Source organism: Triticum aestivum, chromosome 5B (assembly GCF_018294505.1).
Source record: "Triticum aestivum cultivar Chinese Spring chromosome 5B, IWGSC CS RefSeq v2.1, whole genome shotgun sequence".
In the NCBI taxonomy this organism is placed as follows: domain Eukaryota; kingdom Viridiplantae; phylum Streptophyta; class Magnoliopsida; order Poales; family Poaceae; genus Triticum; species Triticum aestivum.
Window position 1 is genome coordinate 209376628 of NC_057807.1, and position 144179 is coordinate 209520806.

Below are 144179 nucleotides of genomic sequence, written 5' to 3' on the forward strand. Positions count from 1 at the left end.
TCTCCTACCATTGTAACCGACTCTGTGTAACCCTAGCCCTCTCCGGTGTCTATATAAACCGGAGGGTTTTAGTCCGTAGGACGGACAACCATGACAACAATCATACCATAGGCTAGCTTCTAGGGTTTAGCCTCCTTGATCTCGTGGTAGATCCACTCTTGTACTACCCATATCATCAATATCAATCTAGCAGGAGTAGGGTTTTACCTCCATCGAGAGGGCCCGAACCTGGGTAGAAACATCGTGTCCCTTGTCTCTTGTTACCATCTGCCAAGACGCACAGTTCAGGACCCCCTACCCGAGATCCGCCAGTTTTGACACCGACATTGGTGCTTTCATTGAGAGTTCCTCTGTGCCGTCACGATCAGGAAGGATGCCTCTTCCCGTCTTTAAAGACGGTATCTTCACCAAAGGAGCCTTGGCCGCCGGCCAAACTATCCGGCTAGGTGGTTTTCTCATGACCGCCTGTTCGGCCACCGCTTCGACGATGACCTCTCAGGTCATCAAAAGCAATATTCACGTCAACTCGGAATTCGCCGAGTAGCTGGATCCAATAGAGCTCTCGTCCGTAAACGAGCTCTTGGATCGCATCGCCGCCCTGGGAGTCGCTACAGACTACAATCAGATTGGGCTTAAAACCGATCTGAGAGAGATTAACTCTCCCCAGGTTACCCACGACGTTGCGGTGGTAGAGGAACAACGCGGCGACTCTTCTTCTGTATTGAAAACTAGTTATGTCCGGACGCCCGAACCCTCCATGCCGGATTCCCACGGAGGGACGGACGTCGATCAAGCACTGAACCTAAAGTCAGACATCGGACCAGACTCGTTGGACAACGTCCAGCAGTCCAAGCTTCCAAATTCGGAAACTTTTCGGCCCTTGAGCCTCGAGATGGGTAGGGTTCCAGACTCAATTCCACCCACCCACCCAGACATATGCGATCTATCTCAAATCCGGCAAGAGCCCGCTGAAATAGTACATCATTACTGGGCCAGATTCCTCCTGGTTATGGACAGGAAAAGGACTGCCGTGAGGAAAACGGAATTTCAAATTTCTGCAATAATTGCACGGATGAGGGAATCTTGAACGCTGTTAGTCGTCGTGAAATTACACGCTTCGCCGATCTGGCGTCCATAGTACTAAAGTACTGTGCGATGGAGAGTTTCCGGAAAACCGAAACTAAGTTTTGGGACAATCCGGCCCCGAATACAACCCTAGTCCGAAACAAAAGGGTGCATCACACTCAGGCACCAGGTACAAAAACCAAAAAGCAAAAACCCCAGAAAGGGCACGGAACCGTACTGGAGGGATGGCTCAGGCGGACCCTGCAAAATTCACAGTACAGTAGGCGCCACTCCAACACATAGCCTTCGAGCATGTTGGATACGGCGGCAGGTGGCCAAAAGTGGCGAAGAGCTTCTAGCCCCGGAGAACCACTCCAACAGTACTAGTACGATGTCAACAGTCTTCGAGACGTTCGCATCAAATAATATGCGGAAACGAACAATCCGCAGCCTTGCCGAAGTCTACCAAGTAGCAACAACAAATCCATGGAGCGACACGGCCATCACCTTCGACGCCAGCGACGAACCTAAATTCCGAACAGCCCGAGCACCAGCCGCATTGGTCCTCAGTCCCATAGTGGACGGCTTTCGTCTTACCAAGGTACTCATGGATGGCGGCAGCGGATTAAACCTGATCTACGAGGAAACTATTCAAAAAATGGAAATAGACTGGAGCCGCATTGAGCGAAGCAGCACAACCTTTAGAGGAATAATCCCTAGCCGGGAAGCACGCTGCACAGGAAAAATCACACTTGATGTGGTGTTCGGCTCGCCGGACAATTACAGGTCCGAGGAAATCACGTTCCAAGTGGCCCCGTTCAGCAGCAGATATCACGCTATATTAGGACGAGAGGCATTCACAATTTTTCAAGCCATACCCCATTACGGGTACATGAAGCTTAAGATGCCCGGGCCCAGCGGAATAATCACTCTTGTCAGTGATCCGGACACAGCACTCCGCGCCGAAAACAAGACAGCCGCACTAGCCCTAGAGGTACTATCCGAAGCCTTAGCGGCAGAGGAGCTCACGGCGCTACGCTCCGTGGTGAACAGGGACGATGTGTTACTCGATAAGAGGTCCAAGTCTACCTCTTTTAAACCAGCGGACGAAATAGTAAAATTCCAAGTCCATCTAACGGACCCAACAAAGACGGCCTCCATTGGGGCACAGTTAAACCCTGATGTAGACGCCGCACTACGAGAATTCCTTCGGGAGAATTGGGACATCTTCGCCTGGCACCCTTCAGATATGCCAGAAATCCCACGCAGATTGGCAGAACACAGCCTAAACATCCTAAAAGGATTCAAGCCAGTCAAACAGGCTCTTCGGCGATTCTCCGAACCCAAAAGACAGGCAATGGGAGAGGAGCTAGCCAAACTATTGGAAGCCGGATTCATCAGAGACAACAAACATCCGGACTGGCTAGCAAACCTGGTAATGGTACCAAAGAAGGACAAATCTTGGCGCCTATGTGTCGATTTTAAAGACCTCAACAAGGCTTGTCCAAAGGATCCTTTCCCCCTTCCCCGCATCGATCAAATAATCGATGCTACCGCAGGGCATGATTCATTGTGCTTCCTCGACACATACTCCGGCTACCATCAAATCAAGATGGCGGAGGCGGACCAAGCCGCAACGGCATTCATTACTCCATATGGACCATTCTGCTTCAACACAATGCCCTTCGGACTCAAAAATGCCGGCGCAACATATCAGCGCATGATTCAGACATGTCTGGCTATCCAGATCGGCAAAACAGTAGAGGCATATGTAGACGATGTGGTCGTCAAGACCAAACACATCGAAACTCTAGTAGACGACTTGAGGCTCACATTCGATAACCTCTGAGCATATGACATAAAGCTGAACCCGGAAAAATGCGTTTTCGGCGTACAAGCCAGAAAGCTCCTGGGCTTCATTGTATCCGGTAGAGGAACTGAAGGAAAGCCAGCCAAGATCCGAGCTCTGTCGCAACTGGACATTCCAAAAGACCTCAAACAAATTCAAAAATTGACTGGATGCGTGGCAGCTCTAAGCCGCTTTATCTCCCGTTTAGGAGAAAAGGCTTTGTCCCTCTATCGCCTCCTCAGGCGCACTGAACACTTCGAGTGGACGGATGCTGCCACGGCCAGACTCGAAGAAATAAAGGCTATACTAGCAACAAATCCGGTCCTGGCCGCGCCTAACCTGGGCGAACCCATGTTATTATATATCGCGGCAACCCATCAAGTTGTTAGCACGGTCCTCGTCGTCGAACGAAAAACAGAAGGACACAAATTCCCTCTTCAAAAGCTAGTGTACTACGTATCCACTGTCTTAACTCCATGCAAGTCCCGGTACCCGCATTATCAAAAGATAGCGTACGCAGTGTTTATGGCATCCCGGAAGCTGCGACACTACTTTCAAGAGTGTTCGATAACAGTAGCCTCCGAGGTACCCCTCAACGACATTATAAACAACCGCGACGTGACATGCAGGATTGCAAAATGGGCCATTGAGCTCTTACCATTTGACATAACTTATGAACCTCGGCGAGCTATAAAGTCGCAAGTCCTGGCTGACTTCGTCGCCGAATGGACTAAAGCCGAACTCCCTAAAGAGTACGACGCATACTCCAATTGGATTATGCACTTCGACGGCTCCAAAATATTGGCCGGCTTGGGGGCTGGCGTCGTATTGACGTCCCCAACCGGGGACACAGTCCAATACGTACTTCAGATAATGTACACAGACTCCAATAATGCAGCCGAATACGAGGCCCTCCTACATGGTCTCCGGATGGCAATCTCCATGGGCATTCAGCGCTTAGAGGTGCGCGGGGATTCAAACCTTGCAATATCCCAAGTAAATGGAGACTTTGATGCCAAGGATCCGAAAATGGCAGCCTATCATAACGATGTCCTAAAAATGTCAGCTCGGTTCGAAGGACTCGAATTCCACCACGTAGCCCGGGATAATAACCAAGCAGCCGACGTGTTGGCACACATTGGCGCGAAACGCGACGTTGTACCTCCAAACATCTTCCTGGAACGGCTCTTTAAGCCATCCGTACTGTGGGAAGAGGAGTCCGGAAATAACAACCCGGAAGCAACTGCACCACGCAACACAGAACAATCTGACATAATCGGCGGTCCAGTCGACGAAATAACACCTTCAGCCCATGAAATAATGGCAGTAATTGCCCCGTGGACAGAACCATTCCTAGCCTACTTAATTAGGCAGGAACTTCCCGAAGACCAAAATGAGGCCCGCTGCATAGTTCGGTGATCTAAAGCCTATAAGGTCCACGAGGGAGAGCTTCAAAGGTGCATCTCCGAAGAGGAAGGGCGAAACCTTCTGGCTGAAATTCACGCCGGACTAGGCGGACACCACGCTGCAGCCCGGGCCCTCGTAGGCAAGGCCTTCTGTATAGGATTCTATTGGCCGACAGCCCGGGCAGATGCTCATGACTTAGTCCAACGATGCGTCGGTTGTCAGCTCTTTGCTAATCAGAGCCACATGCCACCCACCGCCCTCAAAACTATACCCATCACCTGGCCGTTCGCGGTCTGGGGGCTTGACATGGTTGGACCCCTTAAAGGGGGAACCCACAAGCAAAAGTACCTATTGGTCATGGTGGACAAATTCACCAAATGGATAGAGGCCAAACCAGTTAAAACGGCTGAATCCGGACCAATGATAGACTTTATATCCGGGGTAGTACACCGTTATGGCGTCCCCCACAGCATCATCACCGATAACGTCACGAACTTCACGGCCGACGAGGTTAAACTCTGGTGCAAAAATATGGGCATTAAGCTCGACTACGCTTCAGTCTATCATCCTCAAACAAACGGACAAGTTGAGCGAGCAAATGGTCTAATAATGAGCGGCATCAAGCCCAGACTAGTGCGGTCCCTCACGGAATCTAACACGCACTGGGTAGAGGAGCTCGACTCCGTACTCTGGGGGCTGCGGACCACGCCAAACCGTACTACCAGATTCACACCATTCTTTATGGTATACGGCGCAGAGGCAGTTTTGCCCTGCGATATAATTCATGACTCACCTCGAGTGTGCATGTACTAAGAAAGAGAGGCCGAGTTGGATCGGCAGGATAGCTTGGACGCATTAGAGGAGGAGCGCGACGTGGCAAAGGCTCGTTCCACATTCTATTAGCAGCAGGCTCGAAGATACCAAAGCAGAGAAGTACGGGCTAAAACTTACAATATTGGCGAACTAGTTCTACGCCTGCTGGACAAGAAAAACGACAAACTCAAGCCCAAATGGGAAGGCCCCTTCATCATCGACCAAGTCCTGACCGGTGGAGCATACCTTCTGCGAAACGCATCGGACAACCGACTCGAGCCGAACCTGTGGAACGCAGCCTGCCTCCGAAGATTCTACGCTTAGCGCCGGACTCAGAGTTCGTCTCTACCCCCCGTCCACATTTTATACTTCAGTTGCCTTTTGTCTCTCTTTTATCCAACCCTTTTTTATAAAGCCCTGGAGGGCCGGTTCGCGCATTGTTCGCACACACTTGATGTGCTACCCGCACTCATTATACCTGGGGGCTTCTTTAACAGAAGCTTGCTTATACGGGCTTCATGCCCAAAACATGCGTCAAACTTCCGCATATACCTTTTACTCACCATTATATGCATCGATATGACTTAAGTTTTGGCCAAGCTGGGTTGCCTGGCTCCTGTGCTTACCCCTATGTTCCCGATTGTTCGGCTAGGAGGTAAAGGGAGCACCTCTGCGATTGTTACTGCCGGGTCAGCCGGATGTGTACCTCAGACTGGGTGAAGCCGAAAGCTAGCGTTCTTAAGGGAATATTCGGTCGGTGACTTGAAAGATGATTTTTTACCTATTTATTTATCTGCCCCCCAGATGTTTTCCTGCTCTTTTCGCAGTCCGGACATGCACTTTAGGGCATGTGAGGGAGTCCTGGACTAGGGGGTGTCCGGACAGCCGGACTATCATCGTCCGCCGGACTCCAAGACTACGAAGATACAAGATTGAAGACTCCGTCCCGTGTCCGGATGGGACTTTCCTTGGCGTGGAAGGCAAGCTTGGCAATACGGATATGTAGATCTCCTACCATTGTAACCAACTCTGTGTAACCCTAGCCCTCTCCGATGTCTATATAAACCGGAGGGCTTTAGTCCATAGGACATAACTTCCATTACAATAATCATATCATAGGCTAGCTTCTAGGGTTTAGCCTCCTTGATCTCGTGGTAGATCCACTCTTGTAATTCACATCATCAATATTAATCAAGCAGGACGTAGGGTTTACCTCCATCAAGAGGGCCCGAACCTGGGTAAAACATCGTGTCCCTTGTCTCCTGTTACCATCCGCCTAGACGCACAGTTCGGGACCCCCTACCCGAGATCCGCCAGTTTTGACACCGACATTGGTGCTTTCATTGAGAGTTCCTCTGTGCTGTCGCTGATAGGAAGGATGCCTTCTCCCATCTTCAAAGACGGTATTTTCGCCAAAGGGGCTTTGGCCGTCGGCCAAACTATACGGCTAGGTGGTTTTCTTATGACCGCCTGTCCGGCCACCGCTTTGACAATGACTTCTCAATCGTCAAAAGCAATCTTCACGCCATCTCGGAATTTACCGAGCGGCTGGATCTGATAGAGCTCTCGCCTGTCAACGAACTCTTGGATCGCATCGCCGCCTTGGGAGTCGCTACAGACTACAATCAGATTGGGCTTAAAACTGATCTAAGAGAGATTAACTCTCCCCAGGTCACCCACCATGTTGCAGTGGTAGAGGAACAATGCGGCGACTCTTCTCCTGTGTTGAAAATTATCCATGTCCGGGCTCCCGAACCCTCCATGCCGGATTCCCGCGAAGGGACGGACTTCGATCGAGCACTGAACTTAAAGTCAGGCATCGTTCCGGACTCGTTGGACAACGTCCAGCAATCCAAGCTTCCAAATTTGGAAATTTCCCGGCCTTCGAGCCTCGAGACGGGTAGGGTTTCGGACTTAACCCCACCCACCCGCCCAGACATATGCGATCTATCTCTAATCCGGCAAGAGCCCGCTGAAACAGTACATCACTACTGGGCCAGATTCCTCCTGGTTGTGGACATGATAAAGGACTGCCGAGAAGAAAACGCAATCTCAATTTTTTGCAATAATTGCACGGACGAGGGAATCCGGAACGCCGTCAGCCGTCGTGAAATTACACGCTTCGCCGACCTGGCGTCCATAGTACGAAAGTACTGTGCGATGGAGAGTTTCCGGAAAACCGAAAATAAATTTTGGGACAATCCGGCCCCGAATACAACCCTAGTCCGCAACAAGAGGGTGCATTACACTCAGGCACCTGTCACAAAAATCAAAAAGCAAAAACCCCATAGAGGGCACGGAACCGTACTGGAGGGATGGCTTAGCGGACCCTGTAAAATTCACAGTACAGAAGGCGCCGTCCCAACACATAGCCTTTGAGCATGTTGGATATTACGACAGGTAGCCAAAAGTGGCGAGGAGCTTCTAGCCCCGGAAAACCACTCCAACAAAACCGGTACGGTATCAACAGTCTTCGAGACTTTCGCATCAAAAAATATGCGGAAACGAATAATCCGCAGCCTCGCCGAAGTCTACCAAGTAGCAACAACAAATCCATGGAGCGACACCGCCATCACCTTCAACGCTAGTGACGAACCTAAATTCCGAATGGCCCGAGCACCAGCAGCACTGGTACTTAGTCCAATAGTGGATGGCTTTCGACTTACAAAGGTCCTCATGGATGGCGGCAGCGGATTAAACCTCATCTACGAGGAAACCCTTCAAAAAATGGAAATAGACTCGAGCCGCATTGAGCGAAGCAACACAACCTTCAGAGGAATAATCCCTAGCCGGGAAGCGCACTGCACAGGAAAAATCACACTCGATGTGGTGTTCGGCTCACCGGACAATTACAGATCCCAAGAAGTCACGTTCCAAGTGGCCCCGTTCAACAATGGATATCACGCTATACTAGGACGAGAGGCATTCACAATTTTTCAAGCTGTACCCCATTACGGATACATGAAGCTCAAAATGCCTGGGCCCAGGGGAATAATCACTCTCGTTAGTGATCCAGACATAGCACTCCGCGCCGAAAACAAGACAGCCGCATTAGCCCTGGAGGCCCTATCTGAAGCCCTAGCGGCAGAAGAACTCACCGCGCTGCGATCTACGGTGAACAGGGATGACGTGATACTCGATAAGAGATCCAAGTCCACCTCCTTTAAACCAGCGGACGAAATAATAAAATTCCAGGTCCACCCAACGGACCCAAAAAAAGGCCTCCATCGGGGCACAATTGAACCCTGATGTAGACGCCGCACTGCGAGAATTCCTTCGGGAAAATTGGGACATTTTCGCCTGGCACCCCTCGTATATGCCCGGAATCCCACGCAGATTGGCAGAACACAGCCTAAACATCCTCAAAGGATTCAAGCCAGTCAAACAGGCTCTTCGACGATTTTCCGAACCCAAAAGACAGGCAATGGGAGAAGAGCTAGCCAAACTACCGGAAGCCGGATTCATCAGAGATATCAAACACCCGGATTGGCTAGCAAATCTGGTAATGGTACCAAAGAAGGACAAATCCTGGCGCCTATGCGTCGATTTTAAATACCTCAACAAGGCCTGCCCAAATGATCCCTTCCCCCTCCCCCGCATCGACTAGATAATCGATGCTACTGCAGGACACGATTCATTGTGCTTCCTTGACGCATACTTCGGATACCATCAAATTAAGATGGCGGAAGCAGACCAAGCTGCAACGGCATTCATCACTCCATATGGACCATTCTGCTTCAACACGATGCCCTTCGAACTTAAAAACGCCGGCGCAACATATCAGCGCATGATTCAAACATGTCTGGCCACCTAGATCGGCAAATAGTAGAGGCATACATAGACGACGTAGCCGTCAAAACCAAACACGTCGAAACTCTAGTAGACGACTTGAGGCTCACATTCGACAACCTCAGAGCATATGACATCAAGCTGAATCCGGAAAAATACGTTTTCGGCGTACCAGCCGGAAAGCTACTGGGCTTCATTGTATCCGGTAGAGGAATTGAAGCAAACCCAGCCAAGATCCGAGCTCTGTCACAGCTAGATATCCCAAAAGACCTCAAGCAAATACATAAATTGACTGGATGCGTGGCGGCTCTAAGCCGCTTTATCTCCCGCCTAGGAGAAAAGGCGTCGCCCCTCTATCGCCTCCTCAGGCGCACCGAACACTTCGAGTTGACGGATGCTGCCACTGCCGGACTCGAAGAAATAAAGGCCATATTGGCAACAAATCCGGTCCTGGCTGCGCCCAACCTGGGCGAAACAATGTTGTTATACATCGCAGCAACACATCAAGTTGTAAGTGCGGTACTCGTTGTCGAACGAGAGACAGAAGGGCATAAATTCCCTCTTCAAAAACCAGTGTATTATGTATCCACTGTGTTAACCCCCTGCAAGTCCCGTTACCCACACTATCAGAAGATAGTGTATGCGGTGTTCATGGCATCCCGGAAGCTCCGACACTACTTTCAAGTGTGTTCGATAACAGTGGCCTCCAAAGTACCACTCAATGACATCATAAATAACCGCGATGCAACGGGCATGATTGCAAAATGGGCCATTGAGCTCTTACCATTCGATATAACTTACAAACCTCGGCGAGCTATAAAGTCACAAGTTTTGGCTGACTTTGTCGCTGAATGGACCGAAGCCGAACTCCCTAAAGAGTATGGCGCATACTCCAATTGGATTATGCACTTCGACGGCTCTAAAATGTTGGCCGGACTGGGGGCTGGCATCATATTGACGTCCCCGACCGGGGACACAGTCCAATACGTACTTCAAATAATGTACACGGACTCCAACAATGCCGCCGAATACGAGGCCCTTTTACACGGTCTTCGGATGGCAATCTCCATGGGCATTCAACGCCTAGAGGTGCGCGGGGATTCAAACCTTGCAATATCCCAAATAAATGGAGACTTTGACGCCAAGGATCCGAAAATGGCAGCATACGCAACGCTGCCCTAAAAATGCCAGCTCGGTTTGAAGGACTCGAATTCCATCACGTAGCCCGAGATAATAACCAAGCAGCCGACGTACTGGCACGCATCGGCGCAAAACGTGACGCTGTCCCTCCAAACATCTTCCTGGAACGGCTCTTCAAGCCATCCGTACTATGGGAAGAGGAGTCCGGAAACGACAAACCGGAAAAAACTGCGCCAACCGGCGATCCAGCCGATGACACAACACCTTCAGCCCACAACATAATGGCAGTAATCGCCCCATGGACAGAACCATTCCTAGCCTACTTGCTTAGGCAGGAACTTCCCGAAGACCAAAATGAGGCCCGCTGCATAGTCCGGCGATCTAAAGCCTACAAGGTCCATGAGGGAGAACTTTATAAGAAAAGCACAACCGGAGTCCTTCAAAGGTGTATCTCCGAAGAGGAAGGGCGAAACCTCCTGGCTGAAATTCATGCCGGACTAGGCGGACACCACGCCGCAGCTCGGGCCCTTGTAGGAAAGGCATTCCGTACAGGATTTTATTGGCCGACGGCCCGGGCAGATGCTCAGGACTTAGTCCAAAGATGCGTCGGTTGTCAGCTCTTTGCTAATCAGAGCCATATGCCACCCACCGCCCTCAAAACTATACCCATTACCTGGCCGTTCGCGGTCTGGGGGCTTGACATGGTTGGACCCCTTAAAGGGGGAACCCACAAGCAAAGGTACCTATTGGTCATGGTGGACAAGTTCACCAAATGGATAGAGGCCAAACCAGTTAAAACGGCAGAGTCCGGACCAGTGATAGACTTTATATCCGGGGTAGTACATCGTTATGGTGTCCCCCACAGCATCATCACCGATAACGGCACGAACTTCACGGCCGACGAGGTTAAGTCATGGTGCAAAAACATGGGCATTAAGCTCGATTACGCTTCAGTCTATCATCCTCAAACCAACGGTCAAGTGGAACGAGCAAATGGTCTCATAATGAGCGGCATTAAACCCAGACTAGTGCGGTCACTTACGAAATCTGACACGCACTGGGTAGAGGAGCTCGACTCCGTGCTCTGGGGGCTGCGGACAACGCCCAACCGTACTACCGGATTCACACCATTTTTTATGGTATACGGCGCAGAGGCAGTTCTGCCCTGCGACATTATTCATGACTCACCTCGAGTGCGCATGTATGAAGAAAGAGAGGCCGAGCTGGATCGGCAGGACAGCTTGGACGCATTGGAGGAAGAACGCAACGTCGCCAAGGCTCGTTCCGCATTCTATCAGCAGCAGGCTCGAAGATATCAAAGTAGAGAAGTACGGGCCAAGACTTATAACGTTGGCGAACTATTTCTACGCCTGCCGGACAAGCAAAAGGACAAGCTCAAGCCCAAATGGGAGGGCCCCTTCATTATCGATCAAGTCCTGACCGGCGGAGCGTACCGTCTACGAAATGCGTCGGACAACCGACTCGAGCCGAACCCATGGAACGCAGCCCGCCTCCGAAGATTCTATGCCTAGCGCCGGACTAAGAGTTCGTCCCCTTCCCCCGTTCAAATTTTTACAATTTGGCTGTCTTTTGTTTCTCTTTCTTCTCTTAACCCTTTTACTAAAAAGCCCTTAAGGGCCTACTTGCGCATTGTTCGCATACACTTGATGTGCCATCCGCACTCATTATACCTGGGGGCTTCTTTTCAGAAGCTCAATTATAAGGGCTTCATGCCCAGCACATGTGTCAAGCTTCCACATGTACCTTTTACTCACCATTATATGCATCGATATGACTTAAGTTTTGGCCAAGCTGGGTTGCCTGGCTCCTGTGCTTACCCCTACGTTCCCGATTGTTCGGCTAGGAGGTAAAGGGAGCACCTCTGCGATTGTTACTGCCGGGTCAGCCGGATGTGTACCTCAGACTGGGTGAAGCCGAAAGCTAGCGTTCTTAAGGGAATATTCGGTCGGTGACTTGAAAGATGATTTTTTACCTACTTATTTATCTGCCCCCAGATGTTTTTCTGCTTTTTTCGCAGTCCGGACATGCACTTTAGGGCATGCCTCCCAGGGAAAGGAACCCTTAACGGAACTATTCTCCCTGGAAGATGTTTCTTACTAACCATGTAATATAACATAACTAGTTGGGCACTTGTCTGATAAAGCACTAATGACCCCTACGCCTGGTCTCCATGCATACCCCGGTTGTTTCTTAACCAAGAAGGTATTCGGACACACTCCGGACTCTAGGGTCCCGAGGTTGAAGCGAAAAGGTCGGCAAAGACAAACGATCTACAATCCGGCTAGAAGGCATTTCACATGTCATTTTAAAAATACATTGTCCAATCTACTGACTGTATTCCTCCTCAATCCCGTCTAACAGGCTGTCTAATTTACAGTCCCGTTGGGAAAATTTGGTGGCCAACTCTACTTGGCCGTATACTAAACTCACAGGGATCTCCTTCCCATCAGGCCCCACAGGTCCGACCTCGGCCATGTGGTTGGGATCCGCCTTCTTGTAACGCGTCTTCACCATGGCCCAAGCCTCCCTGGCACCTTGGCGGCAGGCAGAAATCTTCCACAAATGGAAGCGTTGCCGCACTCCCTGCAGCTTCTCCGCAAGCTCCCCAAGGCCTTCGGGTAGGGAGAGGGCTGGCCATAAAGCCTGGACGCCGCCGCTCATTGCCTGCCGAACTCGCTCGAGCAGCTGCAATAGCTCGGAAAGTTGATCACCCATTGATACGGGCATCTCCTCCGCAGGGCGACCTGTGATGATACCTACAAGACATATTTTGTCAATTGACTTCCTCGCCGAACTCTTCTTTTCAAAGGAGTTTGCTTAAGCACTTACTATAGATGCCGCGACGAAGCCGCTGATTCTCCTTAACGGAGCCAGACAGCGCGGCCCGAACACCTTTCAGCTCTTCCCCGAGCTTGGCATGGGCATCCTGGAGCTTGTTCCTCTCTTGCTGCACCCTATTCAGCACCCTCTTGCCGACCTTCAGCTGGCGCAGTAATTCTTGCCTGTCCGGATCTTGTCCGGCGGCACCTGCAATGTCATTATTAGACTTGCGCTCACGCCGCACTGCGCTTATCTTTATCAATAAAAATATGTTACCAGGAGGGGTCTCTGTATTTCCTCCTGCGGCAGCAAGTGCGGCCTCAAGTTGGGTCTTGCACTCTTGCAGCTCCTGAGACAGTTGGGTATTCTTCTCGGTAAGGTCCTACATTTCAAATGATCCTTAAATCAGTTAACATAACTACTTTAAGTCTCGGGGGCTACTGGCATATATAACTATTAAATTCTCTTACCCGTATGTCTTTTACATATTGCTCCATGGCTCTGGTAAAACCATCTTGAGCAGCACGGAGGTGCGCGTCCCCCGCATTAAAGGCATTCAACGCCTCAGGGGAGAAGCACGCATCACAAAATACTGTCCGGCGGCGCCTGTGGTTCATGGCGCTCTCCACCTCAGACTTGGTGGCGGACAGTCTGTCGGCATGCTCTGTCGGAGGAGTGTCCCGCTCGCGCCTTGCGCTCGCCTCCCCTCCAGACCAGGTGCTGGAGCCTGGCTGGTGGAGGTTGGATTGGCAACCTCCATGCCCGCAGTCCGGCGGGCGCTTTTTCTCCTACAAAAGTCATGAGCACTCAAATGTTTCCTAGGAACGTTGCTCCAAGTAGTGAATTGTGAGCTATACCTTTGCGGCGATGTTTCAGTCCGCACTGCGCTCCTCTTCCGCCTATAGGTCCGGACTGGCCTTTGTTGGTCAGCCGCCGCAGGCTCGGCTTCCCGCCCTGAAGGCGCCTCCTGCACAGCGCCATCGTATACGGTGGTCAGAAATAGACAACGAAGGAATAATGGTGTCAGGACTTTGGTCGCAATCACCTGGGAAGCCGGATATAGTCCGGGGTAGTCAGCCGTTATGGCGACTAAAGCATTATCCATGCTGAGCTGGTGGAACACCCCATCAATTAGCTCCACCTTTATGTCCGGATCCTCTTTGGAGGCCGGATCTCGGGATCTCTTCGGATCCTTGGGTTGCGGGGCTGGACTTATCATGTCCTCCACAGTCCGACGCAGTTCTTGCACCGAAGACACAATATGAGAAGCTTAAACTTCGAAAGCACGGGTCGGACCCTTAAAGTGTTCGCTTACCCAGCACCGAGGGTTACCCATGGAGAACCCATTCAAGGGGTTCGTCTGAAGGAAGTCCTCCTTCTCCCCCTTGTACAGGCCGGACAGGATCTGCACCAGATCCTCGGCCGAATCCGGTCCTTTGCGGCCGTGACGGGTGGCATCGTCTTCCCTGTTGAAATCCCACATGGGGTGGCCCCTGTACTGCAGTGGCTGCACCCCCCGCGTAATGCATGTTGCCATGACTCCGATTATGGTCAACCCGGAGTGGGCCAATAATCTTATTCGGCCCATCAGATAATGGACGCTCTTGTCTTCCTCTAGTTGGGGGCTCCGCGGGCGCCAACTAAGGCGTTTCTTCAAGGGAGCAGTGCTGAACTCCGGGAGGCCGATCCGAACAGGGTCCGGCAGTGGAGCGTCCTCTATGTAAAACCATTCCGAGGGCCAGTCTTCGGACGCCTTCTTAGGGGTTCCGGATGGATATCCGGTCCCGGCAAGGCGCCATATCTCGGCGCCGCCCACTTGATATATGGACCCCTCGTGAGAGCGGGGTACGAGGCAGAACAACCTCTTCCACAATGCAAAATTGGGCTCGATGCCCAGAAATAGCTCGCAAAGAGCTACATAACCCGCGATATGCAGGATGGAGGCCGGCGTAAGGTGATGGAGCTGGAGTCCATAGAACTCCAGGAGCCCGCGGAGGAACGGATGTATAGGAAATCCAAGCCCCCTTATCAAATAGGGGACGAAACATACCCGCTCCCCTTTGTTGGGATTTGGGGTAGCCTCCGCTTGCTTTCCACCTTGATAGGTGGCCAGCCCAGCTTGAACCGGAACCATGAAGGCCGGAGGGAGATATCCCCCCGCTTGGAACTTCACCAGCTCGTTGTGCGGAACAGAGCATCTCCTCCACTCTCCTGGCAGAGGGCTGGGAGCGCGAGAAGAGGAGCCGCATCGACGATCCATGATGGAATGGATTCTTGGTCAGAAGCGCTCCGATGAGTATTCGCGGAGGGAGGATGGTCTGATTTGATCTGGATTCTTGCCTCTCTTATAGGCAGATTATTTGCACAGCTGAGGGGTAAAACATAAAAGATACCCTGGCTTTTCGCATTCGTGCGACGCGTGGAAGAAGGCCATTATTGGGCGTGAGAGCCAAGAAGCGCAACATTAATGAAGAAGCCGGACACTGTTCGGCAGGTACATGGAACTTGAAGGAGAACCCGCCTTGCAACGCCGAAGACTACATACGCGCTGGACTTATCGTCATTGAAGCCTGGTTCGGGGGCTACTGAGGGAGTCCTGGACTAGGGGGTGTCCGAACAGCCAGACTATCATCGTCCGCCGGACTCCAAGACTACGAAGATACAAGATTGAAGACTCCGTCCCGTGTCCGGATGATACATTCCTTGGCGTGGAAGGCAAGCTTGGCAATACGGATATGTATATCTCCTACCATTGTAACCGACTCTGTGTAACCCTAGCCCTCTCCGGTGTCTATATAAACCGGAGGGCTTTAGTCCGTAGGACATAACTTCCATTATAACAATCATACCATAGGCTAGCTTCTAGGGTTTAGCCTCCTTGATCTCGTGGTAGATCCACTCTTGTAATACACATCATCAATATTAATCAAGCAGGACGTAGGGTTTTACCTCCATCAAGAGGGCCCGAACCTGGGTAAAACATCGTGTCCCTTGTCTCCTGTTACCATCCGCCTAGACGCACAGTTCGGGACCCCCTACCCGAGATCTGCCGGTTTTGACACCGACAGCATGCCTCCCAGGGAAAGGAACCCTTAACGGAACTATTCTCCCTGGAAGATGTTTCTTACTAGCCATGTAATATAACATAACTAGTTAGGCACTTGTCTGATAAAGCACTAATGACCCCTACGCCTGGTCTCCATGCATGCCCCAGTTTTTCCATAACCGAGAGGGTATTCGGACACACTCCGGACTCTAGGGTCCCGAGGTCGAAGCGAAAAGGTCGGCAAAGACAAACGATCTACAATCCGTCTAGAAGGCATTTTTACATGTCATTTTAAATACATCGTCAAATTGACTGACTGTACTCCTCCTCAATCCCGTCTAACAGGCTGTCTAATTTACAGTCCCGTTGGGAATTCTTAGCGGCCAACTCTACTTGGCCGTACACTAAGCTCACAGGGATCTCCTTCCCATCAGGCCCCACAGGTTCGACCTCGGCCATGTGGTTTGGATCCGCCTTCTTGTACCGCGTCTTCACCATGGCCCAGGCCTCCCTGGCACCTTGATGGCAAGCCGATATCTTCCATAAACGGAAGCGCTGCCGCGCTCCCTGAAGCTTCTCCGCAAGCTCTCCAAGGCCCTCGGGTAGGGAGACGGATGGCCATAGGGCCTGGACGACGCCACTCATCGCCTGCCGAACACGTTCGAGCAGTTGCACCAGCTCGGGAAGTTGGTCACCCGTCGAACCGGGCATTTCCTCCGCAGGGCGACCTGTGAGCACACCTACAGACATATTTCTGTCAATTGGCTTCCTCGCCGAACTCTTCTTTTCAAAAGAATTCGCTCAAGCACTTACCATAGATGCCGCGACGAAGCCACTGATTCTCCTTCACGGAGCCAGACAGCTCGGCCCGAACACCTTTCAGCTCTTCCCCAAGCCGGGTGTGGGCATCCTGGAGTTTGTTCCTCTCCTGCTGCACCTTCATAAGGACCCTCTCGCCGGCCTTTAGTTGGCGCAGTAGGTGTTGCTTGTCCGGATCCAGTCCGGCAACATCTGCAATATCATTGTCAGACTTACAAGCACGCCGCACACCGCTTATCTTTTTGAAATAATGTGTTACCAGGGGGGTCTCTGTGTCTCCTCCTGCGGCAGCTAGTGCGGCCTCAAGTTGGGCCTTGCACTCTTGTAGCTCCTGGGACAATTGGGTATTCTTCTCTGTAAGATCCTGCACATTAAATGATCCTTAAATCAGTTATTTTAACTACTTTAAGTCTCGGGGGCTACTGGCATATACCACTATTATAATCCCTTACCCGTATGTCTTTTACATACTGCTCCGTGGCTCTGGTCAAACCATCTTCAGCAGCACGGAGGTGCGTGTCTCCCGCGTTAAAGGCATTCAACGCCTCAGGGGAGAAACACGCGTCACGAAAAACTGTCCGGCGGCGCCTGTGGTTCATGGCGCTCTCCACCTCAGTCCTGGTGGCGGACAGCCTGTCGGCATCCTCCGTTGGAGGAGTATCCGGCTCGCGCCTTGTGCTCGCCTCCTCCTCCGGACCAGGTGTTGGAGCCTGGCTGACGGAGGCTTGGTTGGCAACCTCTCCGGGCACAGTGCGGCGAGCGCTCTTTCTCCTGAAAAAGTCATGAGCATTAATACACCTCCTAGGAATCTTTTCCTAAATAACGGTCGCGAGCTATACCGTTGCGGTGACATTTCGATTCGCACCACACCCCTCTTCCGCCTGCGGGGTCGGACTGACCCTTGTTGGTCAGCCGCCGCGGATTCGGCTTCCCGCCTTGAAGGCACCTTCTGCAAGACACCATCGTATACGGTGGTTAGGAATGCACAAAGATGAAGTAATGGTGTCAGGACTTCGGTCATAATTACCTGGGAAGCCGGTGACATGCCGGGGTAGTCAGCCGTAACGGCGACTAGAGCGTTGTCCATGCTGAGTTGGTGGAACACCCCGTCGATTAGCTCCACCTTTATGTCCGGATCCTCTTCGGAGGCCGGATCAAGGGATCTTCCCGGATCCTCGGGTTGTGGAGCTGGACTATGTATGCCCTCCACATCCCGACGCAGTTCCTGCGTCGAAATCGTAAAGTAAGGTACTTAACTTTGAAAGCATGGGTCGGATAAATAAAACGACCGCTTACCCAGCGTCGAGGGTTATTCATGGAGAACCCATTCAATGGGCTCGTCTGGAGGAAGTCCTCCTCCCCCTTGTATAGGCTGGACAGAATCTTCACCAGATCTTCGGCCGATCCCGGCCCTTTGCGGCCATGACGGGTGGCATCATTCTCCCCGTTGAAATCCTACATGGGGTGGCCCCTGTATTGCAGCGGCTGCACCCCCCGCATAATACACGTGGCCATGACTCCAATCATGGTCAATCCGGAATGGGCCAGCAACCTTATCCGACCCATCAAATAATGGACGCTCTTGTCTTCCTCTAGTTGAGGGCTCCGGGGGCGCCAACTTAGGCGTTTCTTTAGCGGAGCCTTGCTGAACTTCGGGAGGCCGATCCGAACTGGATTCGGCAGTGGAGCGTCTTCTACATAAAATCATTCCGAAGGCCAGTCTTCGAACGCCTTCTTTGGGGTTCCGGATGGATATCCGGTCCCGGCGATGCGCCATATTTTGGCACCGCCCACTTGATATATTGACCCCTCGTGAGAACGGGGTACGAGGCCGAATAGCCTCTTCCACAGCGCAAAATGGGGCTTGATGCCCAGGAATAGCTCGCAAAGAGCTACGAAACCCGCGATGTGCAGAATAGAGGCGGGCGTGAGGTGATGGAGCTTGGAGTCCGTAGAACTCCAGAAGCCCGCGGAGGAACGGATGTACGAGAAATCCAAGCCCCCTTATTAGATAGGGGACGAAGCACACTCGCTCTCCTTTAGAGGGACTAGGGGTGGCCTCCGCTTGCTTCCCACCTTTGTAGGTGGCCAGCCCGGCTCGAACCGGGACCATAAAGGCCGGAGGAAGATATCCCTCCACTTGGAGCGTCACCAGCTCGTTGTGCGGAACTGAACATCTCATCCAATCTCCTGGCGGAGGGCTGGGAGCGCGAGAGGAGGAGCCGCGTCGACGGTCCATGATGGAATGGGTTTTTGGTCAGAAGCGCTCCGATGAGTACTCGCGTAAGGAGGATGGTGTGATTTGGATCTGGATTCTTGCCTCTCTTATAGGCAGATTATTTGCGCAGCTAGGGGTAAAATATAAAAGATACCCTGGCTTTCCGCATTCATGCGACGCGTGGAAGAGGGCCATTATTGGGCGTGGAAGCCAAGGAGCGCGACATTCGTAAGAGAGCCGGACACTATTCGGCAAGCACATGGAATTTGAAGGAGAACCCGCCTTGCAACGCCGAAGACAATATATGCGCTGGACTCGTCGTCATCGAAGCCTGGTTCGGGGGCTACTGAGGGAGTCCTGGACTAGGGGGTGTCCGGATAGCCAGACTATCATCATCGGCCGGACTCCAAGACTATGAAGATACAAGATTGAAGACTTCGTCCCGTGTCCGGATGGGACTTTCCTTGGCGTGGAAGGCAAGCTTGGCGATAAAGATATGTAAATCTCCTACCATTGTAACCGACTCTGTGTAACCCTAGCCCTCTCCGGTGTCTATATAAACCGGAGGGTTTTAGTCCGTAGGACGGACAACCATGACAACAATCATACCATAGGCTAGCTTCTAGGGTTTAGCCTCCTTGATCTCGTGGTAGATCCACTCTTGTACTACCCATATCATCAATATCAATCAAGCAGGAGTAGGGTTTTACCTCCATCGAGAGGGCCCGAACCTGGGTAAAAACATCGTGTCCCTTGTCTCCTGTTACCATCCGCCTAGACGCATAGTTCGGGACCCCCTACCCGAGATCCGCCGGTTTTGACACCGACACCCACCATAATACTTATGCTATCTTGAGAGAAGCCACTAGTGAAACCTATGGCCCCCCGGGTCTATCTCTTATCATATTTGCTTCCAATCTACTTTTATTTGCATCTTTACTTTTTGCATCTATATTATAAAATACCAAAAATATATTTATGTTATCTTACTATCTCTATTAGATCTCACTTTCGCAAGTGGCCGTGAAGGGATTGACAACCCCTTTATTGTGTTGGTTGCGAGTTCTTTGTTTGTTTGTGTAGGTGCGTTGGACTTTTGAGGAGCCTCCTACTGGATTGATACCTTGGTTCTCAAAAACCGAGGGAAATACTTACGCTACTATTGCTGCATCACCCTTTCCTCTTCAAGGAAAACTAACGCAAGCTCAAGACGTAGCAAGAAGGATTTCTGGCGCCGTTGCCGGGGAGGTCTTCGCTCAAGTCAAGACATTCCAAGTACCCATCACAAACCTATCTCCCTTGCGTTTGCATTATTTGCCATTTGCCTCTCATTTTCCTCTTCCCCACTTCACCCTTGCCGTTTTATTTGCCCTCTCTTTCCCAATCTCCTCCTCTCTTTTTCGCTTGCCTTTTTCTGTTTGCTTGTGTGTTAGATCTTTTACCTTGTCGTCATGGCTAGCTCAGTTTTTATCCCTTCGTCTCCCAACTTTGAAGTTCTCCACTTCAAGCAAAGACAAGGTGAAAATTTAAAAGATGCTTGGTTTAGGATGTTAGAATCTTATCGTAGTTGTGCTTTAGAAGGAGATTTCAAGATTTTAATTCGCAATTTTTACATTGGGTTAACCTTACCCCACAAACAACTCCTTGATGTTGCTGCAAAAGGGGAATTTATTGAAATTGATCCTAGTTCCGCTTATGAAATTTTTGAGGGGATAGTAGGAGTACTTCCCCGACAAGAAAGATCTTCTTTATCTCTTGAAGGAACCCAAATTTTAGAGAAACTTCTTGAATTGCAAAAACTTGTTGAACCTTTTAAGAATATTGTTGCAAGTATCAACCGCTAATTTGATCACACTTTACAATAAGCGGTTGGATGCCTTAGATCATAGGATCTCTGAGCATGAAGGGAAATGCAAAGAGCCTCCCGGACTTGAGCATAACCCCATTAAAAAGATGAGTGCCAAAGATGGCACTACTTAGATCTATCTTCGCTTTTATGCCTAGCTAGGGGCGTTAAACAATAGCGCTAGTTGGGAGGCAACCCAATTTTATATGTGTTTTTTGTTTTTGTTCCTGTTTAGTAATAAATCTTGCATCTACCTTCTGTTTAGATGTGTTTTTATGTTTTAATTAGTGTTTGTGCCAAGTAGAACCTATAGGATAACCTATGATGACAGTTGATTTGATTCTGCTGAAAAACAGAAACTTTGCCCGCACGAATTTAGTTTTGTTAAATCACAGAAACGTGATTTTGCATTGATTATTTTTGCTGCTGATCAATAGACAAATTGTCCAGGACTTTTTATTTTGGTAGGATTTTTAGAGTTCCAGAAGTTTGCGTTAGTTACAGATTGCTACAGACTGTTCTGTTTTTGATAGATTCTATTTTTGTGTGTTGTTTGCTTATTTTGATGCATCTATGGCTAGTAAATTAGTTTATAAACCATAGAGAAGTTGGAATATAGTAGGTTTAACACCAAAATAAATAAATAATGAGTTCATTACAGTACCTTATGTGGTGGTTTTGTTTTCTTTCACTAACGGAGCTTATAAGATTTCCTGTTGAGTTTTGTGTTGTGAAGTTTTCAAGTTTTGGGTAAAGCTTTTATGGACTATGGAATAAGGAGTGGCAAGAGCCTAAGCTTGGGGATGCCCAAGGCACGCCAAGATATTCAAGGATAGCCAAAAGCCTAAGCTTGGGGATGCCCCAGGAAGGCATCCCCTCTTTCGTCTTCGTTCATTGGTAACTTTACTTGGAGCTATATTTTTATTCGCCACATGATATGTGTTTTGCTTGGAGCGTCGTGTATTATATTAGTCTTTGATTTTTAGTTTACCACAATCATCCTTTCTATACACACCTTTTGGGAGAAGCCTACTTGATTAGAATTTGCTAGAATACTCTATGTGCTTCACTTATATCTTTTGAGCTTGATAGTTTTTGCTCTAGTGGTTCACTTAGCTTTGAGTTGTAATTCTTGAGTTGTAAATCCATAAAAGTGTGATGATCTTCATTACTAGAGCATTGTCCTAGTGAGGAAAGGATGATGAAGACTATGATTCCCCCACAAGTTGGGATGAGACTTTGGACTTTACAAAAAGAAAAAAAAGAAAAAAAGAAGAGAAAGGCCAAAAAGAAAAAAAAGAAGGTCAAAGAAAAAAAAGGAAAAGAAAAAAGATAAAATAAAATAAAATGAGAGAAAAAGAGAGAAGGGACAATGCTACTATCTCTTTTTCCACACTTGTGCTTCAAAATAGCACCATGATCTTCATGATAGAGAGTCTCATATGTTGTCACTTTCATATACTAGTGGTAATTTTTCATTATAGAACTTGGCTTGTATATTCCAATGATGGGCTTCCTCAAAAGTGCCCTAGGTCTTCGTGAGAAAGCAAGTTGGATGCACACCCACTTAGTTTCTTTTGTTGAGCTTAGCTCTAGTGCATCCGTTGCATGGCAATCCCTACTCACTCACATTGATATCTATTAATGGGCATCTCCATAGCCCGTTGATACGCCTAGTTGATGTGAGACTATCTTCTCCTTTTTTGTCTTCTCCACGACCACCATTCTACTCCACATATAGTGCTATGTCCATGGCTCACGCTCATGTATTGCGTGAAAGTTGAAAGAGTTTGAGATTATTAAAGTATGAAACAATTGCTTGGCTTGTCATCGGGGTTGTGCATGATAAAATACTTTGTGTGATGAAGATAGAGCAACAGCCAGACTATATGATTTTGTATGGATAACTTTCTTTGGCCATGTTATTTTGAGAAGACATGATTACTTTGATTAGTATGCTTGAAGTATCACCATTTTCATGTTAATATGAACTTTTATTTTGTATCATTTGGATCTGAACATTCATGCCACAATAAAGAAAATTACATTGAGAATTATGCTAGGTAGCATTCCACATCAAAATTTTCTTTTTATCATTTACCTACTCGAGGACGAGCAGGAATTAAGCTTTGGGATGCTTGATACGTCTCCAACGTATCTATAATTTTTGATTGTTCCATGCTATTATATTACCCCTTTTGGATGTTTATGGGCTTTATTTTACACATTTATATCATTTTTGGGACTAACCTACTAACCGGAGGCCCAGCCCGTATTACTGCTTTTTTGCCTATTTCAGTATTTCGAAGAAAAGGATGGAATGAAATCTTCGGGAGCGTGATTTTGGAACGAACGTAATCCAGAGGACTTGGAGTGCAAGACAAGAAGTAGCCGAGGCCTCCACGAGATAGGAGGGCGGCCCCCCTATAGGGCGCGCCCCCTGTCTCATGGGCCCCTCGGGCATCCATCGACGTACTTCTTCCTCCTATATAAGCCTACATACCCCGAAAACATCCAGGGAGCCACCGAAACACAATTTCTGAAGGAAATATGCCCTAGAGGCAATAATAAAGTTATTATTTATTTCCTCATATCATGATAAATGTTTATTATTCATGCTAGAATTGTATTAACCGGAAACATGATACATGTGTGAATACATAGACAAACATAACGTCACTAGTATGCCTCTACTTGACTAGCTCATTAATTAAAGATGGTTATGTTTCCTAACCATAGACATGTGTTGTCATTTGATTAACGGGATCACATCATTAGGAGAATGATGTGATTGACATGACCCATTCCGTTAGCCTAGCACTTGATCGTTTAGTATACTGCTATTGCTTTCTTCATGACTTATACATGTTCCTGTAACTATGAGAATTATGCAACTCCCGTTTACCGGAGGAACACTTTGGGTACTACCAAACGTCACAACGTAACTGGGTGATTATAAAGGAGTACTACAGGTGTCTCCGAAGGTACATGTTGAGTTGGCGTATTTCGAGATTAGGTTTTGTCACTCCGATTGTCGAAGAGGTATCTCTGGGCCCTCTCGGTAATGCACATCACTATAAGCCTTGCAAGCAATGTAACTAATGAGTTGGTTACGGGATGATGCATTACGTAACGAGTAAAGAGACTTGCCGGTAAGGAGATTGAACTAGGTATTGGATATCGACGATCGAATCTCGGGCAAGTAACATACCGATGACAAAGGGAACAACGTATGTTGTTATGCGGTTTGACCGATAAAGATCTTCATAGAATATGTAGGAACCAATATGGGCATCCAGGTCCCGCTATTGGTTATTGACCGAGAATAGTTCTAGGTCATGTCTACATAGTTCTCGAACCCGTAGGGTCCGCACGCTTAACGTTACGATGATAGTTTTATTATGAGTTTATAAGTTTTGATGTACTGAAGTTTGTTCGGAGTCCCGGATGTGATCACGGACATGAGGAGGAGTCTCGAAATGGTCGAGACATAAAGATCGATATATTGGAAGCCTATATTTGTACATCGGAATCGTTCCGGGTGAAATCGGCATTTTACCGGAGTACCGGGAGGTTACCGGAACCCCCCGGGGGGTTATTGGTCCTACATGGGCCTCGAGGGAGAAGAGGGAAGGAGCCAGGAGGGGGCCGCGCGCCCCTCCCCTTCCTAGTCCGAATAGGACAAGGGAAGGGGGGCGGCGCCCCCCCTTTCCTTCTCCTCTTCCTCCTCTTTCCCCCCTTCTCCTACTCCTACTTGGAAAGAAGGGAGTCCTACTACCGGTGGGAGTAGGACTCCCCCCTTGACGCGCCCTCTTTGGCCGGCCGCCTCCTCCCCCTGGCTGCTTTATATACGGGGGCGGGGGCACCCCATAGACACAGAAGTTGATCTACGGATTGTTCCTTAGCCATGTGCGGTGCCCCCCTCCACCATATTCCACCTCGGTCATATCGTCGCGGAGTTTAGGCGAATCCCTGCGCCGGTAGAACATCATCACCGTCACCACACCATCGTGCTGACGGAACTCATCTCCGGAGCTTTGCTGGATCAGAGCCCGGAGATCGTCATCGAGCTGAACGTGTGCTGAACTCGGAGGTGCCGTACGTTCGGTGCTTGCATCGGTCGGATTGTGAAGACGTACGACTACATTAACCGCGTTGTACTAACACTTCTGCTTACGGTCTACGAGGGTACATGGACGAACACTCTCCCCTCTCGTTGCTATACCATCACCATGATCTTGCGTGTGCGTAGGAAAATTTTGAAATTACTACGTTCCCTATCAATTTCCACCACCGTAACCTTCTGTATCCGCGAGATCCCATCTTGGAGCCTTCACCGGCGTTCTACCGGAGGGGGAATCGACCATGGAGGGCTTCTACATCAACATCCTTGCCCCTCCGATGAGTTGTGAGTAGTTTACCACAGACCTACGGGTCCATAGTTATTAGCTAGATGGCTTCTTCTCACTTTTTGGATCTCAATATAATGTTCTCCCCCTCTCTTGTGGAGATCTATTCGATGTAAACTCTTTTTGCGGTGTGTTTGTCGAGATCCGATGAATTGTGGGTTTATGATCAAGTTTATCTATGAACAATATTTGAACCTTCTCTGAATTCTTTTATGTATGATTGAGTTATCTTTGCAAGTCTCTTCGAATTATCAGTTTGGTTTGGCCTACTAGATTGATCTTTCTTGCCATGGGAGAAGTGCTTAGCTTTGGGTTCAATCTTGCGGTGTCCTTACCCAGTGACAAAAAGGGTTGCAAGGCACATATTGTATTGTTGCCATCGAGGATAACAAGATGGGGTTTATATCATATTGCTTGAGTTTATCCCTCTACATGATGTCATCTTGCTTAATGCGTTACTCTGTTCTTATGAACTTAATACTCTAGATGCAGGCAGGAGTCGGTCGATGTGTGGAGTAATAGTAGTAGATGCAGGCAGGAGTCGGTCTACTTGTTGCAGACGTGATGCCTATATATATGATCATGCCTAGATAATCTCATAATTATTCGCTTTTCTATCAATTGCTTGACAGTAATTTGTTCACCCACCATAATACTTATGCTATCTTGAGAGAAGCCACTAGTGAAACCTATGGCCCCCGGGTCTATCTCTTATCATATTTGCTTTCAATCTACTTTTATTTGCATCTTTACTTTTTGCATCTATATTATAAAATACCAAAAATATATTTATCTTATCTTACTATCTCTATTAGATCTCACTTTCGCAAGTGGCCGTGAAGGGATTGACAACCCCTTTATTGCGTTGGTTGCGAGTTCTTTGTTTGTTTGTGTAGGTGCGTGAGACTTTTGAGGAGCCTCCTACTGGATTGATACCTTGGTTCTCAAAAACTGAGGGAAATACTTACGCTACTATTGCTGCATCACCCTTTCCTCTTGAAGGAAAACCAACACAAGCTCAAGACGTAGCAATGATACCTTGGCTTCTTATGCTAATGGTATATATGATTACTACGATGTGGAACGAATAGAAGAATTTGTTGCTTTACAGATCTGTTTATGATTACCCAACAAGTTGTTGCACACCTTCCCCTTCTTATGCTTATGAAATTGAATCTTTGTTTGAAAAGTGTGAAAATCTTGATGATGCTGTTTACAGACCTGAAACTTATGCTATACTTAAATATTGCTATGAGAATTATGAATATAATACCAATATTAATGATTTTACTGAGAAAGTCTCCGCTGTCCAAGAAGAGACTAATATTTTGCAGGAATCTATGGAAGAAGAAATTGATGACATTGTGAGCTCATTAGATGAAAAAGATGAAGAGGAGAGCGAAGAACAAAAGGAGGAAGAGCGGATTGATCACCCGTGCCCACCTTCTAATGAGAGTAACTCTTTATCCCATACATTGTTTTATTTTCCTTCGTGCTTATGGAAGGATGAATGCTATGATGATTGATGTGATCCCATTGATTCGTTTGAAATATCCCTTTTTGATGAACTTGATGCTTACTATGCTTGCGGCCATGATGCCAATATGAATTATGCTTATGGAGATAAATTTGATATGTTTCCTTATGTTAAGAATGAAATTGTTGCTATTGCACCCACGCATGATAGTCCTATTATCTTTTTGAATTCTCCCAACTACACTATACTGGAGAAGTTTGTGCTTATTAAGGATTATATTGATGGGTTGCGTTTTACCATGACGCATGATGATTTTGATAAATATAATATGCATGTGCTTGCTGCTCCTACTTGAAATTATTATGAGAGAGGAACTACATCACCTCTCTATGTTTCCAATACGATAAAATTGCAAGAAACAGTTTATACTATGCATTGGCCTTTACTTTGTGTGCCTGAATTGTAATTTTATGACATGCCGATGCATAGGAAGAGAGTTAGAATTTGTTATTGCATGATATATGTTTATTTGTGCTCACTACTAAATTACAAATCATTGTTAATTAAAATTGGCTTTGATATACCTTGGGATCCAGGTGGATCAATTACTTGAGCACCATATGCCTAGCTTAATGGCTTTAAAGAAAGCGCTGCCAGGGAGACAACCCGAAAGTTTTAGAGAGTCATTTATTTCTGTTGAGTGCTTTTAAAAGGTTTAAAGACAAAAAATATAGAGGGTAACCTAAAACTTTTCAAAAAGAAAAGTGAAAGTAAGAAAGACGGGCACCGTTGAAGTGGGGGAGCTCCTTGAAATTTGTTCATGCCCATGGAAACTTTGCAAATCTTGTACTACAGAAACGTTTCAACAAAATTAATTATACCCTTGTACAAATCCATTGTATTATAAAAATAATGTGCCAAGATTTGCCTTTAGGATGATTAGATTGCTTGTTTGGTATGTGCAGTTCAAAAACAGAAACTTTGGATGTAGTGCATGAATTTACATTTTTTACTGGAACGTCAACAGCTTCTGAAACTTTTAGCGTAGTACTACTATACAAATTTTTTATTTTGTCCTAATGTTTTAGAATTTTTGGAGTTACATAACTATGGTGAATGTTCAGATTACTACAGACTATCCTGTTTAAGAAAGATTGTGTTTTTTATGCATTGTTTTGCTAGTTTTGCTGAAACTATTGGTTTTATCGTGGTATAAGCCATGGAGAAGTTATAATACAATAGCTACAATGCAAAAACAAAATATGAATGGGTTTGCAACAGTACTTAAAGTGGCAATTTGTTTATTATACTAGCGGATCTCACGAGGGTTTTGTTAAGTTTTGTGTGTGATTGAAGTCTTCAAGTTTTGGGTGAGATAACGATGGATGAAGGAATAAGGAGTAGCAAGAGCCTAAGCTTGGGAATGCCCGAGGCACCCCAAGGTAATATTCAAGGACTCCCAAGCAACTAAGCTTGGGGATGCCCCGGAAGGCATCCCCTCTTTCTTCTAACGACCATCGGTAATTTTACTTGGAGCTATATTTTTATTCGTCACACGATATGCGTAAAGTCTTGGAGCGTATTTTGTGTTTATTTTTCTTTTTTCTTTTATACACCATGCTGGTATGAGATAGTCCTTGGTTGATTTATAGAATGCTCTTTGCACTTTACTTATATCTTTTGAGTATGGCATTATAGAATGCTTCATCTGCTTCACTTATATCATTTGAAGTTTGGATTGCCTGTTTCTCTACACATAAAAAACCGCCATTTGTAGAATCATCTTTTGCTTCACTTATATTTGTCAGAGCGTGGGCATATCTTTTGTAGAAAGAATTAAACTCTCATGCTTTGCTTATATCTATTTAGAGAGTTGACAGGAATTGGTCATTCACATGGTTAGTGATAAAATCCTACATAAAACTTGTAGATCACTAAATATGATATGTTTGATTCCTTGCAATAGTTTTGTGATATAAAGATGGTGATATTAGGGTCATGCTAGTGAGTAATTGTGGATTGGTAGAAATACTTTTGTTAAGGCTTGTGATTCTCGAAGCATGCACATATGGTGAACCGTTATGTGATGAAGTCGGAGCATGATTTATTTTTGATTGTCTTCCTTATGAGTGGTGGTCGGGGACGAGTGATGGTCTTTTCCTACCAATCTATCCCCCTAGGGGCGTGCATATTAGTACTTTGCTTCGATGGCAAATAAATTTTTGCAATAAGTATTTGAGTTCTTTATGACTAATGTTGAGTCCATGGATTATACGCGCTCTCACCCTTCCATCATTGATAACCTCTTCGGTACCGTGCATTGCCCTTTCTCACCTCGAGAGTTGGTGCAAACTTCGCCGGTGCATCCAACCCCCGTGATATGATACGCTCTCTCACACATGAGCCTCATTATATCTTCCTCAAAACAGCCACCATACCTACCTATTATGGCATTTCCATAGCCATTCCGAGATATATTGCCATGCAACTTCCATCATCATCATATAGATGACTTGAGCATTCATTTTCATATTGCTTTGCATGATTCTAAGATAGCTAGCATGATATTTTCATGGCTTGACCATTTTTTGAGATCTTTTCTATGCTAGATCATTGCACATCCTGGTACACTGCCAGAGGCATTCATATAGAGTCATACTTTGTTCTAGATATCGAGTTGTAATATTGACTTGTAAGTAAATAAAAGTGTGATGACCATCATTATTAGAGCATTGTCCCTTTGAGGAAATGATGATGGAGACTATGGTTCCCCCACAAGTTGGGATGAGACTCCGGACAAAAAAAATAAAAATAATAAAAATAATAAAAAAGAGGCCAAAGAGCCTAAAATAAAATAAAATAAAGAGGCAAAGAGCCCCAAAAAATCAAAGAAAAAGATAGAAGGGGCAATGCTACTATCCTTTTACCACACTTGTGCTTTAGAGTAGCACCTTGTTCTTCATATAGATAGTCTCTTGAGTGCCCGAGGTCTTCATGAGCAAGCAAGTTGGATGCACACCCACTTAGTTTTCAGTTTGATCTTTCATTATAACTCTTAGTGCATCCGTTGCATGGCAATCCCTACTCCTCGCATTGACATCAATTGATGGGCATCTCCATAGCCCGTTGATTAGCCGCATCGATGTGAGACTTTCTTCCTTTTTGTCTTCTCCACACAACCTCCACCACATTCTCTTCCACCTATAGTGCTATATCCATGGCTCACGCTCATGCACTGCGTGAAAACTGAAAAAGCTTGAGAACATTAAAAGTATGAAACAATTGATTGGCTTGTCATCGGGGTTGGGCATGATGAAATACTTTGTGTGGTGAAGATGGAGCGTAGCTAGACTATATGATTTTGTAGGGATAACTTTCTTTGGCCATGATATTTTGAGAAGACATGATTGCTTTATTAGTATGCTTGAAGTATTATTGTCTTAATGTCAAATGATAGACTATTGCTTTGAACCACTCGTGTCTTAATATTCATGCCATGATTAGATTATATGATCAAGATTATGCTAGGTAGCATTTCACATCAAAAATTATCTTTTTTATCATTTACCTACTCGAGGACGAGTAGGAATTAAGCTTGGGGATGCTGATACGTCTCCATCGTATCTATATTTTTTTATTGTTTCATGCCAATATTCTACAACTTTCATATACTTTTGGCAACTTTTTATGCTATTTTTGGGACTAACATATTGATCCAGTGCCCAGTGCCAGTTCTTGTTTGTTGCATGTTTTTTGTTTCGCGGAATATCCATACCAAACGAAGTCCAAATGCGATAAAAAATTACGGAGATTTTTTTGTAATATATGTGATTTTTGGGAATTGGAATCAACACAAGATGATGCCCTGGAGGTGCACCCCTTCCCCAGGGTGAGGCCAGGAGGCTTGTGGCCACCCTGTAAGGCGGTTGGTGCCCATCTTTTGCTGCAAGAAAGCTAATATCCGGATAAAAATCATGTTAAAATTTCAGCCCAATCGGGGTTACAGATCTCCGGGAATTTAAGAAATGGTGAAAGGCCAGAATCTGGGAGCGCAGAAACAGAAGGAAACAGAGAGAGATCCAATCTCGGCGGGGCTCTCGCCCCTCCGCCGCCATGGAGTCCATGGACCAGAGGGGAAACCCTCCTCCCATCTGGGGGGGGGGGAGGTCCAGGAAGAAGAAGAAGGAGGGGGGCTCTCTCCCCCTCTCTCCCGGTGGCGCCGGAACGCCGCTGGGGCATTCATCGTGTGATGGTGATCTACTCCAACAACTCTGCCATCTTCACCAACACCTCCAGCACCTTCCCCCATCGATCTATAGCGGTCCACTCTCCCGCAACCCGCTCTATCCTCTACTTGAACATGGTGCTTTATGCTTCACATTATTGTCCTATCGGTGATTGGTGAATTGCTATGATTGGTTTAATTTGGTGTGGTTATGTTGCTGTCTTTTGGTGCCCATCATATGAGCGCGCATGTGGATCACACCATAGGGTTAGTTGTATGTTGATAGGACTATGTATTGGAGGGCAAGGGTGATAGCAGCTTCAACCTAGCATAGAAATTGATGCATACGGGATTGAAGGGCGGCCAATATATCTTAATGATATGGTTGGGTTTTACCTTAATGAACGTTAGTAGTTGCAGATGCTTTCTAATATTTCCAATCATAAGTGCATAGAATTCCAAGTAAGGGATGACATGCTAGCAGTGGCCTCTCCCACATAGAACTTGCTATCAGTTTACTAATGTAGTCAATTGCTTAGGGGCAACTCCGCCACTCCTACAAACACTTTTCCACACTCGCCATACAAACTTAATCGTTTATTTACCTAAACGGCCCCTAGTTTTTATTTACGTGTATTATTTTCTTGGAAACCTACCCTACAACACCTACAAAGTACTTCTAGTTTCATACTAGTTCTAGGTAAAGCGAACGTTAAGCGTGCGTAGAGTTGTGTCGGTGGTCGATAGAACTTTAGGGAATATTGTTTCTACCTTTAGCTCCTTGTTGGGTTCGACATGCTTACTTTTTGAAAGAGGCTACAACTGATCCCCTATACTTGTGGGTTATCACTAAATCGAGTGATACGTCTCCATCGTATCTACTTTTCCAAACACTTTTGCCCTTGTCTTGGACTCTAACTTGCATGATTTGAATGGAACTAACTTGGACTGACGTTGTTTTCAGCAGAACTGCCATGGTGTTATTTTTGTGCAGAAATAAAAGTTCTCGGAATGACCTGAAACTCCACGGAGAATATTTTTGGAATTAATAAAAAAATACTGGCGAAAGAATCAAGTCCAGGGGGCCCACACCCGCGCCCTACCCCCCCTAGGCGCGCCTCCCTGCCTCGTGGGCCCCTGGTGCTCCACCAACCTCAACACCAACTCCATATATTCACATTTGGGGAGAAAAAAATCAAGGAGAAGGATTCATCGCGTTTTACGATATGGAGCCGCCGCCAAGCCCTAATCTCTCCCGGGAGGGCTAATCTGGAGTCCGTTCGGGGCTCCGAAGAGGGGAATCCGTCTTTGTCGTCATCATCAACCATCCTCCATCACCAATTTCATGATGCTCACCCCCGTGCGTGAGTAATTCATCGTAGGCTTGCTGGACGGTGATGGGTTGGATGAGATTTACCATGTAATCGAGTTAGTTTTGTTAGGGTTTGATCCCTAGTATCCATTATGTTCTAAGATTGATGTTGCTATGACTTTTCTATGCTTAATGCTTGTCACTAGGCCCGAGTGCCATGATTTCAGATCTGAACCTATTATGTTTTCATGAATATATGTGAGTTATTGATCCTATCTTGAAAGTCTATAGTCACCTACTATGTGTTATGATCCGGCAACCCCGAAGTGACAATAATCGGGACCACTCCCGGTGATGACCGTAGTTTGAGGAGTTCATGTATTCACTAAGTGTTAATGCTTTGGTCCGTACTCTATTAAAAGGAGGGCTTAATATCCCTTAGTTTCCAATAGGACCCCGCTGCCACGGGAGGGTAGGACAAAAGATGTCATGCAAGTTATTTTCCATAAGCACGTATGACTATATTCGGAATACATGCCTACATTACATTGATGAACTGGAGCTAGTTCTGTGTCACCCTATGTTATAATTGTTGCATGAGGAATCACATCCGACATAATTATCCATCACTGATCCAATGCCTACAAGCTTTTCACATATTGATCTTTGCTTAGTTACTTTACCGTTGCCATTGTTACAATTACTACACAACTGCTACTATTACTTTTGCCATTGTTACCGTTACTTCCATATTACTTTGCTACTAAATACTTTGTTGCAGATATGAAGTTATCCAGGTGTGGTTGAATTGACAATTCATCTGATAATACTTGAGAATATTCTTTGGCTCCCCTTGTGTCGAATCAATAAATTTGGTTTGAATACTCTACCCTCGAAAACTGTTGCGATCCCCTATACTTGTGGGTTATCAAGACTATTTTCTGGCGCCGTTGCCAGGGAGCATAGCTCTATTCTTTGAGTCACTTGGGATTTATATCTGCTGATCACTATGAGGAACTTGAAAGATGAAAGAACTAAGATTTTTCCCTCAACCACGAGGGGAGGTAAGGAACTGTCATCTAGCTCTGCACTTGATTCTCCTTCTGTTTTGAGTAAACTTGCGACACCTAAACCTGCTTCTACTATTAATTCTTATATGTCGCATGTTATTGATGATGCCACTTCTGCTATGCATGATGCTTATGATGAAACTACTTCTATGCTTGATAATATTGTGCCATTAGGTGAATTTCTTGATGAACAACTTGCTAGGGCTAGAGAGAATGAAATTATTGAAACTGATAATATTGATGAAAGTGATCATGAAGATTCTCCCCCTAGATATGAATTTCCTGTTGTGCCCGAGGGTTATGTTATGGATGAAGAAACTGCTAGAGATTTTCTTGCTTGCAATGATAGATCTGATCTTAAGAAATTATTAGTCAAGCTGAAAGAAAAGTCTCTGAATGCTAGAATGAAATATGACCCTGCTTTTGCTACTTCACCTATCTGTGTTACTGATAAGTATTATGATTTCTCTGTCGATCCAGAGATAATTACTTTGGTTGAATATGATCCTTTTTATGGCTATGAATCTGAAACTGTTCTGGCACATCTTACTAAGTTAAATGATATAGCCACCCTATTCACTAATGATGAGAAAACTCGTTACTACTATATCCTTAAATTATTTCCTTTCTCATTAAAGGGTGATACTAAAACATGGTTTAATTCCCTTGATCCTAGTTGTGTGCATAGTCCGCAGGATATGATTTATTACTTCTCTACTAAATGTTTCCCCGCTCATAAGAAACAAGCTGCTTTAAGGGAAATATATAATTTTGTGCAAATTGAAGAAGAGAGTCTCCCACAAGCTTGGGGGAGGCTTCTCCAATTACTTAATGCTTTGCCTGATAATCCTCTCAAGAAAATGAAATACTTGATATCTTTTATAATGGACTAATCGATGCTTCTAGAGACCACCTGGATAGTTGTGCTGGTTGTGTTTTCAGGGAAAGAACAGTTGATCAAGCTGAATTGCTATTGAATAATATGTTGACTAATGAAAACAATTGGACACTTCCTGAACCAACTCCTAAGTCAACTCCGAAGAAAAGGGGTGTTCTATTTCTCAGTCCTGAAGATATGCAAGAGGCAAAGAAATCTATGAAAGAAAAAGGTATTCAAGCTGAAGATGTTAAGAATTTACCTCCTGTTAAAGAAATACATGGCCTTAATATATCACCTATTGAAGAAATACATGGTCTTGATAACCCAACACAGGTAGTAAAGGTAAATTCTCTCTATAGATATGATAAAGTTGAAATCCCGTCTACTAAGTTTGCTAGCCAATGCTTGGATGAGTTTGACGACTTTATGGCTAAACAAGAAAACTTCAATGCTTATGTTGCTAGACAATTGAAACGCAATGCTTATATGATTGAACACTTGAGTGATTATATGTCTAGAGTTAAAGGTGAACTTAAACTTATTAGTAAACATGCTTCTATGGTTACCACTCAAGTAGAACAAGTGCTTAAAGCTCAAAATTATTTGCTCAATGAATTAAATAATAAAAGAAATGATAATGCTGTTAGAGTTATGACTAGAGGGGGTAAAATGACTCAGGAACCTTTCTATCCTGAGGGTCACCCTAAGAGAATTGAGCAAGATTCTCAGAGAAATAATGTTGATGCACCTAGTCCTTCTAAAAAGAAAAAGAAAAATGATAGGACTTTGCATGCTTCTAGTGAACCTGTTGTAGACCCACTTGAGAATCCCAATGATATTTCTATTTCTGATGCTGAAACACAATCTGGTGATGAACATGAACCTAGTGATAATATTAATGATGATGTTCATGTTGATGCTCAACCTAGCAATAACAATGATGTAGAGATTGAACCTGCTGTTGATCTTGATAACCCACAATCAAAGAATCAATGTTATGATAAGAGAGACTTCGTTGCTAGGAAGCACGGTAAAGAAAGAGAACCATGGGTCCAGAAACCCATGCGTTTTCCTCCTAAACCTTCCAAGAAAAAGGATGATGAGGATTTTGAGCACTTTGCTGAAATGATTAGACCTATCTTTTTGCGTATGCGTTTGACTGATATGCTTAAAATGAATCCTTATGCTAAGTACATGAAAGATATTGTTACAAATAAAAGAAAGATACCGGAAGCTGAAATTTCCACCATGCTTGCTAATTATACTTTTAAGGGTGGAATACCAAAGAAACTAGGAGATCCAGGAGTACCAACTATACCATGCTCCATTAAAAGAAACTATGTCAAAACTGCTTTATGTGATCTTGGAGCCGGTGTTAGTGTTATGCCTCTCTCTTTATATCATAGACTTGATTTGAATAAGTTGACACCTACTGAGATATCTTTGCAAATGGCCGATAAATCAACTGCTATACCTGTCGGTATGTGTGAGGATGTGCCTGTTGTGGTTGCAAATGCTACTATTTTAATGGACTTCATTATTCTTGATATTCTCGAGGATGATAGTATGTCGATTATCCTTGGTAGACCCTTTTTGAATACTGCAGGGATGTCATTGATTGCAACAAAGGCAATGTCACTTTTCATGTTAATGGTAATGAGCATACGATACACTTTCCGAGGAAACAACCTCAAGTTCACAATATCAATTCTATTGGAAAAATTCCATCGATTATTATTGGAGGTTTTGAATTTCCCCTTCCTACTATCAAGAAGAAATATGATATTCTTATTATTGGGGATGTACGTATGCCCGTTGAGGTAACCTAGTCTTATTCGAAATTTCTCCGGTTCCATGCGATTCAGAATGAGTTTGTTAACAAGACTTGATCAACCTTGTTAGTGGATTCCTTTTGATGAGCATGAGATGGATGAAGTTAGAAAGCACAACTCTCTGTATCCTCCTTTTACTTTCTGTTATTTAGATTAAATAAAGCGAAAACAGTATTTTCTGTCTGTTTTCTGAATTATCCTTGCAATAAAAAAATACCCCGAAAATAAAAGTTCTCCAAATGCCCTGAAAATGAAATATGATTTTTTCTAGAATATTTGAGAATGTTTGGCACTTAGAGCACACCAGAGGGGGCAAGCACCTGGCCAGGAGTGTCCAGGGCGCGCCCACCCCCCTGGGGCGCGCCCCCTGCCTCGTGGGCCCTTGGTGCCCCCCACTTATTCCTTCACCCACACACTCCTTCTTCCTCTCAAAAAAATCACCAACCAGCTCAAGCACGAGTTCTAGCTCATCTTGCTGCCATTTTCGATCTCCTTGCTCAAAGCTCCACTCACAAAACTACTTTGGGGGATTGTTCTTTGGTATGTGACTCCTCCAATTGTCCAATTAGTTTTTGTTCTAGTGCTTTATTCATTGCAAATTTTTACTGCCTAGGTGACCCTGTTCTTGAGCTTGCATGTCAAATTTATATGGTCCCAAGTAGTTTTAATGCATGATATAGTCTCTAGGCACTTGTGGGAGTAGTTGCTATCAATTTTGTTGAGTTTGGTTCACTTTTATTTTGAGTTACTAAAATTTTCAGAAATTTTTCCGAGGAAGAAATATGTTTAGGAAAATGTACCAAGGTGGTTCTTCAAGGAAGCAAGGACCCAGGCCTGCAATACGTGAGCAGGATGATGAACCACCGAGGGAAGCTCAAGTGCGGCCTTGTGAATGGCCTTCAGAAGATTTCATGGTCCAAGCAGGGATTAAGGAGGAATTTGATGCATATGTGCGTAATGCTGAACTCGAGGGCTTCATGCTAGATAAGTGCCCTCAGTATTACCACTTAACTAATTCTTTTGTGAGAAGGTTCAAATTTATATCTTCACGCAATTCTCACACTGTCCTATTTGATCTTTATAATAAATCTTATACCATGAACTTAGAAGATTTTAATACTACTTGTAAACTCCCGCAATGGGGTAGTGCTAGTGAACCTCGCAAATCTGAATTTAAAGATTTTCTTGCTAGTATCACTGTGGGGAATTTAGAGAAATAACACAAGCTACCATAGGGAGAATTCATTTTCCTTCTATCCATTATTTTGCTCTCTTTATAGGTAGATGCATAAGTGGCAAGGACGAGGCATGTCACATGTGTGTTCCAGATCTTAGTGTTCTCAAGAGTGCTGTGCTAGGAGATAAATAATATAACTTGGGGGCCATTGTTGCACGTAGGTTGCATAATAATAGTTTAACTGGAGACTTGTTTGGTGGGATTTATGCAACCCGTGTGGCTAATTTTCTTGAGATACCCATACATGAAAATAATATGGAGTTGCCTCCTGCTTATCTAGATTATAATGCCATGGTTAGCCATCAATTTCTAGAGAGGAATGAACAAGTTCCTCCAGTACCCACTAATCTTTGATAGACGTCGCACTGTCCATGTTGCTCTCCCTGCTCCTGGTTTCTTTGACTTTTAGGTAAAAAGGATATATTATAACCAGGGAGGAGGCGAACGAGTATGAAAGGAGGACGAAGGTAGCCCGCCTCCAAGCTGCAGCTCGTGAGGTAATGGCTGCTGCATCTCAGTACGACCCCAGCTACAATTTTGATCCATGGGCATAGACCAACTTAGGCCAAAATCCTAAGCTTGGGGGAGTACGTATTTCTCACCGACGTTACATTCATATTCACACACTCATTCTAGTTATCGGTGCTCATACTTTTTTAGTGTACTATCCATGCTAGTTCATCTTCTTTCTCTCGCTTTCTTCTTATGTGTTTGAATAACCGTAAGAAAAACCAACAAAATTAGTTATAGCTTTTAGCTAGTTTACTTTCCATGCCTGTAGTAGTAGTAATTAAAAGAAAACTCAAAAAGATTTCTCAATCTTCTTTTGCTTGTTGGGAGCTTTCCCGTGTAAATAGCTTTATTTCTTTTCTTTTGGGGTCGAGAGGAGAAGACCATGATGAAAATGTTGAGTGGCTCTCATATGCATTATTGTTCATTTAACCATGAGCCCATATTACTTTGTCTTCTCACTTGAATTGAATGCTTGCACTAAGAGGGAATACTGCTTGTGCATCCACTTCCGTAAACCCCAAAGTTATTCCATATGAGTCCACCATACCTTCCTATATGCGGTATCTACCTGCCGTTCCAAGTAATATTGTATGTGCCAAACTCTAAACCTTCAAATGAAATTCTGATTTGCATGCTCAAACAACTCATGTATCAACTAGGGCTGTCTGTGTCTTCCATGCTAGGCGGGTTATTGTCAAGAGGAGTGGACTCCGCTCCTCACTCATGAGAAAATGGCTGGTCACCGGGATGCCCAGTCCCATGCTCAAATCAAATCAAAATAATTGCAAACAATACTCCCCCCAGGATTGTTGTTAGTTGGAGGCACCCGTTGTTTCGGGAAAGCCATGGATTGATGATTGTTGGAGGTGGAGGAGTATAAACTTTACCATTCTATTTGGGAACCGCCTATAATGTGTGTAGCATGGAAGATATCGAGATCTCTTGGTTGCTATGTCGAAAATGAAAGTATACCACCCAAAATATTATTTATCTCTGTTTCAAAACTCGAGCTCTGGCACCTCTACAAATCCCTGCTTCTCTCTGCGAAGGGCCGATCTATTTACTTTTATGTTGAGTCATCATCCTCTTATAAAGCACCAGTTGGAGAGCACTGTTGTCATTTGCATGCATTACTATTAATTTATATTGATTATTACTGGATCTCTTTTACCATGAATTACAATGTCCAGTCAGTCCTTGATCTTCAGGGGTGCTCTGCATTTGTGTTTTGCGGTCTCAGAAAGGGCTGGAGAGATACCATCTTGTTATATCATATTATGATTCTTTTGAGAAAGTGTTGTCATTCGAGATTTATTATTATTGCTCGCTAGTTGATTATGCCATTGATATGAGTAAACATGAGACGTAAGTGTTATTGTGAATATGGTTAGTTCATAATCTTTGCTGAAAACTTGAATGCTGGCTTTACATATTTACAACAACAAAAGCAAACAGAGTTTGTAAAAGTTTTTCTTTATCACTTTCAGTTTGTCAACTGAATTGCTTGAGGACAAGCAAAGGTTTAAGCTTGGGGGAATTGATACGTCTCCATCGTATCTACTTTTCCAAACACTTTTGCCCCTGTTTTGGACTCTAACTTGCATGATTTGAATGGAACTAACCCGGATTGACGCTGTTTTCAGCAGAACTGCCATGGTGTTATTTTTATGCAGAAATAAAAGTTCTCGGAATGACCTGAAACTCCACGGAGAATATTTTGGGAATTAATAAAAAATACCGGCGAAAGAATCAAGGCCAGGGGCCAACACCCTGTCCACTAAGGTGGGGCGCGCCCTACCCCCTGGGCGCGCCTCCCTGCCTCGTGGGCCCCCTGGTGCTCCACCGACCTCAACTCCAACTCCATATATTCATGTTCGGGGAGAAAAAAAATCAGGGAGAAGCATTCATCGCGTTTTACGATACAGAGCTGCCGCCAAGCCCTAATCTCTCTCGGGAGGGCTGATCTGGAGTCCGTTCGAGGCTCCGGAGAGGGGAATCTGTCGTCGTCGTCATCATCAACCATCCTCCATCACCAATTTCATGATGCTCACCATCGTCTGTGAGTAATTCCATCGTAGGCTTGCTGGACGGTGATGGTTGGATGAGATTTACCATGTAACCGAGTTAGTTTTGTTAGAGTTTGATCCCTAGTATCCATTATGTTCTAAGATTGATGTTGCTATGACTTTGCTATCCTTAATGCTTGTCACTAGGGCCTGAGTGCCATGATTTCAGATCTGAACCTATTATGTTTTCATGAATATATGTGAGTTCTTAATCCTATCTTGCAAGTCTATAGTCACCTACTATGTGTTATGATCCTGCAACCCCTAGGTGACAATAATCGGGACCACTCCCAGTGATGACCGTAGTTTGAGGAGTTCATGTATTCACTAAGTGCTAATGCTTTGGTCCGGTACTCTATTAAAAGGAGGCCTTAATATCCCTTAGTTTCCAATAGGACCCCGCTGCCACGGGAGGGTAGGACAAAAGATGTCAAGCAAGTTCTTTTCCATAAGCACGTGTGACTATATTTGGAATACATGCCTACATTACATTGATGAACTGGAGCTAGTTCTGTGTCACCCTATGTTATAACTGTTGCATGAGGAATCGCATCCGACATAATTATCCATCACTGATCCAATGCCTACGAGCTTTTCACATATTGATCTTTGCTTAGTTACTTTACCGTTACCACTGTTACAATTACTACACAACTACTACTATTACTTTTGCCACTGTTACCGTTACTTCCATATTTTTGCTATGAAATACTTTGCTGCAGATATTAAGTTATCCAGGCGTAGTTGAATTGACAACTCAACTGCTAATACTTGAGAATATTCTTTGGCTCCCCTTGTGTCGAATCAATAAATTTGGGTTGAATACTCTACCCTCGAAAACTGTTGCGATCCCCTATACTTGTGGGTTATCACCGAGCTACGTTACATTGTCATTGGCATACATCTTCGAATGTACCACCCGTATATACCCGGGGGCTTCTTTTTATGACGCTGATAAATACATTTTATTTTAGTGCATCTATTCGTACTTGTCGTGTTTGCACCCTTCCGGTGTCGTTTTTAAGCCACCATATGCATCAATTTGACTTAAGTTTTGGCCAAGTTGGGTTGCCTTGCTCCTATGCTTACCTCCTATGTTCCCAATCATTCAGCTAGGAGGTAAAGGGAGCACCTCTGCGATTGTTACATCCGGGTCACCCGGATACGTACCTTAGACGAGTGAAGACGAAAGCTAGCGTTCTTAAGGATATAATTGGTCGGCGATGATGGAAGTGAAAATAATATGTAATCACCACCAACATCTGGAGACATTTTCCCGAGGTATCCATTACCCTCATATTACGGATATCCGGTTAAATTGTCTATGGTTAACATGTCAACCTGAAGAAAGGAACCCCTGGAGGAACTATTTTCTTTGGAAAGATGTTTCTTACGTTAAGCGGTAATATAACATAACTCCCTGAGCGCGTTTTTTCTGTTCGTACCAAATGGCCGGATTGCCTGGTTCTTCGAAGTGATTTCCTGACGATCTCAGGTCACATAGTGAGGAACACTCCTCAGCCGATGGCGGGGAAGGCAGAAGCCGATGGCCGGTTAAGACAACATTTACAGCATGATGTGGAGCATATTTGATGCAAAGTGCATGGATAGATAGGATCAAACACCGTATTCTTGGTCGAGATTATCTATCACGGTATCCAGGGTGCAGTCTTATTTGGAAATCCGAGCAGCACACATCACTTGGTCATATACAAGATGAAGTAGCACTTCTTGCCCATCTAGCCCTATCGGGCTAACTCGCGCCAAACGCTCCGGGTTGAGCTTGGTAAAGCGGGTCTTGACCATCGCCCAAGCCTCTCGTGCTCCCTCTCGACAAGCTGATATCTTCCACAGCTTGAAGCGACATCAAGCCCCTTTTAATCACTTAGCTAGCTCGGCCATCCCTTCCGGAGTCGCCCCGTTCGGCCATAGCGCCTTGCACATGCTTCTCATAGCCTTCTGGGCCAGCTCATGCACAACAGTTGGATCATTTAATAGGTCTCCACCGAATGAGATGGCCTCTTCCTTAGGACGCCCGATAAGGAGAACAGACAAGAGACTTAGCCTGGGTTTTATATCTATATAATGCACATGCTTAATGTATTCACCAGCTAGTTTGCACTTACCAAATTTTCCCTTTTAATCTCCGATTCTCCTCCTGGGATTGCACCAACTGAGTTTTTAAACTCTTAATCTCTTCGGCTTGGTGCTGGTTTTGGCCTTAAGCTTATTATTTTCCTCATGACTTCAGGTTAGTACTCGGCGGTTGGCTTCTTGTTGTGCTTCAGCGTTCTTTTGAGACTCTCTGGCTGCGCCAGATCCTTCCGCAGCTGACTAATCGACCCAGCTACTACAAGGCAATATTTCATTAGAAAGGGTGCCCCTACATGTATAAACTCTTACTCACCACGTGCTTCCCTAGTGAAGTTCTTGACTTCCTCCAGTTCGGCCTTCACAGACGCCAACTGTGTTCGGTTTAGTTCAAGCTGTCAGACAACTTTTTGTTTTGTTCCCTTGAAGCCTACACCGTATTGCAGCAGTATACAAATTCAGACCCTCAACTTGGCCATCCTGCCATATTAAGGATTGGGGGCTACTGGGTTAGGATTTGTGTTCGGTGTCTCAAGAAACCAATCACATACCCGCAGGTTGGTTGACAGAAGGGTATTGACCCCCTCGAACCCTGCTCGGGCGTCTCTCAGATACGCGTCTACCAAACTAAGAGCGTTGAACTCTTGTTCAAAGAAAGCAGAATGATGTAGTGACTCCTTTCATCGTCAGTGATTCATCACACTTTGCACTTCGGAATTGGTAACCGAGACATCCTCGGGATCCCCTTGAGGTTGGTTTGCGACGGGGACCTCTGTATTCATACCGGCCCCATCCGAAGACCTTGGGTTGGGATTACCTCCCCGCACCTCTTTAGCATCCTCGGATGAAGGCATCTCTACATATCTCCTGCAGATCTCGGTGAAGATAATTGTGAATATTAGCAGTGGCTAACACCGATGACAATGCCTAAGAACATGACAAGCATATTACCTCTTAGCCGCGGGCGCGGCCATGGTATTTCCCGCTGCTGCCAACGTTTGGGTGCTCTACGACTGTTTGGCGCTGACGTGCCTGACACTGCTCTCGCTGGTGTCCAACGCGTCGTGTGGCGTCCCTTGGGGGTAGAAGGCAACATACTAGGAATGGCATGAGGTGATCATCTATTGTGGGAAGGAACCTTTTTATCACTTATGGCGGAGGAAGGGAGCGTCCTGGGGTGATCAGCCAAAAGCACTACTTTAGAGCCGTCAAGACTCTCCTGATAAAAGACTCCATCCTCGAAACTCGATCGACGCCTCTAGATCGTCGTGGAATCCCAGGTCATCGTTGCAGGAATACCTCTCCGGTTGAGGAGAAGGGTAGCTGACAGTCTCGATCCAGCGCCTCTATTTTTTCCGAAAAAGAAGAGGATCTGATTAACAACAACGGACATAATATCCGAACTATAAAAGTGTAGCTTAATTCACCCATTAGATGGGATTGTAGGAACCATGCTTGGGCTTTAGGCAGATAAATTCTTGCTCTTCTCCTTTAAAAAGATCAGCTAGAATGGTTGCAATTGCTGCCTGATTGACTGGCCCCTTCCGTATGTAACGGGTCGCATCGCTCGTCTTATTGTAACACCATAAAGGGTGCATCCTTTGCTGTAGGGGTTGGACGCACTGGGTAATGGCAGTGACCATCACGTCGATGATGGTTAATCCTCTGTGTGCTAGCCATCTCACTTGGGTAGCCAGGCGCTTAACTTCAGCATTGTCCTTTTGCGAAGGACTCTTCGATCACCAGTTAAACCTCTTCTTTGGGGGAGCAAGTGAGAATTCGGGCAGTCCCCTCTGAGTTGGATTGAATAAGGGGACGTCTTCGATATAAAACCATTCCGAGGTCCACTCTTCGGCATCTTTTTTGGGAGTCCCTACAGGATACCCCGTCCCTGCGATACGCCATACTTCGGCTCCGCCGACCTCGTGAATTGCCCCACCTCGGGTGCCGGGGACAAGGCAGAAATATTTTCTCCACAGTTTGAAGTGTGCCTCACAACCCAAAAACATCTCGTAGAGGGCGACGTAACCCAAGATGTGTAGAACTGATCTCGGGGTGAGGTGGTGGAGTTGAATCCCATAGAACTCTAATAGACCCCTCAAAAAGGGATGAATGGAAAAGCCTAAATCCCATAAGAGGAAGGGCATTAAACATTCCTTTTCTTCCCCACGCGGGACAGGGAAGTTTTCCGTGAACGCCTCGCCTTTTGCAGAGTCAATCCAAGGCGGGTGGGAGCGAGATCTAATGTGGGTAGGTACCCCGTCATATCAAGGCTACTTAGCCTCATTCGTGAGACAGAAAAGCTCGCCCAGTCACCTGGAAGCGAGCCATGGGGACGCGACGAAGAGCTTGGAGAATTCGCTATTGCTCAAGATTTGTTTCTCTCTGGTCTTGAGGGGATTTGGGGCTGGAAGCGACAACTTTCACATTTTTTGGGCCCATTAAATATACGCCTCGGCCAGGCCCGTAAAGGGTGTTTTTGTAAATAGGCGGTGGGTCACTTGTTTTCCTCTGGCACATGGAAACCGAGGAGTTTCATAAATTCTAAATGAGGAACATGATGCGGTGGCCCACACAATACCTCCATGGCCGAGTTATTAAGGGCGGCCGAACTATCATCAGCCGGATATAGGAAATGGGAGGAACTCGCCCCTCAAGCTGAAGCCTTCAAGGGGCACGAAACTGATGGAGATTGTCGATCTCGGTGTTGGAGACTAGTTTGGGGCTACTAAGGGATTCTCGGACTAAGGGGTCCTCGGACTGCCGGCTAATTTCTCGTGGGTCGGACTAGTAGACTGTGTATTGATCATCGGGAGTGGGTCGTAGTTCGGGAATGGCCTGTGCTTAGAAAGAAACCTCCTAAGACTTGGCGTGTACTCCAAGCTTGATTGGAGTAGCTCGCGTGCTCATCTCATGATGGTAACCGACATATATAACCCTAGGTACCCCTGGTGTCTATATAAACCATATGGTTTAGTTTGTTGAGACTCACAACCACCATCCTACTCGTTTAGGGTTTAATTCATCCAATCTCGTGGTAGGTCAACTTTGTAATCATCATATACACACATCAATATATTCAAGAAGGACATAGGGTTTTACCTCTTAGAGAGGGACCGAACCTGGGTAAATATTGTCTCTGCGTTATTTGTTACCCATCGATCTAAGATCCACATCTCGGGACCCCTACCCAAAATCTGCTGGTTTTGACACCGACACCTGGTCATATGATAGATGCTAACTTCCCCGATGATATCATCCATCCAGACTTTGTTCGAAGTAAGTGTCCTTTTCAAGTATCTGCATGTTAACTTACCTAGCAATATCAAAGGAATTGTGTAGTATTTAAGCAACCAATTGGGATTCCATTTTCTGGCTCTGTTCCTACCTAGTAACTTCTAGTTACCAATACACTTTTCTTCTGCCCTGTTCTAACTAAATATTCCCTATACTCCCGCTTCTGTCAAAAAGTGTCACTGCCGAGGAGACTCCGGAGGTTGAGGACGAGGTTGCCAACAAGCAGAGGCGGGTCGAGCAAGAACCGCAAGCGACTCCGACAAGCCTAGACTTCATCGACATCCTCCCTGATGATATGTTGATAGTCATCATGTCCCTCCTCTGGATCAAATATGGTGTGCAGACAACCATCCCTTCCCCGTCGGTGGTGCCCCCTGTGGCACTCCAACCCTCTCGACCTCATCCACGTCCACAAGCTCCGCCATGGCTATCGCAAAAGCTTGGACGCATTGTCCCAGATACTCGGTAGGCACCATGGCCCAGTCAGAGGCCTTATCACGGGCAAGGTCCGTTCCAATGGAAAGGACCGAGCCAAGCTTGATGAGTGGTTCCGATCCCCTGCCCCAGATCAGCTCAAGGAGCTTACTTTTAATGATGGACATATGCGCTCACTGCCACCGTCAGCGCTGCACCTCGCGCCCACGCTGTGCCTCGCCAGGTTCATGAACTACCATTTCCCCCCAATTAATGACGCGTCCGCTCTTTTTCTCCCACGACTGAAGCACCTCAAGCTCATCGCCATTTGCATCCACAAGGATGACATGGAGCGCCTACTCCGTGGCTTTAGTGCACTCGAGTACCATGCCTTCAGGCGATCAGTGTGTTGAGTAGCTTCCACATCACCTCCAAGACTCTCCAGACTATTTATGTGCGTTGCTACTACTGCAACAAGAGATCACATAAGGTGTATCACAGTATGGTCATCGAGGACACACCTTCACTTGAGAGATTACTTGTAGTTGATTAACAAGGTCAAACAAGAATCAGTGTCATTTATGCGCCAAAATTGACAGTGGTGGGCTACTCGCCTACTCCTACTCGTCTGTCAAATTCTCCAAACTTGTTATTGGATCCACACCCAACCAGGTACGACAATTGCTTTCTTCTTTTCCTTCTTGAAATTAACATTATTACTAATTTTGAAGATGTATGTTCGTCTCTCATCCAGAAAATGATTCCTATAAGCTTGATCCCGAATCCGCGCACAGTGAAGATCTTGGCACTAGAATCTATTGGACCCAACCAGGACCAAGTTGTTAGTTTCCTGAGATGCTTTCCCTGCGTGAAGAAGTTATATATCGAGGTGATGCTCCTTTCATGTTTAATGTTAACCATAAGGGGGTTCAATTTTTTGTACCTTTTCCCAAGTTTACAATTTTGAATGTACGATGATTTTTGAAGGAATTTTGGAGGATTTCGGTACATACATGTTTTTCCTATAGTGGTTGCTTGATTCATATGGTTACAATCCATAAGCATTTCTCCTATGGATTCATCTGTACTAGTTTCCGTAGGGAAATTTGCATCCACTTTGACCTCCTGTGAGGAAGCCTACATTTTTCTAGACTATAATCAATGCCCATGTTAATCATGTAGGATCATAGATGGCATGCCACTCTATTCTTGTATTTAAGAAATCCTGCAAACCAAATAGGCATGTAGTAGTGTTAAAAATTGCATGGAGGCACTAATACGTTCTCTTCTTTTGTAGATAAGATTAGGCCCGGTAGTGGATAATGTGATACAATATAACAATCACATCGCATGCCTTGATTTGCATCTCTTAGAAATTACTTTGAACTCCTACCGAGGGACCTTACCGGAGATTATATTCGCCAGGCTCTTTGTCGTCAGAGCAAGGATGCTAAAGGTAATGAGGTTTTCCCTACTTTTATTTCGCAAAAATGAATGGTTTGTTGATCAGCGTCGGCTGAGGGAGTCCTGGATTAAGGGGTCCTCGGACAGCCGGACTATATACTTTGGCCGGACTGTTGGACTATGAAGATACAAGATTGAAGACTTCGTCCCGTGTCAGGATGGGACTCTCCTTTATGTGGAAGGCAAGCTTGGCAATTCAGATATGAAGATCTCCTTCTCTGTAACTGACTCTGTGTAACCCTAGCCCCCTCCGATGTCTATATAAACCGGAGGGTTTAGTCCGTAGGACAAGAATAATCATAATCATAGGCTAGCTTTTAGGGTTTAGCCTCTACGATCTCGTGGTAGATCAACTCTTGTAATACTCATATCATCAAGATCAATCAAGCAGGAAGTAGGGTATTACCTCCATCGAGAGGACCCGAACGTGGGTAAACATCATGTCCCTCGCCTCCTATTACCATTAGCCTTAGATGCACAGTTCGGGACCCCCTACCCAGGATCCCCCGGTTTTGACACCGACATTGGTGCTTTCATTGAGAGTTCCACTGTGTCGTCACAATAAGGCTTGATGGCTCCTTCAATCATGTAGCGACCAGACTTCAAACAGTCTGATCTCTGTGCTTTAGTGTCATCCCTGGATCTGTAATGCTGACACGCACAGTACTTGAAGGATTTATAACAGAGTAGCAATCACACACTTATTACATCGAATGTCTCAAAAGAGAACTTATTACAATAAATATGGCTTAAGGCCATCTAATAACGATAACAATGGAAGGCTTGGAAGATAAGTGAGTCCATCAACTCCAACGGCATCACTGAGTATAGAACCACGACCTAAGGCACCTTACTCACCGTCTGAAAAGTCTGCAACATGAACGTTGCAGCCCGGAAACGGGTCAGCACATGGAATATGCTGGCAATGTAACACATAGAGAGTAATGAAAGAATAAAGCTATACTACATGCATATATGGCTGGTGGAAAGCTCTATGGTTACAGTTTTGCATAAAGCCAATTTTTTCCTACTGCAAAGGAATAAATTTTATTTAACTATCATGGTGGTTGTTTGAACATTGAGATATAGACATCCTCTCAATCCCAATTAAGCATCATCATTAAACCCCAAAAAATTAATTAAAGTAACATGATGAGATTCACATGATAATCCAAGTACTAGATACCCAAGATGTCCATGACCGGGGACACGGCTAACCATGATTAGTTTATACACTCTACAGAGGTTTGCACACTTTTCCCCACAAGACTCGATCTCCTCTGTTGGATTTCTCGCACTACATGGTGTTTGAGAAACGGATGACTGTGACATAGTCTTTCAGAAGCGCTAGCACCTTACGATCGGGTAGATAGTTACACCTACTTTCCCCTACATCTGCTAGTCTACCACTGTAAGAGTTCGCACGACTTAATCGACTATGCTAGAGCCCAGAGTAGCTTGTGGCTGCACACGGAAGTTTCTAGCATGAATAATCTAATGATCCCTTTGAGCCTAGGTGGCGGTCCATAAAGAAAACAAGCAATCACTGGAATACCCAGGTGCCACAATCCACCCAGATGTGTGTTTAAGTTGCCACCTTAAATAAACCATTAAATAACAATCTCACATCTGTCATGGATACACTCACCCAATCCACGTCTACTAGCATAGCATGGCATAATGAGCAAACATAGAAGTAACTCCCAGGGGTTTGATAATAAAACAGGTAATAGGTGCTACCTCATCTACTTTCCAAAGCCCACATATTAATCAAATCCTAATCATGCAATTGTTTGAAGATTGATCTAATGCAATAAAACTGGGTAGTAAAGAGGTATGATCAAAGTGTTACATGCCTTGCTGATGATCCGTGAAACCTAGCGATTCAAAGTAGCAAGCGGCGCACTCCGGGTACTCTATCGCAAACAAACAAGCATACAATAAGCACTCATCTAATGCATAGGTAAAACTCAAATAAGAGAACTAACTAGAAAGTTCAACTTAAGAACTCCGGTTTGCAAAAAGAAACAAATCGAACGAAGCAACGAAACACAAACGGCGAAAAAAAAGCTTCGTTTATTAATCTGGACCTAAGTCAAATTTTACAGTAGCAAAACCTTTTTTGAGTTGGTTAAACGGAAAGAGGGTTTTGAGACGAAACTCTAGGCGCTTGAATCGCCTGATTCCGATAAACGAGCGAAAAGTTATACTAGAACGAAAATTGGATCAGAAATCGCGATGAGAAATAATCGCGGAAAATCTGAGACAAAGAGAAACTGACGAATAGATTAACAAATGAACGTTCGTTAAGTGAAACTAAATGGTGAACTCGTCCGTTAAAATGAACGAATGAGCGAACGCTCGCTAAATAAATAAACCAGAGAAAAAAATAAACCGATCTAAAAAAATAAAATCTAGGGTTTTCTAAAAAAATGGATCGATTTTGTTTAGAAAACCGGGGCCGGGGCGGCTACCTCGGCTCGGCTCAGGCGAGGCTCCGGCGGGGCTCCGGGCTGCGGCGGCGGGTGGCGTGGGTGGCTGCGGCGGCGGGTGGCGTGGGTGGCGGCGACGGGCGGCGGCGGCGGCGGCTCGGGCTACGGCGGCGGTGGCGGCTCGGTGGCGGGGCGGCTCGATGGCGGGGCGGGACGGGGTGAGGCGGCGGGGTGGCGGCGTATATAAAGGGGGGTGGGGGCGTTGGCGGCGTATATAAAGGGGGGGCGGTGGCTTGGGGGAGGGGGCAAGGCGGCGGCGGCGCGGAGGAGTCCGGCTCAGACTCCTTGTCCGGGTCGGCGGCAGCGGCGCGCGGCACGGAGGCGGCCTGGCTCGGCTGGGCCTTCGGCCGAGTCGGGCGTGGGAGATTTAAAAAAAAACAATTCCGCCGAACAAAAAATAAATCCTAAAAAAATAAATAAAAATCAAAAAATGCCAAAACAAATTTTCACCGTCTAAATAAAATATTTAGAACATGATGAACATTTTCTTGGCCCTAAAATGCAGTTTTGAAAAATGTGCAATTTTCCTAAATTCAAATTAAATAGCGAAAACTCTGAAATAAAAACTTATTTGATTTATTTTATTAAATCCACAATATTTCTTTATTTTGGGAAAGTCATTTTATTCCCTCTCTCATATTTTTATAATAGAAATATCTGAAGATAAAATAAATAAAATCAAATAATCCTATTTTCAAAATTTGAGAAAACTCAAATATGAAAATAACGAAATCCCCAACTCTCTCCGAGGGTCCTTAAGTTGCGTAGAATTTCTGGATCAGGCCAAAAAGCAATAAAATATGATATGCAATGATGATCTATTGTATAACATTCCAAATTGAAAATTTGGGATGTTACAAATCATCTTCAACGACGCGGTCTAGGGGGATGTTTTCCTCCCCAGACAGATGTTCGTATTCGGCGGCTTCGTACTACGGGTCAACTCGCTTGGCCATCTGGAGCAGATCGATAGCTACGCCCCTGGCCATCAGGTCAGGTTTGGAAGCTTGAACTATATTGCCGACATCCGCGGAGACTTGATCTTCGACGGATTCGAGCCCATGTCAGGTACGCCAAACAGTCACGACGAGCATGACTTAGATTTGCCATCGGACAGTGTTCGGGAGATCGTGCCTGCGGTGGCCCCGGGAATCAATCCAGGGCAGATCTCGCCATCCAAGGATGGGTGGATGGACCCCGCCACGGAGACCGCGCACTCATCGGCGTTGGAGCTAAACAGTGATCCCACCTCCTATGAGGATGGTGTCATCGGACCCTCGAACTCATCTTCGGCTACAGGCTCCGAACCGCGTGCATTTGTGCCTATCGAATCTGATTGGGCACCTATCATGGAGTTCACCTCCGCGGACATCTTTCAGCACTCACCCTTGGGTGATGTGCTAAACTCATTAAGGTCTCTCTCCTTGTCACGAGACTCTTGGCCGAACTATGTCCGGCTCGAGTGGAAAGCGGACGACGAAGAAATTCGTTCCCCACCCACCACCACTTAATAGCCATTGTCGATGACTTAACCGACGTGCTTGACTTCAACTCCGAAGACATCGACGGTATGGACGACGATGCAGGAGAAGAACAGGAACCACCGCCTATAGGACGCTGGACAGCCACCTCAAAGAAAGCAATGGCGATGAGGCAACGGAAGATAATCCCTTGGAGAAGCAATAAAGGCACCGGCATCACAGGCGCCGCTCCAAGCCCTGCCATAGCAAAAATAGTGATACCGGCACAAGAGATGATAACAATCCAGACGGTGCTGAAGACGAAAACAATCCTGCCTAGCCAGGCTTCGAGCTGGCCAAGCAAGAAGATGGGCAAGCTAGCCCTAAGGAACATGCAAAAGATGGAGAATAAGAGGATGATAATTACATGCCTCTCTCCGAAGATGAAGTGAGCCTTGGTGACGAAGAATTCATCGTGTCTGAGGTTCCCGTCGAGCAAGAGCGCTTCAAGCGCCGGCTTATGGCCACTGCAAAAAGCCTGAAGAAACAACAGCAACAACTTCAAGGTGATCAAGATCTGCTAACTGATAGATGGACCGAGGTCCTGGCTGCCGAGGAATACGGACTAGAGCGCCCTACCAAAAGTTACCCAAAGCGCATGTTGCTACCTCAACTCGAGGAGGAGGCGTTAGAGCCCACACTACCAGCGCATGATGCGGCTAACCGGCCACCCCGTGGCCGAGACAAAGTGGCGTACCAGCCAGAAGTCCAGACCGCACCCCGTCGCCTATCAAACAATAATACTAAGGACCGGGGCTACACGAAGGACCTGCGAGATGTATTGGAAAAAAAGCAGGACAGTCAAGATCAATCTACGGATCACGGGGGCGCGCCACAACGCGTGACGATGACCGTCACGCCGGATACACTAAACAAAAGTCCGGCTGGGCCGAATACAACAGACCAGACTCATTTGAACTGCTTCGGGATGTAGCCCGGCATAGAGGCGTCGCACACCCCCTATGCTTCACTGATGAAGTAATGGATCATGAATTCCCAAAAGGGTTTAAACCCGTGAACATTGAATCATATGATGGCACAACAGACCCCGCGGTATGGATTGAAGATTTTCTCCTACACATTCACATGGTCCGCGGAGATGACCTACATGCCATCAAGTACCTACCGCTTAAGCTCAAAGGACCAGCTCGGCATTGGCTGAATAGCCTGCCAGCAAGCTCCATTGGCAGTTGGGAGGACCTGGAAGACGCATTCCTTGACAACTTCCAGGGCACTTACGTGCGACCACCGGATGCTGATGACTTAAGTCACATAACCCAACAACCCGGAGAGTCAGCCAGGAAATTCTGGACTCGGTTCCTCACTAAAAAGAACCAAATCGTCGACAGTCCGGATGCCGAAGCCTTAGCTGCCTTCAAGCATAACATCCGTGACGAATGGCTCGTCCGACACCTCGGCCAAGAAAAGCAAAAGTCCATGGCAGCCCTCACAACACTCATGACCCACTTTTGCGCGGGCGAGGACAGCTGGCTGGCTCGTAGCAACATCGCACAAAAAAACTCCGGCGATTCAGACGCCAGAAATAGCAACGGCAAGCCACAACGCAATAGACACAAGCGTCGCAACAATGGCAACAACGTCGAGGACACGATAGTCAATGCCGGATTCAGAGGCTCTAAATCCGGACAGCGAAAAAAGCCATTCAAAAGAAACAATCTGGGTTCGTCCAGTCTGGACCGTATACTCGATCGCTCGTGTCAAATTCACGGCACCCTCGATAAACCAGCCAACCACACCAACAGAGAATGCTGGGTGTTCAAACAGGCCGGCAAGTTGAATACCAAAAACAAGGAAAAGGGGTTGCATAGCGACGACGACGAGGATCCCCAGCCCCCGAGCACAGGAGGACAAAAGAAATTCCCTCCCCAGGTGAAAACCGTGAATATGATATACGCAACCCATATTCCCAAACGGGAATGGAAGCGTGCACTAAGGGTCGTCTATGCGATGGAGCCAGTCGCCCCAAAGTTCAACCCATGGTCCTCTTATCCGATCACTTTCGATCGCAGGGACCATCCTACCATTATCCGTCATGGCAGTTCGACCGCATTGGTCCTCGACCCCATCATTGACGGATTCCATCTTACACGAGTCCTCATGGACGGTGGCAGCAGCCTGAACCTGCTCTATCAGGATACAGTGCGCAAAATGGGCATCGACCCCTCAAGGATCAAGCCCACAAAAACCACCTTCAAAGGTGTTATACCAGGTGTGGAGGCCTGTTGTATGGGCTCAATCACACTGGAAGTGGTCTTCGGATCTCCGAACAATTTCCGAAGCGAGGAGTTAATCTTCGACATTGTCCCCTTCCACAGTGGCTATCATGCACTACTCGGATGAACCGTATTCACCAGATTCAATGCGGTACCGCATTATGCATACCTCAAGCTCAAAATGCCAGGACCTCGCGGGGTAATAACAATTAATGGAAACACAGAGCGCTCGCTCCGTACGGAAGAGCACACTGCGGCCCTCGCGGTAGAAGTATAAAACAACCTTCTTAGGCAAACAGCCAATTCGGTGATAAAGAACCCGAACACCGTTAAGCGAGTCCGGAGTACCCTGCAACAGGATCGTCCGGCACATCCAGAGCTCGACTAGCAATTCGGCCTCCGTCCTAGTCCTAGTCAAGCGGCAAAAATTGTGCCACGCATGCATAACTACGCACTTAAAATACCATGGGCATAGGCGGAGGCACGGCTATGACACAGTCCACAATGCGGTTCGACCGCCCCAGGTTCCACGCATCTTTACACCTTTTTTCTTTTAGGTCCCTATCTTCAGGAGGCTCTTCCGACAGACCGACTATCAGACCCATAGCGGGACGCACACACCAAGAAGACAAGAAGCCTTGGCATACGAGGGAATCCTCAGGTGGTCTCTGATAACGATCGTTATACCTGTTTTACATACCTGCACACAGCTCGCTCCTGGTCAGGATGTGTCAAACAGTCCTATTTTTCTTATCGCACTACTTGTATACGTACGCTTTGACGTATTATTTGAATAACAAGGGAAAATAATGTACATCGTCAGCTTACTATTACATTTATTTACCCCTTTCCTTTACTGCTTATTTATTGCACCCGTGCATTTTTGGGTACGTCCAGTTCGCCAGGGGCTTCAATGTACCCCATAACACAGCAAGAAAAGTCCAAACACTTTTGACAGTGCGACACCCCGAACTTATGGCATTATATGCATCACCTCCGAATCATGTCTTGGGTCAATAGTTGGGTTTGCCCGGCTCCTAAGTTTTGGTACCTTACGTTCCACTATATCGGCTAACGTAGCACAGGGGGAACTACTACGATTGTGTCCCGATTCTTCCGGACGAGCACCTCAGTAGAAAAAAGCCAAAAACTGACTGTCATGATGAGGCGAGAGGTGGTCGCTGTTTGAGAGGTCTCAAATCCTTAAAGATTTTTTCCGCTTCGGGCGAGGAATCGGCCTTGTCCGATTTAGGCGTATATAGCGCCCCAAGTTCGGCCTTCCAAATACTAGGGGCTTCGCCAACATTTAAAATTGTAGACTTCTATGGCCAAGTGAGAGTGATAAAGCTGTATAGTCCGATTGCCTTGTTTGCTGCGCTAAACACCTCCTTAAAAGGACCAAAAATTTGGATAAAGAGTGTTTATATTTACCCCGAACACCCCAGTACTAGATACAAGGGGGCAGAAGCCGACAACTGGCCAACTCTCAAGATTTTATAAACGGCCGCACAGATGGTAATATTTTAAATTAACAAGCGCCATATAGCGCACATGAACTTGTTTTCATATTACAGGATGATATGAGTACATTCATTCAAATATTACATCCTTAGCACATTCATCCGCCACAAGGCGGGCACCCTTAATGACATTCTCATAGTACTGTTTGGGGTGGCGATGCTCCTTGCCCTTCGGCGGCCCCTCTGTCACCAGCTTCTCGGCATCCATCTTCGCCCAGTGCACTTTCGCACGGGCCAAGGCCCTGCATGCACCTTCAATGCAGACGGACCGCTTAATGACTTCAAGCCGCGGACATGCATTTACCATCCGCTTGACAAGGCCGAAGTAGCTGCCGGGCAGGGGCTCGCCAGGCCACAACCGAACTATGAGGTCCTTCATGGCCAGTTCGGCTGCCTTGTGAAGTTCGACCAGTTGCTTCAGCTAGTCACTCAAGGGCATCAGATGTTCGCCCCCAATATATCGGACCAAAACAGCTTATCCGTCGAGCTCCCTTCCTTAGCTCGGTAGAACTCTGTGGCATCAGAGATGCTGTGCGGCAGATCTACGAATGCTCCTGGAGAGCTCCGAATTCGGGTAAGTAAAAGGAAAGTCTCCTTCACATGCTTGCTTTGCATAATGAATGCCTTACCCGCCGCTATCTTCTTGGCCGCCTCAATCTCCTGGAGGGCCTTCTGGGCTTCGACCTTGGCGTCTTGCACGCTCTAGAGGGCCTTCGCAAGCTCCGACTCTTGCGTCTTGGAGTCACGCTCCAAGGACTCAAAATTTTTGACGAAATCCTGGAGCTCTTGCTGGACCTCATCAACCCAAGCCTCTTGTTTTTCATGCTCGGTGCGCTCCTTGGCCGCTTTGTCTTGGGCCTCGGACAGCACCTTCTTAAGGGCCGCCACTTCTGTCGTGGCCCCTATTATATACATGATGCTTCGATTAGCGTCAACGTTTTTTCCTTTATATAACATTCATATGGGGTATCACTTACCTTTGTTCTCCTAGAGATGCCTCTTCATGAAACTGAGCTCTTCCTCGGCCCGTCCCAGGTCAAGCTTCAGTCCGGAGACCTCCGCAGTACGGGCGGCAGTGGCCCGCAGCAACGCCTGCTTATTCACATAGACATAATATGATTAGACTCCTGTGGAGGTTATTTGATCCTCTGTTCGGCCTTTCTTTCCAAACACCAAACAGAGCATCAGGGGCTACTGTCTATACTGTGATATTTTCTCATAATTTAATTACTTACCTCAAAGCCTGTTAGGAGGCTGGCGCAGGCTTCGGTCAATTCACTTTTGGCGGACTGAACCTTTGCAATCACCGTAATCATAAGAGTACGGTGTTCTTCATCAATGGAAGCGCCTTGAAGCATTTCCAGCAAGTTGTCCGATACCTCTGGATGGACAGAGGTCATCGGCACAGGCAGCTCATCCCCCTTAGCGAGGGTCTGCCTGCCTGAAACCGGAACCACGGGAGGTTCTAGCGCAGTATCCGGCTGGGGGCCAAGCTTGCTGCCCCCCCATCAGAATCCATGGGGATCTTCCCCCCCCCCCATGTGTCCGGCATCGGGAGTTTCGCCTTGAGGCGCCTCCAGGACTATCTCCCCCTGGCTCGTTATCCTCTGAGACAACACTTCGGTGTCGTCCGCGGGCCGGGGGGTGGAGGCCATCGGGAGCGAATCACTGTTCATCGCCGACGAGCTCAAAGACCCATCTGAGGAGGATAGGTCGATGCGAGCTTTGGACGGACTGCACGAACATGTTTTAACATGATAAGAAGCCATAAAGCTAAACATGCCACAAGCATTATGGTATCTGTATACTTACGACTTCGCTAGGGGCTTCTCCCCAGGCATCCACTCCTCGTCGCTGTAGGCGGCAGTCGTGGAGTGGTCCGGAGGGAGGATACTTCCCTTCTTGGACCCTCCAGCCTCCTCGGATGGGGCGGCCTTCCTTTTCTTCTCCCCCTCGGTTTGGGGGGGGGAGGGTTTTCCTCTTCCTCCTCGTTTTAGTTGGTGGAGTGCGCTTCGGTGTCTTCGGACGATGAGTCTGATAGCACCTTGTCCCGGAGACCTTTCCTGGTCCCCGTGGCCTTCTTCTTGGCCTTCTTCTCTGGCACCTCATAGGGCGCCGGAAACAGCATCTCCGATAGGAGAGCCATCGCTGTGTCTTCGAGTAGTGGAGCGGGGCAGTCGATCTGCTTCGTTGTCGCCACCCAGTCCTGTTAAGATTGGTGGGAAGGCTTAAATTCCTTTCACGAATATATTAGGGGAAGGAGCATCTTGTAAAACGTAGAGAACTTACCGGATTGGCGGGGCGCTTCGTGCTGAGCCCGCGATCTTCAGTAATGGGAGGAGGTACCTCGGCGGCCTTGAACAGCACCTTCCAGACGTCCTTATGCGTCCTGTCAAAGAGCTATCGCAGCGTCTGGTATTCGGCCGGGTCAAACTCCCACATATTAAATGCCCGTCTTTGACACGGGAGGATCCGGCGGAAGAGCATGACCTGGACCACGTTGACAAGTTTGATCTTCTTGCTTATCATATTCTTGACGCAGTTCTGGTGTCCGGTCAGCTCCGCTGGCTCACCCCAGGCTAAACCCTTCCTTTTCCAGGAGGTAAGCCGCATGGGGATGCCAGATCAAAATTTGGGGGCCGCCGCACAGTTGGAGTCGCGCGGCTCGGTGATGTAGAACCACCCCGACTGCCACCCCTTCGCGGTCTCCACATTGGAGCCTTCGAGCCAGGTGACATTGGGCATCTTGCCCACCATGGCGCCTCCGCACTCTGCTTGCTGGCCGACCACTATCTTTGGCTTCACGTTGAAGATCTTCACCACAGGCCGAAGTGGGGCTTGATGCGGAGGAAAGCCTCGCACACGACGATAAATGCCGACATGTTGAGGATGAAGTTAGGGGATAGATCGTGGAAATCCAGCCATAGTAGAACATGATCCCACGGACAAATGGGTGGAGGGGAAATCCCAGTCCGAGGACGAAGTGGGCGAGAAACACAACCCTCTCGTGGGATTCTGGTGTAGGGATGATTTGCCCTTCGTCCAGGAGCCGGTGCACGATGTCTGCGGCCAAGTATCCGGCCTCCCGGAGCTTCGTGATGTCCTATTCCATAACGGAGGAGGCCATCCACTTGCCTCCCTCTCCGGACATGTCTGGAATGGCTTTACGGAGAAGGTGAGAACTTGGGCGCTGGAGCTTGAGAGTGCGAGAATGGATGAGCGAAGGAGGAAGAAGGCGTGGGTGAAAAAGGGAAGCCCTATCTCTTTATAAAGGCGGTAGAAACTGTGCGCCTCCCCACTTGCCCATTAAAATCGCTTATTTCCCAAGCGCCACGGTTGAAACCCACACCCGTATTGATGAGAATCCTGCAATAAGGGGACACAATCTCTGCTTCGACAAGATGTGTCAAGGAAACCGCCTCGCAATATGTGCAGTGGCTGGTGGAGAAAACGGTTCGAATAATGACCGGGCCGTGGCGTGATGTCATGCTATGAAAAATTGTCAGTAGATTAAATTTGTGGAATATTGTGCTCTCTACGATGGTATGTGGAATTTACTTTGCAGAGCCGAACACGATCCTTGTGTTCAAAATCTTCTATGGAGTATTCGGAGAAGGAACCCGCCTTGCAATGCCGAAGACAATCTGCGCGCCGAACTCATCGTCATTGAAGCCTGGTTTAGGGGCTACTGAGGGAGTCTTGGATTAAGGGGTCCTCGGACAGCCGGACTATATACTTTGGCCGGACTGTTGGACTATGAAGATACAAGATTGAAGACTTTGTCCCATGTCCGGATGGGACTCTCCTTTGCGTGGAAGGAAAGCTTGGCAATTCGGATATGAAGATCTCCTTCTCTGTAACCGACTTTGTGTAACCCTAGCCCCCTCCGGTGTCTATATAAACCGGAGGGTTTAGTCCGTAGGACAAGAACAATCATAATCATAGGCTAGCTTTTAGGGTTTAGCCTCTACGATCTCGTGGTAGATCAACTCTTGTAATACTCATATCATCAAGATCAATCAAGTAGGAAGTAGGGTATTACCTCCATCGAGAGGGCCCGAACCTGGGTAAACATCGTGTCCCTCGCCTCCTGTTACCATTAGCCTTAGAAGCACAAATCAGGACCCCCTACCTGAGGTCCGCCGGTTTTGACACCGACATCGATGACTTACCACAGAATGGAAAAGGCTCTGTAAAAGGTGAATTTAACTTTGGAAGTTTAGTTGACAGAGTAATCGAAAGTCATTATGTCAAGCCCATACATGACTTGTGAGTGGCTGACCCCTTTGCAGAAATGTTGAGGTTTCGAAACAAGTTTTAGAAGTGGTAAGGTTAGTTTGAACCTCTCTTATATATGTCCATGTTCAGCTGATCAGCGCGGGCGTCTGCAGCTGCATGAGCTGAGTTTCATTTCTAATATCAGTTTGAACCTTGCAACCTCTAAATTTTAGCCTTCTAACTCTGGAATTTGAACCTTGTAATATTTGCGGCTTTTGAGGTACAATCGTTGAAATGGCATCGTATGCGACTCGTATATTGATAGTATTATTTTGACCTTAATATGCAATGGACAATTAATATCTGGACCTCAATGGACTTAGATTTTATTTACCATTCTCGATTGTGTTTCCCCTGTCGATCTCATCGCAAACGATCTGTATAGTGGACTCGGCAGTGATCTTCGACATTATTGCACACAGTTGGTTTCATCAACTGCGTGCTGTGTAAAGCGCATAATTATCGCACTTGAGTGTCCATCATTACCCATGGGTAAACTTATTGTCTAATGTTTGTGCTTCTTTAAGTCATTCCACACACTTTGTTTTTGAAAAGCTTTTGACAATAAACACCCATGATTTACCCCTCTTCTAGCCGACGCTTGGCCAAAACTATTCGGGTGGGAAGCTTGCGCGGTTGTGCGCGGTAACCTTGATACATCTACAATGTATCTATCATTTTTTATTGTTCCATGCTATTATATGATCTATTTTGGATGTTTTATATTCATTTATATTCTATTTTATATTATTTTTGGGACTAACCTATTAACCTAGTGCGTAGTGCCAGTTTTTGTTTTTTCCTTGTTTTTGTCTTTTATAGAAAATCAATACCAAACGGAGTCCAAACAGAATTAAACTTTTACGGTGATTTTTCTTGGACCAAAAATAACCCACGAGACTTGGAGAGGAGGCCAAAAGACCTACCAGGCGGCAACAAGCCATAGGGGCGCGGCCCTAGGGCTTGTGGGCCCCTCGGAGACCTTCCAACCCTAATTCCACCACTATATATTCTCAAATATTCCCCTATACTAGAGGACGCACCAATAATACTTTTCCGCCACCGCAAGCTTCTGTTCCTGAGAGATCCCATCTTGGGGCCTTTTCCGGCACTCCGCCGGAGGGGGATTCAATCATGAAGGGCGGCTATATCAACCTTGCTGCCCTCCCGATGATGTGTAATTAGTTTACCACAGACTTACTAGTCCATAGCTAGTAGCTAGATGGCTTCTTCTCTCTCTCTTTGATCTGCAATACAATGTTCTTTGGCACGTTCTTGGAGATCTATTGGATGTAATCTTCTTTTGCGGTGCATTTGTTGAGATCCGATGAATTGTGGATTTATGATTAGATTAACTATGAATATTATTTGAGTCTTCTCTGAAATCTTTTATGCATGATTAGGATAGCTTTGTATTTCCCTCCGATCTACCGATTTGGTTTGGCCAACTAGATTGGTTTTTCTTGCAATGGGAGAGGTGCATTGTGATCGGTTCAATCTTGCGGTCTCCTCACTCAATGACAGTAGGGGTAGCGAGGCACGTATTGTATTGTTTCCATTAAGGATAAAAATATGGGGTTTATATCGTATTGCTTGAGTTTATCCCTCTACATCATGTCATCTTACTTAAGGCGTTACTCTATTCTTATGAACTTAATACTCTAGATGTAGGCAGGAGTCGGTCGATGTGTGGAGTAATAGTAGTAGATGCAGAATTGTTTATATCTACTTGTCATGAACGTGATGCCTATATTCATGATCATTGCCTTAGATGCCATTATAACTATGCGTTTTTCTATCAGTTGCTCAACAGTAATTTGTTTACCCACCGTATGCTTTCTTCGAGAGAGAAGCCTCTAGTGAAACCTATGGCCCCCGAGTCTATTTTCCATCATATATTTTCAGATCTATAAAACCAAAACCCCAAAAAAACCTTGCTGCAATTTATTTATATTTACTTTATTTTGCCTTTTATTTGCCTTTTACATCTATCTCTATTAGATCTCACTCTTGCGAGTGACCGTGAAGGGATTGACAACCCCTTTTTCGCGTTGTGTGTAAGTGTTTGTTAGTTTGTGCAGGTGCATATATTGGAGCCTTGATTGTGCCTCAACCTGGCAATGGTTAACCGTTACCCGCATCCCACTATTAGGGGACGGGGATGTGCCAATTTTAGTGCCCATGGGGAAGCTGATGGGTCATATATCTTACCCAGTACACAAGATGGGGATGGGGATGGGATAGCATTACCCATACCCGTTATCAGCCTTACCCGCAAATGCCTTACATGTTGTCCCTAAAATTGGTAGACCCCGGGTAACTCCCTCACATACCCACCCAAATTTTCGCTAGTCCCACCTATTTGGCGCAAAAATCCCAAATAAATCGCTAACCTAACCACAACATACTATTTATTGTGTTGAAACATAGTTTTTTCTACCTAAATGCTACTACAGGTTGTTGTTGATTGTGTGCATGGGTTTCCGATGGGGATGAAAAACCCGATGGGATTGGGGATGGGAAACTTTTTATCCCCATGGGCGGTATGGGGACGGGGACGGGTATGGGGTGACCGTCGTGGGGACGGGAATGGGACTCCAATACCTGCTTGGGTAATCCCCATTGCCAGCCTGACTTGTGCCTCCTACTTGTTTGATACCTTGGTTCTTAACTGAGGGAAATACTTATCTCTACTTTGATGCATCACCCTTTCCTCTTCAAGGGAAAAATCAACGCAAGCTCAAGAAGTAGCAGGAAGAATTTCTGGCGCCGTTGCCGGGGAGGTTCTACATCAAGCCTATGAAGTACCTATCATAAACTCTCATATCTTGCACTTACATTATTTTCCATTTGCCTCTCGTTTTCCTCTCCCCCAATTATAAAACGTTTTCAAAAAAACACAAAAATATTTGCCTTTTTATTTGCCTTCATTTTGTTTGCCTTTATGTCTTACTTGCTTTGTTTGCTTGTTCGCTTGGCATAATTGTGTGTTTATTCGAAATCAAGAACAAAAAGTTTATGGATCCTCATCCACTTGCTAATCTTTTTAAAGGATGCAATTATGATGAACCAATTGCTAGTAAGTTGAGTGCACTAAATTATCTTTATGAAGTTTTGCTTGAAATTCGTAAATCTGAAAATTGTTATGGAGTGCTAAAAGAAGAAAATTATAAAGTGATTCACGATAGCTCCTTGAATGAAAAGCATGATTGCAATGGTGTTATTATAAATTCTATTAGTGTCAATTGTGCTAATAATATGCAAAACCCTAAGCTTGGCGAAGCTAATTTTGCTATGTCCACTAGTTATTGCAATGATCCTGATTGGGGTGATAATGTTTCTTATGCTCTTGAAAATTAATTTAAGCCTCATGGTGAATATGTTTGCGATAATATTGAAAGTGGGTTTTGAAGGGTGTCAACTCTAGGTTATAATGATCCCACTACTTTGGAGAATTATCAATCTTATGAAATTCTTGATAAAAGTGGGCTTGGGTAGGTCCTGACTTATTTGATGATAATCCCACTATTTTGGACGAGTGTCAACTTTGCGTGCATGTGGATCATGTAGAGAATATGTTATCTGATAGTTACATTGTTGAATTTGAATATGATCCCGCATGTAATTATTATGAGAGAGGTAAATATGTTTGTAGAAATTGTCACGTTACTAAATTACCTCTTGTTATGTTGAGATTGCTATTGTTTCTTTCTTCTTCCTTGCATATGCTAGTTTGTGCTTGTCATGATAAATATTTTCCCTATAAAATGCATATGCATCGAAAGTATGTTAGACTTAACTTGTTTTTCACATGCTATATGATGCTTGCTTTGTGCTTCGATTATTATCTTTCATGTGAGCATCATCAAAATCTCAATGCCTGGCTAAAAGTCCTTAAATAAATGTGCTTGTTTTAGTGCTTTAATTAGTGTTTGAGCCAAGTAAGACCTTTGGGATGGTCTATGGTGATAGATGATTTGATCTTGCTGAAAAACAGAAACTTTTGCACCCACTAGTAGAATTGTTGAAAATCACAGAAGCGCGATAAAATTCTGAAATTTTTACACAAGATTAATATACAAATTGCCTAGGTTTTCCTAATTTTTCAGAATTTTTGATTTAAAAAATTATACAAAATTTCCAGATTACTACATACTGTTCTGTTTTTGACAGATTCTGTTTTCTTTGTGTTGTTTGCTTATTTTGATGAATCTATGGGTAGTATCGGGGGGTATGAACCATGGAGAAGTTGGAATGCAGTAGATATAACACCAATATAAATTTACATTGAGTTCACAACAATACCTAAAGTGGTGATTTATATTATTACAATAACGGATCTTACGAGTTTTCTGTTGAGTTTTGTGTTGTGCAGTTTTCAAGTTTTGGGTAAAGTTTTGATGGAAAGTGGAATAAGGAGCGGCAAGAGCCTAAGATTAGGGATGCCCAAGGCACGCCAAGGTAATATTGAAGGACAACCAAGCATCTAATATTGTGGATGCCCCAGATGGCATCCCCTCTTTTCTCTTCAATCCATCGGTAAATTTACTTGAGGCTATATTTTTATTCACCACGTGATATGTGTTCTGGTTGGAGCGTATTGTATGATATGAGTATTTGCTATTTAGTTTACCACAATCATCCTTGCTGTACACACCTTTTGAGAGGGACACACATTAATCTTTAATTTATTAGAATACTCTGTGTGCGTCACTTATATCCTTTGAGCTAGGCAGTTGCTCTAGTGCTTCACTTATATCTTTTTAGAGCACGATGGTGGTTTTATTTTGTAGAAATTGATGAACTCTCATGCTTCACTTATATTTTTCAAGAGTCTTGAAAATAGTATGGCAATTGTCTTAGGTTATGAATTTAGTCCTAATATGATAGGCATTCAACAAGGATATAATAAAAACTTCCATAAAGAGCATTGAATATATGAGAAGTTTGATTCCTTGCATTTGTTTTGAGATATAAGGATGGTGATATTAGAGTCATGCTAGTGAGTAATTGTGGATTGGTAGAAATACTTGTGTTAAAGTTTGTGATTCCCGAAGCATGCACGTATGGTGAACCGTTATGTGCTGAAGTCAGAGCATGATCTATTTTTTGATTGTCTTCCTTATGAGTGGCGGTCGGGGATGAGCGATGGTATTTTCCTACCAATCTACCCCCTAGGAGCATGCGTATTAGTAATTTGTTTTGATGGCTAATAAATTTTTGCAATAAGTATGCTAGTTCTTTATGACTAATGTTGAGTCCATGGATTATACGCACCCTTCCACCATTGCTAGCCTCTCTAGTACCATGCAACTTTCGTCGGTGCATTAAACCCACCATATACCATTCCTCAAAATAGCCACCATACCTACCTATTATGGCATTTCCATGCAACTTCCATCGTTCCATTTATTATGACAAATACCACCATTGGCATATTACTTTGCATGATCATGTAGTTGGCATAGTATTTGTGGCTTGGCCACCATTGTCTTTATGACTAATGTTGAGCCCATTAATTTGCCTAGTTGATATGAGACTTTCTCCTTTTTTTGTCTTCTCCTCACAACCTCCACCATACTCTATTCCACCTATAGTGCTATATCCATGGCTCACAATCATGTATTGCGTGAAAGTTGAAAAAGCTTGACAACATTAAAAGTATGAAACAATTGCTTAGCTTGTCATCGGGGTGTGCATAATAAAATATTTGTGTGATGAATATAGAGCATAGACATACTACATTATTTTGTAGGGATAACATTCTTTGGCCATGATATTTTGAGAAGACATGATTGCTTTATCAATATGCTTGAAGTATTATTGTTTTTAAGCCAATATTAAACTTTTGATTTGAATCTTATGGATCTGAACATTCATGCCACAATAAAGAAAATTGCATTGATAAATATGTAGGTAGCATTCCACATCAAAAATTATGTTTTTATCATTTGCCTACTCGAGGACGAGCAGGAATTAAGCTTGGGGATGCTTGATACATCCCTAATGTATCTATAATTTTTTATTGTTCCATGCTATTATATTATATGTTTTGGATGTTTTATATGCATTTATATGCTATTTTATATCATTTTTGAAACAGAATAAAACTTTATGGTGATTTTTCTTGGACCAGAAGAAAACCCACAAGACTTGGAGAGGAGGCCAGAAGACCTACGAGGCGGCCACAAGCCGTAGGGGCGCGCCCCGGGGGGCACCCCCAGGGCTTGCGGGCCCTTCAGAGACCTTCCAACCCTAATTCCACCACTATATATTCTCAAATGTCCCCCTATACCAGAGGACACACCAAAAATACTTTTCCGCCGCCGCAAGCTTATGTTCCCGTGAGATCCCATCTTGGGGCCTTTTACGGCACACCACTAGAGGGGATTCGATCACGGAGGGCCTCTACATCAATCTTGCTGCCCTCTCGATGATGTGTGAGTAGTTTACCACAGACCTACATGTCCATAGCTAGTAGCTAGATGGCTTCTTCTCTCTCTTTGATCTTTAATACAATGTTCTTTGGCATGCTCTTGGAGATCTATTCGATGTAATCTTCTTTGGTGGTGCATTTGTTGAGATCCGATGAATTGTGGATTTATGATCAGATTATCTATGAATAATATTTGAGTCTTTTCTGGACTCTTTTATGCATGATTGAGATAACTTTGTATTTCTCTTTGATCTATTGATTTGGTTTGGCCAACTAGATTGGTTTTTCTTGCAATGGGATAGGTGCATTATGATCGGTTCAATATTGCGGTCTCCTCACCCAATGCCAGTAGGGGTAGCGAGGCACATATTGTATTGTTGCCATTATGGATAAAAAGATGGGATATATACCATATTGCTTGAGTTTATCCCTCTACATCATGTTATCTTGCTTAAGGCGTTACTCTGTTCTTATGAACTTAATACTCTAGATGTAGGAAGGAGTCGATCGATGTGTGGAGTAATAGTAGTAGATGCAGAATAATTTTGGTCTACTTGTCGCGGACGTGATGCCTATATTCATGATCATTGCCTTAGATGTCATCATAGCTGTGTGCTTTTCTATCAATTGTTCAACAGTAATTTGTTTACCCACCGTATGTTTCTTCGAGAGAGAAGCCTCTAGTGAAACCTATGGCCCCCGTGTCTATTTTCTATCATATATTTTCAGATCTATAAAGCCAAAACCCCAAAAATACCTTGCTGCAATTTATTTATATTTACTTTATTTCCCCTTTTATTTATCTTTTACATCTATCTCTATTGGACCTCACTCTTGCAAGTGACCATGAAGGGATGGACAACCCCTTTTTCGCGTTGTGTGCAAGTGTTTGTTAGTTTGTGCAGGTGCATATATTGGAGACTTGCTTGTGCCTCTTACTGGATTGATACCTTGGTTCTTAACTGAGGGAAATACTTATCTCTAATTTGATGCATCACCATTTCCTCTTCAAGGGAAAAATCAACGCAATCTCAAAAAGTAGCAAACCTGCACGGTTGTGTGGGAACAAGCTCACCAACGATATATTTGGCGCCTCTTCGTGCCCACGTGTGGTTAAACGAAGCACGTGTGGGGTGCCGACGCGTGCACTAGAATCCTCACCTAGGAACGCGGTGACAATACGTGACGATTAGAGGCCGGCCGACCCTCATTTATTACAGTGGCCATTTAACCCTTGTGTCTCTTCAATCTATCAATCGCGTTGCAGTATTGCAAAAAGAACGCCCACGACGACAAATTCTGAGGGTAACCTGCACGGCTAACGATGACAAGCAACAATTCACCATGCATGCCTTAGTGGACACGCATGATGTCTACTACGCAACCTTCTTCTTGTAGACTCGTGTTGGGCCTCCAAGCATAGAGTTTTGTAGGATAGTAGCAATATTCCCTCAAGTGGATGACCTAAGGTTTATCAATCCGTGGGGGGCTTAGGGTGAAGATGGTCTCTCTCAAACAACCCTGCTACCAATTAACAAAGAGTCTCTTGTGTCCCCAACACACCCAATACAGTGGTAAATTGTATAGGTGCACTAGTTCGGTGAAGAGATGGTGATACAAGTGTAATATGGATAGTAGATATAGGTTTTTGTAATCTGAAAATATAAAACATCAAGGTAACTAGTAACAAAAGTGAGCAAAAATGGTATTGCAATGCTTGAAAATAAGGCCTAGCTTTCATACTTTCACTAGTGCAAATTCTCTCGACAGTGATAACATAATTAAATCATATGGCAATCCCTCAATGTGCAACAGGGAATCACTCCAAAGTTCCTATCGGAGAACGTAGGATGAAAACATGCATCAACCCCTATGCATAGATTACCCTAATGTCACCTCGGGAATCTGCGAGTTGAGTGCCATAACATACATCAAGTGAATCAATAGAACATCCCATTGTCACCACAGATATCGCATCGCAAGACATACAACAAGTGTTCTCAAATCCAATACTCAATCCAACATACCGAAACCTCAAAGAGCATGACTCAATTCATCACAAGAAGGTAGAGGGGGAAGAAGACTATAAGATCCAAATATATTAACAAAGCTTGCGGTACATCAAGATCGTGCCAAATCAAGAACACGAGAGAGAGAGAGAGATCAAACACATAACTATTGGTACATACCCTCAGCCCCGCGGGTGAACTAGTTCCTCCTCATCATGGTGGCCGTCGGGATGATGAAGATGGCCTCTAGTGATGATTTCCCCCTTGGGCAGGGTGCCGGAATGGGCTCCCGATTGGTTTTTGTGGATACAGAGGCTTGCGGCAGCGGAACTTTCGATCTAGCGTTCTTTTCAGAGGTTTCTATATTTATAAGAATTTTTGGTGTCGGTCTCACTTCAAGGGGGTGCCCGAGGTGACCACAAGCCTGGAACCCCCTCCCAGGGGGTAGGGCGCACCTAGAGGGCTTGTGGACTCCTCGTCCAGTTCCTGGCCTAGCTCTCATGCTTCCGGGGTCTCTTTTTGTCCATAAAAAACACTGTAAATTTTCAGCCCATTCCGGGAACTTTTATTTCTACACAAAAAAGGACACCACGGTAGTTTTGGTGAAAACAACGTCAATCTGGGTTAGTCTAATCAAATCATACCAAAACCATATAAATTTTTTGTAAACATGGTATGAATACTTCATAAATTCTAGATATGTTGGAGACGTATCAGCATCCCCAAGCTTAATTCCTGCTCGTCCTCAAGTAGGTAAATGATAAAAGAAAGAATTTATGAAGTATGAATGCTACCTAACATATTTATCAATGTAATCTTCTTTGTCGTGGCATGAATGTTCAGATCCATAAGATTCAGAGCAAAAGTTTAATATTGACATAAAAACAATAATACTTCAAGCATGCTAATAAAGCAATCATGTCTTCTCAAAATAACATGGCCAAAGAAAGTTATCCCTACAAATTCATATAGTCTAGCTATGCTCCATCTTCATCACACAAAGTATTTCATCATGCACAACACCGATGACAAGCCAAGCAATTGTTTGATACTTTTGATGTTCTCAAACTTTTTCAACTTTCATGCAATACATGAGCGTGAGCCATGGATATAGCACTATAAGTCGAATAGAGTATAGTGGAGGTTGTGAGGAGAAGACAAAAAGGAGAAAGTCTCACATCAACTAGGAAAATTAATGGGCTATGGAAATGCCCATTAATTGATATCGATGCAAGTGAGTAGGGATTGCCATGCAACAAATGCACTAGAGCTGTAAGTGTATGAAAGCTCGACAGAAAACTAAGTGGGTGTGCAGCCAACTTGCTTGCTCATGAAGACCTAGGGCAATTTGAGGAAGCCCATCATTGGAATATACAAGCCAAGTTCTATAATGAAAAATTCCCACTAGTATATGAAAGTGACAAAATAGGAGACTCTCTATCATGAAGAACATGGTGCTACTTTGAAGCATAAGTGTGGTAAAAGGATAGTAACATTGTCACTTCTCTCTTTTTCTCTCATTTTTTATTATTTTCTCTCAATTTTTTGTTTGGGCTCTTTGGCCTTTAAAAAAGATTAAAGTCCATAGACTCATCCCAACTTGTGAGGGAATCATAGCTTCCATCATCCTTTCCTCACATGGGACAATGCTCTAATAATGATGACCATCACACTTTTATTTACTTACAACTCAAGAATTACAACTCGATACTAGAACAAAAGATATGACTCTATGTGAATGCCCCCAGCGGTGTACCGGGATGTGCAATGATCAAGAGTAACTTGTATAAAAAATATGAATGGTGGCCAAGCCACAAATACTATGCCAACTACATGATCATGCAAAGCAATATGAGAATGTTGGTATGTGTCATAATAAACAGAACGGTGGAAGTTGCATGGCAATATATCTCGGAATGGCTATGGAAATGTCATAATAGTTAGGTATGGTGGTTGCTTTGAGGAAGTTTTGTTTTGACAAAATAGACACTAGGAGAGGCTCCTACTGTTGTTTTACTCACATATATATACGGTGGTTACATGGTGGGTTGGTATGTACAAAGAGGGGGCGGGGGGCACCTACAAAGGGGGTGCCCAGGGCTAAGTATGGAGAAGTAAAAGTTACAAGAGGGAGTTACAAAAGTCAAGCACAGAGGCAATATATGCCTCTTTGACACTATGTTGGAGAAGCCCATAGTCTTTTTTGAATCTATCCAGCCAAAATCGAGTGGAAGGGGCCACCCCTCTGAAGTGATTGTTGTTTCTTTCCTTCCAAAGACTCCAGACAGCGGTAATACAAATTTCCACAAAGAGTTGGTTGGGCTAGGCTGCCATAACCTCACAAATGACCTCCAATCGTGAGCTGAACGTGGGCCATGTGATTTGCAACTTGCTCCAATAGGCTCCGCTAAAGGGGCATGTGAAGATCACATGATCAGCCGTTTCTTCAACGTGTCGACCACAAAGGAGGCAGTCATAGTTATTTCCAATATTATAATGGCGTCTTTTCAGCATATTACGCGTGTTGAGATGGTCATGGAAGAGCAGCCACCCGAACACCTTGAGCTTCATTGTACATTTAGATCGCCAAAGCAAGTTGAAGGTGGGGTGGGCCCGGGTTTCTCGGAAGCAAAACTTGCAGTAGTCAGACGCCTTGAAATAAGCTTTGCCCCACAGGTATAACCAGATATCAGAGGTCGAGGTGGTCAGGTTGGTTTGCAAGGAGAGAGTTTGGAGATCCCGCAATTCATTGTGGGCTTAGGGTGTGAGTGGTAGATGGAAGTTCTCATGCAGTGTCGTGCTCTCCAACAAACGCTTGACAAAGACGTCTTCATGCAGCGTAAACGAAAAAGCCCGGGGGTGAGGATCTTGTATAACGTCATCCAGCTAGAGGTCTTTCTAGAACATCGCTGTCGTCCCATCAACCACCATAACTTTAGAAACCCCACGGAATTTTGGCGTGAGTTTGAGAATGTCACGCCACCAGAAAGAGCCTAAGGGGTCAGAGGTGTGTGGTACTTTATCAGAGTAGTAGGCATTCCAGGTCAAGCTGACCCACGGGATATCCTTCTTGTTATAGAATTTGTGCAAAAATTTCAAGAGGAGGGCTTCATTTTGAATTTTCAGGTTGATCACCCCCAGCTCTCCGCATTTTTTGGTTTGCAAACCATATCCCAGGCAGCAAGGGAGTTACACTTGTCACCTTGTTCAGTCTTTTTGGTCCAAAGACATCAGTGTTTGATTTTATCAAGCATATCAAGAATCTTGGGAGGTATTTGTAAGGTGTACATGGCATAGATCAGCAAGGACGTGACTGTGGCATTAAGCTAAGAGAGCTTACCCTCGTACAACATCATAGCAATAGTTGGGGTGAGACGATGCTCAGCACTGCAAACGATGGGCATGAGGTCTTGAACAGTCGGTTTTGAGGTCCCAAGAGGAAGATCCAGGTACGTGAAAGGCATGCGGCCAACTGAACAACCAAATATGTTAGCCAAAGCAATGGTCTCCATTTCATCCAAGTTGATGGGTATAAATGTGGATTTGTGGAAGTTGATTTTGAGCCCAATCGAGGATGCATAATCGGTGAGAATCTCTTTGATTAGGGAGATTTGACGGGGGCATGCGGGCAGAGCAAGGATGGTGTCGTCAGCGTATTGAATAACCGGGTAGTCTGTCATCGTAGCACATGGGAAAGACAGGTCAATTTTACCCTGTCTGAAAGCATCATTGATAGCAGCCTGAAGTAGATCCGCAGCAAGCACAAAAATGAGGGGAGAGAGCGGGTCTCCTTGACGCACTCCACTACGGCAGTTAAACTTCTGACCTGGCACACCATTTAGCAACACCGAAGAGCGGCTAGAGCCAAAGATGGTTTTGATCCATGCAATCCATTTGTCATTAAACCCCATATGGCGCATGATCGTAATCATAGCTTCATGGTTGATAGTGTCAAACGCCTTGGCAAAGTCCAGCTTTAGTAAGATGATTTTCCTCTTTGAAGCTTGACACTAATGGATGTATTGGAAGGACCAGGCCAAACAATCCTGCATGGTGCGCCCTTTAATGAAACCATATTGGTTGCGGCGGACAAGTTGCTAAATGACTCGTTGAAGCCGGTTGGCCAACAACTTAGTTATCAGCTTGAGGCTGCAATTGAGAAGTGTGATCAGGCGGTAATCATTTACCGACTAAGGAGAGGTCACCATTGGAATGAGAGTGATTAGCCGCTCATTGATGCTAGTGAGATCAAGCGTGCCATCATGGAATTGGGAGCAAAGATTGTAGAAGTCATGTTTTATGATAGGCCAACAAGCTTTGAGGAAAGAGCCACTAAAACCATCCGGACCAGGGGCTCGATCAGCAGGCATCTCTTTCACCACATCGTCAATTTTAGCATGCGTAAAAGGGTTAGTGAGTTGATCAAGACATGTAGCTCTTTGGATAATGGTGGGTAGATCAAATCTAATCTCAGAGTGCGTCGTCGTACCTAGCCGACCTTTATAAGTTTGGAACAAAAGAGCTTCTTTTGCCGGATGATCATCAAACTGCTTTGAGGAAGTTATAGGTGGGTTTAATCACTATGAAAAATAACACTTCCGTGATGATACATGTTTGTCACAGTAGGTCACGTTTTCTGTCATGCATGTACATCCATGACGATTTTACGACAGAATCAAGATAGTCATACCTGTGCTGTCGTAGAAGTGTTCCATGACATTACCAAAATTGTCATCACGGAAGTGTCCACTTCCATGATGATAAATCACGCATCACAGAAGTGCTTTCGTCAAGGGTGACCGACACGTGGCATCCACCGTAATGGAACGCCGTTAAGCTATCGAGTCCGGTTTTGGATCCGATAACCCGTTAACAGCCCCGACCAATGGGGATTTTCCACGTGTAAAATCATCATTGGCTGGAGGAAACACGTGTCGGCTCACCGTTGGGACAGATGCCATCCACTCATTGGACAGAAGGCGCCGATGATATGTCGACACGTGGCACAGCCCAACAAAGGCCCATTCCTGTGAAAAGGCCGGCCCGTTTGACTTGGTCAAAAGGTGGCGGGCCGCCCCATGGAAAGCCTGTTAACGGCCTATTCGCATATAGCCCGTTTACATTCCGCTAACCCCAGGGCCTGTTACGACCTATCCGTATTAGGCCCAGTAGCATCATCTGGGCCGTCCAATATGACTCCAGCCCATTTTTACTTCTGGCCCATGTATGGCCCATGGCGTCTTTCGGCCCATATGAGGCCCTTTGTAACTCTTGGCCCATTAACGGCCCGTGGTGAAACTAGCCCGTCATGAACAATGTATCACTTTATACCCATTAACGGCCCGTGGTGAAACTGGCCCGTAATGCACAGTGTATCACTTTATACCCATTAATGACCCATTATTCCGTTGGGCCGTTTCCAGTCCATGTTATCTTTTGGCCTTCTCAGGGCCCATTTATTCTTGGGCTCATTTCCAGCATTAGTTTACTTATGACCCATTACTGTCTTTTTCTACTTGTGGGCCAAATTCAGCCCGAGGTTACAGTCGACCCGTTTGTGGCCCGTTAATACGTTGGGCCGTTTTCATAACGTCATCAAATACGGCCGATTAACGACGGCCCGTTATGATCGGCCCATGAACGGACGATTCCAACTCTAGCCCATTTACGGCCATAATGCGGTCTGTTATTGGCCCATGTTTGGCCAACCAATCATACGACCCATAGAGGGCCCATTGATGATACGACCCGTAAAAGGCCCATTGTGTCTATGACCCGTATAAGGCCCATTGTTTCTACGACCCGTAGAAGGCCCATTGTTTCTACAACCCGTAGGAGGGCCATGGTAACTACAGTAAATATGTAGCCCATGGTTATTGTGGCCTAGTTTTAAAAATAGGTTATTGCGGCCACTAGCAAACCGCAGAAAAAGAACTGCACTGACTACAAGCAAAGAAATAAACAAGACAATAAGGAAATAAATAAGCAAGCAACTTACGCTAGGCTATCACGGCTATTACACATATTACATCCACTGGGCATCAAAGTTCGCCACCAGTGCAAATATAGGGAACAAAGCAGCATATAAACGCCACAACAAAACAAGTCCAGAACTGAAAACACTTCAGAAGAGCTCAAGAAACAATATCCTTGGTACCCATAATGCTGGCAAGATGCTTGGCAAGCTTATTAACTTTCTCTTGTTTGGCGCTTAAATCCTCCAGCACTTGCTGTTGCACCACAAAGTATGCATCTGAATTCTGTAGGGACTTCCTCAGTCCTTCGGCTTCCTGCCGGATAACATCTGATCGATGTCTTTCAACTTGAAGTTGAGACCCAAGAAGCTGAACTGGTTTAGGCAACGAGTTCGAAGAGCTGGTGCCAGCAGTAGTAGCCAGTAACTCGAACACTACATCAAGACAGTACTTTGGGGTTGTGTCAGTGTCTTCAATATAGTTTTTATCATCTTTCTTGGAGACCAACAGGGATGTCTCACTTTCTTGAACCTTATCTGCATTACTTCCTTTACCATTGCATAACAGGGTACTCTTCTCCAATATTTTATCTGCATTCTAAAAGAGAAACAAACAAACACATCACAGGTTTACATTTTAGTATATGAAACTCATTTTGGTAAAGCAGTTCAGTAGTAAGGTGGACAGGATAATTGCATGAAACAAACATATCTATGTAGTATGGTCACTGTATGGTCTATATCATTCTAGTTTATATTGCCAAATCAAGATAGATACAGTTCGAATCATATCTATTAAGACAAAGCAACATAGATAGAATATAAGTGTGGGAAACTACAGAGCAATAACAACACTTGTAATGTGCATGGCATGAGAACATAATTGTTTATTCATGAAAACTAAAATCAACATAGAGCAAGTTACAACAGCAAACACGTTAAAGAAACAAGTTTAAAACATACCTGTTGCGCCATTGGAGTTTCAATTGCATCCTTCAAATTTGAAATTAGTTGGTACGAGTAAATAAAGTGATGCAAGAGCAAAGTAGTATGAACCATAGCTACGGAACCTGACCTGAGAACAATTCTTCTTCTGCTTTAAGCGTTGACTTGGGGTTCGGAGTGGTGGTCCTCGTGCTTTGGGCACTGCAGTTGCCTTACTAACTGCTCGTGTTTGGGTGCTCTGTGGTGGAGATGGTGCTGTGTCAACGGGAACTGGGTTACTATCTGATGGGTTTGGGGTTAGAAGGGGTGTAGCTGGTTCTCTGTCCAACTGGGTAGGGGTACAATCTGCGTGAGTCTGGGTTATGTGTGGTGGGGCTGGTTCTTGCGCAAGTACAACCGTGGTTCTATCTGCATCGACAGGTAGCACGATCTTTTCTGAAGACCGTGTTTTGACTCCCACAGATACTGCCATCACCCCCTCCAATTGAAATGGCTGATAAACAAGAAATTCAAGGGCCTGCAGTTCATCTTCAACCTCCACCCCCCTGAGCCGCCAGCCACCACCAGCCAAACAGCCACCCCCCGCCGCCCGCGGCTAGCGGTGCGCCGCCCCGTCCGCCCCGAAAACACTCCCCACCGCTGGTCCGCTGCCGCCCCGGCCATCCCTCTAGCCCCCCCCCCCCCCGTGCTGAGCTTTTTCTCCGGCAATTCCCACGCCACCATCCCACCACCACTGGCGACCACCGCACCCACCCTGAACCCTAAGATAGATAGTGGGGTACCTCTCCGGCGAGCCCCCCTCCCCGCTGCGGCTGGTTCTTCCTTAACTCCGGCGAGCCCCCCCCCCACCCCTTGAAAATCGACTGACCCAAAAGTCGATTCAGTCAACTGAAGTGTAGCTAAATTTGAGCAGCATCGCAAGCCAGAGCAAGAGCGAGAGTATCAGTGCAAGCAAGAACAATAGCAAGAGCAGACCAGGCGGGGGACCGAGAGCAAGAGTAGAGCAGCAGCGCGAGCGAGAGCTAAAGCAGCAGCAGCTCCTACCGATGTGGATGTTGCTGCCGAGGGAGCGACGCCGTGGAGGAAGTGGCCGGCGACGCCGCCATGGATGGAGCCGCGCCGTGTCGGATCGGGACCGAGCGCCGGCAGCACTGTGAGACCGAATCAAGAAGAAAATCTGGTGATTACTGTACAACCTCTTTGGTGGCGCCAATTAGGCCGCAGCTTCATCCGAGGATACGGTGATGATGCTGCTCTTCCGGGGGTGCAGGTGAAGACGGTGGTGTGGGAATGGAGGTGGCGCGAAAGACGAGGGGAACGTGAGGGCTGCTCCTTGGAGGTGGAGGACGGGGTGGTTGAACCGGTGGGATGACGAGATCGACAACGGATCCTCATCCGGTATGGTCGATGAGGGACGTCGAGGTGTTGCTGTGGACGACGTCTTCGGGGAAGAGGCTCCGGCTGGGTGGCGGACGGAGGAGGGTGTGGGGCTTCGCGGGTTTTCGCGTCCTCGGTATATGAATGGGTGGGCGGATGGGATGGGAGTGGGGAACCATGGCTTAGGGACGCACTTGTCCGAAATGTGTGGTAAGTTACAAAAGTACCCCCACTGATTTGAGGCGGTTCTTTTGGTTCAGGGGTACCACGAGCATTTCGCGTGTCGGGATTTCATAGGAGGTGGGAGTTTTCGCGCGCGTCGTAATTTTGGAATAGCAAGGCACGGGTTGAGATGGAGGGAGTTGCCGGAGCACAACGAGACAAAGATATATCTTAAATATTTCGGGGTAACAAGGCGCGGGTTGAAGAGGCGGGAGTTTCGCAGCACGATAGATAGCGACGCTAGCTTGAAATTTCGGCATAACAAGACGCGGCTTCAAATTTCAGGAGAATAAGCTTAACGTGTACCCAAAAAAAGACAATTCGCACCTCAACACGCACAACACACACATAAACACCATTTAGACTAGTAAGGTACACGTGCATTGCACGCATGAGATTTGGCAACCAAATTATGAATAAATACCACATTATAGCATGTAAGCTTTGAGTCATATATCCATGATGTAGATGTTCGTTTAATTCTTATAGTTCATTTCATTCAAATCATCTAGTTTTTATAAGAAAGCCAATCTACTTTAAGATTCATGGAATTGTGCATTGTAAGATATAAAGTAAAAACAAATCATGGCAAATCATGTAGAAAAACATTTGGGCAATTCTGATACGAAAGATTCTAGAACAAAGAAGAAGTGCTTATGTTTTGAGGTTTGTGCATTATGCTTAAGTTCAACCATGGAGTCTTCTAGATTGTACATGTGGCGAAATCTGGTGGAATCTAGATGATATCCAATGGCAGTAGTGCTCAAATTTGCCATGTCTACACCATCGGATTCGCCTCATCCAACGACCATCTTTCAAAGTTAAAGTTACCCGCACACAATATAAAAAATATATAATATAATATATATAGGGGTATAGATATAGATATGTAATGCGAAAGCCACCCATCATCTCCCCACGCCCAAAACCATCGCCTGTGGGCGATTTCCTAAGCCCTCCGCCGTCTCTGTCGTCACCGGCGACGAGCCGTGGACCAGGTCCAGCGGGTTTGACCCCGCTGACCAGGGTTTGACCTCCCCCCCAGGGTCACTAACGTGTGGGCCCGTCTCTGTTAACCTTTAGTTAGATTTAGATTAGTGCTAATTAACCCTGACAGTTAGTTTAGTCACTAACCAGTGGGCCCAGGCCCTAATTAAGCTAGGTTAGCACTAACGTAACACTAACTAACCCTGTTAGTTAGCTGTTACACTGACATGTGGGCCCCAGCCATGAGGTTTGACCTGGGCTGGCGCCTTTGACCTGATGACGTCACCCCGACGTCATGCTGACGCAGTTAATATTTTTCTGTATTTATTCTTATTCAGGAAAATCCAGAAAATAGTGCTAACTTCTAAAATTAATGGAAATTCAACCGTAACTCCAAATCAAATAATTTATATACGAAAAATGATCAGAAAAATCCAATCTATTCATTGGTACTGGTTTCATGCATGATAAAGAAACTTAACCTTTCTGTTCATACCAAAACATGATAATGCACATTATGAACTCATACCTTGAGTTTGAATTTGAACCTTTGGTTCAAATTAGCTCAAACCTTTCTGTTCTTAGTTGCATTAGGTCAAACAAATTCATTTTGCCATGTCATGATCATGCATCATATTGTTGCATTGCATTGATTGTGTTTCTTCTTTGTTTGTCGGTGCTTGTCCCCTCTCAGTAGACGTGTACCGATGATGTGATCGATGACACCGATGAAGAACTATATTATCTTCAGAAGTGCCAGGCAAGCAAAAACCCCTTGTTCATTCTGATACAATCCCACTCTCTCTCTCCTGCTCTATTTTACTACATTAGGACAACAACGATACAACTGCTACTTGCTGCGGTAGTTGAACCCCTTTATCCTCTGCATGACCTGTCATTGCCATAGTAAATAGATGAAACCCACTAGCATGAGTAGGAGTTGTTTGAGCCCTGATGTGCCTACTCATTCATGCTTGTTTGCCATGCCTGCTACTGCTTAGAGTTGAGTCAGGTCTGATTCATCGGGGATGAATCAGAGGTGTGTGAACATGTCCTACTGTGTGTGAGCTAAGTGTGTGAACACGATTTGGTAAAGGTAGCGTTGAGAGGCCATGTAGGAGTACATGGTGGGTTGCCTCATTGAAGTCGTCCTTAGGAACTAAGTTCTGTGTTTGTGATCCATGAAACAACTACTACCATGCATTGGGCACTGAAATATGACCCCGCTCGACTTCTTAATCACCCTTGTCCTCTGTCCAGGAGTTGCAAGTAGTTTCTGGTGTTTGTAGTATGCTGGAGGCCGTGCGCAGTGCTGACCGGAGGGGTGGGCTGTGATGCGGTAGGCACGTGGCACGGTGTACCGGGCGCCCGTTTGGTGTCTCGGGAACCCTGCACACATCGTTCGGGGTCGTATGTGGAAACTTCGGCCGGACTCACTGCGGATGGAACCTGAATAGGCGATAAACCTGGGCTAGAGACTTGAGTGTTTAGGTAGGTCGTGGTCTACACCCACGTCGGCTTTCGCTTGAAGTCTGCTGAGCACATGTCGTGTGCAGACGCTAAGTGGTGGAAACATGTATGAAGAAGTACACCCCTCCAGGGTTAACATCATCTATTCGAATAGCCGTGTCCATGGTAAAGGACTTCTGGGTTGCCTGTACAGTTCATAGACAAGTGAAAGTGGAAACTCTAAAATACGCAAGATAAGCGTGAGTGCTATGGATGACGTTCTCGTGGGGAGACGGGAGTGGATCCATAGTGGTGTATTGATATGGTGAATATGTGGACTCGTGTGCGCCACCTCAAAAGAGTTACTTGCAGTCATAGTTCAGGATAGCCACCGAGTCAAAGCTGTCTTGCTGCAGTTAAACCCCACCATCCCCTTTGTTGATAATGATGCATATGTAGTTAGTTCTGATGTAAGTCTTGCTGGGTACATTTGTACTCACGTTTGCCTATTTTATGTTTTTGCAGAGAGACTTCAGTCTCACTAGTAGTTCCACGTGGACTTCGACGTTTAGCTTTTTACCTCAGCTACGATCTTGTGCCCTCAGCAGGATCTGGTAGATAGTCAGGCTTCTCGGCCTTTTTCTTTTGTAGTTGTCTGTACACAGACATGTTTGAGCGTCCGCTTGTGCTTTGACTTGTATGCTCTGAATGTTGGGTCATGAGACCCATGATTGTAATATCTTGCTCCTCAGAGTCTATTGAATATAAATACTTGAGTTGTAGAGTCATGTTGTGATGCCATGTTGTATTTGCACATATCGAGCATATTGTGTGTATGTTTTTTGAAATGCTTGGTATGTGTGGGATCTGACTATCTAGTTGTTTATCCTTAGTAGCCTCTCTTACCGGGAAATGTCTCCTAGTGCTTCCACTGAGCCATGGTAGCTTGCTACTGCTCCGGAACACTTAGGCTGGCCGGCATGTGTCCTTCTTCGTTCCTGTGTTTGTCCCTTCGGGGAAATGTCACGCGATGAATACCGGAGTCCTATTAGCCCACTACAGCCCTGTTTTACCGGAGTCCTGCTAGCCCAGTGCTACAGCCTGGATTCACTCGCTGATGACCGACACGTTCGATGCTGGGTCATGGATGCCTATCCCTGTAAGTTTGTGCCACTTTGGGTTTACGACTAGCCATGTCAGCCCGGGCTCCTTATCATATGGATGCTAGCGACACTATCATATACGTGTGCCAAAAGGCGCAAACGGTCCCGGGCAAAGGTAAGGCGACACCCGTGGGAATAACGTGCGTGAGGCCGCAAAGTGATATGAGGTGTTACATGCTAGATCGATGTGGCATTGAGTCGGGGTCCTGACCGCTTTGGTATCAGAGCTTGACTGCCTGTAGGACTATCAAGCCAAACTGGTCGAAGTCGTGTCTAGAAATGCTTTAGTTATATAAGGGAATTGATTGTGGGATGGAACATAAGGCTCTTTTTACTCCTTATACCTTATGCCCTTCTGATCTGAGTCATCTTATCTTTCCTACGGGGTTAAGGAACTAGGCTTTCTCTTCTGTCTATCAGGATCACGTGTTACTAATCCGTAGACTTATAGAATTGTTGGACTTAAGCCTTGGTTCTGTTCCTACTACTTCCGTGTATTCATAGCTGGTCTTAGAATCTTGATATTGTGATGATCGAGTGGTTATGCCACCATTTGTCGGAAGTCTCAAGTCATCTTGAGCATTTACATCTGTTATGATGTCCGAGTCATCCCAGGTTTCTAAATAGTCTGATGCATTTGCAAATCCTTTCTTTCTGTTCCCGACGTCTTTTATGGTCAGAATAAGCACACTAACCGGTGAGTTGAGGTAATTTATTGCCTTGACATATATGTTGGAGCTATTATTATGACCCTAGGTGTTTTAGGGAGTCACCTAGTAATCTAGCAATGTTTTGTGTTCCCAGTGTGATCATTCTGGCCAACATTCTCGAAAGCATCCCGTGATGCCATTTAGCTAGTAGGTATTCTACTCCTGGGTTTTGAACCCAAGACTCACCCTACTTACTTCATGTTGATAGTGTTTGCTCGTTCCTTTAGGTTATTAGTAACCTTTGAATTAGTCCTCGAGGTCCATGGTATTTCCTTCTTCCAAATACTATGAACCACTCATGGCAGAAGTTTGTTGGATCAAAAGATCACAACAAGAGTGCTCCCGACGAGTTCTCCATTCTATATTGTGACTCTGCCAGTTCTACCTTCTCTGCATGGGTTATCCGGAAGAAATGTGTGAACCCGTTCGACATATTAATCTATGCATCCACAACTCAAAAAGTTATATGTTCCATGAGTTGTTCCTCCTTAGATGCCGTCTTACCTTCATCTATCAATTGATAGTCAAGAGAATGCGTGCATTCGTCCATCGATGCCTATTACTCTTGTGGTCCGTCAAGCCATTCTATTCAGGATGACTAGGAGAAACAAACTCCAGTACCTCATCCATATCCAGGATTGGGTCAAAATAGTTGTGCTCCGCAAATCAAAATGCCAACCCAGCTTTTGATTCTATTCTACCCTGAAGTATTACCATATTTATGTCATGATTTTCATGAGAATTGCACCGGCTCTTGTGAATTCTTGACGTAGTGATACTTCTCGCCATCATTACTCATTCCTCGGTTCCGTGTTGTCGTAACCGGAACACCGACAAGTGAATCGTGATGTGTGAAATCTATGCTCCTAGCAACTCCGTTGCTTGGTAGTTAACGGACAATAATTTCATTCTTAGCGTGTTGGTTTTTGAATCATCATTCTAAGATTGATCGTGCTACCTAGTCCATTTTCCCTGGTGCACTCTTCGATCAATGAGTTAGGATTGTGTCAAACCCTCGCTCTTTTGATCATATCATCTTGCCCTGAAAAGCAAGATTGTTCTCGAGCTTAGTAACATATCGGTTGTTCGTGATTTTCTGAATATCTTCTCGGAAGTATCACCAGATCGTCACCTGACCGCTATGTTGAGTTCGTGATCAAGATGGTTTATTCCTGTACACCACCCTTTCTCCAAGAATTCGTGTTGGATACCCCTGAGGTAGTTGGTTAAGCTAAACAACAACTTGGAGAGTTGGAAGATAAAAGCTTGTCTGACTTAGTTCATGTTAAGGGATATCTTTCTGTGTGTGTGTGTGTGTGTGTTGAAGAAAGATGATATCTTCATCAAGTGGTCCTTGTGATCAGTTGTTGGACCTATTGTCTTACCCCATCTTTGATTTGAGTATGGGCTATCGTCAAATCAAATCAGAACCAACGATGTTCATAATGTTGTCTTACTCGTGGTTGATCCCTCGAGCATACATCATTATATTTTTTTGGTCTGACCAATACTATCACCTTGTTCACATAGTTATGGAATTCCATCTCCATGGGAATCTGGATGAATTGTTGTTGAGCCCATCGACAACATCCTTATCTCTTCCATGATTTTGTTGAACATTAAGCTAGTGTTGGAAACTTCTATAAGCATTATCTTCATGTCCTGTTCATGAAGTCTATGTTTGGATGAAAGATGTGACTTCCTCGAATTCATGTGCATTTGGTGCAAGTTGCCACCGTGAGTTCGAGAAAGATTGTTTTGTTTCCTTTGGTACCATCCCAAGTCAGTCATGCATGTGCAAGTTATACTATGGTTTGGTAGATTAATTACCTCCACTCCACATGTATTCTGTAGCACACCAAGCCACTGATTGATTTTTACAAGGAGAAGAAGCTCCTTCTTAAGAATCATGACTTATGTTAGGACTTCATTATCCTCGATGATGGTTCCCAACCTGAACTCGGTAGTATTTTATTATAAGACTCCTGTGTGGGCATGCTTGTCTGGGACAACATGCTCACATGTGTGTAGCAGAACCAGCTCATGTTTTGGAGCTTGCTATCGTAGTTCATCCCCCGAGAATCTCACAATGTCATCTCGTCGATTTGTGTTGCAAACTTTCTTTTCCAGACATGTTGTCTGAATTATCCTGTTACCAACTAGACCTGAATCTCAGGCAGGTGTGATGGTTGGCACTTCTTCCAAGAACTATGATGTAGGTTTCGGTAAAGTGGATGCACCTAGCCGGAAGAACTATTATTGTAGTATCTTGATAAAGCAATTTGGTCACCTCCCATGAGGATCTTGCATGACTTACTCTAGAAGTTGATCCTTATGGATTTTGTGCTCCCGAAGTCTGACCTTTACTTGATGGCCATGTTGATGCTTTAAAGCATGATCGTGCTAGCTAGAACATTAAAGACAACATTAGAAGCGGAGTGCTAAATGTCTCTCGGTCGATCATCCAGATTTCGTTTCCTTGTCCTCGCTAAGGTGAAATCTAAGAAAGTGTTATCTTACTTTGCATCTGCATCGTCCATCGCTATTCATCATGGTAGTATGTTGTGTTGTCAGCACCCTTGACACGGATGTTGGTAAAACCTTGATGAATATGGAAATGCTCAAGTTCTTGAGAGCATGCACCAGCGCTAGGTGTTATCATCGGCACTAATTGGTATTGTTCTCAGTTTCCTCGGTTATGCTATAACTTTTGAAACAGTGGACTCACTCTCTACTGTTGAGCTTCTCCCCAGTTACTAAAATCATTCCTTGTGTTGTTTTCAACAAGGTAATCCACATCATCCATTCTAGTCTGAGTATGTCATTCTACCGAACTCCTTCAAATGATCGACTGTGATTTGCCTTAAGCTGGTATAAAGAGCTCTAATGATCTCTGAATCAAAGGTAATTCTTTTTTCCACTTAAGGGGATATTTCTACGAGTCACCTTCCCTAAGGTGCCCCGTTATGGTATCATGGCAACTCAACTCCTCGCTACTTTGAAACCATGCACCATACTACTTCAGCGTGGAATTGTTGCCTACCAAATTGAACCTCCGTCATCTTTCCATCCCTCTTGGTGTGTGTTTTGTGTGTCAGCTCAAGAGATGCTTCAATGCCTCACTCCATGAGTTGATCCTGAGTTGCTCGATCTTTGAGAAGATCGATTCTTCTGGAGTTGTCCCTTTCCTCCCGTTGTTATGTTAGATGGAGTTCTCAGAGCAAGACGTCAAGGCAAAGATGATGATCGAATCAACGTCCTTATGAAGTGCAACCTGGATCATGAAGATTGTGTTAGTTGCGTTCCCCCCTCATCTTACCCTATGCCTGAATCTCGGGACGAGATTCTTGTTTAGTAGGGGTGAGTTGTCACGTCCCTAGCCTTGCTATGCACTTGGACTAGCTTGGTTGCTGCATCATGTTTAAATTTCATTTAAACCTGAAATGGGGATTGTTCAAACCCTAGCACCAGATCAAATCAAATAGGTTCAACCTAAAATAATATTCAATGAACCCAAAATGCCTTTGGAAATGTTCATGATTTTTGATAAAGGTGAGAACCTCTGCCAAAAATGATGAGCATATTTCTTAGCCATTTATGGATTTTTGAATTAACTCATAAAGTATTTGAATTTGGGCATTTGAATGCTATAAATAATTTAAATGCTCAAATAATTCTGAAACTAAATGTGGGCTATTGCATATATTTCCGAAGGCGCCCACAACTATTTTCAGGATTTTCAGAAGTGCTCCGGTATTTTTAATAAAGCCCAAACAACTACAGAAAAATAGAAAACAGAAAGAGATAAAAGGGTGAGAGAGAAAGGAAACTACCTGGGCCACCTACCTGCAGCCGCACCGGCCCAGCCCACCACCGCCTGGCTCCCTGTCGCCTTCCTCCTCGCGCCAGTAGGCAGGGGCGCATGCCCGGCGCGCGTGGCCACACGCCGGCCACCTCCTCCCTGCCTGGCTGCCTCCTCCTCCCCCTGGACGTCTCCCGCAACGCCACGCCACCCCCTGGAACTCTCTCACTCTCCCCCTACTCTCTCCCTCGCCGTTCCCCATCCTACCCGAATGGGTTCGTCGCCGTCGTTCGCCACCACCGCGGCCACCGCCTCCCCATCGCCTCGCCTACGCGCCAAGAAGCTCCGCCTCGTCCCCCTCTTCCTCCTCGACGAGACACGCATCGCCGTAAGAAGTGGAGCCTCGCCATTGAGCTCGATCCCGCCGCCTCTACACCGAGATCGCCGGCGACCGTACGCCGTCCCCGACGCCTCCCCGAGCCGTCCGAGCTTCTCTGCGTGACCGCTGTGAGCTTCCGCTCCAAACCCCTCTCTTCCCCGCCTTGTTTGCGCCATGTAGCCCTCATTCTCACCGGAGCCGATAGCTCCTCGCCGCCGGCCATGTTGCCGTCGTCATTCTAGCCGCTGAGGCTCGCGTCCGTTCGCATCATCATGCTTAGAATACTTCCAGAAGCCCAGAACACCCAGCCTCTCGTCCTGCCATGCCTTGTAGCGCCGCTCCTGTCGTTTCCCGAACTCCGGCCGCCGCGGTTGACCTCGCCGCGGTCGTCTCCGGCCACCCCAGCTCCCGCCGTCCGCTCCATCAGCTGTGCGCGAGCAGCAGCTCTTCGTAGAGCCTCCCCACGCCCAAAACAATTGCCTGTGGGCGATTTCCTAAGCCCTTCGCCGTCTCTGTCGTCACCAGCGACAAGCCGTGGACCAGGTCCGGCGGGTTTGACCCCGCTGACCAGGGTTTGACCTCCCCCCAGGGTCACTGACGTGCGAGCCCATCTCTGTTAACCTTTAGTTAGATTTAGATTAGTGCTAATTAACCCTGACAGTTAGTTTAGTCACTAACCAGTGGGCTCAGGCCCTAATTAAGCTAGGTTAGTGCTAACGTAACACTAACTAACCCTGTTAGTTAGCTGTTACACTGACATGTGGGCCCCAGCCATCAGGTTTGACCTGGGCTGGCGTCTTTGACCTGATGACATCACCCCGACATCATGCTGACGCAGTTAATCTTTTTCTGTATTTATTCTTATTCAGGAAAATCCAAAAAATAGTTCTAACTTCTAAAATTCATAGAAATTCAACCGTAACTCCAAATCAAATAATTTATATATGAAAAATGATCAGAATAATCCAATCTATCCATTGGTACTAGTTTCATGCATGATAAAGCAACTTAACCTTGCTGTTCATACCAAAACATGATAATGCACATTATGAACTCATAACTTGAGTTTGAATTTGAACCTTTGGTTCAAATTAGCTCAAACCTTTCTGTTCTTAGTTGCATTAGGTCAAACAAATTCATTTTTCCATGTCATGATCATGCATCATATTGTTGCATTGCATTGATTGAGTTTCTTCTTTGTTTGTCGGTGCTTGTCCCCTCTCAGTAGACGTGTACCGACGATGTGATCGATGACACCGATGAAGAACTATATTATCCTTAGAAGTGCCAGGCAAGCAAAACCCCCTTGTTCATTCTGATACAATCCCACTCTCTCTCTCCTGCTCTATTTTACTACATTAGGACAACAACGATACAACTGCTACTTGTTGCGGTAGTTGAACCCCTTTATCCTCTGCATGACCTGTCATTGCCACAGTAAATAGATGAAACCCACTAGCATGAGTAGGAGTTGTTTGAGCCCTGATGTGCCTACTCATTCATGCTTGTTTGTCATGCCTGCTACTGCTTAGAGTTGAGTCAGGTCTGATTCATCGGGGATGAATCAGAAGTGTGTGAACATGTCCTACTGTGTGTGAGCTAAGTGTGTGAACACGATTTGGTAAAGGTAGCGGTGAGAGGCCATGTAGGAGTACATGGTGGGTTGTCTCATTGAAGCCGTCCTTAGGAACTGAGTTCTGTGTTTGTGATCCATGAAACAGCTACTAGCATGCATTAGGCCCTGAAATATGACCCCGCTCGACTTCTTAATCACCCTTGTCCTCTGTCCAGGAGTTGCAAGTAGTTTCTGGTGTGTGTAGTATGCTGGAGGCCGTGCGCAGCGCTGACTGGAGGGGTGGGTTGTGATGCGGTAGGCACGTGGCATGGTGTACCGGGCGCCCGTTTGGTGTCTCGGGAACCCTGCACACATTGTTCGGGGCCGTATGTGGAAACTTCGGCCGGACTCCCTGCGGATGGAACCTGAATAGGCGATAAACCTGGACTGGAGACTTGAGTGTTTAGGTAGGTCGTGGTCTACACCCACGTCGGCTTTCGCTTGAAGTCTGTCGAGCACATGTCGTGTGCAGACGCTAAGTGGTGGAAACATGTATGAAGAAGTACAACCCTGCAGGGTTAACATCATCTATTCGAGTAGCCGTGCCCGCGGTAAAGGACTTCTGGGTTGCCTGTACAGTTCATAGACAAGTGAAAGTGGAAACTCTAAAATACGCAAGATAAGCGTGAGTGCTATGGATGACGTTCTCGTGGGGAGACGGGAGCGGATCCATAGTGGTGTATTGATATGGTGAATATGTGGACTCCTGTGCGCCACCTCAAAAGGGTTACTTGCAGTCGTAGTTCAGGATAGCCACCGAGTCAAAGATGGCTTGCTGCAGTTAAACCCCACCATCCCCTTTGTTGATAATGATGCATATGTAGTTAGTTCTGATGTAAGTCTTGCTGGGTACATTTGTACTCACGTTTGCCTATTTTATGTTTTTGCAGAGAGACTTCAGTCTCACTAGTAGTTCCACGTGGACTTCGATGTTTAGCTTGTTACCTCAGCTATGATCTTGTGCCCTTGGCAGGATCTGGTAGATAGCCAGGCTTCTCAGCCTTTTTTCTTTTGTAGATGTGTGTACTCAGACATGTTTGAGCTTCCGCTTGTGCTTTGACTTGTATGCTCTGAATGTTGGGTCATGAGACCCATGATTGTAATATCTTGCTGCTCGGAGTCTATTGAATATAAATACTTGAGTTGTAGAGTCATGTTGTGATGCCATGTTGTATTTGCACATATCGAGCATATTGTGTGTATGTTTTTTGAAATGCTTGGTATGTGTGGGATCTGACTATCTAGTTGTTTATCCTTAGTAGCCTCTCTTACCGGGAAATGTCTCCTAGTGCTTCCACTGAGCCACGGTAGCTTGCTACTGCTCCGGAACACTTAGGCTGGCCGACATGTGTCCTTCTTCATTCATGTGTCTGTCCCTTCGGGGAAATGTCACGCGATGAATACCGGAGTCCTATTAGCCCACTACAGCCCGGTTCACCGGAGTCCTGCTAGCCCAGTGCTACAGCCTGGATTCACTCGCTGATGACCGACACGTTCGATGCTGGGTCATGGATGCCTGTCCCTGTAAGTTTGTGCCACTTTGGGTTTACGACTAGCCATGTCAGCCCGGGCTCCTTATCATATGGATGCTAGCCACACTATCATATACGTGTGCCAAAAGGCGCAAACGGTCCCGGCAAAGGTAAGGCAACACCCGTGGGAATACCATGCGTGAGGCCGCAAAGTGATATGAGGTGTTACATGCTAGATCGATGTGGCATTGAGTCGGGGTCCTGACACATCATTTGAGTTTTCAAACATGCATCCGAAGCAAGGAAGGCATCCTTTCACCGCCGCGGAAGAATGGGTGTAGATGACGTCGAACTCATCGCCGGTGATGGTTCTAACCTTGTACTCACCGCTGATCATGGAGATTTGGAACGCCACGGATTTGGGAGGAGGGTTAGGATTAGTGGATCTGCCGTAATGTGAAAGGACGGGACGACTAGGAGCGAACTGCCGTAATGTTAAAGGACGTGCGGGGACGAGTAAGAGCAACCTACCAGCGTGCAAACACCAGGGTAGTGGCTTTCCATTCTCCTATGATATGGGCTTCCGAGAGCCCTTGGATCTGAGATCGAACGGTTGCATGGCGTGATTCTAGACCTATGGGTGAATATCATATCCTGGAGGGTTATTCTACAAATTTTCAGCAACTTAGCATGCAACCGTTCGATCGCAGATCCAATGGCTGCCAACAGCCCGTATCATGGTCGCGTCTACCACGATCGTCGCCTCGCTCGCGCGGTCGCGCCCTTGGAGATTTAACACAGTGCGTTAGGCTATCTGATGTTGGCATGTCATACATAGTCATCACTTAGTCACTCATACTACAACAAGGTTAGCTATAAGGTTGGCTATAAGTATATTTTTTTACTTCTCTCTATCTCTTTATTTGTAGTATTTATTGCATTTACCAAGGAGTGACCTCTTCCAATGAAATGGTGCTTAGATGAGGTGCTAAGGGCATTAAATGGCTTAGCAATCAAGTCCCCAATGCATAGGTGCTAATTTTTTTGTTGCTAAGTTTGCTTCATTTAATTAGCTATAGACTCAAAATTGCCTTTTCACCTAGGTACACGCGCTTAGCACTGTTTCTTCCTTGGGTCACCAAACTAGTCTCTCTCTTCTCAATTAACTTGCCACATCAGACTTTATGCCTATGTGGAAAGCTTAGCACCTGTAGGAGCAAGTAAGTACAATAGTGGGCTATAAGCCCGCTTTACATGGCATCTTTGAATATGTGGAGGAAAGAGGCAAGGAAAAAGTGGAGAAGTGGGCTCTCATGCGAGAGCCAGCCTCTACATGGTGGAGCATTGGGAGAGGCACCGGTATGGAGGTGGTCAGGACTCGGGAGACTCATGCCGGTCATAGCGCCGCAGTTAAAATGATAATGGTAAGTCAAATCACGGGGCCCACCTGTCTAGCAGTAACTCGCTGTCAAATCACACAACCCTACGTTTGCAGCAGCCTACTCCCTCATCTTCTCGCGTCTCTATCAAACCGACTAGACGAAACTGCACCACCTACCACGCAGGAAAAGCGCCGCCCTCGACTTTTAAATAGTACGGTATACTAATTTTGTATCCATGGATTGCGCCATGGAGCAAAGCCTCAAGAAAACGGTGGCACACATGTACGGAGTATACAACACGCCCGTCGTGTTCGCATTGCACCCCAGACGGTCGGTCGGTCTGGCACGCATCTCTTCAAATTGAACGCGCGTCATATTACGTTTGCACACACATGTGGGACCATAATTGAGAACCGACCATGGGCACACTCCCTGTCCCCACAAGTCGGGTGACTTAATAGAAGAGAGAGACAAGCGATAGTACTAGAGAAGTGTTGTACTACGTTGGTGCCTGGACAATCCCTGCAAGACATGGAAGATTAGCTCGTCCATGCATGCGACCAGACTCTAGTAGACACGCTTGGATTGGCTATCGTCTACATATCGTGCAGGCTGTGTTGTACAAGGCTGTAGTTCTGGTGAGAAATCTAAAAAAAGGTTTCTTGTCATCTCGCAAAATTAGGTGTCATGTGCTTCGGATCACTGCGAGGGTTAAAGAACGACAACTGAGTTGGGCTAGTCATTGGGGGCACATGCACGAAGACTACTTGGCTGCCATCTAGGTCAAGCCGGCTATGTTAATTAGGACATCTATCGATGGACCCCTTTTCTATGAGTTTATCTTTAATTTGAGCTTTGATCCTCGTCTAGTTTGTCCGTCGGGATTCATGTTGTCTCCTTTGGGCAGTGAGGTTATGATTTCTTGTCATGTGGCATTTTTTCGTGTTATATGTTATAATCCGGTGCTTTAGATCAAAATGACGACAACTGCGCCTCCGGGGCACGTGCATGAAGACTTAGTACAACACTTCTCTAGTACTATCACAATGGAGAAGAGGGAGAGGCGATACGGTGGTTTTGGAATGGAGATGATGGAGAGGAGAGGGGGTGTTTTGCAACGGAGAAGAGGGAGAGGAGCGTGCGGCAGCGATTTAGGATTGGACAAGAGGGCCGGCGCACTGTGAGTGAATCAAAATCAAAATCAATTGACCATGATTTTCGCAAATAAAATATATGTTATACGTTGCAAAAATAATATAATTTGAAAGTACATTCAGATACGACCAAACGATACAATTTTTGGTGACATGCATTCACATTTTGCTTGTCAAATACAATACTTGGTCAAACTTTGACCCAAAATGTGCAAAACAAAAAAATACTTCCAAGACCAGCGCCGCTCTTCGGCTCTTCTCCTCTTAAACCACCGCCGTTCCTCTGCTGTTCCAATCTAAATCCAACGCCGCTCCTCTCCTCTTCCGTTTCAAAACCACCGCCCCTCCTCTCCTGTTCCAATCCAAACCAGTGTCGCTCCTCTCCCATTCTAATCGAAAACCAGCGCTGCTCCTCTGCTCTTCCATTCAAAAACCACCGCTGGCGAGTGAAGGTGTTGTGGAGAAGTAGATCGACGGAGGAGTACAACCGATACGTGAGGATCACAGACGGCGACCCAGTGAAGCTAGCTAGGATGTTGGAGATACAGTCTTTGTTTGACAACAAGGACCAACTAGCGGCGAGGGCGACATCCATGGCCAAATATCTGCAACAGAGAGAAAAAGCGACGATACTCCCGGAGAGAGTCGCGCGGGAGTACATAGAGTTGCTCCTCTGGGCCATGGAGCAAACAGATTCATCGAATCCAAATGTGAGGGAGCGGTGGTGGGAGTATCGATGCCAGATGGAACATCCACAAGAGATTGAAGGATCGAGCATCTACAGGGTGCCATTTCTGACGGTGTCGTTCCAGAGTGAGCCGGTGGAGTCTTCGTCGACCGAACCAAACTACAAGAGGAGAAAAGCAGTTGGCCCGATGACGGTTCCCCGCCGTCCTCTCCCTTGCTATTCACATCGTGTCACGGGGCGGCTGTCTGCCGCCGAGGAATAGGAGGGGACTGCCCCCCAGCCCAATAGACGGGCAGGTTGTGAATTGTCAGGAGGAGCTTAGGGTTGTCAGTATTTGCAGGTTGTGAATTGTGTTTTGTGTTGTGTATTTTGAGAGTACTTTCAGGTATGAATGTCTTTTGAATTTCAGATTTGCAGTATTGAGCATATGAAGTATTTCATGAATTCTAGAGATCTATTTTTAGCAATTAAAAAAATGTAGTTTCATAGGAGTATAAAAGTGCATACAATGGGATTCTCAGAGAAGAAACTACAAGTTTCAGCTTCAGATAAGAAACTGCAAGTTCAGTTTCAGATAAGAAACAACAACTTTCAGAGGCAGATCATTCATATTAAACCAGCCTTTTCAAATAGGGTTAACATCATGTTGGAAGTTTTATTCATGGTCGAAAATGGAACTACCAGCCAGTTAACATCATGCTGATCAATGTTCATGCATAGCACATCTTCATATGATGCATAGTCAAAAAGATATGCTATTTTCAAAATGCCCACACAATGTCGAGTGTGCGAAACACAGAGAAAACGAGGGACGAAGTTTTGGCAAGTGTTGGACGTGGTGTGCGTAGACGACAATGGGGACCCACATGTCAATAAAGGCAGAGGCAAAATTTTTGGAGATATTTTTCCTGCACAGGTGGAATCGAACCCGGCGGAACAACTGTCGGGTAATGTCACTTGGCCACTATGCTAGTTCAGTAGTTTCATTACTAATAAGGCACTTCCTTAGGTGGTCAGATCCCCTCCTGCGCCTTTGTGCGCTCGCCGCGACACCGCTATCTGCTGTTGTGAACATGATGAACAAACGAGAGGAATCTAGAGAGGACCGTACGTGGAGAGGCGGACAGTCGGGACCCACCAGGTCTATGGTCGTACGCAAGCAAGTGCCTCATCGAAAAAATACTTCCTCCTAATGCTATACTGACGTTGGGGCCCACGGGTTTGTCAACATAGTAACAGTTTTTTAGGTCCTTCAACGTAGTTACTATAGGAGATAAATTCACAATGAAGCCGGGGAGCTGGTAGGTATCATTTATTATCACAGGGGCAGCAAGTACCAGCTGGGTTTTGGGCTGCCCCGTCTAGGCTTTCTTTTTTAACATGCGCAGCCCACGACATGCCGGTTTGTATTTTCTTGAGGGCCGTCATGTATCGACCGGCCTATGGACCTCCCATCCGAGGTTTTATTCTTCCTGAAACGTCCGCAACCCAAATTATGTGTTTTTTCGAAGAAAACGCAGAGGTCTGTTCTTTTTTTTATATAAGAATAGGAACGCCTGGTCCAACTTATGTCTCCCTTCTAACTATATTGTATATATTTAAATTATTTTATATCTTATTATATATTATTTTTATTGTCATCATATATTAGATACTTACATATGTAAGAAAACAATATCCCACATCTTGTTAACTTATAAAAATAATTTCTTAACAACAAAATCATTGATTTTTTTGGCACAAAAATCCTAGTGATTGTGTACATAAGCTTGGTAAGATTTAAGGACGAGTGTAATAATAAGTCATTTATTATTTAAATATATTTATAACAAAATGCTCAGTCCCTGTTTATTTTTTGATAACATTGCTGGCCCAACCCAACATTATAATTAGAATCAGCCCAGCAAAATCATGTATTTCGAGAAAGTGCAAATGGCCTATAATTTTTTAGGAAAAAAAAATAAATGGGCCACAAGGACACTACATTATTTGTTCACCCAGCCCAGCTAATGGACTGTAATTCGAAAGAAAGATTAAATTGACTGTAAATTCTACCTGCAAAAAAGACTGTAAATTCTGAAAAATTGGGTTGAATACGTGCCACATTTTTGGAGGCTGAAATGTGGGCCAATAGGTCGAAGCCAACGCAAGTCATTGTCAACTTAGTCAATAAATGATTCTGACATCGTTAGCCGTTGGATTTACATCCAACGACCGGCATCCATCTTCAATCTCTCGTCTTCTTCCTCCAGCGCCGCCGGGACCACCTCCCGCCTCTTGCTGCTAGCAGCTCTGCTTAGCATGCTTCGCTGTGAAGCGCTACTCCACCGTTGGCCAGGCCATCCCTCCACCCCTCCACACCTCCTGTTTTTCTCCACCAACTGCCGAACCTCACCGCACCAGAACTAGTTAACCCTCGTACACCTCTCCGTCGGCGCCTCTACTCCCACGTCTTCCCATTTCCGGCTCGTTGCTGTCCGGGGCCTCACCGTCGTCCACCACCTTGGATGCACTCGGCGCAGCGTGGTCACATGGTCAACGAACGACACCATCGGAAGTAGACTGTGCGTGGAGAGGCTGACAGCTAGGTCCACGGCCGCACGCAAGGATATGCCTCCTTATTACATGCAAAATAATGATTCCTCCACCTGACAACTGGGACCAACCGGAAGGGCCCCTGTATTGTGCGAAAAAAACATTCTCCCCGCTGACAGGTCGGACCCGCCAGCTATATCTTTGCACGCAAGGAAGTGCCTCCTTATTACGCACAAAAAATTGAATACCCCCTGCTAGCTGGGACTCACCATAGTGGGAGGCTGACTTGTGGGCCAACTAAGTTGACGGGGATGGAGGGCTTTCTCAACTTAGTCAATATGAACGATTCTAGCTCCAGTGACCGTACGATGTCCATCCAACGGCCGTAGTGCTTCTTCAACCTCTGGTCTTCTTGCTCCAGCCGCCCAAACCAGCGTCGGTCGTGCCGCGTGCTCCTGCCTCCCGTGGCCGGCTGTGATGCCGCGGAGGCCTCACCGCCCCCTACTACTCCCACCGCTGGCAGGCCATCCCTCTACTCACCCACACCCCCTGTTATTCTGCAGCGACGACAGCCTCACACCATAGCCGAACCAGTGAACCCTCATACTCCTCTACGCATGGGCATCCACTGCCGCGTGTTCCCCGACTCCCCGTCGTCCCCTTCCTAGGCCTCGCCGTCGTCCACCGCCCTGGTGCTCTCAGCGCGGCGTGGTCAACGTGGTCAAGGAACGACTTCCGTCGGAAGAGTACTATATGTTGATAGGCTGACAGTTGGGTCCAGGGCAGCCGCAAGGAATTGGTTCCTTATTACGCGCAAAATAATTATTCCTCCACCTAACGGCAGGGACCCACCAGACGGGCCACTGTATTTCGCAAAAAAAAACATTTCCCCCTGACTGCTGGGACCTATCAGCTACATCTTCGCACACAAGGAAGTGCGTCCGGGCAAAAACAAAAAGAATTCGCCCCCTGACTGCTGGGACCCACCAGCTACATCTTCGCACGCAAGGAAGTGCCTGACAGTCGGGACCCACCTGGTCGAAACGTACGTAGCGTTGTCATTTTGGTCGCGAACATGTACGTACATACTGGTCAATGTAGGCGCGCACGTGTCGTAGTAGAGGCGCGCACGTAGCATGTACACGTACGTACAACAGCCAGGGTGCAAGAAAGAAAATACGGTCACATACGTACATACGGGCAGGGTCTCGAACGCCTACTCACACATACGTACAGCTAGGGCTCGTGTATATGGCTGGGTCGGAATGGAGAAACTGCGTCGTCGTCGTGTTCATGGGGAGCCAACCGGCTGGGTCGGAACAGAATGCGTCGTCGTGTTCATCGGGAGGGCTTGGACGAAACAGCCGATGGAAACGAGGCCTGGTGTACCGCAGACTGGAGGAAACGGACTTGTGTTCGACCGGCCACGGTCGAAACAGGATCCTGTTCATTGGGAGGGTTCTGGCGTACCGCAAAATGGAGGAAACATACTTCTGTTGGACCTCCTACGGTTGAAACGGGGTCCTATTGATCGGGAGGGGTGTGGCGTACCGCAAAACGAAGGAAACAGACTTGTGTTGGAGCGCTACAGTCGAAATGGGGGTCCTGTTCATCGGGAGGGGTGTGGCCTACCACAAAACGAGACTCCACGGGATACTGTTCATCTCCACCGTCGACCTCCTCCAGCTTGCATGGGCTACTGTTCATCCACCGTAGACCTCCTCCAGCCTCCACCTGCGTCTGTTCATCCACGGCCTCCTGTTCATCCAGCCTCCACCGCGAGCTACTCCACCGGCTACTGTTCAACCAGCCCTCTCCACGGGCTCCTGTTCAACCACCCTTCCATGGGCTACTGTTCACCCAGCCCTCCACCATCTACTGTTCATCCAGCCCCTCACGAGGTCGTCCTGTTCATCCAGTCCTCGATGGGGTCCTGTTCATCCAGCCCCAACCGGCTCGATCGACCGGGGTCCTGTTCATCCAGAGGAAACACCACGGGGTCCTGTTCATCCACCCCCACCGGGAACTGTTCATCCAAACCCCCCCAGCAACGCTCACTGTTCATCCAGAGGCATCACCGATCGGCTTCAGTTAGCAGCAGTAGCGAAGGAATCGCTCGATCGCTCGGGTTCAGTAACGCGTAGCCTGCAATGCAATAGCTCGGGTTCAGTTAGGCGACGCCTCGCTCGGGTTCAGTTAGAGCCCAATGCCTCGCACCCACGCGCGTACGGTACGAGAGAAACGCGCATCACTCGGCCCCCGACCACCCACCGTAACCGGGAACTCCCCGAAATTTTCCTCGCCCTCGCTTCTACCACTGTTTTTTCCGTCATGGACGGCCCAAAGAATGTCATGCAGCTGCGTCTCCGGCCCGCCCAGGACGAAAAGCCCATTTTCTGTCATGATTTTTTGTCATAGAAGTAGGAGCCCACCACATCTATGATGATACCGGGTTTTGTCACAATTATCGTCATAGAAGTGTCATAAGTATGACAGAAAAAAAATTTGTTCGGCCCAAAATGTGATGGATGTGTCTTTTTTTTGTAGTGAATGCACCGGCGAAAGTTGCGCGACACTAGAGAGGCTAGCAATGGTGGAAGGGTGAGAGTGCGTATAATCCATGGACTCAACATTAGTCATATAGAACTCACATACTTATTGCAAAATTTTATGAGCCATCGAAGCAAAGTACCCCACGCATGCTCCTAGGGGGATAGATTGGTAGGAAAAGACCATCGCTAGTCCCAGACCGCCACTCATAAGGAAGACAATCATAGAATAAATCATGCTCCAACTTCATCACATAACGGTTCACCATACGTGCATGCTATGGGGATCACAAACTTTAACACAAGTATTTCTACTAATCCCCAATTACTCACTAGCATGACTCTAATATCATAATCTTTATATCTCAAAACAAATGCAAGGAATCAAACTTCTCCTATTATTCAATGCTCCTAGATGAAAGTTTTCATTATATCCCTCTTGGATGCCCATCATATTAGGATGAAACTCATAACCTAAGCAAATTACCATGCGGTTTAAAGACTCTCAAAATAATATAAGTGAAGCATGAGAGTTCATCAATTTATTCAAAATAAAAACACTGTCATGCTCTAAAAAGATATAAGGGAAGCACTAGAGCAACTGACAAACTACTCCAAAAAGATATAAGTGAAGATCAATGAGTAGTAAAATAATTATGTAGCTATGTGAGGACTCTCTCTCACTTAAAATTTTAGATCTTAATATTTTATTCAAATAGCAAGCAAAAAAAAATGACATTCTAAGGATAGCACATATCATGTTAAGAAGAAAAAACTTAGGCTCAACCGAGGCTAACTGATCATTGTTGAAGAAGAAAGGTGGGATGCCAACCGGGGCATCCCCAAGTTTAGATGCTTGAGACTTCTTGAAATATTAATTAGGGATTCCTTGGTCATCCCCAAGCTTGAGCTATTGTGTCTCCTTAATTCCTCTCATATCACAGTTTCCCTTATTCTTAAAAACTTCATCCGCACAAAACTCAACAAGAACTCATGAGATAAGTTAGTATAAATCCATGCAAAACATTATCATTCTCTACTGTAGAAAATCATTAAAATTATTATTTAACATTTCATACTAAATTCCTATGGATATTTTATACTCCTATACTCAAATAGAATCATTAAAAAATCAAACATATGCAAACAATGCAAACATAACAGCAATCTGCCAAAACAGGACAATCTGTAAAGAATGCATGAAGATTCATACTTCTTTAACTACAAAAATTCTGAAAAATAACCACACTGTTGAAAATTTGTTTTTACTCATTTTTTAAAAAAATCAAGAATTTATTAGATTCTTACTTTCTAGAAGAATTTAGACAATGATAGAAAACTTTATGTTTTCAAAATAGCAACATATAGACTTGCAAAATAAGCATGCTAAAGTCTATACTTGACCATTTTATTGAAATAAAAGATGAAAAACATTACTATAAATAACAACAAGCAAGTACAGCTTAAGTAAAATGACACTCCAAGCAAAAGTCATATCATGTGAGGAATAATAATATAGCTCCAAGTGAGGTTACCGATAATATTGGAGATGAAAGAGGGGATGCCTTCCGGCGCACCCCCAAGCTTAGTTACTTGGTTATTCCTTGAATATTACCTTGGGGTGCCTTGATAATCCCCAAGCTTAGGGTCTTCCACTCCTTATTATCCTCATATCGATATCTCAACCAAAACTTGAAAACTTCACTCGTGAGATAGGTTAGTTCGATAAAGACAAACCATTCACTTTGGTACTGTCAAGATAAGATTCATAATTGTTCTCACACAATTCCTACTATAACTTATCATTTCCACAATTTATATCACTTAATATAAGCTATGGAAACTCTAAAACAAATAAACTATGCATTGAAAATAGAACCTATCAGAAATAAAACAGTCTGTAATGATCTGAACAACAACCATAGTTCTGTAACTCCAAAAATTCTGAAAAAATTACGAAAACGTAGGAAAATTGTATATAAATCACGTATAAAAAATTCAGAATTTTATCACGTGGCAGTGAATTTTAGAAATTCTGCTACTGGACGCAAAAGTTTCTGTTTTTGCACAAAATCAAGTCAACTATCACCCACACTATCCCAAAGGTTCACTTGGCGCTTTATTGAAACTAAAGCTATAAAACATGATTACTACAGTAGCCTAATCATGTGGACACACAAAAACAGTACGGGTAAATATTGGGTTGTCTCCCAACAAGCGCTTTTCTTTAATGCCTTTCTAGCTAGGCATAATGATTTCAATGATGCTCATATAAATGTAAAGAATTGAAACATAAAGAGAGGATCATGAAGCATATGACTAGCACATTTAAGCCTAACCCACTTCCTATGCATAAGGATTTTGTGAGCAAACAATTCATGGGAAAAAGAATCAACTAGCATAGGAAGGCAACACAACCATGATGTTAAGATTTTCAACACATAGAGAGGAAACTTGATATTATTGCAATATGTAAAAGCATATATTCCTCTATCATAATAATTTTCAGTAGCATTATGAATGAATTAAACAATATAAAGCATAAAGCATTCTTTTCATTATCCACATGCATAAATTTTTTACTACTCTACACATAAGCAAATTTCTTCTCATCAACAATAGTGGGAGCAAATTCAACAAAATAACTATCATGAGAGGCATAATCCAATTGAAAATTAAAATCATGATGACAAGTTTCATGGTTATCATTATTATTTATAGCATACATGTCGTCACAATAATCATCATAGATAGCAACTTTTTTATCATGCTCAATTGGAACCTCTACCAAAATAGTGGATTCATCAATAAATAAAGTCATGACCTCTCCAAATCCACTTTTATCAATATTGTGAAAAGATTCAACACCCTCCAAAATAGTGGGATCATCATTTCCTAGAGTTGACACTCTTTCAAACCCACTTTCATCAACATAATCATCATAAATAGGAGGCATGTTATCATCATAATAAATTTTCTCATCAGAACTTGGGGACTAAAATATCATCTTCATCAAACATAGCATCCCCAAGCTTATGGCTTTGCATATCATTAGCACCATGGATATTCAAATAATTCATACTAACATTATTGCACTCATTTTTATCATTAAATGATTTAGTGCCAAAAAATTTATTGACTTCTTTTTCTAACACTTGAGCACAATTTCCCTTTCCATCGTTTTCACGAAAGACATTAAAAAGATGAAGCATATGAGGAAACCTCAATTCCATTTTTTGTAGTTTTATTTTATAAACCAAACTAGTGATAAAACAAGAAACTAAAAGATTCAATTACAAGATCTAAAGATATACCTTCAAGCACCCACCTCCCCGGAACGGCGCCAGAAAAGAGCTTGATGTCTATTACGCAACCTTCTTCTTGTAGACTCTTGTTGGGCCTCCAAGCGTAGAGTTTTGTAGGACAGTAGCAATCTTCCCTCAAGTGGATGACCTAATGTTTATCAACCCGTGGGAGGTGTAGGATGAAGATGGTCTCTCTCAAACAATCCTGCAACCAAATAACAAAGAGTCTCTTGTCTCCTCAACACACCCAATACAATGGTAAATTGTATAGGTGCACTAGTTCGGCGAAGAGATGGTGATACAAGTGTAATATTGATAGTAGATATAGGTTTTTGAAATCTGAAAACATAAAAACAGCATGGTAACTAGTAACAAAATTGAGCAAAAACGGTATTGCAATGCTTGAAAATAAGGCCTAGGGTTCGTACTTTCACTAGTGCAAATTCTATCAACAATTGTAATATAATTAAATCATATGGCAATCCCTCAATGTGCCACAAAGAATCACTCCAAAGTTTCTATCGGAGAACGTAGGACGAAATTGTGCATCAACCCTTATGCATAGATTACCCCAATGTCACCTCAGGAATCCACGAGCTGAGTGCCAAAACATACATCAAATGAATCAATAGAACATCCCATTGTCACAACAGATATCCATCGCAAGACATACATCAAGTGTTCTCAAATCCACTAACCAATCAACAAACCGAAACCTGTAAGAGCATGACTCAATTCATCAGAAGAAGGTGGAGGGGGAAGAAACCCACAAGATCCAATTATATTAACAAAGCTCGCGGTACATCAAGATCGTGACAAATCAAGAACACGAGAGAGAGATCAAACACATAGCTACTGGTACATACCCTCAGCCCCAAGGGTGAACTACTCCCTCCTCATCATGGCGGCCGCCGGGATGATGAAGATGGCCTCCGGTGATCATTTCCCCCTCCGGCAGGGTGCTGGAAAGTGCTACCGATTGGTTTTTCATAGCTACAGAGGCTTGCGGCAGTGGAACTTCCAATCTAGGGTTCTTTTCAAAGGTTTCTATATTTATAAGAATCTTTGCCGTCGGTCTCACGTCAAGGGGGTGGCCGAGGTGACCGCAAGACCGGAGCCCCCTCCGGGGGGGGGGGGTAGGGCGCACCTAGAGGGCTTGTGGACGCCTCGTCTAGTTCCTGGCCCAGCTCTTGTGCTTCGGGGGTCTCTTTTGGTCCCTAGAAAATCACCGTAAATTTTCAGCCCATTCCGAGAACTTTTATTTCTCCACAAAAAACGACATCACCGTAGTTCTGCTGAAAACAGCGTCAGTCCGGGTTAGTTATACTCAAATCATACCAAAACCATATAAAAAATGTTGTAAACATGGCATGAATACTTCATAAATTATAGATACGTTGGAGACGTATCAACCCACAGAAGGTTCACGGAGCTCTCGGTGGTGTATAGCAGCAACCTGATCTGGGTGGAGAACTCCATCCACACTATCGAGCTATTGCTTGCTGCGAAGATGTACAAGGTGGTCGGGTTCAACCTCGAGTACACCCATGCTCGTGTCAGGTCTCGTCGCAAGGTCGTCGTCGCCTAGATGTGTGTGCTCAATGACGAACTCATCTACCACTACTGCCTGACCACAAGGCTTTGCGAGCATTTTGCCAGGTTTGTCAACAGCCCCCACTACATATTCGCTATGGTGGACATCACCGATGGTGTGAAGGTGCTCAAGAATTCGGGAATCGCTTGCTAGAATCTTGTCAACATCAAGGGCCAATACAAGATCTCAGGCAGCAAGAAGCATGAGAAGGAATCACTGGTTCACCTCATTGAGGCCATCATTGACCCCTAGTACAGACACATGAAGGATTCTTGCAACAAGGACAAGCATGCCTGGCACACGGCCTGGATGGAGAAACTCGACGAAGCTCATGTCGTGTACGCGGCCAAGGAGGTGTACACGAGCTACGAGATGTACAGGAAGATCGTTGACATGAGGAAGTGCCTCCTTACCCAAAATGGCTAGGGATCCCGTCGGAAGCAGAGCAATGGCAAGCATCATCACAACAAAAAGTAGATGATTAGATGATCGTTTCTCCTAGTTTAGTATGCACATAATTGTTTACTTTGGTGGATGCAAATGTTATGTGTGTAGTCACTTATGTAATTGTATGTTTAATTTGGTTATCAATCATGTTCTTATAAGTATATATGTTGTTGTTATGTAGACAGAGTGTAGATGTTGTGCGAACAGAAGAAATCACATCGCACACAGACAAAACTAGGGAACCCGTCGATGATGATTTCATCAATCGCTGACAATTGTATACCAGCAAGCGTTTGCACACAACACATATGACTTGTTAGCAGGAATCATCTGCGTTGTTATCGGTCTTCCCACTCGTTTGTGATTACTGACTCGTTTGACGCGTATCACAGACATCCTGTTATATTAAACCACTTATATTGTTTTGGCTCATCACAAACAGTTCATCCGAGTGAATTGTCTGTCGTCTATCGCACACACCTTGATTTGGTTAACCGTTTTTATCGTGTTGGCTAATCGTAAATAGTGCATCTGAGTGAACTATATGTCGTATATCACACACACCTTGATCTGGCCGATCATTTCTCTTGTGTTAACTAATCGCAACAGTTCAGTGATCTGTATGTTGTATATCGTACACACCTTGGTCTAGCTAACCATTTCCGTTGTTATGCTCATCATGAATAGTTCGTATGGATCAACTGTATGCCACGTAACGCACACACAACTCTAATCTGAATTGTGCTTGATCTGTCCGCCATCGCACACAATTCGTCTTATTGGTGATGGTTTTATTACTACACTGTTTGCGATTAATGCATCACACATAGTTTGGTCGAAGGGGCTCTGATTCATGTGTCGCATTAGCAGCTCCTGCAGTAGTATAAAGACCCACCAGGACACCCACTCGGCCAGCCGTGTGGGGGTGGTACTCCGAGTGCCGAAAACATAAAAGCTTTAGGTCATAATATTCGCGTCGATTGCGTGCAATCGACGACAATCTCGGGGACTACACCAAGTGGGTGCACTCAATGTACCCCCACTGGAGGACATCCACTTGGACGGCCCATAAAAAATGGTTGGCAATCATGCCCAGAGGAAAAAAGGCTAACACTCCCACCAACTTCCACCGGTCGACGACAGTCTCGGGGACTACACCCAGCGGGTGCACTCAGTGTGCCCCCACTGGAATAAACTCACTTGGATTGGCCCCGGCAGGTTCGAGTGAGAACGGTACTAAAAGAAAACATAAGTTCTACAAGTCCCACCGACTGCAACCAGTCGGTGGTAGTCTCGAGGACTACACCAAGTGGGTGCACTCAGTGTGCCCCCACTGGAACAAAAACACACCCAGTGGTGTACTTTGTGTAAACCCACTAGCAGAAGGGCAACTACCCATTCAAAACACAGAAGAAAACTCAAGAACTTCAAGACTCCAATGGAAAATCATACTTACAATGGTACTTACTCGGATGTTGGTCTGTCACGCTTCACTCGCGTCGTATGCCTCCTTCAGCCGCTAGTTCATCACCTTGACTTGGATTAGAGCCTCCTTGCTCGCCCCCACCTGGTCCTCTAGGACCCTGTGCAGTGTGAAGGCGGTGAGGGGCTGGCTTTGGCACAAACACATGTTTAGGAGCCGGAGTCGTGGCCATGACCTGGGAACCAGCCCGAGCCAGAGGACTCAGACCCGCGGGCTTCGTAGCAAGTTTGGGTGGAGAGACGCGGCTCACTCGGCTCGGTGAAGCATCCTGCTTGATAATATCGGTGCCAGTGGAAGCCCTCTCATCAACGTCTGGGTTTGGCGGGTCGGCCTTGTCATCATCATCAAGCTAGATCACGCCAGTTGGTGCTGCATTCACACGAGTGGTAAAACATCAGCCCATGGATCCCTTAGACATGATTCAAAGAATAAACCAGGCAGTAGCTTTGGAAGTGGTAGTGTCCATGGTGTTGGCTTTAGTCTGTCCCTTCCCAGGGGCATTCAGATCCAGCAAAGTCATCGATGTCTCATTACTATAGTCATAGAATCACTCGGTTAATAGACAAGACAAATTTACACAAAGAAGTAATTCAGTCTCTAACACTCGTAGAAGCCACTGGAATGCCCACCTTGATCTCCAGCAGAACAACCTTTGACGCTTGGTAGAAATGTGCTTGGGCTTGTTGGGTTGCTTCATGGCTGACTCCATAGACTCGGCTCACCCAAGCATTCAGCTGCGACTGGTGGGAACTGTAGCAGTCAGTTTTGACCCACTTGGCGCCTGAAGGCCACCCATGCGGGCACTCGGATCATGGTGCGCCTTGGTGCGAGTCTCACTAGGAACTTCTTATGACAGGGAGGACTCCGCCTCCTTGCCCTCCTCGTCACTCTCCTCCTCCTCAAAGTACAGATACTTAGTGTCACTCACCACGTCGCCAAGAGAGCGATTGATAGTCGTTACATGAGATATCATCTGCTGGAAAATCTACTGAAGAAAAAGAAATCACATCGAAATCAGATCCAAGCATTGGACGGTCATTATAAAGAAGGACTCGACTGCTCTAGACACAAACTTACATCAAGAGGCGGGTACTCTTGGTAATAAGCAAGCACTTTCCTGGCGCCCAACAAGTTGTCTCGTGCGGACATGATGACATTAATCTTCCCCTCTATGGCCTTCTCGGTCAGTTACTCGGGATGAACCCAAGTGGGGTCACTCGGCCTAGTGTACATCCACATGGGGTGCGCCCTAGCCTGCAGCAGTTGGATCCGTCGACTGAGGAACACCTCCAACAAGTCCATCCCGCTGACTCCGACCCGGGTGTCAACTAAAATTACTACATCTACTTTCTCCTCCTTGGCTACCTGGAGAGATGGGGGAGAAACAACTCTCGCCCCCTAGTACGGAGGAAGTCTAGTCAGAGATCCCACAATTGGGACGTCCTTGCAATAGAACCAACTGCCCTGCCAGCCCTGCCAGCCCTTGACGAAGTCGGGGAAGCTTATTTTACAGAAGGCACCCCGCCCCCTGAGTTGTATGCCATTCCGCCGCACTGCTGGGTCACACTGGTCTTCGCCGCAACCAGGGAATCTTTCTTCACGCTTATTGACCGACAGCTAAATATATGCTTGAACAAGTCCCAATGCAGGTAGCAACCGATGAAGTTCTCGCAAAACAAGGTGAATGTAGGCAAGTAGACTACTGCGTTCGACGGGAGGTGGTGGAGCTGCGCCCTGAAGAAATCCAAGAATGCACGGAAAAAGGGTGGGTAAAAACCTTGCTTGATGTGGGTGACGAGGAGGATGCGCTCGTCCTCATGCGGCGTGGGCTCGATCTTGCTTGCTTCCGGCTGCCTCCAACCATCCTCCTAAAACAATCCTTTGGTGGCGAGCTCCAACAGTCGCTTCTTCGTGATGCGCGAGGGGATCTAGTCCCCCGACAACCCTCTAGTGGACCGAATCTCAATGATGTGCCTTTCCCCGCCTTCTTCGCCCTCTCAAGTTTGGTCGTGGAATACTCGCCCATCCTCTCGAGTGCTCTGGCATGCGGAGTGAAGGGACAGGTGGCAGAAGAGAGTGGAGGAGACTAGGTGAAACGGGGACTTGGGCCATTTGCCTTAATCCTCCTCCTATTTATACCGCGGGTAAATCCACCTAGCGGAACCTCAGCCATCGATCCTTGGATCCGACGGCGTCTACCGCGGTCGTGTGCACCGAGGAAACAACACACATGTAATATTTTGGGTAGAAGTCAAGGCATCGTGCCCTACTTTACCCACTAGCCGCGGCGTAACCGCTTCCAGGCGGTCACGTGACTATACAAATCATGGGGTTTTGGCTATAAATCTACCCGATTGATCGCCTCCGATTCCCTTCGTAAGGAACACTCGTCCGTTCGACCAATTGCCCTTCGAGGCCGTGCACTCAAGCATGTAATCAAGCCGACTGAAATCATCTTCAGGATTGCGATGGGATGAGCTCGACACCCCTCTGTGGGTTAACTTGGCCCTTCTTCTAGGCTCCAAGGTGCGAGCCTCATAAATTTGGACTTGGAGATGGCCCGCACTAGCATTCCCCCAGAATATTGAGTGGCATATTTCCGGAGAATCAGACCACGCGCTGATGTCATCACTCGAGTTACATGGCATGTCCTCATTCGGACCTCTAGTCTGTCTCTCATGAGAGACATATGAATGACACCAAGTTTTTCCTAGTAGTCAACTCGATCCAATCAGTGAGAAAACTTGTAGTCCAGAACCCGTCATGGTTCCACATAGGTCACGATAGGTAATCACTTGGAAATGGATTCTGAGCGCTCCTAAAGCACTCAGACCAAACCAAGAGTTCAACCCATTCGTCCTACAAAACCTCAACCGATTCGGGGGGGTAATGGTGGGGTCACCTAGTAAGGGTAGGGTCATAGATATGACATCTAAGGCCCACCTAGGGACCCACACCATCATTGGAAGGTCCCACGACCACTAGCTTATTCGGATGCGTACCCCTGGAAATCCACTCGGATGTACCAACGCCACTCGGACGTATTCCCTCTAGTTGGTCTCACCAGCACCACTCGGACAGGGGAGGCGTAGAGGCGATGTGGGAAGCTCAACGGTTAAGAGGCTTAATGTTGGGCTTTAGGTGTAGTTATAGCGGTCATTACCGGTAACACATGTAGTTACCACCACAAAAAAATACACTTCCGTGATGATACGTGTTTGTCACGGTAGGTCACGTTTTCTATGATGCATGTACATCCATGACGATTTTATGACAGAATCAAGATAGTCATACCTGTGTTGTCGTAGAAGTGTTCCATGACAATACCAAAATTATCACCACGGGAGTGTTCACTTCCATGACGATAAATGACGCATCATGGAAGTGCTTTCGTCAAGGGTAACCAACACGTGGTATCCACCGCAACGGGTCACCGTTAAGCTATCGGGTCCGGTTTTGGATTCGATAACCCGTTAACAGCCCGGACCAATGGGGATTTTCCTCGTGTAAAATTCTCATTGACCGAAGGAAACACATATCAGCTCATCATTGGGTCAGATGGCGCCTATGATATGTTGAAACGTGCGATGGCCCAACACTGGCCCATTTAGCTTACAAAGGTTGGCCCGTTTGACTTGGTCAAAAGCTAGCGGTCCGGCCCATGAAAAGACTGTTAATGGTCTGTTCGCATATAATCCATTTTACGGCTTAGTAACTCATGGCCTATTAGGGCCTTCCCAAAATTGGCCCAACAACATGATGTGGGCCGTCGAATATAACACCAGCCTGTTTCACTTTCGGCCCATGTATGGCCCATGATGTCTTTCGGCCCATATGAGGCCTTTTGTATCTTTGGGCCCTTTAGTGGCCCACGGTGACTCTTGCCCATAATGAACAATAAATTTCTTTGTACCCATTAACGGCCCATGATTCACATGGGCCGTTTCCAGCCCGTGTTAGCTTCCGGCCTTCTAATGGCCCATACTTTCTTGGGCTCCTTTCCGGCCCTCGATTACTTCCGGCCTGTTACTAGCCTGTTCACCTAATGGGCCAAATTCGGCTCGTGGTTAGAATCGGCCCGTTTATGGCCTATTAACCCGTTGCACCGTTTCCAGCCCGTCCTATATTCTGGCCCATTAACGACCCGTTATGCCTATGACAGAATTAAGCCATCGCTGTCTTCCGGCCTGTTAACGGCCCATTACCGTGCTGGCCCGATACCAATTGCGCCCGGTTATGGCCCATGTGGGCCCATTTGTCTGACGGCCCGAGTCACACTGATTCTATGGCCCGTTTATCCAACGGCCCGTAGGAGGCTCATTTATCTGATGGCCCGTAGGAGGCCCATGGATCATATGGCCTGTAGTAGGCTCAAGGTTATCATGGTCCGTATATGGCCCATGGTTGTTGCGGCCACTAGCAAACCAAGGAAAAAGAAGACTAGGAAATAATAAGCCAGAAACTAACGCTAGGCTATTAAGGTGATTGCACATATTCGTAGAACGACAGATCTACTCCTACAACCCCTCCCTATTTGTTGTTTGCGCGTCAAGGGGGACTCCTGAGCATCGCGACTCAGGGGCCTAACTTGCCACATAGCCCCTCACTCATTAGTCATGTTCTGGTGATCCGGTCGGGGCTAACAGCGGCTGAGGTATGCGCGGGGCCGGGCCCTGCCGACATAGAACACAAAGCAAATAGGAAGGAAACCGCAAAATCTCATAAATTCAGAAGCAAATTTAGAAGCAAATATTACAGACCATAAATTGTCCTCACGATACCAAACACAAGTTTAAACGCCTCCACAAGGAACGGTGTATGTTGCAGGAATTAAAACAGGGAAGAAGCCGCGAGGAGATCACCCTTGGGCGGCGTCGTCGCTCGTGGTCGGGTCGCTCTTGTCAGCTCCACCTCCCGAGGCCGCGGAACCAGCAGCACCTGCCTTGGGCGCAGTGGCGAAGGCGCGGAACTTCGCCAGCAAGGCCTCCGCTCGGCCCTTCATAGCCTCAGCAGCGGCGGCGGAGCGCTCGATATCCACAGGCTCTAGCAGGTCGTCAAGGTTCGCGTCAGGGTTGCGAAGGTAGACGTGGCTAAGGATCCGCGTCAGCGCTGCGGAGGGAAGGACGCGAGCTTCAGCCTCGGCCATGGGGCCGATGCCGGTCACGCTCTCCTCAAGCACCTCGACCAGGAAGGGAAGCAGCTTGGCGGGGCCTTCCGTGGCTCCGGCCAGCGGCTTCTCCAGGCCGTCTTCATAAAGCGACTTCAGCGCCTAGCGAGACCTCACCTCGTAGTCTGTGAAGGCCGCGCGATCCTCGGCCAAGACCTTCGCCTTGGCGTCCAGCTCAACCCTCTCCGCCTTCAGCGTCTGCTCCAGTGTCCTCAACCGGCCGCGATCAGCTGAGATCTCGGTGTCGCGGTCCCTGACGGCGGCCTCTCGAGCCTTTATCTCCCCCTCCTTCGCCTAACGGCCGCGGGCCTCCTTGGCGAGCTCATCACGCAAGCCCCGCAGCTCGTCCTCCAGCGCCTTGCAGCGGCCCTGGACAGTTGAAGCATCCTTCAGCGCCGCGTCGCGAGCGGCTATGGCCTGGGAGGTGACTTGCTTCTCCTCCTCGGAAGCTGTCACAGCCTGGCTCAACGCCGCTCGGACGGAGGCGTCAGAGCGAACCCAGCCAGAGACTAGCCCTAGGCGCCCGGCTACTAGGCGGGGGTTGGCACCCTAGAGATCTTCTCGCAGCCGAGTCAGCTCATCAATAGGGCGGTCCAAGGCGGCGGAGGAGGCAGAGGAGGCGGAGGAGGAGAGGACGGCAGCGTGATCACGACTTGAGAGGCTGGGACCTCCCGAGCCTTGGCAACCTCGGCGACAGCATCAAGTGCAGGTGCCTCCAGAGTCAGCGGGGCCATGGGTGCTAGCCCCCCGCCAGAGTGTCCCTCCTGGCCTCGCGAGGATGATCGGGTAGGGGAGGTGCAAGCTCCACTACCTTGCCTTCCCGTAGGTGAAGGAGCGGCCACAACAGATGTCGCCCCGAGCGGAGCCGCCGTGTCCCCCTTCAGCCTCTTCGCCGTAGGCGGCGGCCTACCCAAGCGATGAAGGATGTCAAGCCCTGACAGCAAAAACGAGAGCAAAGCAGAGTTCGAGTACTTACTGGTCAGCCACGGGGAGCTCCAACGGCCTCCTGCCGAGCTTAAAGCCCGAGAGCCTCTTGCGGGGTGTAGCCTCGGGAGGTCCGGCAGTAGAAGAAGGCGCACCAGAAGGGCTGGAGCTGGCTTCGGGCAGCGCCGGGGCTGGAGTAGACCCTCTGGAGATCAACCCCGATCTGTCCTTCTTCGGGATCACGGGCGGGTCCTCTCCCCCTCGCCTGGGGTCGGCCTCGTCGTCGTCCGGCATGGAGCGGAGGACACTGGACCTGCGCCAGGGGGAATCCTCCATCGTCTCCTCCATGGTCGCCTCCGAGTCGCGCTCCTCCTCTTTCTCGTCTTCCTCCTTTCCCCCGTCAGAATCGCCGGAGGACAGCTCCACCGTCGCCATGCCGCCTGGCCCTCAGGAGCCACTGCCGGCACCAGACTGTCCCCGTCAAAGGTGGGCATGGCATCCACCACCTGGTCCCAGTTGTCGCGAAGGAACAAGGGGACGGGAGCGCCCTCCGGGCTTGCCACGTCCTCTCCGACCAGGAAGCGGAGGGCCGCGGTCAGATCTTCATCAGCTAGGGCCTCCGAGTTCAGGAGGAGGTCGGCGTCCGCATCCTCTAGTCTCCACAATGGGCGCGAGTGCGCCTGAAGTGGAGCCACTGGATGCGCCAAGAACTCCCTCAGGAGCGTGGCCCTGGTCAGCTTCGCCGTCTTCATGTTGCTCGGCCTCAGGTCAGCGTTCATCTTCTCCAGCACCAGCTTCGCCCGTCGGTCGTCAAGCTTCGCACGGGACCATGCCTCAACGGACTGGGGCAGCCCCCTGGGCAGCGCCTGCCGAGAGTTGATGCATCCGACGTCTAGCATGACGCATTTGCTCCGGAAGCCGTCGGCCCTCTTCCCGACCTTCGAGATTGCGTTGGCTTTGGAGTATGCAACAAAGCTCGCGCACGCTGAGATATTGGAGCCAGTGACTTGGAGGAAGAAGAAGTGGCACAGCAAAGCCACGGAGAGCAGCACCCCGACATGCGGCTCGCAGTAGTAGGCGAAAATCGATGGAAGGAGGACAGAGTTGGGATGGAGATGTAGAGCCTGCAGCTTATAATGGCGGAGGACAGCATAGAAGAACTCAGAGAAAGGAGGCACCAGGCCAGCGATGACGGCGCTCATGAAGAAGGGATAGAAGGTGCTCCCCTTGTCCTCCGGCTGGGTGGAGCCGGGCCGGAGCGAAGTCTCCCCCATCTCGCTGCCTTGCACCGCCGTCATCAGGCGCGTGAGGGCGAGATTCTTCTCCGTCATGTTTGGGGGATCCAGAGCCGGTGAGTACCAGGCCGGAGGAGCCTCGGCCGCAGCATTGCGGAGCGCCATTGCTCGTTGGAGGAGAAAGGATGAGGCAGATCGGGAGATTTCGGAAGCGGGAGGGCAAGAGCAAGAAAGGGGATCTGGAGCAAGGTGAATGAGAGCAATGAAGGTAGGCCTAACCAGAGCCAGCCTTTTTATCAGTTGGGCAGTTGTCGAGGCAGCGTGGGGAAGTGGAGACGCCCACGCCCAATCAACCGCCACGCGATGACCAAGGCCACAGGCTGTTGGGGCCCACAGCGCTCCGCTCTTGCCCCTTCGATTTGCTGCTAAGACAAGTCCGAGCGCGCCTTGGGCCCGGGGTCTACTGTCAGCGTTCTGGGAACGGGGGTCCCCACACTTTCCTGCCTGCGGCTTGCTGTGTGGCTCAAGTGGTGGCCCAGTACGGCCCATCTTCATTAACTCAAGCTCAAGACCCTCGCGAGGGGCCAAGCCTCACGGGGCGGACGACACAAGGCTTCCTCAGGAACGGCCTCACCAGGCAGGCTCATGAGGAGGCGGAGAGATCAAGGCAAGGGTACCTCGCGAGGTGCTCGTGACGCAAGCCATGACAATCGAGACCAGGCGGGCGCCGGCCTGCGCAGTGTCCTTATTTCCTCTTTGGTGCAAAGGGGGAAAGCGCAGGCGCGGAGTACCGAGGCATGAAGCAAAGGTTACCATTTTTGGTGCAACGAGACCAAGGCCAGTAGAGCAGCAGGATGGAGGTCACCGTGGAGCTCAAGACAGTGTCATCGCCTTGGCCTTTGGCAGTTGAAGACCAACTTTAGTTAGGATAACTTGCACTAGATGTTCATCTTCCAAATGACCGTTGTTGGCGCCCTTCTCGCTCAATATTTGGGAAGAGGACCAGGGCCTCTATATATAGGGATAGCCATCACGGTAGAGGGGGGATCAAGTTCTCATCAGATCTAGAGGCGATCGAACTCACCCAAGTAGTTCACCGCACCAGCCCAAGAACATCTCTCACGAGGCTGTTCTTCCATTGTACTATTCATCATCAGCCCGAGAGGCAATCCACCACACCACACACTGGATTAGGGTATTACACCACAACGGTAGCCCGAACCAGTATAAACCTTGTGTCCCTTGTGTTGTTTACCGTGTAGCATAGATTCTCAACGAGGCGTTCGGACGTGGATCGGTAGGGGGAAGATCTTCGCGCGCACCCTAGAGTTTGAACCTTAAGGATTTTGCCGGAACCCGATGAGGGGAAGGGTGCGCCGGTGATCCTTCCTCTTGTCCTTGCCGGTGGGGGGGGGGGGGGGGGGGGGCGCCCTCTGGGCAGCCTTCTTCTTCAAGTTGCGTGGCCCCGCCGGCCAGCCCCCAGCCGACGACTGGCAGAGCCCCCAGTGCCTCCTGAGCTACCTCCGGAGCCGGTGAAGATCTTGGTGACGAGCTCACGCTTGCTCACAGGCGCAGTGTGGTGCGCTTCGGGTTCTTCGGTGAAACGATGCGTGCGATGGTCCATCTTGGTGGGGAGCTCGCCAACATTGACACCAGGCTTGAAGCAGAGTGTCGCTGCTTGGAGGGTGAATGGCAGCGGCTGAAGGTGGCCATCAACCTTGGGAAGCTTCAGCGAGACGGAGCTGAGGCATGCGTAGAGGCCTCGCTCACGGCTTCTCGAGAAGCTTGCGCTCGCGCCATGGAAGATGTCGAGGCAGCCAACCGCCTTCGCGAGGCGGCTGAAGAGCGGGAGCGAGATCTTCTGTCTTTGAGTGATGCCCTCCTGTGCGAGATCAAAGAGCATCATGCCCTGCTGGCTTCCTCACCAGGTGAGGTGGCCCTTGCCGAGGCGGAGCTCCTGAGGCACCATGAGGACTTGACACTAGAGGCCGTGGATCATAGCTTGGCGCTGGAGAGGCTGGAGGTGAGGGAGCGACAAGTCACCGTGGCTGAGGATGCTGTCGCCGCCCGAGAAGCTCAGGTTCAGGTGGGGGTGGAGGAGAAGGTGGTGGAGGCACGTGCTGAGCTAGCCGAGAGGCATCGCCAGGACCTGGAGCTGCTCAAGGCTGAGTTTGAGGGCTGGACCTCCGTCTTGAGGACCGAGCTGCAGGCGGTGAAGCAGCGCGAGGGCGCTGCCCGGGAGGCCTGGCTTCTTCTGAATCCGCTCTGGATTCTGCTCGCGCCAAGATACCCTCTCTCTGGAAGCAGGCTGAGGATGCCGCCTCCCTCCTGGAGAAGGCTTCGAGTGAAAAGTGCCGCCGCCGGACACTGGAGCGCGAACACGGCCCGATGCTCCAGGGTCTGCGCATCAGAGCCAACAACGCCTTGGATGCCGTTTGTCATGAGAGCGCTCCTCACCCGCACGAGAGTGATTATGCCAGCCATATTTGCTTCTTCACTGATGCCGTGACCCGCCTGGAGGATCAGGCCACAAAAGCCCGCTAGCTCATTGAGGAGAGGAGCCGGGGCCTCCTTGGGTGCGCGCTCTCGCGCATCTTCAGCAACCTCCTGAACCTTGACTCCCACTTCGACTTCGACACCGTGCTAGCCCCCGTGCCCGCAGCCACCCAAGACAAGCTCGCCAACTGGGTCGACGGTCATGTGGATGCTCTGGTGAAGGAGCTGACTCCTCAGGATGACACGGCCTTACTCGCAGCCAAAGGAGCTGGTGCGGGTGGAGATGATGAGGAGGGTGGCAGCTTCAGCACGAGCAGCGTGGATGGAAGCGACGAAGAAGGCGCGTCCAGCTAGGCCTGTATTTCTTTTTCTTTAACCAGTATAACAAAAACTCAAACATTTTCTTGTGAGAGCATTTTGGGAAGGGGGTGCCCCTTATGATGTGTGAAATCGTTAAATAGTTTTGAAGCGACATGTGGAGAGAGGCCCCGCAGGGCTGTTAGTCGCTAAGAAAGGTAGTTGTGTATGACTTATCTTGGGTTTCAGGAGCCTGGAGGAGCTGGCTCTTGAGGTGAGCCTGCTGCGGGCTCACGAGGCCCTGGGCCTTTCGAGGGGCCTGCTAGCCTGCCGTGGAGTGCCTCGTGAGGAGCCAACTGCCAGATTGTGGCAAGGTGGGCGCGCGGAGCGGCCGCTCCTTCGAGCCCCAGAGGGGAGCGATTAGTGCCGTCGCGTACACCATACCCAGCCCCCGCTCGCGAGGTGCTAGAGGGCAGGGTAGTGGTCACGAGCTCCAAGAAAAGAACGCAAGAACTGAAGGCAAGGGAGCGACACGAGAAAAAGAAAACTCCCACCGTTTTATAAATGCACAGAAAACGAACTGCTTCAAAAAGTCGGCAAGTGAGTACAAGAAGAGAGGCAAAAAGCAGGCGGCCGCGTCCGGTGCCTAACTGGTCTTCAGTCTTCAGTCTTCAGTCTTCTCACCAGCGCGGAGCTAAGTGCTTCCACTGGCTGGGCATAGTCATTAGGGACAGTGTCGACGGCCAGCGCGGAGCATGGTGCTTCCACTAGGACGTGGGTGGGAGCCCCCATGAGTCCCCAGGGCGGCACTCAGGAGACTCCAGGGCGTGTACAGCCCCACTCATTATTACACGAGAGTGTCACGAGCGGAGACCTTCACAGGCCGGAGCCTTGCTTCATGTCGCCCGACGAGGACCCCGCCGTGCGCCACCCCTGACCACCGTTGGGGAGACCGGAAACTAGGACAAGACCAAGGGGACAAGGGTACACTCACGGCACCCTAGGCGACTGTAGGCCCCCTGCTGAGGGGATGGGCTCGCTGGCACCTTTCCCGGCAGGGAACCTACCTCCTGGCTGGATCCCGCTCCGCGCAGCGCGAGGAGGGCCCTGCTGTTGGGCTTCCCCCGCACTGCTCCCAACGTCCTTCGTGCTCCTGAGGAGGGTCCGCCGTCCTGAGAGTCCTGGTGGTCGTCTTGGTGTACCTACGATCCATGGTCAGTGTAAGCGTGCCCCTGCGCGTTAACTATTTAGGCGTTCTGGGAACGGGGGTCCCCAGACTTGCCTGCCTGCGGCCTGCGGCGTGGCTCAAGTGGGGGCCCAATGCAGCCCAGCTTCATCAGCTCAAGCTCAAGACCCTCGCGAGGGGCCAAGCCTCGCGGGGCGGATGACAGGAAGCTTCCCCAGGAGCAGCCTCCCCAGGCAGGCTCATGAGGAGGCAGAGAGATCAAGGCAGGGTACCTCCCGAGGAGCCCGTGACGCAAGCCATGACGATCGAGACCAGGCGGGCGCCAGGCGGGCGCCGACCTGCGCAGTGTCCTTGTTTCCCTTTCGGTGCAAAGGGGGCAAGCACAGACCAAGGCATCAAGCAAAGGTTACCATTTCGGTGCAACATGACCAAGACCAGCAGAACGGCAAGATGGAGGTCATCATGGAGCCCAGGGTAGTGTCATCGTCAGAGCCTTTGGCAGCCGAAGACCAACTTTAGTTAGGATAAGTGTACCAGATGTACCCCTTCAAAATGGCCAATTGTTGGCGCCCTTCCCGCTCATTATTTGGGAAGAGGCCCAGGGCCTCGCTCTATAAATAGGACTAGCCACCACAGAGTAGAGGCATCGAGCATCTATCTCAAGAAGACGCATAGACTAGAGAGAGGTGACTGAACTCACCCAAGCAGTTCATCGCACCAGCTCAAGAACAGCCCCTCGCGAGGCTATTCTCCCTTTGTACTGTTCATCATCAGCCCCTGAGGCAATCCACCACACCACACACTGGAGTAGGGTATTACACCACAATGGTGGCCTAAACCAGTATAAATCTCGTGTCCCTTGTGTGTTCATCTTTCTTGCTTAGATCCTTGCGAGACTTCGAGACGTGAGCTGGCAGGGGAAAGATCTTCGTGCGTACCCCAGTGTTCGAACCTCAAGGGTCTGCCGGAACCCAAAATCCGACATTTGGCGCGCTAGGTAGGGGTGCGCCGGAATCCTTCTTCTGCCGCCTCGCATTCCGTCACCTTGTCGCCCTGATGTCAAGCGATCCGACTGCCAACGCCGACCGTTGGGCGGCATGGCCCGTCCACGCCGTGCCGCTGGCCTAGGGCGACCTCAATCTTGCACCTCAGGCAGCTCGCGCTTCGCAGGGCGCTGCGGGGCACGGGCGACGTGGCCAAATGCCACCTGCCCTCACACCGCGGCAGGTGCGGTCAGCAGCAAGAGCTTCAAACCACGCTGTGGCCACAGCGCCGCACACCCGACGGGAGCAGGCGAACTCCAGGGCCGCGCTCACGGTGGCCCAAGAGCTGCTACAGTGCCGGCTGCTGGAGGGCGGCCGTGACGTGTTGCTAGAGCGAGTAGCTGAACTCCTGGATGCCACCGCCTCGGGAGCACCTCCTTTCTGCATCCAGCTGCCACCCCAGGTCCAGGGTGGGCCGTATGGCAGCCCCATACGTGCCCACGCAACTCCGAGCGGACTCCAGGCCTGCTCAACACCAACCCGGCCGTCAGCACCGGTTGCCAAGTCGCGCCGGCCCCATCTCCGGCCGGCGAAGGAGCGCACGCCGCGGCCTTCGGCCTCGGTGGGCCACCGCGCCATCACCCTCAAGACAACGCTCCGGGCCGGACTGCATGGCATGTGGGGCACTACAGCGAGAACCGCGAGGCGGTGGTCCCAAAAGCTTATGTGCCCCACATGGTGGATCGAGAGTGCGCCTTGGAAAAAGACCATGGCTCGTTCCTCGGGCCAGGCCGGGGCGAGGAGCCACCAGAAGCTAAGCTCTTTCAGGAGCTCCAAGAGGGCCTCGACGGCCGCGCCGGTGGCAGCAACTATCTGGTACCACTAATTCCTCAGGAGCAAGCTTATGGTAACCATGGGTCGTAGGAGGTACAGGTCGCTGCGGCAGATGGCTACCCCAATGCTGTAGCCTCTTACCCCTCTGGAGGAGGGCACCGGGGGCTGCAGGAGAGGGGCTGAGATCTGGGTTTGTCCCCGCGGCGCTTAGCGCAAGGTGTTCTCCGGAGGTAGGCCCTCTGCCAGGGAGGTGCCACAGGGCCTGCCCCCGGCAGAGGACCCGTGGTCATCGGGGGAACCGCTGGAGACCGCTCTACCCCATTGGCGTCGTCCTTGGTTTCCGGTCGCCGTCAATGGCGGTAGAGTGTGACGCAAGGCGGGGACCTCCTCTGGCGATATGAAGCAAGGCCGGTACCTGTGAAGAAGGCCCAGTGCCTGTGAAGCTCGCCGCCCCGTGACACTCTCACGTAATAATAAGTGGTGTTGTACACGCCCCGGAGTCTCCGGAGAGCCGCCCTCGGGCCTCGGGGGCTCCCGCCCACGCCCAGTAGCAGCACTTAGCTCCGCGCTGGTGAGAAGACGTTGAAGACTAGACTAGGTGTCGGACGCGGATTTTTTCTTTTTGCCTTTCCCTCTGTTGACAAGTTTCTTCAATTTGAATTTAAGTTGGATTTGAGCTTGAGACTTGCGTGTGTCTGGGGAAGGGGTGCTTAGTCTCGTTCAAGCAATCTCTCGCGTTCTGGTTTCGGCTTTGCGTCCAAGTTAGCGTCAGCTGCCTCCCCTCGCGAGCCGCTCGCGAGTCAGGCCAGGCCAAGCATGTCTACAATCCGGACCGCTATCACCGCACGTTATCCGGAGGTTCTCATAGCAGGATCAACGGGATCACCCAGAAGACACTCGAGGCGTTGCGGCCCTCACAGGCCCGCTCGGGATTCGTCGGGGTCAAAAGGTAAACAGGTCAGCTGACCCATCACTGGGACAGTAGCTAAGCCCACACGCAGCATTATGCTTACAAGGATATCAATCGCAAACCTTTACATGAGGGGCTTCCCCTCCAAAAATGCTCTTACAGTCTTCAAGGCCGAGCCCGAACCTTCTTCACGCAGGGTAAACAGTGGTGACGTACGATCAGTCGGACATATCACTCGCCGCGTCATCTGGGGCGCCTCCAGGGGCGTCGCTGGTGTCGCTGGCATCATCACCATCACCGCCAACACCTCCGCCAGCGCCAGGCGCGTCCACCATGCCGCCTTCATCGGCGGCCACGATCACGCCATCATCATCGAATGTGAAGGTCCTGACGAGGGCGTCCATGTTGTCCTCCACCCATTGCGCCAGGTCGCCCCGGATGGCTATGGGCACAGGTGCAATGGCGGCATTGAAATCAAAGTGGGGATGCCTGTCCTGCAGATAGCTGAAGACACGGGAGAAGGCACGTCCGAGCAAGGCTCGACTCCTTTCCTCGACGAGCCAACGAGACCTCTCGGAGCAGTTCTCCAGAAGCGTCACCACGTCTGTGAAATATTGGAGGTTCCCGGCATAGTTGGTCTCATGCGGCACCTCGGCAGTGGCCTCGCAAATGTTGCCCAGGGCCGTGTTAGCCCGTTCCCTGAGCGTTCGGAGTATGGGGGCGTGCTTATGCTCCAGAACCCGCCTCTGACGGATCTCGTCCTCGTTCTACGGTGCGATGGCCTCGGCGCCATCAACCCTCTGTCGGAGAAGAAGCAGCTAGGCGCGGGAAGAGGCCAGCTCCGCCTATGCTGCGCCAAGGGCGGCTGCGGAGGAGTCTGCACCCTGCGTCACTTCGGCCAGTTTGTCCCTGAGGGCCACGGTCCTACCCTCAGCTTCTGCCCTGATCAGCTCCAACCTCGCTTCGTATTGGCGCTCGAGATCCGAGCGAGCTTCCGCCACGCGGCGGTCGACCTCTTCCCGGGCTCGGGCTTCGCGCGTGGCGACGTCATCCTTCGCCTGAGCCACCAGGCACTCCCTCGTCTCCAACCGCTCAAGGTCAAGGTTGCACTCGGCAGCCTCCAGCGTCAGTTCTTCCTCGCACTTCTAGAGCTCCGCCTGGTCGACGGAAGCCTCCTTCAGCAACACAAGGGCCGCCTGAAGCAGTTCTACTTGCTGCTCCAGAGAGTTGCTCCAGGCTTGGAACTCCCACACGAGCTCCTCCGCATCCTTGCGCCATCGGTCTGCTTCCCGGGCCTCCTCGACGGCTTGAGAGCAGGCCTCTCGCGAGGCCGCCAACGACGCTTCAGCCTTCGTGTTGTCAAGGTCACGCTGGTGACGCGCAAGGGCAGCGGCTACCTTTAGCTTGCACCTCTCTTCAGCAAGGCGCAAGCCTTCGGCCTCGAGGAGCGCATCCTCGCCAGCAAGCTCCGCCCCAATCCGGCTAACTGCATCCACCGCCCCCCGGAGGAATTCTTGGCGAAGGGTGCAGCGCTCGCGAGCACGCCTGAGTACGTCTTCCGCGTCACCCTCCGCCACTGGCGAACCCGGAAGGCACTAAGGCGGCATGCCCCCTCCCGACGCCGCGCTGGGGCCTGGTGCCCCAGCAATCGCCGGACGGGCCTCGCCAGGAGCCCGGCCTGGCACCGGTCCGTCCCCAGAAGAGGAGCTTAAGACTGACTTCAGCCAATCACCGTTCATGATCAAGGAAGGAGCACGGGGCAAGCTAGTTGTGCCCCAGGAGAACTCGTGAAGGGAGGATAGCAGACACGCAGGCTCGAGGTGCCCAGCGGGACGGGCCACTTCTCTGACTGGCCGAGTGGCAGGGGCGCCGCTCGAGCTCGGTGCGCCAAGGGTCAGCAGCGAGGACAAAGCTTGGGGGAGTGGCTCCTTGGCCGTCTCCGCGAATTCAGCAGGAAGGGCCCTGAAAGGCCGCGATCAGCTGCAAGAACAGAGAAATAAAGGAGCAAGGAAAGAATAGGACTTACTCGTCCATGGCAAAGTACTTCCTGCGCTTCAACTGGCGGCAAGGGCGATCATCACCACCAAAGGCCTCCTTCCTCTTGCGGAGGGCCTCAAAGTCTACGTGAAACCGGCCTAAGCGCTCGGTGCAGGGGTCAGTCTGTGGCATGGAAGAGGCGTCAAGGTGATCAGCGCTAAGGGGACCGGCCTGAGGGACGCCACCAGGCGCCGCCTCATGAGGAACGACCGGGTCCTCGGGAGCCCCAACCTCGGGAGTCGTAGGACGCAACTCCTTGCCTGCCACTGCTCCATGACGGGCTTCAGGAGATGCCGCCTCTGGAGCTCCACGCGGCATCGGCACCTCAACATCACCCCCTTCGGTTCCCGGCGGTTCCCGGCGGTTCTCGTCTCCCCGCTCCATCGCCTGAGACAGGGCCGCTTTGGGTGACCGAAAGAGCAATCACGGCGACAGGGTTCTCGCGGGGCCCCCTGAGGCCAGCCGGGCGCAGCCCCCACTCGTCAAAGCTGGGCATCTGCTTCACGAAATCGGCCCTGCCCGAACAAAGATACAAGAGGACACCATCATGACGAAGGCTTCCTGGGGAAGGATCGCCAGTCAGGACCTTGAGCACCGTCCTCAGCGCTTTAGGCGCCAGGTCCTCCTCCTGGAGCCGCATGCGGTCTTTGTGCCCTGCAAAGTCCCACATCCGGCGAGAGTGGCGCTGGAGAGGAGCAATGCGACTCTGGAGGAACTCCTTCACCACCTTGGGCGCCATCACGTTGAGCGCCCTCAAGCTCTCGAAGCGGTGCCAAACGAAAGCAAGCCGGGGGCTCACGAGCACCTCATGACCCCAGCCTGAGTTGGGAACAGCAGGCAAGGTTGGGTGCGAGTGCAGGTGCTGGGCACCCCAACATCCACATACAGCCACCGCTCTCTGAACTTGCCCTCAGGGGGAGGAAGGCAGAAGTCGATCCCTGAAGCAACCGTCTCTGGCACGGCAAGGAAGCTCACACACCCCGAGCATTGAGTGGGGTCGCTCAGGCGCAAAGAGAAGAAGTGGTGCAGCAGGGCAACGGAAGGAGGAATGCCCACCATTGCCTCACAAACAAAAGCAAAGACAGCCAGGAGGGTAATGGACTCAGGCCCGAGGTGCATCATGTGGATCTGATAATGGGAGAGCACTGCATTGAAGAAAGCAGAGAAAGGGGAACCAGACCCGCCCACAAGGTGTCGACAAAGAACCAGACCTCCGTGACGACCATATCAAAGGAAGCATGGGACATAAGCCAGACCGTGGTCCGGCCGCAATCGTTGAAGATGGTGGCATGGGCAGAACGGACCTTGCGCAAGGCCTCGGGATTGAGTATGATTGACCGATCGACGGCGGGGGCCACCGCCGGGGGTGAGCGGGATGAAGGCGCGGGCTTCTTCCCCTTTTCCTTCTTCGTTGGCGCCATGGCGGTTGTAAGAGGGGAGAGCCCGAATTGGATTGTAGACGGAGGTTGGAGCCGGAGGAAGAAGGAAGGGCGGGGAGCGCGCGGACGGCGAAAGGGGAATAGCTGTGTGCAACCACGGATCCGCCTAGCTGGGCGTATAATGAGGCATCGTGGGAAGTGGAGACGCCCACGTCCAATCAACTGCCACGCAGCGCCCAAGGTCGCAGGCTGTTGGGGCCCGCAACGCTTCACACTTGCCCCTTCGCTTCTCTGCTAAGCCAAGTCCGGGCGTGCCTTGGGCCCGGGGGCTACTGTCGGCGTTCTAGGAACGGGGGGCCCCAGACTTGCTTGCCTGCGGCCTGCGGCGTGGCTCAAGTGGGGGCCCAATGCAGCCCAGCTTCATCGGCTCAAGCTCAAGACCCTCGCGAGGGGCCAAGCCTCGCAGGGTGGATGACAGGAAGCTTCCCAAGGAGCAGCCTCCCCAGGCAGGCTCGCGAGGAGGCGGAGAGATCAAGGTGGGGTACCTCCCGAGGAGCCTGTGACGCAAGCCATGACGATCGAGACCAGGCGGGCACCAGGCGGGCGCTGGCCTGCGCAGTGTCCTTGTTTCCCTTTTGGTGCAAAGGAGGCAAGCACAGACCAAGGCATCAGGCAAAGGTTACCGTTTCGGTGCAACAAGACCAAGACCAGCAGAACGGGAAGATGGAGGTCATCATCGAGCCCAGGGCAGCGTCATCGTCAGACCCTTTGGCAGCCGAAGACCAACTTTAGTCAGGATAAGTGTACCAGATGTTCCTCTTCAAAATGGCCAATTTTTGGCGCCCTTCCCGCTCATTATTTGGGAATAGGCCCAGGGCCTCGCTCTATAAATAGGACTAGAGAGTAGAGGCATCGAGCATCTATCTCAAGAAGACGCATAGACTAGAGAGAGGCGACTGAACTCACCCAAGTAGTTCATCGCACCAGCTCAAGAACAGCCCCTCGCGAGGCTGTTCTCCCTTTGTACTGTTCATCATCAGCCCCTGAGGCAATCCACCACGCCACACACTGGAGTACGGTATTACACCACAATGGTGGCCTGAACCAGTATAAATCTCTTATCCCTTGTGTGTTCATCTTTCTTGCTTAGATCCTTGTGAGACTTCGAGTCGTGAGCTGGTAGGGGAAAGATCTTCGTGCGCACCCTAGTGTTCGAACCTCAAGGGTCTGCCGGAACCCGAAATCCGACAAACTATACCCAGAGGCTACCGTTGTTGGGGACGTCAGCAGGGCTTGGTGGTGGTTCGAAGGAGAGCTCGGCCTCGTGTGTGTCCAACGCCCAGCCTAACATGGGGGATCGACTGGGGCCCTCTCCCAGCGCGTGCCTTCGATCCATCGCGACGGGAACATAGGCTTCCAGGACGTTCGCACCAGGGGCACCGCCCAGCCGCCTAACACTCCCGTTCCCTTCTGCCATCCTCTGGTCCTGCTGGCCGGGGCCGACACTCCAATGTGGCCCCTGGTGGTGTCGCCCGAAGCAGCCCCGTGCCGAGGAGGCATGTTTGGGGCGATGCGGGCTTCTCCACGAGGCAGGTCGGCGTCAAGAGGCTCTCCGTGGCCCCAGGGGGGCGGCTGTGTCGGGGATGAGCGCGCGCCCCCACCATCGCCTGCGACGTGGGGAGGGTGCAGAACAGCGCCGCCCTCCTGGACGCCGCATCCAGCAGCTCAGCGACCCGTTCCAACAAGGTGTCGCGGCCGCTCTCGAGCAACCTGCACCGCAGAAGCTCACGGGCCACGATGACCGCCGCCCGCATGTTCGCTTGTTCCCTGCGTGAGTGCGGGGCAGTTGCTGCAGCGTAGTTCGCAGATAACGCAGTCGCGCGGCTGCGGCGCGACACTAGAGGAGAAGGCTGCACCGCGCGGCCCCCGCGGCCGGTCGCCCCCGGCGGAACACGGGCCGCAAGCAGGGCAGAGTGGAGGTCTTCTTCGCCGGTGGGTGCTGCCGAGGAGGTATGGACGACCCAGTGCTCGATGTGGGCTCTCGGGGCGTCAGCCATGGCGTCGGTGGAGCATAGGAGGAATGGTCGATGGAAGAGGAGATCCGACGCGCCCCTACCTACGTGCCAAATGTCAGATTTCGGGATCCGGCAACCCGTGAGAGGTTCGAACACTGGGGTGTGTGCGGAGATCTTAACCTGCCCAGCCTGCCTACTCGCGATTCCCCCCTAGCCTAGCGCATAGAGCTCATAGAGACACAAAGACACAGGGAATTATACTTGTTCGGGCCACTGTTGTGGTGTAATACCCTACTCCAGTGTGGTGTGGTGGATTGCCTCGAGGGGTTATGGGTGAACTAGTACAAAGGATGAACAAGCCTTAGGAGGTGAGGTGTTCTTGAGCTGGTGTGGTGCTCTCTTGTTTTGGTTTTCGGTCCTCCCCTATGGTGGTGGCTAAGTCCTATAAATAGTGCCTTGGTCCTCCTCCCAAATATGAGCGGGAAGGGATTCCACAACGGCGAGATTTGAAAGGGGAGAAGTAGTACAGTCTATCCGGACAAAAGTAGTCTTCGCCTGCGAAAAGCCTCTGGCCGTGACGCTGTGGTGGGCTCGGTGATGACCTCCGTCTTGTCATCCTGGCGGTCTTGGTATTGTTGCAACAGAATGGAAACCTTTGGTTGATTCCCCGGGACTCCGCGCCTGTGGCTTGCCTCCCTTGCACCGAAGAGGAAACCTGCACTCTGTACCCGCCTAGCCTTGGCCGTCATGGCTCACGTCACCTGAGCCTCATGAGGTAGTTGCATAGATCTCTCCGCCCCTCAGGAGCCCTCCTGCGAAGGCCGACTCCTTCAGGGGTCTTGGCGTCGTCCGCCTCGCGAGGCTTGGCCCCTCGTGAGGGTCTTGTGGTGTTGATGTTGAAGCTGGGCCATACCAGACCGTCGATGGAGCCATGTGGTGGGCCGTAGGCAGGCAGGACTAGGTACCCCCAAGTCCAGGATGCCGACAGTGAGTCGCAGGATGGTGTGGTTGAGCTGGCTCGGCTACGGTGCACGTCAGCGTCCAGGAGGCAGCTCGGCCTCGGCTTCAACTACTAGCCATGGAGGGCATTGTAGTTGCGGTTGTGGTGGATGACTGCGTCAGGGTATCGGCTCTGGCGTGATGGAGGAGGGTGGCAGTTGATGGGTTTGATGGGGTGGCGGACAGAGGACGCCGGGGTTTCGTGGCTGGTGGAGAGATAGTTTGGGCACCCACAAAGTACGAGTGGGGAATCAGACGAGGGGAGCTAAGGGGGAACCATGTTTCAGTCCGGGACGCGCTTGTTTTTGTTTTTGTTTTCAACAGATGGGACGCGCTTGTTTCAAATTTGGGGAAAGTACAAACTTTGCCGCCCTCTTAAATTTCGGACCTTCTGTGGGTCGGGGGTAGCACGGTAATCCCAGGTGTCCCAAATAGTGGGCGGGAGCAATTTGGGCCAAGCGAACGTGTGTTTAGGTGGCCACGGTGTATGGATGTTTTCGGAGGCGGTTGCGTGGCGTCTAGATGAAGTGACAAACTACCCCGGTTTAGACCTATAGACGTCAGGCCGGTAGGCTTGACGGATCGGAGTTAGAAAACTAATTTCCTTCTACCAAACATTGGTCTCATGCGGTTTCAGGCGAGTAGAGGCTCTTTTGGTGCTTCGTTTGAAATTTTGAAACAGAAGCATTCACGTTTAGAGTACTCTTGAACTTTGAGAATTCACCTAAATAGGCGACGTTAAATTTGACCTTGTATGTTTGAAACCCTCATTAAATTATGCGCTTCTTTTTGAAATTTAGACATATGAAAATCCTATAACTACGATTATTTTGGATTGGAGGAGGTAAATTTGCATATATTTTGTACATGACAATATACGCTATTATGTACAAAAGCAGAGCAAAGATTGGTGCCCCCATAATTTAGGTATGATTTACAAATGTCATGATCTCGAATTCAAATAATTGAATGGACTTCATGTTGAATTTGAAAAAAAAATTAAACCACCTTTAGTTGAATTCAAATGTATGCTAGTTCATAGCTAGCTATTTGTAATGTTCATTGTGTAACTTTTGTATGTATAATGTGCTTTACACACACAACATGAACTATACTCACGTTTATATTCGATTGTTAAAGTGATGCATTGTCTGGAGTTCAAAATACTAACTTTGTGGATCAATTATGTCGAATAATAACATAGACATGCTCAAATTCGATAGAATATAGACATCTGATGGATCAATGACCATTCCTTACGCGAATTGCAAATATCATGATCCCATCCTAATATTTGGATACAATTTATATTTTTAATCAATGTGTACATCAGTCTTTTACGTGTAGTTTTACTCTCCACAGGCCCCTCCTCACACACACGCCGACTTTCTATCTCACACATACGTGCACACGGTGTATATCCATCGGTGGTCTCTCACACATTCTCACATACTCTCTCCCGACGTGTCTTTCTCGCAGACATGCTCTCGATATAGCCTTCCCTCCCTATCGCAACCATTTACAACTGTTTTCACTAACCTTTATCAGAAGCACTCTTCCTCTCACAAGCATACACAAGCACAATCCCCATCGACCCTTTCTATATACATAGACCTGCATAAGTGTTTCCCGCACGAACATTATCTTTAGGCCTGTCTCGCATGCATTGTCTCCACCTCTCTTCCTAATTGACGAGTATTAGTCCGAGGACCTATGGTTACAAATCCTAGCCGGCTTTGTCAGTGAACACAGAGTCCTTCGTGACTCTGGTATCTTTGTCTTGTACGACTAGTCCTCCATGGGTCTCCCTAAATGCACCACGGGCCAACCAATGTGGCGCATGACGGAACCAAACCAAGGGCCTCACCTCGGCCCACCGGACCTCAGCGGTGACACACCCTCTGCCCCCATGTCTCGTTATCTTCTCACACCCACAGATACAAACACAGAAACCACACAAAATATTTTCTCCTCGTGCCTCTATCCCCCCTTGAATATACACACTAAAGGGCATCTCTCGCCGTGACATCCTATTTGCCTCTCTCTCTAGACCTCTCTCATTTCCCATGCTATCTCTCCCACATCCCCCCACTCGCCAACCCCTCTATCCATCCCTCTCTCGAATATGTAATACATACACATGCCTCTCTAGGCCCTACCAAATACGTCAACTACACATTGACACATGTTACATCACCTACCCCATTGATAAAAAAGCCCTCTCTTCATGTTTATTTCGCATACAACATTCCCGTTGAATAAAAACCACACAAAGTTTGTCTAATTTTTTTTAGAATTTCTACATATATACAACATTACAAAGTATATGGAGGAGTATGAACGTTAATTTGCATTGCATGGTGCACCCAATGATATTTATTCCGCACCGTGAATTTCTATATTTTTATACTATGTATAAAGTTAGTCATAATAAAGATAAACAAAGAGCATCTCTCTCTCCATCGCATACACCCCCTCTACACCCCTTTCACGTATGCACACAAACTATATCTAGGTCCTCTAAAAGTACGCCCCCAGCACATTCACACATGTTTCATCTTTATCTCGCGATATGTACAATGATGATGTTTGTATTTGAAGCGAAAGCATGATACGTGCATTGGACTTCAGAATCAACTCATTACGGTCACCATTTAAGTTCTGTGGTTATTATACAGTCACGGGCTCACCGTACAGCTCTGTATTTGCTCAAGACATGACTAGTTGAACAGTTAAATGCTCCACGTGGCACCTCTAGTGTTGCATCACATTATCTCACTGCCATTCGACCCACTTGTCGGCGTGTATAAGAATGAAAAACAAACAATAAAAAAATATTGGATGGTGGTTCAAAGTCATGACCGCGGGCACAGCGGACAAGGTGGCCTTGTATTGGAATGCTGAGCCATCTGTTTTAACACACATGAGCTGGTGTGGTGATTATACACACGGCACGCATGCACACGAACTGCATGCATGCAACACTCACACGAACACACGCAGCCATGCACGCACGCAACACTCACACATACACACACAACCACGCACGCACGCAACACTCACCCGCACGCATGCATGCACACACCATGACCCACACACACTCTCATGCTCAAGTGTTCAACCTACACGTGCATGCGCACACATCAGGCCCTGACAGACACATACACAAGTAGGTGGTTCCCGCGCACGGGTTGGAGTCTTGTCGCACCTGCGTAAACTTGTGTTTATCTTACCTTTTTCCTATGCGAACTGATAGGAGGGACCCACAAGGAACATGGTCAATTTAACCAGTCAACATAGTGCCACACAAACTATTTGGCTGGTCAACAGAGTGCAATCCAATGTTGAATGATGAGCAAGTGACCGTGTAATCACCGCAAAACGTATATAGTGACCGTAATGAGCGTGTTCTGAAGTCCGGTGACCGTATTACGCTTTTCGCTTGAAATACACTGACCGCCCGTGTATTTAGCTCTTCTCTTGCTCTCTTTGTGGAGCCAAGTAGACCAATGTGCCAGTGCCTAAATTGGCGCACGCCACCTCATTATTGTTGTACTGGTTTCGTAAGAGCGAACAAGCATTCACGTCTACTGTACAAACTGTAGATATGAGTTACAAATGCTATGAACACGAATACAAATATTTGAATCCACTTTACGCCCAATTTCTCTCTGTAGGCCCTCCAAAAGTACATCTCTACACGTTCTTGCGTGTTACATCTAAAAACTATGCAATACATCACTACTACTACACTCTAGCACAATAAATCATATGTGTTTTTAGTTTTACTAGATCTCATATTGTTACTTAATTATTCAGTTTGCATACATTAAAATTGGCTTTGAAATGTATGGCTAGTAACTTTTACCGAGCTGGAAAAATCCCACCCTTGCCTGTTTAATCGGGTTTGTATCAATGGATCGTGCGAAATAGCAAAACAATAGTAGTACTATAGTACAAGTAACAGTTCACTGGGCCGCCATGTCGTGTACTCATCCATCGTAAGAGTGGAGCGCTAGCGTTCATAAATGTTCTAGTCCCTTTCGCCGACATGTGGGACATCAAGCAACCGGGTCCATGTAACATACCGAAATAACAGTGTAGAGCAGCAGGGGTGAAGCACCCTAGTCATGGCGCCAGCGTAGTAATGAGCAGTGAGGCGTCAAATCACAAAGCTGCACCTTTCCCGTAGTTAAGTTGGGGGACGAAGTAATGCTAAAAAAATAAGTTGGAGGGACGAAGCAACCATCCTTTCACTCGTTGCTGAATCCGCTTCCCCCTCATCTTCTTCAAGTTAACCACGTGTTGCTTCTGCCGTTGTTTTGCCTCATGTGGGACACGGATCGGCTTGGTAAAGCACTAACACGTGGGACCACATCTTAGCAAACCACCAGGCTAACATCCACTAAAAAAAGAAACCTCCCCCGCCTTCCGCGCCGCAAAATCACCTCCTTTTTACTTATCTTGATACTATAATTTTTTAGATCAATATAATCGAGATTTATATAGATAGCACACAGGAGCAAAACCAAGTAGCACGATGAAGGGCACCCACAATGTGTAGCCAAATGTGAAAATAGCTTTGGGCATAGATGGGAACCATTGTGGACGGTGCTGCCAAAGACAAAAAGATGGAACCAAAGCTCCCTAATTGATTGATTGAAGGAATAGAAAAATGCAACCTCTCTCCTCTTTCTCCCGTGCTTGGGCGCATGTACAATATAGAGCATAGAGTCTACTCCCCTGTCCCTTCTATCACAAATCACAAAGCAGAGAGGCGTCAAATCACAAAGCACGGACGAAGCAACCATCATTTCACTTTTCACTGACTCCGCTTCTCCATCGTCTTCTTCGAGAAACCACCTTACCGCACTAAGCTGGACGAACAACGCTATTGTGTAGTACTAGTACATTTACGCGTCCTTTGGTTCAACGGACTTCCTCGATGCAAAGAAGGTGGTTGTCTCGGCTTGTAGGTGGCACTTGCGAACGACTTATCGTGGTCTCCCTCAATGGTCTTCTCCAAACGCACTTCACCAAACCACAATGTTCGAGATATCGTTGACGTCACCGCAATGGGGAAGGAAGTCAAATAGTTACTACCTCCATTTTTTTGTACGCAAGGCCAGTATCAAAATTACAATTTATAGAAGGCCACTAACACTAATCGAGGCAAAATTGATGGGGTTTGCCTCGTACTAGCAACCAAGGATATTAATATACCCTTGCATGCATGCGGAAGTGAGAAGATTGGTTTGCATGGCACTGCAGTAATCAAGCAATGAGGAGTGGGATGGTTAGCTCTTTGGGCGCTGGAGAAAAAAATACACATTAATTGACACATCAAACGAGGATTTGTATCGATCAATCCCGCGAAGGAAAACCCCGCCTTTCTTTTTTAACACAAGTAGTACGTATGTACTTGTATCCTGTTTGGGTCTAGGCCTTGCATTGCCATACTTCTCCACACATTTCTGCCAAGCTTGCCTAAAGTTTTCAAAATGAAAAGGAGGTACACTTGCGCACGACTGTCACAGTCGCACTGCACCCTCACACAGTCGCTCATGCAGGCCGCAAACCCAACCAAGGGAACGCACCCTCACTGACACGTGCTACCGCATGTGATCGAACCAAACTCAGCCATCCTACTACCGACACATAATTTCATTCATACAATATGTTTATCCAACCGCGTGTTGGGGAAGATCCGTACGACTCGTGCAGTGTTCTGTTGGGGAAGAAGAAGAGGTGAGGAAGAAGAAGGGTTAGGAGATGTAGGATATTCATCCAACCGCCTGAAATGGTCGACTGGCACAAATGATGAAAGTTAGGCAACTTGCATAAATGTATGTTTTTACACAGCAAAAGATCCCTGAAATATAACCATATAAAGAAAACCTATCACTGCTCACAGAACGGGACGACCTCATCGTCTTTGGCTACCGGAGCGAACCAGCCGTAGCTGCCAACGTCTGTCTCCGCACCATGGTTGTCCTCCGCCTCTGGGTACTCGTTCACATGGAGCATGCAGCCGCTCTGCACGGACGCGAGCAACGCCCAGTTGAAGTCTAGGTTGTCCGGTTCCGCCCGCCAGAGGGACTCAATGGCACCGGCATCCGCGCGCTCCGCGTCGAGTTGAGCCTTCGCCGCCCGGTTCAAGTCTAGGACGTCTGGTTCCGCCTGCAGGAAGGCCTCGATGGCAGCGGTATCCGCACGCTCCGCGTCAAGTTGAGCCTCCGCCGCCCAGTTCACATCCACGACATCTGGTTTCGCCTACAGGAGGGCCTCAATGGCAGCAACATCTGCGTGCTCCGTGTCGAGTTGAGCCTCCGCCTCTCAGTCCTCCTTTAGGATCACCAGGTTGAACCACTGGTCTGCCTACACCATGGAGGACCCGGACGCCAGCACAAAGCCGACGTCCATCGTCTCATACGCATCGGGGGCCTTCTACACCACGACCTCCGCCTTGAACATTGGATCATCTTCCTCCTCCTCGGAGCTTGGCTCCAGAGAACTCAGGGATTGGCCTGCCGCAAAGCAATCTTGGGAACAGAGGTCTATGGCGCCGACCACCGCCGTGATTTCTGCGCGGCACTCCGGCGTCAGCATTTTGCAGTATGTGATCTTGTGGTGCACCATGGCTTTCCGGCGAACTAGGGGATGGTTGATATGGGCTAGGGGATCAAAAGGTGGGGGAATGGGCTGGAGAGGAGGTGTGGTTTGGGGGCAGTGGTGACCGGCCGACAAGTACCTAGCGTAAGCCGAGCAGCGAAGGTTCTGGTGTGACTAGTGGTTCCGGTGATGATCGGTCAATCGGTTTTGACTGTGCGGAATTTGCAATGCCGGACGGCTGGAGCCTGGAGAGTTGTGGGGTGGGATGGGACCAAAGTTTTGAAGTTTCACGTGGCAGACATCCGGACCTCCCCACCATTCCTTTCGATGATGAGGCAGTGGCTTCGTAAATCTCAAGATTACTAGCAAGATGCTCGTGCATTGCACGGAACATCGGGATGCATTTTTTATGATATCTCGAGAATTTCATTGAAAAATGGTATCTTGAGAATTTCATCAAAAAAATGATATCTCGAGAAAGATGAGAGATAAGGTGAGGAGGAGTGGGGCCCGGTGGTGATTGGTGGTCGGACTTAGTGGAGGCATGGGGATGGACGACGCCGGCAGCAGCCACCATGCCAGATCATTCTAGAGGTTTCCTTTTTTAATTACTTAACAATGAAGTTGTGGGAGATAAGGATGAATGATAGAGGTGCGGGTATCCTTTTGCAAAATTGCCATAGTTTGCTTTCTATCCGTCAGATATAGATCGGATGGTCTATATTGCAAGATGGCAGGCACACCATCATCACCGAGAGTTAGAGATAAGAGTAGAGATAGAGGTATGACGGATCAGTCTCTCGAAGGTGCTCATAGGGGTAGGGTGTGCGTGTGTGCGTTCATAGGGGTGAGTGTTTGCGCTCATGTATGAGAGCTTGCGCCTGTATTGTGTTAAAAAAAGGAGTACTCGAAGTATGCAAGTTCATAAGGACCAGATGATGTACATCACTCTTGTCGCGTTCGCGTTGCACCCCGGCACACTGGACCCTCCACGTCGCTCACCGAATCGAACGCACTTCGTCTTGCGTTTTCGCTCGCTTGTGGGACCACAGTTGAGAGCAAATGGACGTCCCTCCCCCTCCCCCGTCCGCGTCATTTATACTACTAGAAGAGAGAGAGGCCGGCCGAGTGTTACTAGTACTCCCTCCGTTTTATGCGGAGTAAATAAAAACGGAGGGAGTATACTACTAGTACTATGAGCACTGCTACTTCTACTGGTACCACTACTTCTACTACTATTGGACAGGGAGCTTAAAAAAAGTTACTATTGGACTGGCTATACGCGGCGAAATCCTAGTTGGAAGAGCATGTGCGAGAACAAGCACATTCACATGTTTGAAAACAAATTGGAAACCATCTCTGTTTGAATACAAATCTAGGAGTACGTACAAATCTAACAATATTGATTGGGCGTTGTTGAATGTTGATACTTTTTTATGTAAGTTTGATCAAAGTAGAGATACTTTGACTACACATAAAACTTATATGTAAACTAGAAAGGATCAGAGGGAGTATATTGTACATTCAAAAGCGAAACGAACATTGAATACCCCTTTATATATGATTTGTTGATGTTATGATCATCGGTTCAAAATTTTGAAACCCCCTTAGGTATCACACATGCACCCACTCGTCCTCTCTTGGATTCATCTCGGGGTCCGGAGATCGATTGAAAGAGGACTAGGGTGTGTACGGTATGTTCGTTTCGGTTTTGAACGTACAATATACTTCCTCCGATCCACACAGACCCTCGGGTCATTTCTATCATAGAAATACACCAAATCTTTATCTCCTTGCACGACACGCACTTGATCTCTCAACATCAATCGATCTCGTCAAGATGTGTCGGGGCATGAACCAAATGGGATGTCAAAACTAAGATGGGAAGTGACACATAGTGGAGGCAAAGTGAAACTTTAAATGAACCGTTTGTCTATATGCATGTCGGAGAAATTACAACATTGGAAATACAAGCATGGTCCCCCGCAAAAAAAAGGAAATACAAGCATGGTCTAGGCCCACATGCGAATGATACACGGCGGAATGTTCAAATGAGGCATGCGGGAGGATGGACTCGACCGGAGGGCGGCATGATCAATGGAGAAGAGGGGTGGAGAGGAATGAGAAATAAGCAACGCCACATGATTATACTTGAACGCCTCAAATAAACATTAAATTGTCTCGTTTTCCCTTCCGTCTTGGTCATGGAGTAAGATACTCCCTCCGTTTTTATTACTTTGCATATTAGGTTTGACTGAAGTCAAACCTCATAAAATTTGACCAAATTTATAGAAAAATATGAACATTTACAATAGCAAATTTATATGATGTGAAAGTATATTCAATATGAATCTAGTGGTATTGATTTGTTATTGTATATGTTATTATTTCTATCTATAAACTTTGTCAGAGTTTGCAAAGTTTGACTTTGAGCAGAGCTAAAATGCGGAGTAAATAAAAACAGAGGGACTATGCAGGGACTAGTATATAGTTACTACTACCGGAACATGGTAAGTTGGGCCCCTAAATGCGGGCACGGACCAGGCACACCTCAATTATTCCTTCAAACAGTCGGACAACTAGATTAGCACACCATCCGCCTACTTAATCAAGTGTTACGCTTCTGAAAAGGAAAAGGGTGGTACCGTACCCAAAGCCACCACACTTGGGGCTACGGTAACAACTTGGTGCTGTACCACATTTGAACCAGGGCACAAAAACCACCTGTTCTACTCCTAATGCGTAACAGAGCACTAATGCTCGAATTTGGCCAGTAAAATAGGGAAACCGACATGTGGGGCACACCTGTCGGGATGATGTGGCACAGACTAGTCCAATGGAGGAGTTGGACCACAACCTCCTCGCCACCAGCAACCGTTCATGTGGGTCGTGGGGGTCAGCAACGTGGCGCAGCTCCCGCCCCGCCTCTAGACACGACGACCGCGGTGAATGACACACTCATCATCGCCGAACATGCTCGGTTTCAGGGTGCCGAGGGTGGCGTTAGCGCTATGGCACGACCAGTAGATCAACACCCGGCTCGTCGAGGATGCACGGGCACCGAAGTGTGCACGCGCGCCGCGACGCGTCCGCGAAGTGCTCTAGCGTGGCCAACTGCATCCCAGGACCTGAGACCATGCCGGGTCATCTTGCTTTTTCAATGACATGTGGGGATCGCATGTGAGCAAAGGGCATCTCCAACATTGCCACGACCGCAACTGACTACCCTAGCACACCAAAAACTCTCGTCCCTCGCACCATCGCGCAATGCATTTCCAGTCGGTGTCAGCTGCCCGCATTCATGTCATCTGTCTGTATGCCATCATTAAGAGGCTTGGTGCTCAAGGAACCAACTCTGGCGACTTAATGACGCTTGGCCTCATTGGAATGCTCTACTTAAAGCGGCAACTCCCAGCTAAACTCCACACCATAGCGCATCCTCGTGCTACCTGGCACCACGTCCACCATGACCACAAGCGCGAACGCTCTGTGGGAGAGCTTGTCTTTGGGGATGAAGCTCGAGGGATGTCGCCGCGCTCGCTCAAGTCTCCGCTTGCAACGCAATAGCGGCGTAGCCAGATGCGGACGCGACCGCACAAGCGGTGGCCATGCTGGTGGCCGACGACGGGAGCACCGTCAGCCATGTGTCCTACTTGTCGCCGTCCAACATGCGGTGGTGCATGTGGCAGGTGAAGCGACGGACCGTACATGTCCATCATCATCGACCTCACGTCCACCGGCACCGCCAAGGTCGGGGACTCCTAAGAGGATGAGTAGGGCATGGGAGGCGGTAGGGCATGGTGTGCCAACTGGCCGGTCCGTCTCCTGTGTTCTACTCTTCCTCGCCGGAAACCGCACCTTCACTTCACAGGTCTTGAACCCCGCCCCTGTTTTCGGGCTGCAACGTTTCATGTTGCAGACTTTTCAGATGACGAGTAAGATGCTTTTTGTGGTTCTATACTCAGTGATGCCATTGGAGTTGATGGACTCGCTTATCTTCCAAGTCTTCCGCTGTTATCGATTTTAGATGGCCTTAAGCCATATTTATTTCAGTAAGTTCTCTCTTGAGACATTTGATGTAATAAGTGTGTGATTGCTACTCTGTTATAAATCCTCCAAGTACTGTGTGGTATCAGCATTACTGATCCAGGGATGACACTGAGCACAGAGATCAGACTGTTTGAGGTCTGGTCGCTACAAAGGTGGTATCAGAGCACACGCTGACTGTAGGACACGACCATTAAGCTAAAGCCCTAGATCACTACTCTTTCTTCTCATTTCTGACTCCTCATCTTTTCTATTCTTTAGGATGGCAGATGTAAGGATCAAGTTCACACAACCAGATGAAAACTCACCTTTTGGATATCACTTGAAGGAAGCCACTAGATACCTGAATATAGGAGTACCAAGCTTCACCGGGACTTTCAACGCCACTTTACCCGAAGAGGAGCGCTGGAGGATTCAAGTCTACATTCCAGGAAGGACATTTGCACCAGCCACAGAACCAATAGAGTTTACCTTTGATGCACCAACATGGAGCCTAGGAAAGAGCATGGCAGCTCACATCGCCATGGGACGAATTGGAGAAGTTTACCACAACGATCTCAAGAATACTATCTACCAGATTTGTGGGCGCCGAGATGAGCATTGGGAGATGATCACCACCAGGAAGGACAGATCAATCGCAGCTTATATTCAGGAGCTAAACCAACACATCCGACGCCAGGAGAATCAGATGTGCGCAGATATGGAGGAGCTACAGAAGGCTATGACCAAGATCAAGGAGCTAGAAGAAGAACTCAAGGCTACATGTAAAGACTATATGGAAGAAATCGTCGCTCTAGTAAGACAGAACGGTGACCTTAAGGAGAAGATTGGAGTATTCATGGGAGGATCAGCACCCGGAGGAGAAGAGGATGAACCTACTTGTCCAGATAATTATATCATCATCAACGACACCGATTCGGATCCCGACGACAGCGATGATGAGTATGTTGATGAAGCTGGAGCAGATATCATGGAATCTGCATCGGAGCAGTTTTTCTAGTTGACCACCATAACAGTAGTAGAATTTTCCACCATTTAATTAGTTTTAGTCCAAGCACTTTTGTAACGATAGTTAGACCGTTGTATGCCCTTGTTTGAATTGATTGGAATGATATTGTGTGCTTTTGTCTCATGTGCATATGGGTAGTGTTATCTCACTAGACTTCATTCTATTCTTAACTCTCCTCTCCCCTTTAAACCCTCAGATGCCTCCGAGACGCGACCCCGTTTTTGTTTTCCCGCCAGAGATCACTCAGTTGATTCAGCAACAGAATACCTTGATTCAAACATTGGTACGGAACCAAGGCAACAACAACAACAACAACCCACCACCACCACCTGTTGACCATCTGGCACGTTTCTTAAGGTTGAATCAGCCGGTGTTTTCCAGTAGCACTGAGCCGATAGTAGCAGATGATTGGCTCCGTAAGATAGGGAGGGAGTTGACCATGGCAGGATGTACAGAAGGAGAAAAGGTGAAGTTTGCCGCACATCAGCTTGACGACCCGCAGCAGCATGGTGGGAGAATTTTACAGCCACTTACCCTGTAGACACTGTCACATGGAATCAGTTTCAGCAAGCTTTCCGTACTGCCCATGTTTCAGCAGGAGCTATGGCCATGAAGAAGCGTGAGTTTCGCAACTTACGCCAAGGAGGACGGACAGTTGGCCAGTATGTGGATGATTTTAGTAAGCTAGCATGTTATGCCCCAGATGACGTTGCTACGGATGCAGCTAAGCAGGAGAAGTTTCTAGAAGGATTGAATGATGAGCTGAGCATGCAGTTGATGGTAGCCACTTTCAATAACTACCAGGAGTTAGTAGATCGTGCTCTTATGATTGAAGGGAAGCAGCACCAGATTGACAATCGTAAGAGGAAGTATGTACAGGGGAAGTACAATTCTGTAGCTCAGCAGAAACCCCGCTTTACCCCAAAGTTAGGAGGACACTTTCAGCATACTCACGGAGGAGGCAGCTCGCACAATCATAATGGCACAAAGAATGGAAACGGGAATGGAGGAAGCAATTGACAAAGCCGCACCAACCCGTCAACACCATCCAAGGTAGACCTAAGCCATATCACTTGTTCTAAGTGCCGTAAGACGGGGCATTATTCAAATGATTGTCCTGAAGCCCAAAATGGTAATGGCAATGGAAGCTCAGGAAAGAAGCCGAACCCTTTCAACAGGGGGCAAGTGAACCACGTTACCGTGGAGGAGGTTGAAGCTCAGGCAGACGCAGTAATAGGTAAGTTTTTGGTTAAGACATTTACTGCAGTTGTTCTTTTTGATACTGGTGCTTCGCATTCATACATATCAAGGGGATTTGTGGATAAATATAAACTACCAACCCAAGCACTTAGGTCACCCATGCTAGTAACCTCACCCGGAGCAGAGTATACGGCTAGTATATGGTGTGATCGACTGCCATTAAGGATTGGACACCATGTATGTCCCTCGGACCTAATAGTTTTGGAATCACAAGGTTTGGATGTGATATTAGGCATGGATTGGTTATTGAAGTATGGAGGGAATATAGATTGCGCCAGTAAGTCGATTTTGCTTACCACCCCCAAAGGAAGAAGAATCAAGTATGTATCACGGCATGAGCCGAGAAGAGCACATGTAAATTCCTTATCAGGAGTTGTGCAGGAGGAAGTACCAGTGGTAAGGGATTTCCCCGATGTATTTCCAGAAGAGTTGCCAGGCATGCCACCGGATAGAGACATTGAGTTCTTAATTGAACTACTGCCAGGCACTGGGCCGATATCCAAGAGACCGTATAGGATGCCAGCCCAAGATTTGGAGGAAATCAAGAAGAAGATTAAGGAGTTGTTGGACAAAGGTTTTATTCGCCCAAGTTCTTCACCTTGGGGATCGCCAGTACTTCTAGTGGAGAAGAAGGATGGATCGTTGAAAATGGTTGTTGATTATCGCGGATTGAATGAAGTAACGATCTAGAACAAGTACCCACTACCAATGATCAATGATCTGTTTGATCAGTTGCAAGGAGCTAAGGTGTTTTCCAAGATCGATCCGCGATCAGGGTACCATCAGTTGAAGATTCGGGAGCAAGATATACCGAAGACGGCTTTTACCACCAGGTACGGGCTGTATGAGTATACTGTTATGTCATTTGGTCTGACTAACGCCCCAGCCTATTTTATGAACATGATGAACAAGGTGTTTATGGAGTTTTTGGATAAGTTCGTCGTGGTGTTCATTGATGATATTTTGGTGTACTCGAAGAATGAAGAGGAACATAATAAGCACTTGCGTTTGGTACTCGAGAAGCTCAGAGAACATCAGCTATACGCCAAGTTCAGCAAGTGTGATTTTTGGCTGAAGGAAGTTGGATTTCTCGGACATGTTATATCCGGAGAAGGTATCGCAGTAGACCCCACTAAAGTTGTCACTATGACAAACTGGGAAGCACCAACAACAGTTGGAGAGATCAGGAGTTTCCTTGGACTCGCGGGATACTACCGGAGGTTCATTGAAAATTTCTCGAAGATTGCGAAGCCTATGACCGAACTGTTGAAGAAGGATACTAAGTTCATTTGGACTGAGGAGTGTGAGAGGCTAGTTTCCAAGAGTTGAGGAAACGTTTGGTTACCTCACCAGTATTAATTCTGGCAGATCAGACCAAGGATTATGAAGTGTATTGCGACGCTTCACGTCGAGGACTTGGAGCAGTGCTTATGCAGGAGGGAAGAGTTGTTTCGTATGCTTCACGACAGCTTAAGCCTCATGAGTTGAATTATGCTACTCATGATTTGGAGTTAGCAGCCGTAGTGCACGCACTGAAAACGTGGAGACATTTTCTCATTGGAAATCATTGTGAGGTGTACACAGATCACAAGAGTTTGAAGTACATCTTCACGCAGAAGGAGTTAAATCTCAGGCAGAGGAGATGGTTGGAGCTTATTAAGGATTATGATATGAGATTGCATTATCACCCCGGGAAGGCTAACGTTGTAGCAGACGCGTTGAGCCGCAAGAGCCACATCAATACACTAATGACGGGAGAAATACCCAAGGAGTTACCCGAGGATCTTGATGAACTATGTTTGGAAATAGTTCCGAGAGGCTTCGTAGAAGCATTGGAGATTCAGTCTACTTTGATGGATAAAATCAGAGAAGCTTAAAAGGCAGATAAGGAAGTTACTTCCATTAAGGAAAGGATGAGCAAGGGAAAGGCTAAAGGATTTCGTGAGGATGAGCATGATACCTTATGGTTTGAGGACCGTGTTTATGTGCCCAATGACCCGGAGATCAGGAAGTTGATTCTGCAAGAGGCACATGATTCACCATATTCGATTCACCCCGGAAATACCAAGATGTATTTGGATTTGAAGGAAACTTTCTGGTGGACCGGAATGAAGAAGGATATTGAAGAGTATGTAGCAGTTTGTGATGTATGTCAGAGGGTGAAGGCAGAACATCAGAAGCCAGCAGGATTGTTACAGCCATTGCCTATACCCGAATGGAAGTGGGACAAACTAGGCATGGATTTCATCACGGGATTGCCCAGGACTCGTTCAGGCTATGACTCGATTTGGGTTGTAGTCGATCATTTGACGAAGGTAGCTCATTTCATTCCAGTAAAGACTACCTACAGCAGTGCCAAATTGGCTAAGATATACATGACAAGGATTGTATGTTTGCATGGAGTTCCAAGGAGTATCGTATCAGATAGAGGAACCCAATTCACCTCAAAGTTCTGGAAGCAGTTGCACGAAACATTGGGAACCAGGCTGGAATTTAGCATAGCTTTCCATCCACAAACAGATGGACATACCGAGAGAGTCAATCAGATTTCGGAGGATATGCTTAGAGCTTCTGTGTTGGATTATGGATCAAGTTGGGATGACAACTTGCCATATGCGGAATTTTCTTACAACAACAGTTATCAATCCAGTTTGAAGATGGCCCCTTTCGTAGCCTTGTACGGAAGGAGGTGCAGAACCCCGTTGTTGTGGGATGAGATTGGAGACCGCCAGTTGTTTGGACCTAATTTGATTAAGGAGTCTGAACAGAAAGTAAAGTTAATTCGCGATAGGCTCAAGGTAGCCCAGTCAAGGCAGAAAAGCTATGCGGATTCAAAACGCAAGGGGACAAAATATGAAGTCGGAGACAAAGTTTATCTTTGAGTATCTCCGCTTCGAGGAGTTAAGCGTTTTGGAGTTAAAGGAAAGTTAGCGCCACATTTTGTGGGGCCATACAAAGTTTTGGAACGCATGGGAGAAGTAGCTTACAAGTTGGAATTACCTGAGGGATTGTCAGGAGTTCACGATGTGTTCCATGTTTCACAATTAAAGAAGTGTCACGCAGAGATGGCTGATATACCACTGAGAGATACTGTGCCACTGGAAGCGATTCAGTTGAAAGATGATTTGACCTACGAAGAGAAACCAGTTAAGATTCTGGAATATGCCAGCCGAGTTACCCGCAGTAAGGTTATCAAGTTTTGGAAAGTTCAGTGGAGCCACCACACCGAGGAGGAAGCCACCTGGGAGCGAGAGGAAGATCTGCTTAAGGCCCACCCTCACCTATTTGCTAGCCAACCCGAATCTCGAGGGCGAGATTCATCTTAAGGGGGGTAGGTTTGTAACATCCCAAATTTTCAATTTGGAATGTTATACATAGATCATCATTGCATATCATAATTTTGTTGCATTGTTGGCTCAATCCTAGAAATTCTACACAACTCAAGGACCCACGGAGAGAGTTGGGGATTTCGTTATTTTCTTATTTGGGGTTTTCTCAAATTTTGAAAATAGGATCATTGATTTTATTTATTTTATCTTCAATTGTTTCTACTACCAAAATTTCAGAGAGGGAATAAAATGACTTTCCCAAAATAAAGAAATAATGAAGATTAAATAAAAAAATCAAATAAGATTTATTGTGGAGTTTTTCGCCTTTTATTTGAATTTAGGAAAAATGCGCATTTTTCAAAATTGCATTTAGGCCCCAAATAAATGTTCATCTTGTCTGGCTTGATTTTAGAAGCCGGGGAAAGTTTATTTCGGGATTTTTGGAGTCCGTTTAGTATTTTTTTTATTTTTCTTCTGCGCGGAATTATTAAAAAAAAGCGAACCGCCTCTGGGCCGTGCCCGAGCGGGACTCCGCTCGGGGGCAGCTTATATAAGCCGCCACCCCCGGCGCCCCAGCCCACCAGACCCCGCCGCCGGCCCACCCGCGCCCATACCCTAACCCTAAACTTCGCCGCCGCCAGATCCGCCGCCGCCGCTGCCGCCGGACTCCGCCGCCGCCGCCGAAGCTTCGCCGACTTCGCCGCCGCCACCGCCGAGGTTCGCCGCCGCCGCCGGTTTCTTTTTATAAAAACCGAGCGGTTTTTCTTCGTTTTTTTTCAGTTTTTCGTTAGATCGGTTTTTTTCCGGTTCGGTTAATTATCGAGCGTTCGCTCGTTCATTCGTTTTAACGAACGTGTTCGTCAGATTAGTTTAGTTAACAAACGTTTGTTCGTTAACCCGTTCGTCATTTTTCTTTTTCTCGGATTTAATCCGCGATTTTTCTGATCGTGATTCCTGATCCGATTTTCGTTTTAGTATAACTTTTCGCTCGTTTATCGGAATCAGGCGATTCAAGCGCCTGGAGTTTCGTCTCGAAACCCTGTTTCCGGAAAATCTACTTAAACAAGTTTTTGCTTCTGTAAAATTTGACTTAGATCCAGATTAGTAAAATGAAGATGTTTTCTTTCGCCGTTTGACTTTTGTTGCTTTGCTTGATTTGATTCTTTTTGCAAACCGGAGTTCTTAAGTTGAACATTCTGGTTAGATCTCTTGTTCGAGTTTTACCTGTGCATTAGATGAGTACTTATTGTATGCTTGTTTGTTTGTCTGCGATAGAATACCCGGAGTGCGCCGCCTGTTACTTCGAGTCTCTAGGTTTCGCGGATCATCAGCAAGGCAAGTAACACTTTGATCATACCTTTTCTACTACCCAGTTTTATGCATTAGATCAACCCTCAAACATTGCATGATTAGGATCTAATTAGATTGTGGGATGGGAAGTAGATGAGGTAGTACCTATTACCTGTGTTATTATCAAACCTTTGGGAGTTACTTCTACGTTTTCTTATTATGCCATGCTACGCTAGTAGACGTGGATTGGGTGAGTGAATTTCCATGACAGCTGTGAGATTGTTAATTAATGGTTTATTTAAGGTGGCAACTTAAACACACATCTGGGTGGATTGAGGCACCTGGTTTCTATCAGGACTTGCCTGTATTTCTTCAGACCGCCACCCAGGCTCAAAGGGATCATGAGATTATTCAAACTAGAAACTTCCGTGTGCAGCCACATGCTATTATGGCCTCTAGCATAGTTGAATAAGTCGTGCGAACTCTTACGGGGTGGACTAGCAGATGTAGGGGATGTAGGTTGGTACGGTCTACCCCTTACGTAAGTGCAAGCGCTTCTGAAAGACTATGTCTCGGTCATCCGTTTCTCAAACACCATGTAGTGCGAGAAACCAAACGGAGGAGATCGAGTCATGTGGGGAAAAGTGTGCAAACCTCTGCAGAGTGTATAAACTAATCATGGTTAGCCGTGTCCCCGGTTATGGACATTTTGAGTATCTAGTACTTGGATATCATGTGAATCTCATCATGTTACTTCTAAATTAATATTGTTGGGATGTTAATGAGTACTTTTAATTGGGATTGAGAATGGTGTCAACCATTCTCAATGTTTAACAACCACCATGATAGTTAAATAAATTTATTCCTTTGTAGTGGGGAAAATTGGCTTTATGCAAAACTGTAACCATAGAGCTTTTCCACCAGCCATATATGCATGTAGTATAGCTTATTCCATTGTTATTATCTATGTGTTACATTGCCAGCATATTCCATGTGCTGACCCGTTTTCGGGCTGCAACGTTTCATGTTGCAGACTTTTCAGACGACGAGTAAGATGCTTTTTGTGGTTCTATAATCAGTGATGCCGTTGGAGTTGATGGACTCGCTTATCTTCCAAGTCTTCCGCTGTTATCGATTTTAGATGGCCTTAAGCCATATTTATTTCAATAAGTTCTCTCTTGAGACATTCGATGTAATAAGTGTGTGATTGCTACTCTGTTATAAATCCTCCAAGTACTGTGTGGTGTCAGCATTACTGATCCAGGGATGACACTGAGCACAGAGATCAGACTGTTTGAGGTCTGCTCGCTACAACTTAAGAAGCTTCCTTGCCCTATTCTGCACTCAATCTACTTAGCTGAGATGACATGCCACACCCGATTAGTTGCTAAAAGATCCTACCATATATTTATTGTGATGTAGATTGCCATGGTCTAGTAGCCAATCTATTAGGTGAAATAGCTCTACACCGTTTTATACTCGATCTTAGTTGCTGAGATGGCCTTCGATGGCTGTGTGCTCGTCCTCATTGACTGCTGAAACAGCCTATCATAATTTAGCATTCAAATATGTTTGCTGAATTAGCTTTGCATATATTTCGTTACTTAGATCTACTTGTCCATATATCTTGCCATAGCTTTAGACATCGACCTAGGTATTTTTTCTGGACTTCATAAAAAAGTATATATGTTTTTCCTGTAATATCTAGTAGAAGAAATAATTTGTATGTCTAACAGATGGACATGACTAGGATAACTTCTGCTCGAAGATTCTCTACTGCATATGTCGAGTGGGTTGAAAACTTCATGAACTTTATCATAGCTGAGTACGGTGGTCCGAAATCAGATGTGGTCTACCCGTGTAGCAGCTGTATGAATTCAGTTACAAGACCTTGGTCAACTGTGCAAAATCATCTACATTTGTATGGGATGTCAGTCTCATATACTAGGTGGGTTCATCACGGTGAAGCTATGAACGTCAATTTTACTGACTATGTGGAAGCAGCAGATCACCATCTTGATCTGCCTGATGCCCAGGTGGAAGAGGAGGAGGAGGTGGTGGTGGCGGAGCTAGTGAGTTTGACCAACATTGAAACAATGCTATGAATAGCTCGCGCATTTCGTGAACTTTCACCTGCAGAAGAAAAACGGTGGGCATGCATGTTGGAACAATGTAACGTGGCTATCACCCCAGGAAATAAGCTGTCATTATTCTCAGCTATGGTCACCTTTCTTCAGGTGAAGACATCTGAGCGGATGACCAACAAATCATTCGATGCGATGTTGGCTGCTTTCCGCAAATCTTTCCCAGATGCGTCTGAGCTACCACACACCTACAGTAAAATGAAGAATTTCCTTCGTGCAGTTGGAATTGGATATGATATGATCCATGTTTGTAAGAATAATTGTGTTCTGTTCCGGAAGGATTATGCCAACTTAAGTGAATGCCCAAAATGCAAATCATCAAGATGGAAAGATGGCGATGCTGTGAAGAGGATTCCTCATAATGTTCTGAGACATTTTCCAATTATACCAAGATTGCAGAGGTTGTTTCATGATGCTGAAACAAGAGAGGATGTATTGTGGCATTCTAGGAACCAGGAGTACAAAGATCAGAATGTAATCAGCCATTCATCTCATGATAGTGACTAGAAAAGCTTCAATCAGAAACACAAAAAGTTTGTTGCTGACCCGAGAAACATTAGACTTGGCTTAGCTACAGATGGATTAAACCCATTTGGCCACTAGAGTGCCACATATAGCATGTGGCTAGTGCTTGTTATCCCTTACAACATGCCTCCAAATGTCTTGCACCAAAGAATCAAACTACATGATGGCCTTGCTCATCCCAGGTCCAAAAAGTCCTCGGAAGGATTTTGATTTATTCATGGAGCCTCTTATGGAGGAACTTCAACAGCTATGAGGGATGTTCTCACTCGAGACCTATATAGCAGCCCACCAACTGATTTCTTTTTGCATGCTATTTTATGCATCCATGATTATCCGACTTTTGGCACTATGTCAGGACGAACGACAGATGGTTACAATGCATGTGTTCGTTGTGACAAGAATCCGCTGTCATACGCAATACTTAGCAAGATCTATTACATTGGACACCGCCGTTTCCTTTCCAAGGACAAGCCGTGTCCTACAAAATACTGAAGACATGTGTTCAATGCAAAGCTTGAAAACCATGATGCGCCAAAGAGGCTCATCGCCGATGAGTTGCAAGTGGAACTAGAGAAGGTCAGACATATTACACCAGGAAACCATCTTGATAATGGTAGCGGGAAAATGAAGCGTGGCAGGGCAAAGGAGAGATTATAGTTT